The 144,179-nt window shown below is 35.1% G+C and overlaps 5 protein-coding genes, 2 long non-coding RNA genes and 1 pseudogene across 10 annotated transcripts; 2 read left to right on the top strand and 6 right to left on the bottom strand.

Annotated features, from left to right (window-relative positions):
• Positions 1–16,396: 16,396 nt before the first annotated feature.
• On the bottom strand, positions 16,397–19,091 carry GPR15 (G protein-coupled receptor 15). The gene has a single exon (XM_074192693.1). It carries the CDS (start codon positions 18,733–18,735, stop codon positions 17,656–17,658), a length of 1,080 nt encoding a protein of 359 aa, XP_074048794.1. The 5' UTR covers positions 18,736–19,091; the 3' UTR covers positions 16,397–17,655.
• Positions 19,092–31,606: 12,515 nt separating this feature from the next.
• CLDND1 (claudin domain containing 1) lies at positions 31,607–41,487 on the top strand. 3 transcript variants are annotated; one of them, XM_074192309.1, is made up of 5 exons: positions 31,607–31,830; positions 36,022–36,331; positions 38,019–38,129; positions 40,652–40,789; positions 40,954–41,487. In XM_074192309.1, the coding sequence occupies exons 1-5, from the start codon at positions 31,771–31,773 to the stop codon at positions 41,172–41,174; spliced, it is 840 nt and encodes a 279-aa protein (XP_074048410.1). In that variant the 5' UTR covers positions 31,607–31,770; the 3' UTR covers positions 41,175–41,487. The 3 variants fall into 3 exon arrangements, with proteins under 3 accessions (XP_074048410.1, XP_074048411.1, XP_074048412.1); XM_074192310.1 differs by lacking the exon at positions 31,607–31,830 and adding an exon at positions 33,883–33,957; XM_074192311.1 differs by lacking the exons at positions 31,607–31,830; positions 40,652–40,789 and adding an exon at positions 34,953–35,229.
• A 20,785-nt stretch (positions 41,488–62,272) lies between these two features.
• On the bottom strand, positions 62,273–63,241 carry LOC141492343 (olfactory receptor 5K1-like). The gene has a single exon (XM_074192788.1). It carries the CDS (start codon positions 63,233–63,235, stop codon positions 62,273–62,275), a length of 963 nt encoding a protein of 320 aa, XP_074048889.1. The 5' UTR covers positions 63,236–63,241.
• Positions 63,242–65,167: 1,926 nt separating this feature from the next.
• Positions 65,168–108,648, bottom strand: LOC141491409 (uncharacterized). 2 transcript variants are annotated; one of them, XR_012469594.1, is made up of 4 exons: positions 108,478–108,648; positions 95,608–95,775; positions 67,215–67,282; positions 65,168–65,244 (listed from the first exon to the last, which is right to left on the bottom strand). It is a non-coding gene; the product is annotated as an uncharacterized LOC141491409 (long non-coding RNA). The 2 variants fall into 2 exon arrangements; XR_012469595.1 differs by lacking the exons at positions 65,168–65,244; positions 67,215–67,282 and adding an exon at positions 91,457–92,404.
• LOC141491408 (olfactory receptor 5K1-like) lies at positions 105,722–106,566 on the bottom strand. Its single transcript, XM_074192308.1, has one exon. It carries the CDS (start codon positions 106,516–106,518, stop codon positions 105,868–105,870), a length of 651 nt encoding a protein of 216 aa, XP_074048409.1. The 5' UTR covers positions 106,519–106,566; the 3' UTR covers positions 105,722–105,867.
• Positions 108,649–108,806: 158 nt separating the features above from the next.
• Positions 108,807–118,642, top strand: LOC141491410 (uncharacterized). Its single transcript, XR_012469596.1, has 3 exons — positions 108,807–108,964; positions 116,639–116,814; positions 118,240–118,642. It is a non-coding gene; the product is annotated as an uncharacterized LOC141491410 (long non-coding RNA).
• Positions 118,643–121,780: 3,138 nt separating this feature from the next.
• LOC141491407 (zinc finger protein 583-like) lies at positions 121,781–123,128 on the bottom strand (annotated as a pseudogene).
• Positions 123,129–141,680: 18,552 nt separating this feature from the next.
• Positions 141,681–142,637, bottom strand: LOC141492027 (olfactory receptor 5K1-like). The gene has a single exon (XM_074192691.1). It carries the CDS (start codon positions 142,635–142,637, stop codon positions 141,681–141,683), a length of 957 nt encoding a protein of 318 aa, XP_074048792.1.
• Positions 142,638–144,179: the final 1,542 nt, after the last annotated feature.

Raw genomic sequence — 144,179 nt, 5'->3', positions numbered from 1 at the left:
ATCAATGAGAAAAAAAAGTGATGTAAAGATATATATGGCAAATAGAACAGGATGAGCATAGATACAGGAGAGCGTACAATGTGTTTAAGAAATAAACAGGTGGAAAATTAAGTAAGATTGGAGGGTTAAGCTCATTTTAGTTTGTAGAAGACCTCGAATGACAGGCAATAAGAAGTAGCTTGTGATTTTTTGAGCAGAAAATTGACATGAGCTGATCTAAGCATAAGAATGTTATTCTAATATGTTTAACATGATTGTGCAAATTTCAAATTGCTGCTGTCTTGGGGAGAGAAGAGGAAAGGGAAGGGAGAAATTTTTACCAAAATGAATGTTGAAAACCATCTCAGATATATTAGTTTATTGAATATGAGACATAAAAGAAACACCATCCCAAGGTTACAAACATGGTGAAATAGGAGGAGCACTTCAAATGGAAAAGAAACAATGTAAATAGGAGGACCAACACTAGTATTTAAGAAGGAGCAGCAAGAGGGGATAAATTCAATTTGGGGCAGAATGATTTGAACTTCCAGTTAAACTGTCAGTAAACAAAGTGTATATTTATAGTTGAGAAATAGAATTTGGAGCTGAGGAAAAAGGTCAAGAGTGAAGAATTAAATTTAAGAGTCATCTTTTTAGGGGTAAGAGTTGAAGAGTGAATCAGTTAATTAATAATCATTTGACAAATATCCACCATAGGTGGTTATACACTTTCCTTGGGGCTAGGTATTCAAAGACATAAATGCAATTTTTGCCTTTAAGAAAATCACCCTTAGATTGGGAGGAGTGAATGAGATTGTCAAGGGAAGAAAATTCAAAAAAAAAGAAAATAAGACCATGATCATGCCTTTGCAGAATGTCCACATTAAGGAATCAGGTTAAAGACTAAGTTAGTGAAGATGGAGAAAGAGCAGTTTAAAAAGTAGAAGAACTAGTAGAATTTGTAGCTGTGAGTTGTTCATCCTTCGTTCTCAAAGAATACCACTGAAGTGAGGAGGAGGATGTCATGATTTACTAGCAAATTGAGTTTAAGTGGGGTCGAGCAGTGCAGAGTCACTAATCTTCTCCTACTGATCCTTCTAGGTCCAGAGGCAAAACATAGATCAGGACTGGAGATGGTCCCAGATCCAGGGGGGGAGACCTTGACCTTTATAAGCTAAGGTCTTTCCCAGGTCTCAGTTTGTCTGAGGCAACACCCATTCAGTAATTAAAGGCCAGGTAAAACTTGAGGCAAAAGACGACCTATTTTGGGGCGGCTAGGTGGCGCAGTGGATAGAGCACTGTCCCTGGAGTCAGGAGTACCTGGGTTCAAATCTGATCTCAGACATTTAATAATTACCTAGCTGTGTGGCCTTGGGCAAGCCACTTAACCCCATTTGCCTTGCAAAAACCTAAAAAAAAAGATGACCTACTTTGCCTTCACTAAAAGATCAGTCTGGGAGGGCAGAGTTTGTTATTTCTGAAGCAAAAGAAAAAGAGAATATCCAGTAACAGGGTGTATTCTGTAGTCTTAAAAATTTCCCCTGTATGGCTTACCTAGAAAACATAAGCAGCAGCAGCAGCATCAACAAATTAACTAGAATGGGTATATCTAGTTTTGTTTTGTTTTTTCTTTTTTTAGTCTCGGGAAGCCATTCAAGGTAACATAGGCCACATCCTGGGTAGCAATGAATCATTTTCCTTGGGATATTCAAGCCTATTCAGTCTGACACTACTCAGATCTTTGCTATCATGAGAATATTATGAGGGCACTTCTCTCAGGGTAAAGGCATTCCTGGCAAAACACATACTGTGAGAAGAGAACAAAGCTTCCAACTACCCAGGATTAAGAAATTTTAAACAAAAGGACCACTTTTGCCTGAAATATAATCTGTGCTCCTCCACCAACACTAGATCTCTTGAATGGAGCATTTTCTTTGATGAATTCCTACTTCTTTTTTTCTCTTGAGACGATGAGATTAAGAGACTTGTCCAGCTGCATTTGAATTCAGGTCCTTCTGTCTCAGGGATCATTGCACTACCCACTATGTCATCTAGCTACTCTCTATTTCTTCTTTAGAGATCAACGTTAGAGCTCACCACTGATTGTGTCTCCCCAACCCTAGATCACCTCCAATGATTTCACTCAGAAAACATCGCATTTTTTGTGTTGTACCTCTCTGATGCACCTTAGCATATATTATACTTATCTCTTTGTATGCCTCATGTCGATGAAGAGCAAGTTCAATAAGGCTTTAGAGCTGTTTCTAATACAAATTTTGTATCTTTTGTAACTTCCCCCCAGTAGAATGCAAATTTCTTGAGATGAGGGAATGTTTTGGTTTTGTCGTTTTATCCCTAGCAAAGAATCTGGCAAATTACAGACTCTTAATAATGCCTATTCAATTTGCATTTCCCCTAAAATCCAGCATTATGTGAAATTGAATTTATTTGAACCCCAATTAGAGTGGATCCATTGTGCTTTACTAAGCATGTTGGGGACACCTCAGGAAGAACAGAGAACACTGGGGTTAGCATGCTTTGGGTGTATGCTTATGATACAAAAATTCAACTTCAGAAAACATTTCCTCAGCTAAGAGAAGAGTTTGTGTAATCAATAGTGAAATAAATGTTGTTTCCCCAGCTCTTAGTCTGTATTTCCTTACAAATAGTAAGCTCTAAATAAATGCTTTATATCTACCTATCATCAATCTGTCTAACCATCCATTGATCCTGTGATCCAGCTAGTTAGGAAGGAAGACTCCAAGAAGCCTTTTCCTTCACCATGTCTACTGAGGAGAAGAATAAACATCTCTACCTTGACCAGATTTTCTTAATCATATATATGTTGTGGATTCTTTTGTTAATCTGGTGAAACCTAAATTCCCCTTCTCAGAATATTTTGTTGCTAAAGTCTGATAAAAGAAAACACAGCAGTGGAGGACAGTGAAAATAAAATTGCAATTGTTTTTTCCAACAAAATTCATGAACTCCTGAAATCTATCCATGGACTTCTTGGGGATACAAGGTTAAGAACCCTCAATCTAGAATTTCTCTAAGGTTGTTGTCATTCCTTAAGGTTGGGTCTGTTTCAAAGGTCAAGACATGGTGATAGTTTTAATTTCTGGTTCCTTCCATAGTAGCTCAGTTGAGTTGGACTCCAATTGCACTGATTCCAATTTTCTGTTTCTAACTCTTTGGCTTCCTTCCAATTGTAGAGGAATGAATGCCGGACTGAATTAGGAGATCTAACTTTAAGCTTCAACTCTATCATTGTAATTATCTATAAGGAAAAGTCTGATATATGACTAGCCTCCAAAATTTGCACTTTAAAAGAGTTGGTCCTAAATTTAAATATGGAAGAACCCTCAGATTTCTTAAAGTTTAAAAAATAATTCTTTCCTCATCATTTGAAATAATGAATTAGAAAAATGAGACCTATTCTTTTTTAGTTACACTATGTTCTGCTTTCCAATCTCATATTGGTAGCGAATAATTTATGAAGTTTTCATTGCCTTCAAGGGAGTTTTCCTAAGGATTGAGGCATCATTTGATAATGTTAGAAACAAGAATATCTGTATTTTGGATCACCTGGTCATCTTAAGTATTCTAATGGATATTTAAGGATCATCTGTAAACCAATCTGTGAATTTACAAGCAGATCTGAAAGGGATTTGAAAGGTTCTCTAGTTCAAACCACCTTCACCCACCTTATAAATGAGGAAATATAGACCCAGAGAGTTTGAATTACTAGTCTGAAGAAACATTACCAGGGAGTGACAGATCAAATTTTTTCTGCTATATAGAGATAAAAACATCTCTTTAAACATGTGCACATATACATACATGCATGCATATAGAAATGTACATACACACATAGATTAATCTAGTAGAGTGCAATATGCCACATTACACTAAGATACATTATGTGGTATAGGGCAACATATACTTCAGTATAATTAGTTTCCTTTTTAAGCCTGTGTATTTTATTTTATGCATTTAAAAACATTATTTTAAGCAAGAGTTCATAGACTTCACCACTCTGCCATGATAAAAAAAATAAAGGTTAAGAATCCCTGGGACAGTTATTAAAGAGTTTGCATCCTTTTCCATTTCCATGTTACTGTAAAGGTTAATTCTGAGCAATATGTTAATATCAGTTGTTTTGCAGGGTAAATGATGGGTTTGATGGTCTTTTTGTTTCCACCCATTTGGAACATAGCTGAAACAGTTACTGTGAAAGCATGACAATGCTGCATCTTATTCTCTTAGTAACAGGCGGCTTTAAGAAGAACTGTGATGACTGAGTCTAGCCCTAGGCAGATGATACAGTATTTTACTGAGTTTTTGTTTAAATAGACAACTCTCAGACCCATGTTATTCTTCCTATTGATAGCATTTTCCATTCAGTAGTTTCTTTCCATATTAAGCTTCTGAAAAAGATAGTAAAACTTCCAACTACAGTGCTGATGCAAATAAAGGCCACATTATTTCCCCAAATTTGCATTATTTAAAACCTGACTGTGGTCTATGGTGATGGTTACATTTTACGGTATAACTATATATGTGAACACAGTGGCTAGAGCATTGACCCTGGAATCAGAAAAGTCTGAGTTCAAATCTGGCCTAAGACATTTACTAGCTTTATGACCCTCGGCAATTAACTTAAAATCTATTTGCCTCAATTTCCTCAATTTTAAAATGAAGGTAATGATAGCACCTACATTCCAGGGTTGTTGTGAGGAGCAAATGAATTTGAAAAGTGCCTGGTAATAGTAGGCACTATATAAATACTATAAATACCTCTCAGAATTATTTTGCATATCAAATGAGATAATTGTAATAGCACAGTGTTTGGTATATAATATGTTCTTAACAAAATGTTTGTTTGCCCTTCCCTGAATCTTGCTGACAAATTCAATTAATGGTTTCTCTAGGTTAGTATCTAGGCGCCGAAACTATTGTCAACTTGGTCAAGCATGATTAAAAAAGAGTTGCTATTTAAATTTCAGCACTATCCCAAACACTATAAGGGTGAGGTAAATGGCCATTAGTTTATTTCCATGATCCCATTTTCTGATTTAAAAATTTCAGGGTTAGTGCAGATTGGTTTGTTGTTTCCTGTTGTTGGAGATAAATAAATGTGTAAATCTAAAACATTATAGTCCATACCAAATCTTATTAAAAAAAGGTTTTAAATTCAAAATGTATTCATTTTTGTTTTGATATGTGATGACAGCTCCAGAAACTGCATATTATATTTGCCAAAACCATAGAATAATAATAGTCTCCTTGGTTCAAATAGACATCAGATGAACTTTAAATCATCCCTCTTGGACAATTTTCAGAGAATTTGAAGTTGCTATTAGTGAGAAAGTATAGGGAATCATTAATCATTAACTGGGCTACTATTTTTTTTACCCATTGAATATCTACTACACTAATAAAATTAAGATAAGAATGAATAAATGAATGAAAATAATGTCATTTCTGAAGTGCACATTGTATACTTGGCACTATTCCAAGCACTTGGGATATAAATTTAAAAAACAAGATAGTTTCTTCCCTTAAAGAGTTTATGTTTTAATGCAAAAGATTAATCATATAAGGATCTTGGCCAGGGTATTTCATTTGGGACTCTAACAGTATAACCAGTCAATATGTCTTTTCTAAGAATAATAAGGTTAATTTAATTACTATTCCTAGGACCAGAAGAGCCTGTCCAAAAGCAGATTGTTCCTTTATCTCTAGTCACAGGTCATCCACATAGTTCAGGCCATTATCATTTGTCATCTAGACTAATAATTTATTTCCTTGGTTTTCATCCATTTTTGACAGATACCAAAAAAATTTCTTGAAATATAGGTCTAATCATGTCACTCTCCTACTCAAAAATTTTCAGTGGCTCTCCAATGACTTTTAGGGAAAAAAATAAAAAATTCTTATCCTTTCAAAGTTACTGACAATCTGGCTCCAATCTATCTTTACTGACATTTCATATTATTTTCCTTTTTTTATTCTATGTTCAAACTATACTTAATGTTGGACTCAACATTCTATTTCCAGTCTCTAACTTGGCACTTCCTCAGGCCTAGAATGTACTATATCTCCTTCCCCTTCATTTATCAGTTCCATTGTCTTCTCCTATTGCAAAGATTTTCCTCACTTCCCCCACTCATGGTCCCACCAACCATTGTGAATGTTTCACTTAAAAATGCTTTGTTGCATCCACCTAGTAGAATGTGAACTCCCTGAAGGCAAAGACTGATTCTTTCTTCTCTTTGTATCCCCACTATCTAGTACTTTGCCTAAATAAAAGAAGTTGAGGGAAAGTCCTCTCTTTCTGACTCTGATTTTCTCTGGTGGTCTAGAATCTACAAAGTAATTATTTGAATCTGGGAAAGACCTAAGTCCCCCATCATCCTAATTTATATCTGGCCAGTGGACCCAGATGGTTTTGGAGGAGAAAGTGAGTCTGGTGACTGCACAACACCCCACTCACTTCCATGGCATGGCAACACCTCCCTGATATCATGGTCTTCAAGATCAAAGGACAAATAACACAACTGAAATAAAGAAAATCACTTTACATAAAGATTGAATATTTAAAGCAAAACTTACTTCTAGAAATAATGACCTAGAATTTGGGATTCTAATAGTTTGGAGTTAGGTTTTAATTTCCAGGGGGAAGGTTAAATGATGCAATAGAGCTTGGAATCACAAGACAAGTTCAAATTCAAATACTTGTTGTATGACGTGGACAAGTCACTTAACCTCTCCCGATCTGTTTTCTTCATTTGTGAAATGAAAAGGTGCGATTCTATGGCCTCGAAATTTTCTTCCAACTGTAAATCTATGTTTCTGTGAAATAGGAAAACTGTGATTTGAGCAAATCCTTGGGACATATACACACACACACACACACACACACACACACACACACACACACACACACACACAACTACAGTGCTTACTCCATCCACATCAACACTAAAATAGAAATCATTTTCTGGTTAGAACTACAGTCATACCCTCTCCTTTCCTTTAATGTGGCTTATTTTCTTTGAGTGAGCCTGGACTAGATATGGGGGAAGTTTGATTGAGTCATAAAAATGATGTTGTAGAAAATCAGCAATAGGAATATTCCTCACCTAAAAAATATATTTTGGTGGACAAGAAAAAGAGCTTTATTGCTATGTAAATAGAAGTTCCTTTTGCAAGGAAAATTAACTTTTTATTCCTTCTAAGATCAAACAACTAAATGTTAATAGTTTGAGGAATGTTTATCAAGGATGAAGATCCTTTCATTTTCTGCTCATATACCTGGTTCCTAGATAGTGATTGGTAAATTGAAGGATTGATTAGCATATATTTTCAATAAATTAAGAGCCCCAAATTGCTGTTATTTCTCAATTCTTCTCCTCTATTTTTCTCTTGTGGTTATCAAGATTAAGTGATGAGTTTGGTGATTGCAGATTTTTGAGGTTGTTAGAAATGAGTAGTGAAGTTTGATTTGACCAAATTCTACTGTAATTGCTAAAGCAAAACCAACAGGAATAAGACATGATGAGAAATAATATGGTATCCCTGGAGTCAATAAGAGAACTTCAAAAGTAATTACTTGAATGTATTTTCCCCCATAAAACCTGAGTTAGCCCATTGTCCTTCCAGAAAGTGTAAATATAGAAAGGTTTATAGAAGTATAGAGTTTCTCAAGTTAAGATACTTGAGATAAAGAAAAAAATATCACATACATAAAGTTTGGAAATTTAAACCAAAAGATTAATGATTTAGAGCTGATGATCTCGGAGTCCATATAATCCAACTAACTTCATTAGATAAGGAGTTTAGAAAGGTTATGAGACTTGCCAATGATCCCACAGGTAGTTTCAGGGCAGGATTTGTATCCTGATCTACTGAATTCTTATGCTGTGCTTTTCCCTTTATTTTACTACTTCCACTCAGAAGTAGAATTGTAAACTGTTAGGCATTTAGCATCACTTCATTTTTATAACCAGAGTTAAGACACCAAACTTTAGAGGAGTTTAGTACTTATATTCTTTCAACAATTGAACTAAGCACCATGTTAGTAAGAAAATAGGCAACTTCAGATGACTCTCTGGTTGTAATTCCCAATTCCCCCCATTGAAGTGGCAAGTATAATGCTTTCTGAAATCTAGCTTTGTACCAGTAGTATAAAAAGAAGAGGAGTTTATTCATTAGGAATGGATCTATATGCATGCATATACATTCCCTAGAAAAAGGATCTTTGCTGGTATGATTTAAGGTCTAGACTTTACCTTATCAAGTAGACTTGATATTTAGTAGAAATCTGCATTCAGAAAAATACATAAAAAGTATTTATTATTATATTGTAACTATTTTTCTTATTCCATGTAATATGTCTTAATATTTAATAATTATATTAGAATTAAAATAATTATGTATAGGTCAATGACTCAAAAATAAAAAAAAAGTTCTTATGGAACTGATTTACAGGCATTTCCTAAATGTTTTGAGATTATTATTTATGGGAAACATTAAGGTCACTGTATGAGTGAAGAGTAATTCAACCAAAGAGAATAATCAAAGAATGATAAGTTTGATAATTCAAAAATTCAACATTGAGACTCAAAATTTGTTGTCTAAGACAGACACCTTAAAGATGAAGCATATTTTCTGAAAGTCTGTGAGGTTAAAATCTCAATCCAGGGGCAGGTAGGCAGCACAGTGCATAGAGCACCAGCCCTGGAGTCAGGAGGATCTGAGTTCAAATCCAGCCTCAGACAATAATTACCTAGCTGTGTGACCTTGGGCAAGTCACTTAACCCATTTCCTTGTCCCCCCCAAAAAATAAATTAAAATTCCAACCCTTATACCAGTTGCCCAAAGTTCATGTTTTGATTCAAAAGATACTTTCTTTTCAAATTTTCAACTACTTATGTGAATACCTGAAAGCAGAGTTACAACATGGGTAAATTGCTTTCACTAGAAATATAGGTTGCTGTTTCCATCTTCCCTCAGAAATAATACATAATTTATATTTTGTTACAAACTATAAAACCACAGGTTAAGTTTCAACCTCCTTCCCCTTTATCTACTCTCTTTCTGAATAGTTTTGGTTTTGCCACCAAATAAGAGAGGGCATCACCCACTAAATCATTGCCTGGGTGAGAGACTTAGTGTAGTTATTCAATATTTTGAAAATGTATTTTATTTTTCACAAAATAATTATTATCCTCATTGTTGTTGGTAGTAGTAATAATATGTGTGTCATGTCTTAATAATAACTAGTAATTATATAATAGTTTCAGGTTTGAGAAATGCATTATATTTCATTTGTTACAGATGAGGAAACTGAGGCAAAGAGATTAAGTGATTCCCCTGAAGCACAAAACTATTAAGTGTCTGAGGCTAGATGTGAACTCATGTCTTTCTGATTCTAAATCCAGTCCTCTATCCACAATTTACAAAGCTTTTTCCATATATTAACTTTGTCAGGTAGATGAAAGCTCACTTCAAAATACACATTTTTAGTTTAAACTAAAGAAAAAATGAAAGCATTTTCAATGTGGAAAAGATTTAGTTTAAGAGAATAAGAATTACCAACTACTTCTGAGAAATATGGTTATGTATGTTGACTTGCCATTCTATGTGTCATTTGAAAATGGTCTGAGAGGGCAGCTAGGTGGTGCAGTGGATAGAGCACTGGACCTGGAGTCAGGAGTACCTGAATTCTAAATCTGGTCTGAGACACTTAATAGTTACCTGGCTGTGTGGCCTTGGGCAAGCCACTTAGCCCCATTGCCTTGCAAAAAAAAAAAAAAAAAACCTATAAAAATAAATAAATAAATAAATAAATAAATAAATAATGGGAAATGGTCTGAACTTAAATTTCTGGACCCAGGGAAGCAGTATAATATAATAATAACAGTATTTGAAGTCAGGAAGACCTGGATTCATATCCTGATTTTCTCTCTGATGGTGTGACCCTGCAACACACAACTTTTCTGTGTTTCAATTTCTTTATCTGTGATATTAAAACTTTGGTTTTGATAGCCCCTAAAGTCCCTTCCATTCCAGTGCTAAGTCTGTGATCCTATGAATCTTCAAATTTTGTGTTCTTTCCATGATGCCATGCTTATTTTTCTTCATGTTTTCCATACAAAACTCTCCATTTCCTATTTCCATAACTTTCTAATGGCTTTCCCTCATACCAGAAATTTTTTTCCTCCTCACTTCAGTTTTTTAGAATTGCTGGCTTACTTCAATATTCAACCCAAATGCTGAATTTCATAAGAGGTCTGAACCAAATCTCTCAGATGCTAGAATGTAAAGTTATCTCTTCCACATTAGAAAGGTTAGGGACCCTCATATGTCTGTAGCTTCCACAAAATACTCAAAATAAGTCCCATTTAATTTTTTTTTATATTTAAACCTCTATGGGGAAAGTCAAGATGTGGAAGAGATAACTGTAAAATTCTTGAGCATAAGGATTATTTTTGCCTTTTTTTCACATCTCAGCTCACAGGCACAGAATGTGACTCATAGAAAGTGCCTGATAAATATTTGTTGACCGGTTGACTTAGAGACATGGGATTGAAAGGAGGAGGAAGAATTGATCATTGAAATTTGTAAACTGACAAGAAAAACACTTGAAAATATCAAGAATGTGACATTCTAAATTATACCTGACACATTTGGGTTTTTTTTAAATTTTTCCAAAAATATATAAAGATAATTTTCAACATTCATTTTTGTAAAGTTTTCTCTCATCCTTCCCTGCCCTCAGTCTAGGAAAGCAAGTAATCTGATATAGTTTATACATGTACAATCATGTTACACATATTTCAATATTAGTTACTCTGTGAGAAAAAATTCAAACAAAAAGGCAAAAACCAAGAGAAGGAAATGGCAACGGTGAATGCTCTTAAAAAAGTATTTTTAAAGTTTTAAATATATATGTTTTGATTTGTTTTCAGTTTCCATAGTTCTTTCTCTGGATGAGGATGGCATATTTCATTATCAGTGTTTTAGATTTGCCTTTGATTACTGTATTTCTGAGAAGAGCCAAGTCTATCATAGTTGATCATTGCATAGTATTACTTTTAAGAAGAACACTGTTCTTTTGACTTTGTTCATTTCACCCAATATCAATTCATGTAAGTCTTTCCAGGTTTTTTCTGAAATCAGCCTGCTCCTCATTTCTTATAAAGCAATAATATTCTGTAACATTCATAAACTACAACTTATTCAACCTTTCCTCAATTTCCAGTTCTTTGTCACCACAGAAAGAGCTGCTTTATCTTGTACATGTGGATCTTTTACCCTTTTTTGTGATCTCTTTGGTATATAGACATAGCATTGATATTTCTGAATCCAAGGTTATTTCCTGTGGAAATAGTTTCAAACTGCTCTCCAGAATAGTTGGATCAGTTCGCAACTCCAACAACAGTGCATTAATATCCCTGTTTTCCCACATTCCCTTCAACATCTATCCTTTCCTTTTTCTGTCAGATTAGCCAATCTGATAGGTATGAGGTAGTACTTCAGAATTGTTCTAATTTGCATTTCTTTAATAGTGACAGAGCATTTTTTTATACAACTATAAATAGCTTTTAATTTCTTCATCTAAAAACTGCCTGTTCACATCCTTTGACCATTCAATTGAGAATGACTTGAATTCTTATAAATTTGGCACAGTTCTCTTTGTTTTAGAAATGAGGCCTTTATCAGCAACACTGGCTATAAAAATTCTTTCTCTGTTTTCTGTTTTCTTTCTAATCTTGGTTGTGTGACACATTTGTTTTAAGCAACATTAGTTTGATAAAATAATTAAAGTGAAATCTGTCATGATAACTACTTGTCTTACTTGAATATTTTTATATTGCCATAGGTAGCCAATTTTGTAAGTGTATCTTAGAAATCTTAAATATTACCATACTTCTTGGCTCAGATAAAATAAAAAAATTTGACAAGAATCACAGTAGTTGCGAAATGAGAGAATCAGAATTACAGGACAGTTAGTATTTTTAATTAACTAATTTAAGTGAATGAATTACTACTATTAATTAAGGTCAGAGACTCAATTAAAATTAAAAACAAAACAGAAAACAAAAATAAGGTGTCTAGGCAATATAAGACACTAGATGAATTGACACATTTTAAGAACATCAACTGGCAGCTATATGAAGTTAAATTTATTTTTCAAAATATATTAATAGAGGTATATTTTTGAAAATTTCCTCAGAACCATCTCCAATAATTTTAGAACTTTGACAAATGCATCCTAAAATCAACTTTTTAAGACAAATTCTGTTGAGAGAGTAAAGGCCAAGGATGCTGAGACACAAGACTCCATCAGGTACCTCAGACAGAACTCAAGGCCTCTTTTAGGGGTGAATAGGAATGTGTGTGGAGCAGGGCAGAACCAGGCCTAGGAGCAGAGTACCTAGAATGCTGCTGAAGGTAAAGGGTTGAAAGTCATCTGATATTTTCCTATTCTAACTAATTCTTACTAATAAGGTGCTTAGCTAAGCTATTTTTAAGCTGTTAAAAAAGTTTAAGTACTGATGGTTCCCTAAAAATGTTGATTTCCTGGCCAAAGGACTGTACCTAACTTTGGTTGTAATCCTGAATTTTAGGAGTGACAAAATATTTTATGATATCTAGCCTTGCATCCACAGTACAAAACAAAAAATTAATTTATTGCATATTCATTGAAACTGTAAGTTCTTTATATACATTTACACTTACCCTGGAAAAATAATCTATGCTATTATAATCTAGTATATAGGGAGAATCCAACCTAACTCCTTGAAAGGGAAAAGGGAAAATTGTACATTCATTTTCAATAGCAATAGAGGTTCTGGCAATACGACTTATCTATTTCCTATTGTTCTCTCTATACAAGTCTCTCCTTTTGTCAGTGGACTGTAACTGTAAAAGTCAAGTCATATCAGCAAGGTTTGCATTCAAAGTGATGGAAAAAAGAACAGTGTTATCACTTCGTGGCTTCTATGAGTAAAAACTACTGGAAATTTTTTTTCTCTGTAGGATGTACATTATGCAAGTTTATGGTATTGTTACAGAGGAAGATGGGTTGGCTAGTCAAAATGAATCACAGAGGAAGATTTCTTTCATCCAACTCACTTTCAAGTGGAAATTTCTGTATCAATTTAAAAGTTAACTTGTGACCCTCTAGGCACATTTTTTATTCAGTCGCAAACATAGATTCCTATCTAGTAGGGAGAGCTGCCTCTCTTCATCTGAGAAAACCTGGCTATTTGCAAATGAAAAAAAATGGAGAAATTAGGGGAAAAAATAAATCAGGTTAGTCTTCATCTGAAAATGGGTCTAATGTTGTGCTATGGTGATGTGTGTGTGTGTGTGTGTGTGTGTGTGTGTGTGTGTGTGTGTGTGTGAGAGAGAGAGAGAGAGAGAGAGAGAGAGAGAGAGAGAGAGAGAGAGAGTGAAATTCAAAAAGGATGGCTTGTAAGCTCTCATCCATTGCCAAATGATGGGTTATTGAAGAAAAAAGAGATTGGGAATGTATGTAAAAGTGCCATTTTTTTGTTCATGAAGTTCATGATCATTTTCTGTAAATGGGGTTTTAAAGTTACTTCTATCTGTGTTAATTTCCAAATGTTTTTTATTTGTTGTTCTAAATAAGAAATTATAGGAATTCTTTATTAGAGTTGGAAAAGACTGTAAATATCTAATATTCTGGTTTTCTAGTAGTAAGATCTGTGAACTTTTTTTTAGTTTTTTGAAAATTGTACTTCATTATAATTGGTTTCCTTTGTATATTATTTTATGCAATTAAAAACATTTTTTATGAAAAGTTCACTTTTTTTGGACCCAATTCCCAAGGGAATCAATGACACAAAAATGGCAAGGAAAACTAATAGGAAAGTTTATTGCAATTTTTCCCCATCTAAAATATTAAAAATTAAATAATGAATAAATCAGAAGTATTTCATGAACATTGCTGTTTTTATTAAGAAAAACAGCTTAATTTTTTCTATCTTGCTCCCGAATCATGCTTTGCTTCAAGTGCTCAGATTTTCTTCTTCATTTTCCCTGATCAGCATTTATGGGTTCAAACAATAGATTAAAAATTTCAGTGTTCCTTGGCCAAATTAGACAGGAACATTTTAAAATGCACTCAATTTATAGAAATAGAAACTCTACAAAAGATTCTATGACTATATAACTTAACCAAGATTCTAAAGCATGGTTTTGTTTTATTTTTTGGCAGAAATAAGCTTTAGAACACAGATGTGTGTATATTTTTTTCTATTTGGGGAAGCCAGCAAACAACAATTTGGGGTACTTATACTCAGATGGATTATATGTGTCCCTGGGTAAGTCTCTTAACAAGTGTTTGCCTCAGCTTTTTCATCACTTAAAATGGGAGTAATTATAGCACCTACCTCCCAGAGTTGTTGTGAGGATCAAATAATATAATAATTGTAAATTGTTTGACACAGTGCTCGGCAGATACCAGGCTCAAGAATTATGAGCAGTATAAACCATTTTCATATTACAACAATAGTACTATCCTATCACTATGAAGATAAAATTTGAGGATCCACAAAACCAGAGATCCCCAAAATTTCAGTTATATGGGAACCAAGAGGTCATCTGATCAAACCTTCACCTGACAAAGAAATAATTCTATATTTAATTAAGTAGTCATTAGGCTTTCCCTTGCAGTCCTATAAGGAAGAGAATCCTCCTGTTAAAGCACAAAGCTGAAATAGCAGGCCAAAAAAGATTTTAAAAGATTCAATTGAAAGAAATCACCTATCTGATTCCAAAATTTATACTCTATAGCATAGTTTACATTATATCACAGAAATTACTTCATAATAAAATCATATTGTTAAAACAACTATATTGATTACACAAAAGATAGTTTGTAGAAATAAAATTAATTTATGGTATTTGTGACTGCTAGACTGAAGTTACAAAAGAAATGTTCCTTGACTTTCAGAGTCCATATTCATAATCATCACTTCCTTGACTATTTTGACACATCAGTAAAACAATTGATCAATTCAGATAAATAAATTGTATTGCTGATTTCTTTCATTTATTTTTACTAGACTGATGTCTATTTGAGTCTATTCTGTCAAATTGTTTGTTTACTGTAAGGATTCTTTTATGCACAATTCTATATTGATGTTTAACAATAAGATATGTACCCATTCACAATCTCAGGAAGGAGTTTTCATAGGAAAAATAAATACCTTTATTAATGCATCTTTACATCCATGTTGTCAGAGTTGAGTTTTAAATATGGAAGCAAATCAAACTGGGGGGGGGGTTGAAAAATATTCAGGTAAATCTCTTAATTGAGATTAATAATTAATTTTGTTAGAAAGTGACAGTTACTGTTACTATAGATAGAATACAAGTAATTTGAATGTCCCAATAAATGGAAAAACAACTGTTATGCATGAAATCTAGAATTTAATGATATTGATATTTGAAGATCAAAAAATTTGTAAGTAGGTTATTAATAATGAGTTATTAAGTGAACTGTTCACATCCTAGTATAAAAATGAACAATAAAAGTAAATTCTCTAACTCAAAGAGCAATAGCAAAAATTCCTATTTACAAGAGGCCCTGCATATATAGAATGAATTTCTGTCTTTCCCAAAGTCATAGGAATGGCAGTAATATAAATGAGATAATAAACTGATCTACACATTAAAATGAAGTTCTTTTCTTTTGTATGTATTTGACTTCACTTCTCTTTTTTATATGATTTAGTTTCTATATTTGATGTTAGGAGGTCTGGTTATTTTTTAAACCAATTGTCAGTTTTCCCAGAATATTTGATGTATTGTAGATTATTAGATAAATATTTTTCTTCTAAAACCACTGGTCAGCCAAGGGTGCTGCAGTGAATAGAGTGCAGAGTCTCGAGTCAGGAAGCTGTGAATTAAAATCTAGCCTAAGACACTAGATGTGTGACCCTAGAGACACAATTCTATTTGCAATCAGTGTCTTATCCCCTCATCTGTAAAGTGAACTGAAGAATAAACTGGAGAAGGAAATAACAAACCTCCAATTTATTTGCCAAGAAATCCCAAATGTGGTCACAAAGAGTCAGACACGATTGAACAAGAAAAAAAATGTAAAAGTTCCTTCTATAACCATCATACTAATGTTAAGTAAAGTTCTTAGAATTTTTTTCAATAAAGGCATCTTATAGTAGAGAACAAGTGGTTTTAAAAAAAGATCTGGGTTCTGAATGATTCTTTTATGAAAATTAAAAACACTTCATTAAAGGCAAATTACAAAATTCCTTTATGAAATTATTGCAAATGAGAGACAACATGTATTTTAAAATCCAATTAAAAATCAATGACTTGAAAATCATTATGAAAATAAACATCTGTTAATATCTCTGATAAGGAAGACAAATATCTCACTTTAGACAAAAATTCTACCCGTATATTAAAGATCAGTAACATTTTAAAAAGCTATTTTTCTCCCTGTAGCATAACATAGAATATCTTATATAAATGGACTACATCTTAAAATGGTATCTATACATGGTAATGGTGTCATAAAAAAAGCTAATTCCAGGATTTTAATTTAAACACAAGGCAGTCATTCCATTAGGTTGAATTCAGAAATCTAAGTACCACAATTACATTATTAGTCATGTTTTACATTGCTCACCTATGTTATTAAAGCCATATAATTACAGAAAGTTAAAGTATTCATTTATGTAGCAATTGCTAATAAGAGAGCATGAGACACATAATAAAGCATCATTAAAAAGCATTTACTTAAAGTATCATCATGAAAATACCCTTCTATGAGTCTCTCTGATCAGTAGTCAGATCTCTTTCTAAGGATGGAACTTAACCTCTGTTTGCTTTCTTGACCTAAATACTTTAGACTCCAGCAGACTCCAGCAAGTTCAAGATAGTTCCTAAGAAAGGGAAGGGTTGTCAGCAGTTATGGGTTCAAGATAGTTCCTAAGAAAGGGAAGGGTTGTCAGCAGTTATGAAGGTTAAAAAAAATTTGTAATGCTATTCATATTCACCAATACCCTCTATTTTCAGTTCAACCTGATTTCAGCCTCGCCAGGTTTCTTGCTATTCTCTAAATATTGAGAAAGGACTAAGGGCAAAAGATGACTTAGAAACCAATGAATGTGATTCAAGGGAGAATTTTGATTTGGATTTCATATATGTTAGTGGCTGAAAAATGCTCATTTTCATGTTCATTTTCAGCAGAAGCACAGTATTCCAGGTGAAATTGTTCTTAGAGGAAATAAAAAGGCTGAAGGTATATCATAAAACATTTTAAAGGGATAATGTCAAGAGGGACCATTGCTTAAAAGTTCAAGAACAACAGAGTCCTCCTAAATTATGCACATGAGCAAGAAAGGTCATTAAGAAAACCAGTCAGTTAAATAAATAACATTTGATTCAGTCACATCCATAACCTTTTTCTCCTTTATGTAGTAATTTTCCTTCATTCAAACCTTTATGTTCCTTCATCTTTAAACTTGTAAACTTTGTAGAATTTTCTCCTCGGGATTCCTTTTCCTTCTTTTTCCTGATAAAACTATTTGAATTGCCCTTTCCAGACACCCAAAAACAAACAAAAAAAATAAATCTTTCTAAAAATGTTTCACTCCCTTACTTTTAGAGAGACACAGAACGTCTTCTCCTTCTAGAAAAATCCTCTCCATGAATGAAGTTGGCAAAGATCTTACTAAGGTGACTGTCTGAGGTTTCTGTGCTGTTCCCAAAGTTGGAATTCTTCAGACAAGGACAGAGACAGCAGATAATAGCTCTTCGAATATAACTATCAAAGAAATAATAAATGAAAGGGTTAATGCAACTGTTGGAAAATGCCAAAGGACCACTGACCTCCATGCCCACTTGGAGAATGGCTGAGGAAAAGATGGGTTCTTCTTGTAGTCCAGAGATGATAGACAAAAGCTTGAAAATGTTAAAAGGTAGCCAGGAGCCAACAAAGGCTGCCACTACAATGAAGACAATTTTTATGGACTTTTGTAGCTTTTTGTTGTGTTTTCCTGACTGCTGATAATATGCACACAATTTCCTTGCGATAGAACAGTAGCAGGTCAAGATGCTCAACAAGGGTACAAAAAAAGTGAAAATTAAGGACACTAGGGACCAAGCATGTTTATAAAGAGTGGCAGGCTCTTCTGCACAATAAGGTTTGTCCTCGATCATTGTGAGGTCCCTGGACAAAAGAGTGGGCAACCCCAGAAGGCAGGAGATAAACCAGACACTGACACAGATTCCATATGTGCAATCTCTCCTTCTGAATTTCCTAGATGCAGAGGGACACATGATGGCCAGGTAACGTTCAGCACTCATACAGGTCAAGAGAAAGACACTACTGTGCATGTTGACTGAAATGATGTAAGAACTTCCCTTGCACAGAAATGAGCCAGTCCTCCACAGTCCTAAGGATGCTTCCTTATCCACCCAGAGAGGCAGTGTAACAAGGAAAATGAAATCAGACACAGCCAGGTTGATGATAAATATGTCAATCAGTCTTTGGCTTCCCTGTTTAAAATGTAAAGCTCCAATTAAGATCAGGTTCCCAACAACACCAATCAGGAACACAGCAGTGTAGAAGATGGGAAGAAAGACAGATGTATACAGAACATGCAAGTGGTTATCTTCAATGTCAAAATCTTGACTAGTAGCATAGTTCTCCGGGTAGGTCAGAGTAGTCGTCTCAGCCATCTTAAAAATCCAGAAACTGAAATGCAACAAATCTTCTCACACCTTTGAGATATTTTGTGAGGATGTTTAAAGACTTGAGACAGGTTGTTTTGTACAGTGGCCACTTCTTTTTCCACCACTTTAAAGCTGCTAAGCAAAACCCATAAGCACATTTGTAAATCCAGTTTCTACCAATCAAAAAAAGAAAAAAAAAAGGCCAGCACAATCTAGTTCTGATTGGTTGTGGTTGTGGTTATCCTTATTTGCATTTGACCATGAAGCAAAGGAGATTTTTTTTTTGTCTTCTTTCTTTAAACCTTTAAACTTGCTTTTTTAAAAACTGGCCACAATTAAAAGCAAACAACTTCAACTTTTTGGAACACCTTTCCTTCTTAAAGTGATGGGTGTTTTTTCTTTTCTGAGACCTAGAATTTTTCTACATTGTTTTGAGGGGTTTGAAGGGTGTTGTTTTCCAAGTTATAGAATAGGTGGTGGTAATGATGGTGGTAAGAAACCACATATTCACATGATTTTGAAAGAAAATAAGGAAACTATAAATGGGAATGATAAAGTCAATAGTTGTTTCAATTTAGAGCCTTGAGAGTTTGATTAATTAGCTTCAGGTTCATTCCCCTGTACTCTAGTTCTTCTTTTATGAATTGAATCCTTATTTCACTACTCACAGAAATATGTTTTCTTTCTCCTTTCTGCTCAGTAAGGAACTTTCCTAAAAAAAAAAAATAGACTATTCATCATGTGTTCCCTTTTTTCTTCTCTTCAACTCAAAACTCTTTGACATCATTCTTGATTTTTCTCTGTCCTTATTCTAACTTTTTATAAGGTCAATGCCTCTAGAGATTCCTTTTTTCCCAATTCTTATCCACCTTCTCTAGCATTACTTCTACTTTATTATCTTTACCTCTCTAATCTTTCATCTCTCCTGATCAACTGATTTTTTCTTTTTTAAATTTTATTTTATTCTGATCTTAAGAAATAAAGCAAACATTTCCAAAACATAATAGAATAGGAATAAAAAGATAATTGTACATGTACATACAAATTTATTATGTATAACTTACTTTTCCTTTTTAAAAAATAATACATTTTTTCTTCCCTCTCCCTCCCCCACCCTAAATGGTGATCATTAGTCACACATACACACACACACACTATATAATCATTCTATTCATAGTTCTATTTATCAGTTGGATGCAGACAGCATCCAAAACTTCATATTTTCTTTGTAGTTAATTTGGAGTCTTTATAATAGTTAAAATGATTTAAACTGATTCTTTCCATACTGCCTTCAAATTTAACCAAGTCTCACCCTGCCATCTTCAAAAATTTTCAGTAAACCCTACCATCTCCTCAAACTGTCGTACTTATATCTATTTTTCTCAAACTCCTAAAAAAAAATCTGCCCCCACTCATTGCCTCTACTTCCTCTCCTCTCCTTTAATTCTCAACCTTTTGTATTCTGGTTTCCTAATCACTCCACCTAATCAGACCACTGAAACTACTTTACTAAGTTGCCAATAATCTTAATTGCCTAAATTAATATTTTCTTCTAAATTCTCATTCTTCTTGACCTCTCTATGGTATTTTGTCCTATTTTTTTCCTCCTGGTTAATATCTTTTCTTGTTTTTTTATGATACTATTTCATGGTTTCTCCTACTTGTCTGATGATTCCTTTTCAATTTCCTTAGAAGGCTTATTCTCCAAATCATTTCCACTAATATGGGGTATATGCTAAGGCTTTGTTCTGTTCCATGTTCTTTTCTTGTTCTTGTTTCTATTTTTTTTCTTCTTGTTCTCATTTCCTCCCCTTTATCCACCTCTCTATCTTTCTCTCTATCTCTGTGTCTCTTTTTTCTGTCTCTATCTCTCTTCAATTCTATGTGCTTAATTTTCATGCAGATGATTCAGGTATACTATGGGTATCATTTTTCCATCTCTCTCTCTTTTTCCTGAGGTCAAGTCACATCAACCACCTCTTGGACATTTCAAACTGAATAGAGCTATGGGAAATTCCAAGATGTGATAACTTTCTTGCTAATGATTGATTTTTATACTACGTTAGGTTTAAACTACAAAAAAAGAAAAATGAAAAAGATATTGAGCAATTTTTTTAGAAATGCCTGGTAAATTTTCTATTGTTAACTGTCATTGAAACAACATGAGAAAAATATTAATAAGAACTGTACCTCACCCTAAGCTGTGATTAAAGAAACTTGCTGTTTGAGGTAAAATATCATGAAGCTGTAATTTTAATTGTTTTGAATTCACATGTAATTGTCTGAATTATTATTATAGTTATAATGCACCATTCAAGAAACTCAATATAAGCTGCTCAAAGGGAGAGTGACTTGAGGACTGCTGCCCAGGAATGTCTGTCCCTGAGAAGATTGAGAGGATGGCCTTACAAAGGTAATGTGAGGAGACTGGACACAATTTCCCCATTGTGTTATTTCCTTTTTGAACAGGAATGTCTCCTATCTAGTTAATCCTGAGCCTGGCTATATTTGGATGTTTCAAAAAGATAGCTATGGGGGCGGCTAGGTGGCGTAGTGGATAAAGCACTGGCCTTGTAGTCAGGAGCACCTGGGTTCAAATCCAGTCTCAGACACTTAATAATTACCTAGCTGTGTGGCCTTGGGCAAGCCACTTAACCCCATTTGCCTTGCAAAAACCTAAAAAACTACAACAACAACAACAACAACAACAAAAAGATAGCTATGACTCTTACCTGAAATTAAACAGAACTAAAGATGCTTTATCCCTTAGACTTAGACCTGGAAGAACTCTCTTGAAGTTGTTACAACTACATTCCTTCTTCATCCTTTCAAAGTAAATTTTGTTAAGCTTATCAGATAAAAATGTAACTTTTTGAATAATGAATCTTTTTTGATAATCTTTTCTTACAGTAAAGTTTTGCAAGGTCCTAGCATTTCTGAACTGCTATAATGGAATGCAAATATAGATTGCTTTATTAGGAAACTTACTTTGATCTTCATCCTCTAGTTCTGTTAGCAACATTGCTAGAGAATCTCTACAAGTAACCTGGACCCAGGAGATAGTCAAGAAAATCCTTCTACAAACTTTCCCTAGTAACAGGACCCATAAAATACCAGTTAGTTTAGCCAGCACTACAGTGTCCATTGCCTGGCCCCAATCAAACTTATCAGTGAACCTCCTGGGGATGTGAACCAATTTGCTCAAAAATGAACTATGACACCTACCTGACCATAAGGAATCCAACCCATATTTTATGAGTGTTGAGTGAAGGAGGTTGTCAAGTATAGTGTGAAACTATATTTTTTTTATGTTTTGCTATTGTATCTTACTTTATGTCTTTGTTTGGGTACAACAGATATATTAACCAACATGAAAATAAATCTCCACAAAATACATTCCCTGAAAACAACAAAGCAAGGCAGTCTAAATGAATGATTGTGATCAATAATGCATAGTATTTTCCACTTCTCATTACTACTTGCAAGCAGGAAGAAACATGTGTTTTAACTTTAATAATTTGGTACTACCTTTGTGTAGTATATTTGAGCTAAGTCGATTTTTTCCCTTAAATTTATCTTCATTTATATTGCTTTAGTTATTATTGCATCTATTCCTTCTCAGATTTTAAATAATAATTCATAGGCGACAGAAGCAAGGGTAGGTAGAAGAGGATGAATACAAATGCTGCCCTCTTATAATAGTGTCAAGAATTCTAACATTTAGAATGATCTGAGATCAGTGAAGAAAGTTAAGAACAACAGAAAGGTATTTAAAATTAGCAAGGAGGAAAGAAGAGTATCAAAGAAAGGATAGCTCATGGTGGATGGGACAGTAACAGAAGGCAGAAAGACTCAACTTTCATTATTTTTTATTTCCTCAGTTAATAATAATCTTGGGTCTAATCAGGATGGAAACAAAATAGTTAATAGAGAATAAAAAACCTAAAACTAAGGTAAGTAGAAAGATAGTAAAAAAAAAAACTCTGGATTAATCTTGAGATGTGCAAGTAACCAGGTCCAGATAAATTACAAACTAGACTACTGAAAAACCTGGTAGTATAATTACTGAGTCACTTTTAGTGATCTTATAAATATTGTGGAAATGGAAGAAGTTCCCCAAGTCTACAGGAGCTTAAATATTGTCTTGATTTTTAAAAAAAGAGAGAGAAAAGAGTAGATGCTATAAACTACATTTCTGTGGTAATTTACCTCTGGTAAAAATTACTGAATTTATTAAGACATAATTATTATGACGATCACAAAGAAAGAGTGACACTTCATAAGACTTATTATGCTGTGCCACGGGTCAGCAAAGAACCCCAAAAAGGCACCTTCTTAGTAGAGCTAATAATTCATCAACTTATTTTTTTAAAGTACCTCAAATGCTCATACCTTTAAATTCAGAGATTTTACTATTAGGCATATACCCTAAGGAGGTTTAAAAAAAGGAAAGAAAGAAAAAGACTTTCTATATGTCAAAATACTCATATTAGCAATTTTATGGGAGCTACCAGCTAGGAACAAAACATATATCAATAATTATAATAAAGAACTAACATTTACATCACTCCTTAAGGTTTAAAGGCATGTTTATCTCTTTTTGTCCTCACAAAACTCTTTGAGGTAGGTATTATTTTCCCCAATTTTATAGATAATAAAACTATAACTCAGCAAATTACTAAAGGACCCTGAGCAAATGACTTAACCTCTCTCAATCTCTGTTTCCTTATCTGTAAAAGGGAGGTAATAATAGCACATGCCTTGTAGGCTTATTGGGAAGATTAAATGAAATAATGTATATAAAAGGATATAAGAAACTGTTTTGAAAATATTACACAAATCTTAACTATTATCATTATAGTATATAGATGTATTGAAATAGGAAAAAGGAAAATATGTACAATAACTATAACAATAAAAATAGAAAGAACAATAAAAACAAAACTGAACACTGTAATATGACACTTTGGTCCAGGTGAACTGAGAAAATATCTTTACCTCAGTTCTTTGTAGATGTGGGCAACTATGTGTATGGATTATTTCATATATGATCAACATCTTGACTGATTTTACTGAACTAATTTTTTTCCTCTTTTTTTAAATGATTATGAAGAAAGGCTCAAGGGATCAGAGAATATGAAAGAGCTATCACTCAAAAATTACTTTTTGTTTGTTTGTTTTTCAGATTTTTGCAAGGCAAATGGGGTTAAGTGGCTTGCCCAAGGCCACACAGCTAGGTTAATTATTAAGTGTCTGAGGCCAGATTTGAACCCAGGCACTCCTAACTCCAGGGCTGGTGCTCTATCCACTAAGCCACCTACCTGCCCCTCAAAAATTATTTTTAAAGCTCCCACTATGCATCAGGCACTCTTCTTGGAGTTGGAGATTAGAAGATTAAAAGAACAGAAAAGCTATACTAGCTTTCATTGAACTGGAAAAGAATCACAGTCCTCAAGGAACTTACAATCTAACAGGGAAAATAGCATGTATATAAAACAAATATAGGGTAGGTCTGGGAGGGGGAAAATCAGGAACATTCTATGTAAAAGGTGGCACTTGAATGATTTCTGATAAGTATCAAAGATTCCAAGAGGTGGGAATGAGGTTGGAGTATATTCCAGATATGAAGGAGTCATTGCAAACTCATGGAAATGGGAGATAGTTTATAGTGTGTGAGGAAAAGCCAGATGGCTTTATGAAGAGTTGTAATGTTTAATATACTGGAGAGATTTATAGGGTCAAATTATCAAGAACTCTAAACACCTAATAGAGGAGCTTATATTTTATTCTTGAAGAAATAGGTAATCACCAAAGTATATTGAATGTGGGGTGAGGTAAAGATATGATAAGAAAAATCACTTATGTAACTATTTGGAGAATGGACTGGAACTGACATAGGAGACCAAAGAGGATATTGCATAGTAAAGGAGAGAAATGATGAGGGTCTTATTATGTAGTGATTATGAGTAGATAGGAGGGGATATGTACAAGAGTTGTTATTTAAGTAGAAACAGTAAGATTTGTCACTTGAATAAATGTATACATAAATAAGATAGAGGAATCAAAGGGGATACCTTGATTGTGAGTCTAGATAACTGAAAGGTGGTAGTGTCCTCAACAGTAACAGGGATGTAAAATTTATGATTTTGGGGGGAAATAAAATAAATTATAAATTCTGCTTTGGGTATGTTCACTTGAGATACCTATGAGAAATCTATTTCAATATATTTACTGGTTCATGATGAAGAACTAGTTAGTATTCAAGACAGAGACTAGAGCTGGATATATTGATCTAGGAATCATAATCATAGTACATAATTGTACTTGGGGGGAGCTAGTGAGGTCACCAAGTGAGATAGTATAAGAGATCCCAAACTGGAGCCTTAGGGTTTCACAACAGTTAAGATATATGACATGGATAATGATCCACCAAAGAAGACATAAAGTAGATAAGAGAAGAAACCAGAGAGAGCAGAGCAGCATCACAAAAACTCAGAGAAGTGAGAATGTTTGTTTAGGAGAAGATTGTTGAGGGTCTTCAGTAGTGTCAGATACTGCAGAGAGGTCAAGAAGGATAAATAACGGAGAAGAGAATATTAGAGGACAATTAAGAGATCTTGAAAACTTTGGAAAGAGCAGTTTTAGCTGAATTATTAAGTTTGTTTGGTTGGTTTTTAGGTTGTTGCAAGGCAATGGGGTTAAGTGGCTTGCCCAAGGCCACACAGCTAGGTAATTATTAAGTGTCTGAGGCCAGATTTGAACTCAGGTACTCTGGACTCCAGGGCCAGTGCTCTATCCACTGCATCACCTAGCTGCCCCTAAGTTTGAAGACAGATTTCAGAGGGTTAACAAGTGAGCAAGAGGGTGAAGGTGGAAGCACTTCTTGGAAATTGCATTTTCTTCCTTTTTGTTTGTTTTGTTTTTAAGTTTTTTTGCAAGGCAATGGGGTTAAGTGACTTGCCCAAGGTCACACAGCTAGGTCATTATTAAGTGTCTGAGGTGGGCTTTGAACTCAGATCCTCTGAACTCAGGGCTGGTGCTTTATCCACTGTGCCACCTAGCTGCCTGGAAATTGCTTTTTCAAAGAATTTGACTAAGAAAGTGGGGAAAGATTGGACAATAACTCTCAAAGATGATAGAATCTAATGCATGGGTTTTGTTTGTTTTTGAAAGATGGGGAAGGCTTTAGAATGTTTGCAGGCATCAGAGAAGAAACTAGTATGTGGGAAGAGAGACTGAAGATGTTGAGAGACAAGAGAGAAAGAAGGGCTGGCGGGAAAAAGGAAGTAGGATAGAAGGAACAATTTGCTGGAGACAGAAGGAGATAGAATTAAAAGTACATATAAAGGCCTTACTGTGGAGAAGGGCTACTTGGAATTGGAATTGGAATAGAGGGGGAGATAGGGTGAGATGATGTTAAGGCATTATAAGATGATAAGGAGGGAAAAACAAGGAGTTCTTGGCAAATGGTCTTCATTTTTTCAATAAGGTATGAAGTAAAGAAACTCAAGTGAGAACTTAGTGGAGGAGAAAAGATTTGAAACAGCCATTGTAAAGACATTGTAGAGCATGGAATAAATTAAGGAGGAGTAAAAGAACTGCCTTGATACTGTGAGGAACCAGTTGAAATTAGATGACCTAGATTCTTAACATAACTTTTTTCCATTTAGTAGTATATGACTATGAGTTAAGAAAAGTAAATGGGGAGATTAATCATAGATTATGATTTGGAAAGATAGGAAGTGATAGGAATTGAGAGGGAACAAGGGATTTACTAAAAGTTAAGACTGAGGGGCGGCTAGGTGGCATAGTGGATAAAGCACCTTAACCCCATTTGCCTTGCAAAAACCTAAAAAAAAAGTACTATACAAACAAAATTCATTTTTTAATTGTTCATGCCAGACTAAACACATTTAAAAAAAATCACTAGATTTGTTGATTGGAGGAGTGCTATTCACTTGCTTTACTTAGATTTCAACAAAACATTTGAAAATGTCTCTCATGCTCTGTGTATGGACATGATGAAAAAAATAATCTGGATTTTACTTGTTCCAAATCACTAGTCATTAATGAGTTGATGACAAGCATTAAGAACTCCACTGAAGAAGTCTAGAGATGATAGTTGGCATTTGCTAGTCAACATTTTAAATAGATGACTCAGATAAAGGAATAGAAAGGTTGTTTATTAAAATTGCATAATGACACAAAGGTAGGAGGAATAACAAATATGTTGAATGACAGAGTCAGGAATAAAAAGGAACTTGACAGACTAGAATGGTGAGCCAAATTCAATTAAATGAAATTTAAATAGGGATAAATATATAATCATACACTTGGACTCAAAAAATCAACTTCAAAAGTATAAGATGGAGAAGGTAAAATATGTCTTAAGAAGACCTGAAGTTTTCAGTGAATTGTAAATTCATTGTAAGTCAATAGGGTGATAGGCAGCCCATTCCACCACCACCCCCAAAGCTAATTCAATATTTTGTTTTACTGAGAGGTATAGTAACCAAGGCTAGGGCCAGGTACAGATTGCAGTATTTTTAGGGAGAACTAAAAAGAATCCAGAAGACTGTGACCAATGTAATAGTAGTATGACAATATCCAAGTCATTGAATATGGAAGTGCCCACCTAGGAGATTTCAGAGACCTACTTCTGTGATGGAAAACTTGATACCTGCATAGATATTCTCAGTTAGGCTCCTATGTGGGTAGAAACAGCTTCTTTCCATTGGCTATATAGAACTAGAGATGTCTGTATCTTTAAACCTACCTAAATAAGGCACATTCATTCCCTTTTTTCTATGACAGTGTCCAAAGGGAGAAGGACTCATTCACTCGCTGCAGTTTACTATGTAGTAACATGTAGTAACATTCTTATTCTCTTTAAGTCCTGAGGCTCTAAGAAATGGGCTTAGAATTTTGGTATTATTTTGTCTTCTCCAGTTCTAGGTCTCAAACCCAGGAGACAGGGTCTCAAACCCCATGGGAACCTTGGAATTCAAGATTTCAGAATAGAGGTTGCAATCAGTTTAGCAAAGAAAGGATCTACAAGCCCTGGGTGGGGTAAAGAGAATGGGGCTGATTTTAGATGTGAACCTTGGTGATGCTATGTAGGAACAGAGGTAAACTTGTGAACCTAATTCCCCCTCCTCTCCCTTACCCAGAATCCCTGGAAGTGCTTTGGCCTGGGAGCTTTATGTTCCCCAGGCAATTAGGGGAAAATGTCTGGCACCTAATGTTTATTGATTGAGTGATTGGTTGTTCTTGCTATACCTTTGAAGTAAATATTTCTTTGTAAGAGCTAATCTAACAAGTGACTAAATAGAATTAAGGTGCCCAAATCCCTAAAATTGAATGAACCAGGTTGGTAGGAGTTTGAGCCAAAGACTCTCTCCACCTCTTCCTGGAATTCTCCTAAAGATTGTAACCAAAAATGGAGGGTGCCCTGAAATGTAACCTGGTCTTCAGGCAGTGGGGGCCAGAGAATCAATCAGTGTTCTAAGAGGAAGACTAGGGATCTGCTTTTGAGACAGCAGATTTGGCATATGTGGAGACATTCTGTGTTGGGGTTCCTAAGTGGGTTCCTCCATTTTGGGAAGTCTGGGGCATGTGGCTAAAATTTGTTATACTGGAAGTAATGAAACGCTTCTAATCCACACCGTATAAAGATATACTGAAGGAATTGGGGTTTACTGTAAAAAAAAAAAAGACAGGAAAGCATTCTTCAAGCATTTGAGGATACAAAAGAGGGATTAAATTTGTTCTGTTTAATGCCAAAAATTAAGAGCAAAGAGTAAAAGTTACAAGAGGAAAATTTAGCCTTGATGAAAGAAAAATATTTTCTAACAATTAAAATTATCCTCAAGTGGAATGGATTACATTAGTAGATAGTAGATTTCATCTTCTCTAGAGGTCTTTAGGGTCCGGATGATCATGGTAAGGAGGAAGTAGAGGAAATTCTTGTTCAGATAAAGGTTGGCCAAACAAATTTTGTGGTCCCTTCCAATTCTGAGATTTTTTGAATTGAGGAACATAGACAGTCAGATAGCAGAGAGTTTATGTAGCATGGGGTGGGGGGAGGTCAGTTATTAGACTTGTTTAAAAAAATGGAGACATTTTAGATTCATATTTAAAAACTTTCCCCTTCTTTAAATTTGTCATTATTCTTTAGCAAAAGGAAAGTAGGAATATGATAGATTTTTGAAAAATTTTTGAGGGTAACTAGATCATAATCAGTGGCTTACATTAATTCCCTTTCTCTGAGATCCTCCTCCTACAAGTTTAGAGTGCATATATTAGAGAATAGGAGGTAGGAGGGAAAAGGGGTAGGAAGAAAATGGGAAATTATATGTGTATCTGTGGGACAACAACATCTTGCTTAATATATGTCCTTGGGAAAAACTCTGTATAATTGGGAGCAGAGGAATGGTATAATTAAATTTTAAATATTTGGAAGAACTAAAGATATTCTAATGTGAAACTTTCTAAAAAATATTGTTTCAAAAACATGAGCTGCCATATATAAAAAAATAAAATTGAGATTTTATATATGTGTGTGTGCGTGTGTGTGTGTGTGTGTGTGTGTGTGAGAGAGAGAGAGAGAGAGAGAGAGAGAACTGGCCCCCACATGAAGAAAAAATGGAAGCTACAATGTATAAAGGAAATTCAAGAATGCAGAAAAATGGGATCCTATCTATAATACACATATCTGTGGGACAACAACATCTTGCTTAATATAATATAATATCTGTCCTTGGGAAAAACTCTGTATAATTGGGGGCAGAGGAATGGTATAATTAAATTTTAAATATTTGGAAGAACTAAAGATATTCTAACGTGAAACACTTTCTAAAAAATATTGTTTCAAAAACATGAGCTGCCATATATAAAAAAATAAAATTGAGATTTTATATATGTGTGTGTGCGTGTGTGTGTGTGTGTGAGAGAGAGAGAGAGAGAGAGAGAGAGAGAGAGAGAGAGAGAGAGGAACTGGCCCCCACATGAAGAAAAAATGGAAGCTACAATGTATAAAGGAAATTCAAGAATGCAGAAAATGGAATCCTATCTATAATATGCTCACACACATTTCAAAGGAATGGAGGAAGGATCCTAAGTAAATGTGTGTATATGTATGTGTGTATCTAAATGAATGTGCATATTTATGTACATAAAATATATGTCTATATACATACATACACATGTGCATATGAGTATCCTTGTGGGGTCTAGTAACACTTTTAGGACCAAAGGAATTTGATTCTAGAAACACTTCTAGGACCAGAGACAAAACTGAGAATATCATCCAGCTTTAATAACAACCTCATTTGCTTAAACATTCAGTTTCCTAGTCTTCATATGATTTAGGCTTTTATCTTTTAAGTTTATTTTCCCTTAACTGGATATCTCTTCTAAAAAGTCTGAGTTGTCATGATACACACTGTTTTCTCTCACTTGCATTCAAGTTACCTTTTCCTCTCTCCACATACTCTCTCTAAGTGGGAACACTGTTTCCAATCCAAAGGCATTAATCAGTATGCCCTGATCAGAAATTTAAGAAAAAAAAGGCAAAGGTCAGGTTATCTAAACACTTCCAAATCTTCTCCATCCTTCTTATTAACTTCTGACAGCCTCTGTCTTATTCCCCTAGTCCCTCGCTCCCCCGCCCCCACCTCACTGTTGTCCAACAACAATATACAGATTCCAGGAGGGTTAGCAGAGTGCCCACAAGTATGGATTTTAGTCCTTCTCCCTCCCCAATCTTTTGGTACATTTTAGTAAAGATAGACTGTCCATAGCCTCCTTCCCAGGAACCTCTTCCAATTACCAATACTTAACTTAAAAAGACCAAGGTCTCCCACTGTATTTGGGGTTATCTCCAGTCATCCTGATTTTTATCTTGCCACTGGACCCAGATAGCCCCAGAAGAGAGAATGAAACTGGTGACTTTGCATAGCCCTCACTAACTTAAATCCAATTCACTGGCAAGTTATGACATCTCCTTCCTGATGTCATGATCCTCTTTGAAAATGAAGCACAATCAACAACAAATGTCCTGAGTCCTGGCTAACTCTGAATAAAGTCTGCTTCATTTCCATAAATTCTTTTGGCATTCTAAATCTTCCTGTGAAATACTACAAGACTGGTGAACTAGGAATTACAGATCATTTTAATTCATAACCCATGTAAATTCAGATTTTTACAAGTTTGCTTAAAATGTGTTTTCTCTAGTGTTTTCCCAATTAAATTAAAATAAAAATTTTAAATTAGTCTTGAAACTAATACTATCTCAATTTTTATCAAAAACTCACGAGTATTGACTCAGGTTTTAAATAATCTTTTAAATGAGTGTGAACTGTTGTTTAGTAAAACATGTCTATTGAAAATGGTAAAATAATATTTGTCTCTTTCACTAACCCACAAAAAACAAGATACTAACAAGAAATAAGTATGAATAAGGACTACTACACACAGAATTTGAAATAACTTGGTAAATTTTTTTTTGTTTTGTTAGGTTTTTGCAAGGCAAATGGGGTTAAGTGGCTTGCCCAAGGCCACACAACTAGGTAATTATTAAGTGTCTGAGACTGGATTTGAACCCAGGTACTCCTGACTCCAGGGCCGGTGCTTTATCCACTAAGCCACCTAAGCGCCCCTACTTGGTAAGTTTTTGTGGTTCCCCCTCCCTTATATACCTGAACTGAGAGAATAAGAAGGAAGAGGTATTTGATCTCATAAGCAAGTAGGATACATTCATTAGAAGCTAGAACTATACAGAAATCTTTCTGATGCATCTTGAGGTAGTTGGTAATGTGTCATAATACAATGTTCTGTTTGGAACTAGGAACTAAGGGTCAGAAAGATGTCTAGTATCTCATACTTGTTCCCTGATATTCATATTGCTGTGAGGGAGACCTATAGTCATTTGATAAAAATGAAAATATAAGCCATTGAACAACTCACATGGCTAAGTAATGTTTATTAAAGAAAATAACAAAGCAGATTGGCTCTTAAAATGAAAGGGAAGAGTACAAGAATATGACTGCCTCCAAAATTTCTTCTAGGTCCATAATGAATTTTCCAATTTCTCCATCAAAGGTGAGTTTCCATGCCTGTGGAAGGCAGATAGTATAGATTTAATTGACCATCACCGTTATTATGCATTCCATTCTGGAGTGCTTTCTCTAAATCCTTTCTTTCTCCTCTTGGAACATTCCAGTGTTTCAAATGTTGTGAAGATATGGCTTATATCATACAGAAATCAAGTAACACAAAAGTTTATCTTAAAAACAGACCCTCAAATATTATCAGCATTTGTCACTAACTATAATCAGAATCAATGACTGAAAACAGTCCCTCATTAGCTATAACTCCTATCACTCCCTACCTCCATATAGACATTTAGTTAAATTGTATAGATGGATGAACCATTCTTCCTTGTTGGTACCTCCCAGAAATATCTAGCTCATGGGTCTTGAAAACCAACAGCTTAATGAGGAAACAATATAGAAATTTCAGAAAAGATGGTAAAATTTTGGCCACCAATCAACCAATCAAGTTAAGGTGTCATTGATTATTTTATAATTCTCTAACCCATCCAAAAGATCTTTTCTATGTCACAACTGACAAAAATCCAGTTGGCAATAGTACTATAGCTTCCTCTTCTGATTTGATATTTTATGTTATCAGATATAATAAAGACATATAAAACATTGGGATTTTCCCCCTTTCCAAAATGTCATAAAGTATAAGAATTTATTCAGTCTCTTATGAGATAAGCAGAACCAGTTTCTTGCCTTCTCAAGTCGGTCTTTAATCTCGATGTTTAGCAAGCTTACAAACAATTAGAGGGGGACTAAACTTTCACACAGATTTATAAGTGAAAAGACACAGACCTTGAGGAAGACAATCTAACATTGAGACTTACAAATCTCAATTACAGGGTGATAAGATTAATTTTTTATCAGAAATATATACAATTAAAGAATGTAAGACATAGACAATTGCAATTGAATGTAAGTTCCTAAGGGTAGGGTCAGGTTTTCACTTCTGTCTCTGTGCCATTCTGATCCACAGTGGATACTAAATTTATGCTTCTTGATTCACAGATCAAGAAGGAGATGGCCAGCAGGTCTGAGGTGCATTGCTTAAGGTCAAAATGGGTTGTAAATGGAATGAATGCACTTCACCTCCAGAGTCCTACGTTTTCTTATTTGTAAAATGAAGGCAGTTGAGTTGTACTAGTCCTAGGAGATACTTTGGTGAAATCGACACCCCCTCTTTGTCTCGGGCTCCCCCCTCCCCTCCTCCCAGTTCCAACAGATTCTTTGTTCTTTTTATTCCTTGCACTTGCATCTCTCTTCCTTCAGGTTGAACACCAAGGGGAAAGAGTGAAACCAGAATATATTACCATACATTAATGAATGGAGAAGTGTAGGAAGCTAGGGGATTTCCACTTAAATTCAGCCACCAGTGAATTGTCGAGTGCTGGGAGGAGCGATCCCTGCATTTAGCCTTAAGGTAAAGGCATCCTCCAGTCAGAAAATAATTTTTTGACGGCGTTCTCTTGAGTCTGGGTGAACCTTAAGTTTTAAGCTTTAATGGCTTAAATTTTAAGCTTTAATAACTTAAGCTTTTATAACTTAAAGCTGCATCGACTTTTGGAACATCCTGCATAAAACTAGAAGCCGGAGAACCCATTTAAATAAAGCATTTTCGAATAATTAGTAACTTATGGAAATGTTTATTGACTTCGTTCTTTGGGTCCTTTTTTTATTTCGGTCTCACTTCTAAAATGTCTTAAAATTTGGTATTTCTGGGCCTGGATACTCCTTCCCTCCCACGGCATATTCTGCAGCCCCTCCACGCTCCGAATTCCTTCCAAACAGGGGGCGAAGACAAACTTTAGGTCTTTTCTTCCCAGACTAACACACAAGGCTGAGGGTCTCTGCCGGAAATCATTGCGCTAAGGAGGGGCGAACTACAACTCCTACAAGGCCCCGCGCCTACTTGCTTGCTCTCTCCACGGCCTACAACTCCCACAAACCCTAGCGGTCGTCGCAGGCCCGGGAGATAAGCTAGTGCAGGCTAGGGGGCGGAGTGGGAGAAGGGATGGAGGGGAGGGCGCGGCTAGGAAGTGCGTCAGAGGCGGCGAGCTGGGGGCGGGGGCCGCGGCAAGTGGAGCCGCAGGAAGTGCGGGATGGTGGTGGCCCAGGAGGATGGGCGGTGAGTCTGGTGGCGCTCGAGGTGGGACGGGACGGGACGGGGCGGGTTGGGGGAGGGAGGAGCGAGAGACCCCTCGGCCAGGCTGTGCGGGTGGTGGGTGCAGTCAGGGCGGGGCTCCTCCCGGCACTGCGGCCCCTGCCGCCCCTGCTCGTTCTATTTGCCTCGAGCGGGTCCCGGGGGTCCCCAAGTTCGTGGGGGGGGGGAGCTGAATCACCAGGGGCGGAGCCCGAGGGGAGGACGGAGCGAGGATGGCTCGGGAGCCGGCGCGGGGATGTGGACGCGGGCGCTTCCCGCGCCCACCCCGACCTCTCGTGCACTCCCCGGGAGCCGCGCCCGCCGGGCTCGGGGCCAGCCGCGGTGGTCTTGTAAGGTTATTTAGGAATTCCAGGATGACAGAGACTGCAGGGAAAAAAAGCGTGGAATCGAGGTGAACCTGAACTCTCGAACTTGCGAGGCCTCCCCCAGCCCCCCCCCCCCGAGTCCTCTCTCACCCCGGCTCCTCTCTTGTTTGTGAGGCCGCTTTGGTCTCTGCCCCGCGTGCCGGAACTCTTGACTCGGCTTCACTCGGTCATTTTACTGCCCAGTTCCTGAACTCTGCCCCTGGCTGAAGGTCGGCAGGCAATAGTAAACAGTCACGCAGTTACACAGCTTGGTTCCTGCCCCGAGAGAAATGCGATTTGGGAAGGCAGGGATGAAGGGGGAGAGAATTTGGTGAGAGGTTTATCTCCGAATGAAGCAGAGATTGACATGCAAAAGAATCGCCTGTTTATTGAGTTCAGAACAACCTTACCCTCGGGTTTTAGCACGAATTCTTTATTTTTTTTTAACTTAAGCCTTTTTAAGAACTTTCATAGTTCATTGAAACCAGGCTCTGACTTCCTTTGCTGCCTTTCCCAGAGGAGATACAAAACTTAGTATTCTTGCAGAGACATAAAGCTTCACTAAACTTAGATGTAAGTTAAGTGCGGAATTTTTAGAATTCTCTTAACTGCACTGTTAACTATGTGGTTTTATCTGTATTTACAAATTCCTTTGCGAAAGTAGAGTGTCTCTAGTGGAAATCTCAAAGTAGGAACCGTCAGGACCCAGATTTTGTTCCTGCTACTATTTGTAATAATCAAAGCCATAATTTTGGAAAGCTTCAGTTTCATCATCCGTAAAATGGAATTTTTGATCCTATATGACATAGATATAAATTTCAGCACTATCCACTTTACTTGGATAAAGACCTGGAATTCTGTATCTCTTGTGTCCTGTGCAATTTGGAATTTAGTAAGTACTTTATTATCACGATAACTTGTTTGAAATGTAGAGACATTTTAATGTCTTTAAGAGATTTTAATGGCTCTGTGAACCATACTTTCCATAAGGTTTTCTTAGCAAAGATAATGAAGTAATTTGCCATTTCCTTCTACAGTAGATTAAAGAATACAGAGGTATAACCTTGCCCACTGTAATATGTCTGAGCTCAGATTTAAACTCAAACCTTACTGACTCCAGTTGCACCGGGACACCCATCTGCTTTGATCAGTTAAGAAATGAGTATTTACCAAATTTCTTATCCATAATCATAATATATTGTGCCAGAAATTTCAGGGATGAAATTTAGACAATCTTTAGTCAAAATCACAAACATTTTTAAGGCTTGAATAGGCATTCCTTAACTGTTTTCATGTCTTTTATCCTTTTGACTGACTTAATGAAACTTGTGAATCCTTTCTCAGAATAATAATTAAGTACATGTCAAATTTTAATTAAAAGGGAAGCAGAAAAAAAGGATGCAATTTTTTTTCCTATCCAAGTTTATGAACCCCTGGAACTTTATCCTCAGATCCTAGACTAAGAAACTAATCTAGAGAATGACAAAAGGAATTCTTTGCTATTGAATATTTTTAATTGTTAAATTTTAATTTTTAATTCACTTAATTATTAATTTAATTATTTAAAAGTTTATTAAAATTTATCCAAAAATTAATTATTAATTTAATTATTTTAAAAGCTGGCTTGGTTTCTTGAAAATTAATTTTTCTGTGTTTTCTTTTTCTTTTTTTCCCCTTTTAAAAGCAAAAAAACCTGAATGCCAGAATGGATAACCGTTTTGCTACAGCATTAGTAATTGCTTGTGTGCTCAGCCTCATTTCTACCATCTACATGGCAGCATCAATTGGCACCGATTTCTGGTATGAATATCGAAGTCCAGCACCAGAAAATGTCAGTGATTTAAACGCAATCAAGGATGAATTTTTCGACAGCGATCCTAACGAAAAGACTTACAATGACTTACTTTTCCGGTATAATGGCACAATGGGATTGTGGAGAAGGTGTATCACTGTGCCCAACCACACACCTTGGTATAGCTCTCCAGAAAAGACAGGTATATATACTTTTTAAAAATATTTCCTTAATCTATACCAAATAATTAACTTTGGCTTTAGTTTCTACAGCTTAATGATATCTGAAGATATTTTGCTTACTTATTTTGGACAATTTTGTGTCTTAACCTGGCATTTTGACCATACAGAATTCAACACAAAATTAAAATTAGTAAAGTGCCATCTGTGTTCAGGCCAATGTCCTAGACACTGGGAGAAAAACCATGATCAAAAAAGACAAAATCTTTGCTCCTTTAGTGCTTGCAGTTTAGTAGAAAGATAGGAAATATTTTGATTATGTGATAGAAAGAGTTGGAGAAAGCCAGAGTTCTATAGGAGAGCTGAGAGGGGAGTGAATGAACTAAGAAGTACCCAGAAAGATTCATGGGGGGCTTAAGAAATGGCTTTAAAGTATGGCAGGATTTCAGCAGACAAAGGAGTTGCAGAGGCAGATTGTGTTCTAAATCTTGGAAATGGCATGAAGAAATGCCAAGAAAGCATGGAAAGTTATTTAGGAAACATTAGTCTAGTTTGGCAGGAGACTCGAGAAGAAGAGTGGTATGAAATTAGGCTGGAAAGATAGGTAGTGCCATATCGTGTTCAGCACTAACCATTTTTAATTTTGTTCTTTTGGAAGGAAGAATTCATAGAGTAGTTTTGAGTAGAGAAGGGACATGAGCAAATTAATCAGGCAACATTGTAAAGGACAGATGGGGTGGAGACAGAAGGAAGTGAAGGTAGGGAGACCAGTTGGGCCATTCATTGCATTAATCCAAAGAGATGGTAATGAGAGCCTGTATTAGAGTGGTAGCAGTGGGAAGAAAGACTGCCAGGGATATAATAATTATAGAAAGGTGCCAATGATATACTAGTTATAGAATCCTTAGGTCTTAGTAACTGAGGGGGAAATGAGAGGTGAGGGAGAAAAGGTCAAAGATAAATCAACATTTTGAACACAGGAGGCTTTTGGGGGAAAGAAGTTAAACTGAAATCTATTGTAGATTCATTTCTCTAACTCAGGATAGAGTTCAAGAATAGAGCTGTCAGTTTGTCATCTTTATAACCAAAATTCAAAATAAATGATATTATCAAAGGAGACAGAATAGGCAAAGAAAACTCAGTATTTAAATCATTGAACTTGAATAAAGATTTGGAAACCCTACACCAGTATGAAGAAAATAGACTAACATCCAAAATCAAGCCTATAGATATTTATCTCTGTTCTCTTTCAGGCAGTTGTCATGTGAGATCTGTTTTTATTTTGGAAGACATAATTTGGTCAGCTCTACATTCAAATCCACTTAACAATCAGTAGTTTTAATTGTGGACCTCATTGAAGAAAAGAGCAAATAGTAATACTTAATATCTAAAAGATTTATCTTTCAAATTGATTCAGTAAGAGCTCATGCTTAATATTTTTAAACTTCAATTTTCATCTATTAAATTTGAATATTTTAAATACTTTAGGTCTTTTTCTTAGCCTTGGCTACCACTTTTAGCACTTCTGAATGGAAGCACTATATCCTTTGTGGTGGTTGTTATTGCAGAAAGTCAGGCATGAATAAGTCAGGGAGGGGCTGAAATGAACCGGAGGCCAAGGGGAGGACTGTTGAAATTGGTTCCCAAAAGACTTGATTGTAGAATGTTTATGATGAAAAGAACAAGTAATCGTTGTTGCTCTTGTTCCAGAGTCATCTGACTTGACCACAGAATGTTTCAGCTTTACACTATCAGATCAGTTCATGGAGAAGTTTGTAGAGCCTGGAAACCACAACACTGGGATTGATCTACTCCGAACCTGTGAGTGATTCCATCATAGCAGATTTGGGGAAAAAAAGAAAAAGACGTTTTCCCCATCCTATGTTACATTCGTTTAGAAAAGAGAGAAAAATTTTCCTCTAAAGAGGGAAGAGTTCCATTTCCACTGCTTAGCAACTTCCTCATTTATATGGGACACAGTATTAATATTCATTCTGCCTCCTTCAACAGATTGATAGGATCCAAGGCCATTTTATGTAAAAGTAGAACCATAATGACACAATGAAAAAAGCAGTTCAATTCCTCAATCTACTCAGGTAAAAACTCCTTCAAGTGTCCAGCACAAAGAGAGAGAAAAAGAAAATCTGTCCCCTCACATTCTGGGGGGGGGGGGGGGGGGAGATTCTTCATTTACACAGATACATTTATAAAATAATGCCAAGTAATTTCTAGAAGAATCAGGAAATGGATTTTATAGGAAATAATCCTTGGGCTGAATCTTGGATGGGGCCTGAGATACCAAGAAGTGGAAGAAAAACATTCAAAGCATGGAGGTAGCTTGTGTAAAGACAGAGCAGAGATGGAATCTCATGGACGCTAGTTTGACCAGCTAATAGAGTACAGTGGAAACAGCTAAAAAGGCAAGGTGGATCCAAATGCAAAGGGCATTGAATTCCAAGCAGATAGTTTGTATTTTATCCTAGAGGCAGCAGGGAACTCCTGAAAATCATTGATCAGAGGAGTGACTGATAAACCAAGCAGCTTTGTTGTAGATGTCAGATTTGACTGGTGAAGGGTGAGGTGCTCGGGCTTGTAAGAAGAGGTAAAGAGTACCTTAAACTAGGCTGATTGTGAAATAAGAAGGAAAAAGGGATGAATTTAAGAGATATGAGGATGATTGAATTGATATGACTTGGTAGCTGATTGGAAAGAGGTTTAAGAAGAGGTCTAGGTTTAGGGAGTTTGAGATGCTTTTAAGATAATGTAGGTGGAAATGCCTATTAGGCAGGTGGAAAAGAAAAGGATGAGGGATAGATATGTTGCTTTGCATGTCTTCTAGATAGAAATATGGAAAGCATACTATTGAGATTACCAAGAGGAAGCATGTAGAGTAAGAAGAGAAAGAGAGCCCCATACAAAGCTCTGGCTACCCTCTTGCTTGGAGGGGTATAGTCAGAATCGGAATGATACTACAAAGGATACTAAGAAGGATTGATCAAGTAGATAGGAGCTACAACAGCAAGGTCACAAAAATCCAAAGGGGGGTATCCAGAAGCTGCAGTAGAAACTGGCAAAAAGATGAAGATGAGTAGTTAGTACGATTTTGGATTTAGCAATAAAGAAGTTATTGTTCATCTTGAAAAGAGCAGTTTTATTTAAGTGGGCTTAAAAACTATATTAGAACAGGTTGGAACATAAATTGAGGGGAGGAGGAATGACCACAACCAATGTCAACAGCTTTCATTGAAATTCTGACTGAGTGGGGCAGCTAGGTGGCAGTGGATAAAGCACCGGCCCTGGAGTCAGGAGTACCTGGGTTCAAATCCAGTCTCAAACACTTAATAATTACCTAGCTGTGTGGCCTTGGGCAAGCCACTTAACCCCATTTGCCTTGCAAAAACCTAAAAAAAATAAAAGAAATTCTGACTGAAAGGAAGGAGGGAGTATGGATGATAGCTTGAGAGAATAGTGACATCAGAGGAGGTTGTTTTAAGAATTGGGAAAACCCTGAACCTGGTGGAAGAAGCCAGTTGATAAGAGTTTGGAAATTAGGGAAATAAATTGAACTGTTATGCAAGCAAGTGAAACAGGAGAGAATTACAACTGGAGTGGTTCATATTGACAAGAAGAACCATCTTTTTTCTCAGATGTAGAAGAGGAGAAAATTGGAAATGGTGTTGAAAGTAATTTGAAGGGTAGAATTGGAGAGACAAGGGAAAAAGGTCTCCACGAATGGTACCATTTTTTTTCAGTGAAATTTGATGAACCCCTTTGCCAAGAGAAAAGGAGTGAAGGTGATAGCATAGGTAACTTGAAGGAAAAGGGTTGGAACAGACTGAGGAATGTGATAGACTGTAAATCAGAGAATAAAAAGATTACATGTAGTATTAAGGGCCCATTTGAGATTATGAAACAAACTTATAATGATTTACACTGGATTTGGAGTCAGAAGACCTGGATTTAAATGTTACCTGTGTGACCTAGGACAACTTGTATAATAACCTCCCAGTACTTTCATCTGTAAAAATAGGGGAGTTGGACTTAGCCTTTCTAATTTAAAATCTGTAATCTTTTACTTTTTCCTGCATTTGGAATTCTTTACATAAGTAATAACTTTTATGTTGTCTTAGGAGGCAACTTACTCTGATCAAATTTGGGATCTTATCTTTAAATAAAATTGCTCCTTGGAGTCTAAGTAAAATGGAAGAAATTTCTAATTGACAAAATGCTATAGCAAGATAATAACCCCCACCTCTCTCCCCCCATCCCTCCTTCCCTTCCTCCCTCTTTAACCTTCTTCCCTCTCTCATTCCTATTTTTCCCCTCCATCTTCTTTCTATCAGATCTTTGGCGCTGCCAGTTTCTTTTACCTTTTGTTAGCCTAGGTTTGATGTGCTTTGGGGCTTTGATTGGATTTTGTGCTTGTGCCTGCCGGAGTCTGTATCCAACTATTGCCACAGGAGTCCTTCATTTTCTTGCAGGTGGGTGTCAAGTTTTACTTTACTTGAACTCTTAACCTCAAGGTAAGGGCCTTTCAGTCATGGTTCATAAACTGCCACATTCCAGTGTCCTGTTGAGACATCAGTGATTCCACTGCCTAATTATGCACTGTACTTTTTGCCTTCTCTCTTTCTCTCCCAAACAGGTCTGTGTACACTGGGCTCAGTCAGTTGTTATGTTGCTGGTATTGAACTACTTCATCAGAAGCTGCGGCTGCCTGAGAACGTGAAGGGTGAATTTGGATGGTCCTTCTGCCTGGCTTGTGTCTCGGCTCCTTTGCAGTTCATGGCTGCTGCACTCTTCATCTGGGCAGCCCGCACCAACCGAAAAGAGTATACGTTAATGAAGGCCTATCGGGTGGCTTAGAGAGGTTCTTCCTTCAATTACAGTTTGCTACACTACAGTATTTTTAATGTCCATCTTTTATTCTCATATCTTTCTCCTCCCTCCCCTGCCTTCCCTGCCTCCCCCCCCTTACCCCTTCTCTTCCCCTGTGGATATAATTCCATTCTGGAAGTTTATTTTCATTGTTTTCTTTAAATTTGTATAATACATCACACCTTTCATATGTCCAAAAAGATCTAGGTCCTAATCCAGAATAAGAGATTAGTAGATAAAAGAGCATAAATAAATTTAGGTGAAAGAGTATCTGTTACCTGAAGTAAAGGTAATGTCACAATATTTATGTTGTATTAGAAGTCTGTTTTGATTATTATAACCTCTTTAGTTTGACTGTTGTGTAGAACCTATCATCCAAGAATATTAATGCTATTTTCAGATGTTAAACTTTTATATGATGGAGAAAAGATAAAGTCGTGTTTCTCTACCCTTACAAGTGTAGCTTCATCCAAGGTGACTACAGCGACTCTTTTAAATTGCACTGTGCACAAACTTTTTGAGCAAAGATGCAAAAATAGATAGAAAATAAAAGCTTTGTTTATGGATCTGTATTTTCAGTACAGGATGTTAGCTCAAAAAGCTAACTTTTTACTTCCTTCAAAATTTCACTGTCCTGGCTCAAAGAGAACAGTGCTTTAGTGTGTGTGGGTCAGGGAATTGAATCCCCCAGCTGCCATCTAAGTCAGTTAAGTACTCCCTCAGAAATTTATCCAGAAGAAGGTTATTCCTCAAGATCCAAGGCTTTGGCTATCTATTAACAACTGTGGTCTTTATTTCCTGTGATGGAATGAGGTGCCTTTCCCCACCCAGACCTCTCTCTTCATGGACATCTCAGCATTGTTTAATTTCTTCTAATTCAGTTATTTTTATAAATGTGTATAAACTTTTGAACTTTTAAAATCTTATTTATTTATTCCATTTCTGTAGAACATGGCAGATTTTTTAAAGAAAATGTAACATAGTAATTTCTTACCATGTCCCAAATCTGTTGTTTAAAAAATAAAATCAGATCAGAAAAGAGATTCTTAGATGTGTGTTTTGAGTGTCGCTACTTTAGAATAATGAAGAGAACGGAAGAAATTAAAGTGAGCATGTTTTATTAGTCAACATGTAATCGGGGCACATGCTTATTCTATTGAATTGCATTGGCCTTTTTATCCAAATAGTAGACAGGTTATTTTCATCTTATTATCCATACCAATATGGGATTCTAATTCAGTAATTCATTAGGTTTTTTTCTTTAATTTAAAAAAAAATTATCCATTACCTCAAATGAACCAATCAGCCATTTATTCACCTTTAATGTACCAGCTACTAAACTAGGTACTACTGAGTTTACAGAAAGAATGAAATAAATCCCTATTCTCAAATTCAACAAAAGATTCAAGTAGTATATTTACATATTCCGGCCTCTTCAGATTCTTGTGATTTTTTGCCTCTGCCCTGAACATAGGCAAACAAGCTTTAATGTTAAAGGCATATATGTTACATGCAGCATTTGTAAAATAAAAAGGACAGTTATCATTACCTTATGGCTAAAGGAACAACATTGTGTAAAATGTTCTTTTTGCTCTTTAAAAAGAATTGTCAATTTTATAAGCAGATCATCTGGCCATTGGCATAACAATAATGTTACTTATTAAATTTCCTTCATTTTTGTTACTTTTTGTTCTGTTCATTAACTTGTAATAGTCACACATGCCACTTTAGGAAGTGGGAGATAACCGTTTGTTTTTTTGGTTTTTATTTGTTTTTGTTTTTTTATTAAAGATATTATTTGAGTTTTACAATTCCCCCCATCTTAATTCCCTCCCCCCAGTCCCCCCATGCAAAGCAGTCTGTCAGTCTTTACTTTGTTTCCATGTTGTACATTGATCCAAAGTTTCATATAGTGAGTTAGAGAGTCAAAAATCTCCAAATGCTGCAAAAAAAAAGTAATATCAGAAGATTCCAAGTACCACCATGGATTTCTTTTCTACCTTTCTTGAGTCATTCTGATTCTGATCTCATCTCAATCTTTTCTCAAACTTTTAAGTTCTGTATATTAATGTATAAAACTTTTAACAGCAGAAATATATGTATACACATATACATATTTACATAAATGTGTATATATGATGATTTAATAGGTCAACCTACTTAGTCACATTTTATATTACAAATTTGAGATTACCAAAGCATTTTAGATAAATTCAAAATCTATGTATTATTCTCTTACACATATAAACTGATGATCAAGTTTCACAGTTTTATTAGTCATGTATAAGGATCTGATCATACATATTTTTAAGATCAACAGCATGTTTTGATATTCCTGTCCAGGTTTCTCTTTTGCCAATATTTAAATTTACCTCTTCAGTTTAAACTAGTTTTTACCTGCCCTAACCACTCCCTTGGTTTTGTGGCTGCCTGACAGGTCCTTGAGTGAAATTTTAATATAGTCAGTACTCTGGCCTCCACCCTGCACTCAAAGAAATAATGATTCATGATTCCCCTACTTGAAAGTGAAGCAAGAACAATAATAATTGTTTTGAATTGGCTTTCTATGCTCTTCTTTTATCTTCTATCTTTTATTTATTTGTTTATTTTATGTTTTTGCAAGGCAAATGGGGTTAAGTGGCCACACAGCTAGGTATGATGCTTAATTAATCCATGTTGCTGACCCTTCATTATCACTGCTTCCTTTTTTTTCCACGTTCACTTCCAATTTCCAGTGCTTTAATGATCTCTTCAATAACTTTGCCAAGAACTGAAGTAAAAAACATTCTTTGTAATGTCTCTTTTTTTAAAAAAATAGTATATTTTCCTCTTTAAAAATTACTATATTTCTTCCATTTTCAGTGATATTTCAGAGATCACTGACAGTGACTTAGCAATTATGACTGCCAGATCTTTCCAATTTGCATGACTTGAACTCACAGTACCAATTCTCTCCTGGACATTTTTTCCTGATCTTTCCAATTGAAAAGGTCTTTCACTTGATAAAACAGATGCCAATTAAAGAGGTAACAACCTTGTTTTCTCTCTGTGGTCCCTTTTCAATTCATAATTTACGTTATTGTAATTTTCTTTTTGATACTTCTCTTTTCTCTAAATACAGCTTTAAAGCAAAACAGAACCCTTTCTGTTGTCTTTTCAATTCTCAGTTCATTCTGGGCTTTCGTATTCTCAACGCAATTTTTACAGCATGGTGCTGTGTTTTTTTGTCCATTGGCCAATGAATTCCTTTAAATTTAAAATTTTTTTTGAGTCTTGGAATTTTCATTCTTGAGAGTTTGTGTGTTGTATATTTTACATATATGAATATATACAACTACATGTGTGTACTTGTATATTCCTATATTATATATAAGTCTCTAAAATTTTTTGAAATATGCTCTTCTCAGAAATAAGGTACATGGAAAACTTTTTTTTTTCTGTGTCTGACTTGTTTTCAAATACAGATTTTAGCAGTGTTAATTTTCACTCAAATTTCTATCATTTCTGCTCCGGCAAGAAATTTCTCCTTGTAAGAATGAGATACCGGGGTGGTTAGGTAGCCTAGTGGATAAAGCACGGGCCCTGGAGTCAGGAGTTCCTGGGTTCAAATCCGGTCTCAGACACTTAATAATTACCTGTGTGGCCTTGGGCAAGCCACTTTACCCCAATTTGCCTTGCTGCAAAATCCTAAAACAAAAAACTGAGATGTCAATGTTCCCCCTAATAGTTCCTCCAGCATTTGAAAACTAAAATTATCTTTAGGCAAGTATTATTAGCTGTTTTCCTTTTCTTTTTCAGAGAGAATGCCTCAGATGTCTCTATAAACAAATCACCACTGTTCTCAAACCACTCTTGTCAGATTTGTGATGTTTTCCTAACTCAGTTTTCTGCCATTTTCTGGTATCTTTTTCTGGTTTCTCAATTTCCCCTCATATCTTCTTGGTTTACTTTTATACTTTGTCTCCACTATTTCTAATCCCTTCCTTTTAATAAAATTTATATCCTAGGTGGAGGACTCATCCCAAGTCAGTAGATCAGATTCATCTTCATGTTTTTATTATTATCTGGTATGTTATCTGCTTGTTAGCTAGTCTTTGTGCTTTTTTTTTATTAATGGCTATTTTCCTGAATCTTGCTGACCATGAATTTCTTAGCATCTCTACAACTATTCTTCCTGTTCTCTATGATATCTAACTTCATAACTACATATGTACATATACGTGATATGTTACCCCCATTTGGGGGTGGCTAGGTGGCGCAGTAGATAAAGTGGATAAAGCACCAGCCCTGGAGTCAGGAGTACCTGGGTTCAAATCCAGTCTCAGACACTTAATTACCTAGCTGTGTGGCGTTGGGCAAGCCACTTAACCCCATTGACCTTGCAAAAACCTAAGGGGAAAAAAAAGGACCATTTGGATTATAACATCATTTGAGGATCATATAAAATTGTCAACTTAAAAAATTAGCCATATTTGGTCAAACAATTAATTCAGTCCTAAAAGACTCTTAGATTAAGTTTTGGTCCAAAAATTTTAATCCTTTTCTCAGATACCATCTTAATTCTCTTAGACAGCAGGGATAAATATGCTATATGTGCACCTAAAATCTTTAGGATTGTTATAAATGAATGTAAAGAAAAACCTGCTAGTGTGAGAGAAAATTGTAAATTTTATTCACGAACCTTGCAAGATACACCTTACAAGGTAAGGGTACTTTACTCCTAGGCACGAAGCATGAATTAGTCTTCAAAGTCAGGTAATTTTATGGTCTTCAGAAACGCTTTTCCCCTCCCTCTTGGATGTTCATAGGCTCTCAGGGTTTTGAGTTCCGTGGCATGCCCCTAATTTGGCCCCCCACATCATATGACCCATGATATGCTAAAAAACCCCAATGTCCAGGTTTGGAATAGAATATGTGCCAGCTTTCCTTGGTTATCTTTACCACCTGCCCATTGTCATCTATTTTCAGGCAGCAGCTTGACAAGTTCAGTTTACCACAAGACCTTGGCCAACAGGTAGTCTAGTACCATTCTATGTTGAATACTTGCCTCTTGTTTGCTTGTGTGGCTTAGGTAGCCAGCAGGTCCAAGACCCTAGCTGTTTGGTAATTATTACAACTATAGCTTGGATATAAATTGGGGTTCCCAACTCCCATCCCAGGTAATAAGTCCAGATAACTCCCTGACCAACTCTGGACAACTGAGTCTAGGCAGTAGTCCTACAAATTCAATATTGTCCCTCTAGTACTAGTTGATCTTCCAGGAACAGTTTCCAACAAATGGATAATACTGTTCCTCCTCTTCCAAGAGTCCCTCTTAAATAGGCTATATAATCATGATAACAGGTACATTTCCAAAGTTGCTATACCTCCTTCCACTGCAAGTTTTTATACCAATGTCTTTAGAAACGTTTTCCTGGCTCCAAAATCCAAACTAAATTCCTGATTTTGTGCCATTGGATCAACCCTAAGAATAGTTAATATACCTAGTGATGTTCCTTAAATTATCTTTCTTGCAAATGACCATTTCAGCACTTTCCTTGCAAGTCCATACTAACTCATAAATCAGTTTCCCTTAATAAACGCCCCAGTTTGCACATCTTTACAAGGGATTCAGGCACCATCATTCATCTCACATGAGTCTGAGGCTACCTGTCTTGCTGTTGAGCCCTTAATATATGTACCCTGTTTCTGGACATGTCTAGACATTTGCTATTCCCCAGGCAATATCCTGACCAGTCAGTTATAAACAAGTCACTCTGAACTGACTCAGTCACATGCCACCAGTGTCTCTCTCCTCTGGATCAGAATTCTGTGCCCCCATGCACCTCTGACCAAGGACTGAAAATCTAGGTCAGACCCAGGGGTACCCAAGGCCAATTCTCAAACTGCTGTGAATTATGGCAAGTCTAACAGCCACACCTCTGCCAGCTGGACTCTCCTTCCACCTTTACTAAATCAAGAGGACTCATTCCCTATACAGACTCATAGCTATGCCACCCAATAATCTCCCTTTCTCATTTTCATCCTGCCTCCCCTCCTTTCCATAAGGAGAAGGACATAAGTGTCACAGAGTCAAGGGGAAGTACTCATAGGTGAGAGATGATGGAGATGGAACTGGTCCAGTGTCTCTCCTCTCTTCCTTGGAGGCATCCAATGTCCTTCAGAATCTATTCCAACAAAGCTCTGGTGACTCCTTGAGACCTTGTCTTTTGGTAGAGAAACTGCTTAACATCTTATTCAGATCAAAACACATGCTTCGGGCAGCTAGATGGTGCAGTGGATAGAGCACTGGCCTTGGAGTCAGGAGTACCTGAGTTCAAATCTGGCCTCAGACATTTAATAATTACCTGGCCGTGTGGCCTTGGGCAAGCCACTTAACCCCATTGCCATGCAAAAACTAAAAACAAAAAACAAAAAACACATGCTTCCATCACTAAGCAGTGAGATTCTGGAGCTTATTACAATTTACATTTTGCCATATTGACACACATAATTCACTTTTAACACAAACTTCATTAGTATTTTACTACATGAGCAAACTCACAAGCTTGAGTCATTCTCAGCAGGAGTTTGCTCTGAACACGTACATTCAACAGTCATCTTTGTTCTAAGAGTACCCAGCATCTGGCTTAAAATAAAAGTTTTAACCTTGCTCTCATTACAATAATGACTCAAACATCCTTAACCAAAATGAATTTTTCAGAGCCAGACACCTAACCCATCTCTGGCTATTAGATCTAATTTACCTAAAACTTTCCAGGACATTAAAGGAAATTTTCTTCATGAGTATTGAATGTCCAGGCAGAGGTCACATGGGTAAGGTCAGATGTCTTAGGCCAGATTTATTCTTCCAGGTGAGATATTATCCAAATGTCATTTTCAGGAAATCAGGTCAAATGGGTCCAACCTCAGCCATACTGAGAAACCGCCCCTTCGGCTGCCCATACCTGTCACCTGACACCCTTGGCCCATTGGCTTCCTTGGCTCCAAGAACATGACATTTACCCAGTAGCATTTCTTTTTTGTTGTCCATCCTGGTATCTGACATAAGAGAAAATTAAAAGTCCTGTGATCTAACAGTTGTTTTACCTAGTTAGAACTTCCAGTGAATTCAATTCACTAAATTCCAATTATAATCTTAACGGAATCCCAATTAATTTTCATTAATTACCTAAAGATGGACTATCCTTCCTAGGTCTTTGCCTAAAACCTGGTATTCTAACTATGATTGTCTTAGTTTGGGATTAAACTATTGTAACTTTTGCAAGGAGTTATATGGTTTGGGATTTTAAACTCTATTGTAACACCTTCGGGTTAAAGAAAAATGGTATTGGTATTAAAAAAAAAAGTGGTATTAAGAAAAGAAATACCTAGGTCACCAGGGATGTTTATCGATTTCTTTTGGGGAAAAAAAAAACTCTTAATTGGTTTCAATGTTAAATTTAATAATAATGCTAACAATCGTATATTTATTTTGGATAGAGCTTTTGGAATGTGAGTGCTGGATTCTCTGTCTAAGGTACTCTAAAGTTTTTATCAAACCTAACTGTTGGGAAGTTAGTTGAATTGTAATTACATTGTATGAGATTGGATTCTGAGAATTTGGGTAAAGAGACAGAAGTGTATAGAACATGGGATATTCATTTTGCTTTTATTCTAAGGGAAATGAGAGGTTTCTTACTGGAGACATCCCTTTGTCTGAAATCATATCTACTCCATCTCTATGTAAAGATGACATAACAGATTCCCCTTGGCTAGAGAAGCCTCATTCTAGCCTGTTGTATCTTACAACAAATAAATGCCTCCTTTGTCCAAGAGATTGCACAGAGAAACATCAAATGATCTTTATCTTTCCTTTATTATATAGTGCTTTTACTTCAAAGCAAACAACCACTGCTTTGCTATACATTATAGATCCAAAATACATCCAATTCACATGCAGAAACTTCCAAACATAAAACTTGTTTACCTACTAGTCATCCTCAACATACAAATGGTTATTTTTCCCAAGGCCTGGACAGTGACCTGTCCAGCTAAGCAATCATTAAGTATCTGAGGCCTGACCTGAACCCAGGTCTCCTGACTCCAGGGCCAGTGTTATATCCACTGAGCCACCTAGCTGCCCCCCTAACATACAAATTACTTTTCAGAATTCTTTAAAACCATTAAAACATCTTAGGTAGCTTTAAATTTCCAACATGCATTATTATTAATTTCATTATAACAGAACAGCAATAAGTAACAGAGTAACACACAAATTTAGTCATTTGTATTGTATTAAGCAATCCTTCCATTATCACATTATTCACAGATCCCAGAAAGAGTCATATTTTTTTTTTCCATTTTCCTTATTGCCCTTCAAAGCAATCACCTTAATCCCAGGCTTTTACAATACAGTATTTAAATAACATATTCACAAGCTATAACTAAATATTGCAAATTATAATCTCTTTGCAGTTACAACATATCACATAACTGATAAAAACATCTTATTCATTTTAAGTTACCCACAACTGCAATTTGTTCAGAGTCCCCATCAGCTGCCTGCAGTTATCAAGAGAGACCATATTCTTGACTTATTTAAAATTAAACATGCATTGTTAATATACATTAAACATTAAGATTCTTAAATATCTCGTTTCCCTTAGAACAAGAGCAAAATGAATCTCATGTTCTTTACACTTCTGTCTCTTTACCCAAATTCTCAGAATCCAGTCTCATACATGACACATTTAAAACCCCAATGTAATTATAATTCAACTACCCAACAATTCAGTTTGATAAAAACTTTAGAGTACCTTAGACAAAGAATTCATCACTCACATTCCAAAAGCTCTATCCAAAATAAAAATACAATTGTTAGCATTATTAAACTTAACATTGAAACCAATTAGAGCTTTTTTCCAAGAGAAATCGATAAACATCCCTGGTAACCTAGGCATTTCTCTTCTTAATACCACTTTTTTTTAATACCAATACCACTTTTCTTTAACCCAAAGGTGTTACAATAGAGTTTAAAATCTCAAACCATATAACTCCTTGCAAAAGTTACAATAGTAATCCTAAACTAATTTAACAATCTAGGTTATTTAATTCCTCCCATTCTGTACAAATTGTCAGAATGTTACAACACTTGTATCCCTCTTTTAAAACCCTCAGTGGGCTTCCCAAAACTCTAGTTCAGAAACTTTTAAAAACAATTCCAGTCATCACTCAGGCCACATGGCAGAGATATTCATTAAACGTGATTTCCTTTCAATAAAGGAGTCTCTTAACCCCTGGATCTTAGATACTTTTTTTCTTTCCCATTCACACATCCTGCCTGTGGAGGGATCTTTCCCTTCCTGTCTCCCCCCCCCCCCCCCCACGGGTGGGTGGGGCACTTAGGTAGATTGAGTCTTAAGGTAAAGTCTCAGTTCAACAAGATGGTGATTGGATCAAGACCACCGTGTGTCCAACCCACCAGCCCTTCCCCCACCCAGGGAGAAAGCATAAGGATAAGAAATCTTCCCTCTAACTTCTCACTCTTTCCCTTAAGGGTTCTTTCTTCTCTTGAACTTCTTCTAAACTCTTTCCCCTAAGCACAACTTCCTTTTTTTTCCCTTTAAGAATCCCCCTCCCCTTTCTTTTAACTCTGCACACCACAGTACCACCAGGTGAGGGAGGGGCTGATCCATGTGGGGGCCGATGTACAACCATTTCCTTCTCTTAGAATGATTTGTAAGCCACTTTACAAAGTTCCCAAAATCCAGGGAGAAAGCATGGAATCTTTGATAAAGTCTTTCCTAGAACTTCTCGATCCTTCCCTTCTCTTAAACTCTTCTAAACTCTCCCCAAAGTACAGCTTTCTCTTTAAGAATCCCCCCCTTCCCTTAACTCTACACATCTTGCACAGCTATCAAACTGGAAGAGCTGATTTCCATGTGGGGGCCGCTGCACACTACTTCCTTCTCCCTCACCTTCTGAAACTCCTGGGCCCAACTCCCAACTCTCTCTTTTTTTTAAATTAATTTTTATTAAAGATATTATTTGAGTTTTATAATTTTCCCCCCATCTTACTCCCCTCCCCCCACCCCCGACAGAAAGCAATCTGTCAGTCTTTACATTGTTTCCATGTTGTACCTTGATCCAAATTGGGTGTGATGAGAGAGAAATCATATCCTTAAAGAGACAAGAATTCTAAGATAACAAGATCAGACAATAAGATATCCATTTTTTTCTAAATTAAGGGGAATAGTCCTTGAACTTTGTTCAAACTCCACATCTCCTTATCTGGATACAGATGGCACTCTTCCTTTGCAGACAGCTCAAAATTGCTCCTGATTGTTGCACTGGTGGAATGAGTGAGTCCTTCAAGGTTGATCTTCTATCCCACGTTGCTGTTAGGGTATACAGTGTTTTTCTGGTTCTGCTCATCTCACTCAGCATCAGTTCATGCAAATTCCTCCAGGCTTCCCTGAAATCCTGTCCCTCCTGGTTTCTCCAACTCTTTTAAAACTTGAGCTGGGTCCTCAGACCCTAAAAGAGACACTTACACAAGACAAAACATAGAATACTCCCCTGGGAACATTCAAACTTACTCACACAGCATTGGATCCAATCGGCTTCCTTAATTTAGGAAGCATTTCTTTTTCTCCTCTCTCCGGACTTTCCCTTTCCTCTTGGGCCACTGTTAGCCTCCTCTCTAGGAGCAGCCAGAAGATCCCACCTATTTTTTATCTTTTTCTAACTTGCTTAGAAATAATTTAGCATCCCCAATTATATTCCACCTCTTTATTTAAAGGTACCTTAATGGTTCACTGTTCATCAGACCCAGGCCTTGGCCACCAGACAGTCTTTGGATGGGGATTTGTGGCCATTCAGAACAGAAGTCTGATGAACTTACTTTTCTCGATGTCCCAACTAGCTCATTTCCCACCCAAAGGCCTCTCCTTGGGTATTAGATGGGGGGGGGGGGGGGGATCTCTCTTCTTCCCCTCCCTGAGGCACCCCTGGCCTCCCATCTAGGACTTCCTTTCCTGGAATTGTCTAGAATCAGCCTTGAAAGATAAAAACCGGTTTCCCTACCTTTCTGGGTGTTTCCACAATTTTCTATCACTCTCTATGTCAATGACAGGGTTTCAGGTCCATTCAGAGATCCACCCAACGGAACCCCGGAAAAGAAACAAGGATCTGGCTTGAAATCAAGATATGAGGCTTCCTTCCCAGGTCTCTTCTGGGGCTTCCTTGAGGTGTTCTGAAGATCCTGGCACGAGCTCACAAATTATTATAAATGAATGAAAAGAAAAACCTGCTAGAGTGAGAGAAAATTGTACATTTTATTCACGAACCTTGCAAGATACATCTTGTGTGAGGCACACCTTAGTCTTGGGAGTCAGGTAATTTATTGTCCTCAGAAACTCTTTCCCCTCCTTCTTGGATGTTCATAGGCTCTCAGAGTTTGAGTTGCAATCTAAAAGGTCTGCCCATTCCATGATATGCCCCCAATATGATCCCCCCCACATTATACGATGGCATGATATTCTAATAAACCCCAATCGTCACAGGGGGTGTGTGGGTTAATATTCCATTACCTAATTGTGCAGACTCAGTAGCATTAGGTCAAGATACTCTTGACTGGTTGAGAAGCAGTTTGGGGTTTGGTATCCCTGGAATGGGATTAGGAAAACTCTTCCAGTCCTGTGATTAGCTGGGCCATTCCCCCCTTTTAAATGGATTGTAATTCCCCCAAGGCTCTTCTCCACACCCTGTGAAGACCATCACCCTATATTTCTCACAACTTCCCCTTTTGTAATGGATTCTCTAAGGGCTCCCCTCTACATCCAGTGAAGATCAACACCCTACATTCCTCACATTCCTCAATTGGGACTCGCTATGGCTATCTCTTATTATCATTCTTAAGAGGACAAGTACTTACTCCCTCTTCTTAGAGAATGACTTTATAAATGTAACTTAATTGGGTTTAATGATCCTTGCCCCTTTTCTCATCCAATTTTTCTACCTCCCAATCTTCTGACATAGAGGAGAGTTGCTTTATTCTTTGTCAGCTGTTTTGGTGTCAATTTTACATTGAAGACTTTCTTTAATTTTTTAAAGAATATTCCTTTCTCTCTGATAGCCTGGAGGAAAAAAAAGATCTGCCTAGCATCCCTTTGACTTCTAGAAGCTCAGGCTGCCTTTTGAACATAGTTTAAAGGTTATTTACATGTGAAAGATGTACCAGTACACTCATCTTTCTTGCTGGTAATCAACCTGGGGGAAAAATCTTGTGGGAAACTGAAGTTATCATTTTCATTCTCACATCAATAGCATCTTTCTACATGATTAGCATCTGTTTTTGCTTTGCAAATATTTTACCTATGACCAGTTTCCAATCTCTTGTTTTATTAATTTCTTGGGTCTTTTTTTAATCTTGCCCTAATTTGCTTCTTGCTGTCCTTCAGATCCTGCTCCTCAAATTGCTTTCTTTTCTTAGGTTCCTTCAACTCAAGCCCTGTCTGCTTCTCCTTCCCTTTTCTTTTGACCCTTCTGTGTCTTTCTCCTAGAATCTTTGTCTTCTTTAATTTGTGCTATCTTCATTTATCTCTAAAAATTTCCCTCCTCTAATGTTCTCCTTAAGTCCTTTCAATTTTCTCCTCCAGGAATGAAATATCTGATCTCCTTTAAGTCTTCTGTCTGTTTCTTTCACAATTCATTTTTCTCTTTCAGTTCAAAATATCTTGATCCTTCTCCTAATATGACTTAATTTTTAAATCAAATCTTATTTTTCAATTAGCAAGTATTTCCCCCTCACTTTCCCCATATTGAAAAAAGAAAGAAAAATCTCACTTGAAGAAATGCAGCAGTTAAGCGAAAAAAAAATCAGACAAGCCTTGGAAGCTATAGATGACCTAATTCAATGGGAAGTGAAAAGAAACAGGACAACAATTTTTATTCTTGCAACCACATGTAAAAATGAATAATTTTGAAAGACCATACAATCATCAACCAAGATGACAGAAGACCAATGATGAATAATGCTACCACCCCTTGATAAGAGAAAATGAAATTCCACCTATGACAAAAAATGGGACACCTTTGGGAGTAAAGACAAATTTAAATATGACAATTCAGATTTTTTTAGGGATAAATTAATGGTTAAAAAAAGGTCAATCAATCAATAAGTATTTAATTAAGGAAAAGAAAAAAAATGGAAGAATTCCTATAGTCAGAGAGCTTATATTTTAAGAGGATAGCAGATGAACATTCAATTATATTCAGAATAAATATAAAATGTGAAGTAGTTAAATACAATTAAAAGCAGTTAGGAAGGGAAAGCCTTAACAATTGAGAGAATCAAGAAAGGTTTTGAATAGAAGACAGTGCTTGAACTGCATTGAGGGCATAAAGTCTGAGATTTCTTCAATAGAATATTATAGATTGGAGAATAGTTAACTATGTGCCCCTCCTCCCTTGACAAAGCAACCTCTGGGATATTGTTGAAGAGTCAACTGACCCCACCCTATCTGTTGAAGTGGATGACTGGTCATTCAATTCCTGGGACTGAAGAGATAATCTGTTTTCGGTTTGAAGTTTATGCTCTTTCCCCTAGATTAGTTTTCGAGTCTACCTTGTAAAAGCACATTCCTCATTAAGGAGGGTGGGTCAATGAGGGGCAGGAATGGAGTTAGGATAAAAGTGATTCTTGGGCCTTTTGCTTTTGCCTCAATCTCTGTAATTGATTGTGGCTTGTTCCTTAAGAGCCAAAAAAAGCTTTCTCTTCATACCTTGAGAGATCTCTGAAATTTATTTAAGTGGCATTTGTCCTACACAGCATCTAGAAAGAAATTAGAGGATATACAAGATGGTATAAGAATTGTATGAATTCAAATATAGGAGAAAGCCATTGTGGAGAAAAGCAAATGCCTTGTGTTAGAAATGGAAGTCTATTTGGATTATATTGTAAAAAAATAGTAAGATTAAGACTAAAAGAAAGTTTTTTTAAATATAGCATTTTGAATTTAAATAGCACTAAAGAATTCACAAGCAGTGAAGACAACCAGAGTCATTTACAATAAAATGTGGGTATATTAGAATGATTAAGTATTTTTCAAAGTTTTCCTAAATCTTATAAAAATTGAGGCTTTTTCAATGTAGCCTCCTGATATTCTAAAGCAAGATTAAAAGACCTTAAAAAAGGCAAAGATAAGATTTTATGTTTTATTGTAGAGACAGTAATGATTGAAATAGGTATATCAGATTTTCACACAAGGACAATCATAGCTTGGAACTGTGTGCAGACTGGATCAGAGTGGAGAGGAACTTGAGGCAAGGGAATCCACCAAAATTCGAAATCATTATCTCTCTTTGTATAGTAAGAAGTGATAAGGACTTGCTGTATATTGGTGGCTATGAGAGCAGAAAAAAAGTGCAGCAGATGTGGAGTCAGAAGCAGCAAGATCTGGCAAGGATAATATGAAAAATATGAGCCTAGAAGACTAGAACAATAGTGGTTGCCATAACTAGCAGGTATTGCTGGAGAGTACAAACTCATTTTTTTTTTTACTTCTCCCTGCATGGGCAGGAATTAATTCTTCTCAGATCAAACTTTTCTCTTTTTACTAGGTGACCAATGGTCACCATTTCCATGTCAGGACACACTTTGACCTAACCCTTTTCTTTTGTGTAAGAGACTGGAGATTTGCTTAGAGCACTTGAGACCTAGTCATTATATCTAGCTACATTCTGACTTGGGAGTAAAATGACTCTGTGTTCCACATGGATGCCTTTCTCTGCAAAGTGTTTATAAGTATAGGTTATTAATAAATAATCACTTGAAGATAGTTCTAGAATCCTCTGATAGTCACAGTCTGATCATAAGGATAAAAATTTTAAATCATTGATCTGTTTAAATTATTTATGAATTTTTCCATCTAATCACTGGTTTCAACCAATTCCCTTTTCCCAGCACAAAATACAATACTGATATGCAGTACAAAGCAAAACTAAGAATAAGAAACATCTTTTAAAAATGGTGAGGGGGCAGCTAGATGGTGCAGTAGATAGAGCATCGGCCCTGGAGTCAGGAGTACCTGAGTTCAAATCCGGCCTCAGGTACTTATTTTATTATACTTATTTTATTTATTTTATTTTTTAATAAAATGATAATCTTATTTATTTCAAATTTTACTATTTTTTCCCCTAATCTTGTTTCTCTCCCCCCACCCCCACAGAAGGTAGTCTGTTAGTCTTTACATTGTTTCCATGGTATACATTAATCTAAGTTGAATGTGATGAAAGAGAAATAATATCCTTAAGGAAAAAAATAAAGTATAAGAGATATAAATAAAAGTATAAGAGATATATAAAGATATATATATATATATATATATATATATATAAATAAGAAATAAATAAATAAATAAGAGATATAAATAAATAAAGTATAAGAGATAGAAAAATTACATAATACGATAATGGAATTTTTTTTTACATTAAAGGTAATAGGGGCAGCTAGGTGGTGCAGTGGATAGAGCACTGGCCCTGGAATCAGGAGTACCTGAGTTCAATTTCGGTCTCAGAGACTTAATAATTACCTAGCTGTGTGGCCTTGGGCAAGCCACTTAACACCATTTGCCTTTAAAAAAACCTTAAAAAAAAGAATAGTAAAATTACATAAAATAGCTATTAGTAGTCAGACACAAGGATGAGAAGTGAGAGGAAAAACCTTTCCATGCTTTCCTCAGTGCTTAAAGGGATGGTCATACAGGCAGATTGCATACTTTATTCTATGAAATAGAGGTTGGCCTGCTACACTCCCTCACAGATCTGAGAGAATATACCACAAGGACCTATTTTTTTTATGCTGTTATGGTAATTAAGAGATTATTGTCAACTTTGAAAAGAACAGTTTCAGTTAAGTATGAATTTTGGAGACATTGTAAAAGGTTGGGGATTGAATGAAGAATGTGGAAGTTGACTGAGAAAAAGGAGAAAAGATAAAAGATGACAGTTTGAGGGGATGGTAGGATTTAGTAAAGATTGGTTTTTTTAAAAATTTTGAATGATAAAGGACAGAAACCTGTTTGAAAGCATCAGGAAATGAATCAGTAGTTAAAACAAGGCTGAATGATAGAGAACAGGATCAAGGGCAGATATAGAGGTTAAGCTTGAAATGGAGAAAAGTTATGTCATTATCAGAGGACTGGAGGAACTAGAGAAGAGGATAATGACACAGAGTTTTGAGACCCTTTTCTTGAGAAAGGGAAGAAAAGGAGCACACAACAAATGGCCTCAATTTTTCTCAATAAAGCAGCAAGGTTCTCAGGTGAAAGAGTATCGGAGGGAAAGGTATGAAAGAACAGAGGAAAGAAGAAAAGGATTAGAATAGATAGTCTCTTTGGAAGAAAGGATAGGAAATCAATTCAATTAGGAATAAATTTTTTTTTTGCCTTGCTACATTTAGAACCCACAAATCTAATCTATTGCCAATGCTTGTCAATGCTGCATCTCTTAACTACACCCCCTTCTAGGGTAGTATCTCCTCATCTCCTACTTTGGACTATTGAAAGGGCCCACTGGTGGGTCTGCCTGCTCCATGTTTCTCCCTATCCAATTCAAATGATTTTCCTAAAGTTCAGATTCGACTATACCACAAGAGCAGAAGCAAAATGTTCTGTTTGGCATTCAGAGCAATTCATAACCTAGCTCCCTTTCCAGTCTTCTTACATTTACTTCCAGACATTTCTTGTTTTTCCTTAAATAAGACACTCCATCTCCCAACTATGCTTTCTCTTTCTATTTTCCATGTCTAGTATGCTCTCCTTCCTCACCTCTCCCTCCCGGCTCCCCTGGCTTCAAGTCCCAACTAAAATCCTATCTACCAGATGCCTTTCCCAAACTTTCTAATTTTAGTGCCTTCTTTCCTTTAATAATTTCCTATTGACCTTACACAAAGTCTATATTTGTCTAAATTCTGTCTCCTCCATTGGATAAAGAGCTCCCTGAAGGCAGGGACTATCTTTTGCCTCTTTTTGCATCCCCATTGCTTAGCTTTGACTAAGTGGATCACAGGCTAAAACACACAGTGATTGATTAATTAATTGAGATAATCAAAGCTTATATAATTGTGCTTTGTAGCTAGCCCTTATGGTCTAACCTGGAGACCTTCTGCCTTTTCCTACCACATGGGTGAGAGTAGCCTCCTTTTACTGACTGTAATCAGAACAGGCAGTTTCTTTAAAAAAAAAAACTATCAGTCAGAGAGACAGTTTTTTCCTCTCCAATTTGTTTTTTTCCTAATGGTTCAGAGGGTAAAGATCCACCAAATTCATTCACCAAAAACACATCAAGAAGTAAATCAGGAGGGAGGGAGAGAATACTTAGCTCCATCTTACTTGCTTCTGATAAGTGAACTGGGGGTATTTGTTTTTATTTGGTGTCATTTGTCCTCAGTTGTGGAAATTAGGTGGCACAATGGATAAAGGAGCTGGCTTGGAGTTGAAAAGACCTAAATTCAAATCTGCCCTCAGACATTTACTAGCTGTGTGATCCTGGGAAAATCAATTAATCCTGTTTGCCTAAATTTCAGTATCTCTGCCAAAAAAACCCAAATGAGGTCACAAAGAGTTGACATGACTGAAACAAATGAACAATAATAAAAGTCCTTCTCAGATTCAGGTGCTGGCAATGATTCACACTGGAACTGTATGGTCAAGCCATGGTGACCTTGGAGTCAGGATTCCAGGTGGATATTGCAGCTAATCATCTTAAAGAAGTCCTGAGAAGCCAGAAATACCTGAAGCTGGAGTCCAATTTGGGTTTGGTCTTGGAAATGGGAGTGTCCTCTATAGGAACTGAGTTAAGTTATGAACCTAATTCTCTTCTCTTCCCCAGAAACTGAGGTGTACAAAGTTATGGGGATTATGCTCTACATATGGGGGCGGGGGGGGGGGTAAACTAACATATTATACCTTTGAAAGGAATTTTTTTGTAAAAGCTAAACTGACTTGTTAGTAGCTAAATGGAACATCACTGATGAAGACAGAGTTAAGGCAAAGAGCCTAGACACCCTTTAGCCCCATAAGAGGGGCAAAGAATCCTCAGGGAGGGGAGAAATATAACATACTCAGCCTTCGGATAGTGGGGGGCGGAAAATAGGGTGGTCAGTGTTGTACTTGCATTGTACCCAGTTGATTTTGTAAATTCTTCCAGCTCTGCTTAACAACATGGTAGGAGCAGACAAGAGGAATACTAAAATTAATCAGGGTTGGGATTGGGCAAGAGATGAGTAGTAATAGGACAAAAGGATTGACATTAAAGAAATTCATTGTAGCAATATTTAAAATTTCTCCTTTACTGCATTTTAATTTTGTGAGAGACACATTTCCAGTTTTAAGAAAATACTTGAAGATGAATAGTGAAGTTATGTTCTTCCTATTTTTGCCTTTCTTGTATATTTATAGCATCCAATTATAAATAATATTTATGAAGCTAATAATATTGAAATTTTTAGTTTAAATTAAATTTAAGGGGAGGTATAGAGGAAAAGGCAGTTATTTTAAGATGATTAAAACAAAGATGCAACCTTTTTATTCCTCTCAAGACAGAGAAGAGGATGTGGTTTTAGATTTTCTTAGTTTAATTCTACAAGAATGTATTGATGTTTCAGAGATAAGATAATGACCATTTTCATTTTACATTGACTCCCTATTTTGTTTGTTTTAAAAAAGAACAGAAAAAGAGTATTGTATGGCACCATAAATCTCTATTCATGTAGTTTATATATATATATATATATATATATATATATATATATATATATATATATAATCTATTATGGTGGCTCCAACAATACCCTACTTCTTTGTATCCCCTTATTAACATCCTTTTGCTCTCCTTTGTGTATTTTATGCCTTGTATGTTTAAAAAAATGTGATTTATTATGCCAAAGGCATTATTTGATGAATTTGAACAGTGAAAACATATTTAAACTTAAAGGTGCATTTTTGTAGTAAGTGTCTTTGTGGATTACAATAAGACTCTGCTCAAATTTCAAGTATCTTATGTATATACAAAATCAAAAACAGCAAAAATGTAAAGAACTCAGGCTTTTCAGACATCACTGTTCCAAAGAGAAGAAAATTAACCAATATTTCACAGTTCTCACTTGTATAAAATTTAAGTAACTTAAAAATATTTGCTTTAGAGATATAAAATGCCTAAGGATATGAGATATTTTTATGGTTAAAGAAGGAAGTTTGTGGTTTTCTACCTAGATGTAGTATATTCCTGAATAATATCTTAAAAATTATTTTAATCATTATGAATTTAACAAAAGTCAACAATCATTTTCTTCACTAAGAACAGAAAAAGAGTATTGTATGGCACCATAAATCTCTATTCATGTAGCTTATTTTATATATATATATATATATATATATATATATATATACACACATATATATATATATATATATATTTAATCTATTATGGTGGCTCCAACACTACCCTACTTCTTTGTATCCCCTTATGAACAGCCTTTTGCTCTCCTTTGTATATTTTAAGAATGATCCATTGGTGCTCTTTATCTCCTTTTTTAAGTGTCATTTTCACTAACATTTCTCCCCAAAACTCTCCCCTAGGCATAGAAAAGTAAAAACAAATCTATACATTGTCCCTCTGTGAAAATGTGTTTCATTTTATACTTTTAGTTCATATTCCTCTGCCAACAGATAGGAAACATGATTCATCATAAATATTTTGAAGTCTTGATTGATCATTGCATTGATTATTGTTTTTGAGTCTTTCAGAAGTTTTCTTTCTAATTTCTAGTTTTTGTTTTTTCCCCCTTCACAATTATTGTGTTATTTTTTTCCTGGTTCTTCTCACTTCCCTTTGAATTAACTCATGAAATTCCTCTCAGATTTCTCTAAATTTTTCCCTTTCAACAATATGCAATGGTACATTCATATACCATAGTTTCTTCAGGCATTCCTCCATTAATGGATATCCACTTGCTTCTAGTTCTTTTTTGAAATAAAAAGCACTACCATAAATATTTTTGTGCATATGGGATATTTCAATCTGTCTTTGAACTCTTGAAAGAATATTCCTAGTAACATGTTGTCAAAGGTTATGCATAATTAAAGGACTTTGGGGATTTTACAATTGAAACTGAGGCAGGCAAAGGTTAAATGCTTATCTAAGGTAACTAATAAGTGAGTCAGGCTGGATTTGAACTCAAATCTTCTTAACTCCAGACTCAGTGCTCTATCCACTGCACAGCCAGCTGTTTTACTATCCTCATCAGTGAAAATAACATAAGAGACTTTGCCATCTTTTCATGCTTTATTCATATATATCCATTTTTGATTTTTAGATAGATGTGATTTATCATTATGCTTTGTTAAGGGATGGTCCATTTATCCTTATGCTTGCTAAAGTTTTTCATATTTTGGCAAAAAAAACCTTTTTTGGGTATCTATTTGATATTTTCATCTGATTTTATTACTTTTTTATTGATAAAATCTGTTATATTTAAAGATTTCCTAACATTGAATTGATTCTCAGAATAAATCTAATCTGACCATAGTGTATAATTGTTGTTTTTAAATCATTTTATTATTCCATCCTTTGATAATATATTATTCAATATATTGTATTGATATTTCTTAGGGATAATTTTCTTTCTCTACTTTATCTCTTTCTAGTTTTGTTATTAGAATAGTATTTGTCTCGTAGGAGCACAATAAAATCAGTTTATCTAGTCATAAGACCTCAAAGTTTTGAGTTCCAGGTAAAATACCATGGACATTTTTTTAAAAATACCATTTAGGAGAATAACTGCCTCACCACCTACATCAAAGTCTTACCACTGAGGAACTTCTGGATTTCCTGCCCTGGGTTTCCACTCTCCCTGATTCACAATTGCCTCTACTAAAATATTCAATCAGGTTTCACTTCACATCTTTCTCTCTGCCCACTTAATCCAGATCCTCCCTTCCTTCCCTCTATTCTCAATCCAGTTTTGTAATCAAGAACAAAGACAAAATCAGCTCTGCCACTATCAATCTTAGTAAAAGTTTTATTGTACTTGAATCAATAAGTCATGGAGAATAAATTTTTGTTTCAAATATCCTGAGATTTTTTTTCTTCAGATTCTTTTTTAGGACACTGATTACTTCTTTGTTCCTCAGGCTATAAATAAAAGGGTTTAAAAAGGGAATGACTATTGTATAAAAAATAGCAATCGGCATGTTCTTATCTCCTTCATTAACAGAACCTGGTCGAATGTACATGAAGAGAAGAGAACCATAGAATATAGAGACAGACACAAAATGGGATGCACAGGTAGAAAAGGCTTTGCCTCGCCCTTCCTTGGATTTCATTCTGAAGATAGTGAAAAGGATGTAAAGATAAGAAACTAAGATAATGACTATGGTAAAGACTAGAATCGAGCCTGAAAATATATACATCATCAGTTCATTAATATAAGGGTCAACACAGGAAAGTCTGAACAATGGAATTACATCACAAAAAAAATGATTTATTTGATGAGACCTACAGAAAATCAACCTAAATACAAAACCTACGTGAACTGCCGAAGTCAGATTACCCCCTATGTATGACACAATGAGCATCTGAATGCAGAGCTTCTTTGACATCATGATGGGATAATGCAGTGGGTTACAGATGGCCACATAACGGTCATATGCCATGGCTGCCAGGAGAAAACAATCTGAAGTTTCAACCACACAAAGAAAATAAAATTGTGTCATGCATTCATAGATAGAAATCATTCTATCCTTAGAAAAGAGGTTCATTAGCATGTTGGGAGTTACAGTGCAGCCACAGAAAGCATCCATAAGAGCCAAGTTACCAAGAAAGAAATACATAGGGGTATGAAGTCGAGGTTCAATTGAAATTAATATCACCAGTCCAAGATTCCCAACAATGGTTATCAGAAAAATTACAAGGAATACCACAAATAACATGACCTTTATCTCAGGATGATTTGTAAATCCAGTGAGGATAAAATCAGTTGTTGAGGTATGATTTTCCTCAGTCATCTTGAGTTTTTCCTGTTGAAAATAGAAATTGTAAGAAATAAATTATAAAACATAAGAATATAACACAATGCTTTTTTTCCTTACATCTTTGACCAAAAGATACCTTTTCCCTCCTCCTATGTTGCTCCTAAAATCTAATGCAGATCAGGGTTAAGGTAAGATTATTCTCACAGAAAAGTCAGTTTATCTAGTCATAAGACCTCAAAGTTTTGAGTTCTAGGTAAAATATCATGGACATTTTTTTAAAAATACCATTTAGGAGAATAACTGCCTTACCACCTACATCAAAGTCTTACCACTGGGGAACTTCTGGATTTCCTGCCCTGGGTTTCCACTCTCCCTGATTCACAATTGCCTCTACTAAAATATTCAATCAGGTTTCACTTCACATCTTTCTCTCTGCCCATTTACTCCAGAGCCTCCCTTACTTCTCTCTATTCCTAATCCAGTATTGTAATCAAGAACAAAGACAAAATCAACTCTGCCACTATCAATCTATTCCCTTAGGACTCAAATCTCCGTAACTTTCCAGGCTTAAGTGCCCTTCTCTGGCTACCACTCCCTTTTATATATTAAATCATCATCTATTAAAATGTATGTTCTTTAAGGTCAGAGAACATCTTTACTTATGTATCCCTATGAATTCCTACAGTGCTTACTTAGCACATAATAAGACTTTAAAAGTAACTGTTCATTAATTCATTCAATATTATATGTACAAAAAGACAGAAGTCTTTTATTCAGGGATTTATGGAAGTCTGAGTATGATCAAGGGTCAGAAAATTCTTAGTTTTTCAAAACATCTAAAATGACAGCAACATAGATTGTTAATTTTTAAAATTTAAAGTTTATGTGCAGGTATTTTTGCTTAGTACATTTTCACTGAAACAATTATATATGTATTTATATGAACATATATATATGTATATATATATATAATACATATTTTCAAATGTTTTTGGTTTTGTGGCTTGGAAAAAATTCCAAGGATTATGAGTCATATCCAAATCTATCCAATTCTGAATTGCACAACAAAAACATGAAAAGAACCTTATTGCCCTCCATAATAAAGATCTTGAAAGATTTATAAGTGTACTAAGAGCTAAATGGACTAAGATCTATTTGTTCTACTACTCATGGAATTTTTCCAAAACATTTGTAAACATTCTTTTCAATCTGAACCACATATCTTGCAGTAAGCAACATATTAAATAAGTTTATGGATCTCTATATAAAGAAGATCTTCTTAAGCTTGTACTAAAAACTTTGTCTTTCAAATTTAAAGGTATATCTTTAGGATCTAATTTTATTGTTCTGGTGAAAAAATATCTCTGTTCATAGGCTTCTTGATATTCAAGATTTGTATTAATTTCTGTTATCTACCAGAGGTATTATATCCTAATGGATAAAGACCTAATATCAAATTCAGTTGGATCTGTTTCAGGTTGATCCTTATTGATTATAATGTTGTTAAGGAAATCATTTGACCTCTCAGGATCTCAGATTCTCTAAGACTCTAAGCTGCAAAGCAGGGGTCAAACTTTATTGGTTGAAGGAACTTTCTTATTGAGAGGTTCATATAACAAAGAAAACACAAATTAAATCCAAATAAAGTTTACCATTTAAGATATCATTTTCATAAAACCTAAATCTTAGTATATTGTCCTTGTGAAAACTCTTCTATTTCTTTAATCACTCCAATAGTCCTCAAAATTTTTGCCAGCCCTGTCTTAGAAATTAATTATATTAACTGCCCAAAATATCTGGTAAGACATAAATGACCTTTCTGCTTTCCTTCCAGTGTCCTTTTTTATTATGTTCATTTAGAATTTTTCCATTCAGTATGTGCTTACTGTCTATTTTATATAATCCTCTATAGAACTAAGCATCTCATAAGTAAGAATAGGATACTTTTTTATTACATACATTACTGTATATTTATCCTTTCTAAGACATCTTCCCCTTTTGTTCACTCAGGTAGAAATATGGTATTTTCTTGCAATTCTTTCCTGGAATTAAACAGAAATTCTTGGTTTAATTATCTAATATCTAAAAAAAGAAAACAAAAAACAATAGTCAAAATACTATCATGATTTTGAAAAGAAAAAATGGAAATATTACTACTACCTCATATTAGCAAATGCCTGCTAAAGATATGAAGGATACAGTTGTAAGGAATTGTTATTTTTTAATTGGTTTGAAAGTCAATGTTAAATTGTCTTTTATTATATAGTAACTGCCTGAAAAGCACATTTTCCAATATCCAGACAAGTTAAAAATAATTAGCTTATATATACTTTTTTGGAGTCACAAATAATGTTTTGCCCTTACCAGTATACATGGGCGAATGCATACTCTATTGAGCTTCAGAATTTGGGCAGACTACATACATACTACATATGGAGAATTTTGATTTTAGGAAAGTTACAAAGAATTGATGACATTTTTTTAAACTGTGAGAAACAAAAATAATTTAGAGAACCAAGTTTTTTTTAATATTATCATTTTAGTAAAAATAAATAAAATTTCTTTCTCTCACCTAAATTTCCTTAAAGAGAATTTTGTAGTGACTGGTTGTTTACATGATTATTAGTTCTTGTCACCAGAATATACAGAAATAAACTGTGGGTTCTGAAACTTTGAGGATATGAAGAATTCTGAGTACATCTGCCAATACTTCAGTGATATTAATTCTATTGCTATCAGAAGCAAATTATAATTTTCTTAATTCAAAAGGGATTTCCTTGAGGTTGACATTAGGGTATTTCTATAGGGTGTGGTTAGCTGAGACAGTTAATCTCTAAAACACTACAGATGAACCAAGTTGGGATTAATTAAATGCAGCCTTTGAAATACTGGGAGTAAAGCAAATGCCCATAGATAGAAGTTAGATAAGGACTATGTTGTTTATTTCAATTTAGACTCAGACATTTCTTTTTGGGGTTTTTTGTGGGGTTTTTTTTTTGGAGAGTGGTATCCCTAGCACAGTACCTGGTACATAATAGTTAATAAATGTTAGGTGACTTACTTTTAAATCTTCTTCAATCTTATTGGAAATTGTACTGAGGAGAAAAAGTGTACTTTCTTCTTATTCCATTATCATTTTTTTGTGTGTGTGTGTAATATATCTAGATTCCTTAACAGAGGATCTTTGAATTTTAAACATTCATCATCTTAATAGATAAAATGTGTGTGTCTATGCATATATATATATATATGTATGTATTTATAAAGCATTTCCTCAAAATTGTGTGATATAGGTAGTGCACTTACGTCACTTTTATAGATGAGAAAATTTGAAGTTAAAATTATTTTTCCCACAATCTCTCCACTGATAAATTCCTGAGGTGGAATTCAAATTCGTTTGTCACATTCTATCCATTACATCATATAGTCTTAGTTGTAGCCTCAATTACAATTTCTTAAAGATTCATTTATCAGTCCTTCTAGCACTTAAACACTATTTTTATAATAAAATCAGGCTTCTGAAGAAATCTAAAATAACACATTTAAAAATTTTTTGATTTGAGCTTAAAATTTCTTTTAGGTTTTGTTCCAATGCCTACACTAATTAAATGATGGGTTAAAACTATAATTCTAATGATTCAGGATTCAAAATGAATAAAATGATGAAATATTTCATGATTTCAGAACCATCTAGATTCTCACAGCAAGTCAAATAAGTAGGATCTATTGGTTCAGGAGAAAGTTCTAAAGCCATATAGAAATTGGTGTTGTGAGTTCTAAAAGAATTTGGGAAATGAACTATTCTCCTTTGCCTTTTGAATTCTTCATTTGGACAATGTCAAATAGCCTTCAAGATCTTTAGTAATGCTAACATTGGTAAGAATGGCATAGAAGAAAAAAGTGAACCACTCAACTGGAGAAAATGATTTGATTGAATCATGTACTGCAAAAGCCTATAGGTTTCATATTAGTATAAAATTATTATACACTATAGTTATAATGGTATTATTACCTGAATTGTCTCCAATGACTAATACAAATTCAGCATGCCATGGTCCTATAACCAATACACAGGAATTCCTAAGGGAATGAGAAATAGTTCATGAGATGTTTTAACAAAGACTAATCCTGCTTCTAGAAGTTTTCTGTGCCTGAGGCACACAAAATCATCTGTGACATTTGACTTACTACTTTATTTTTAAAAACTATCTGTTCCTAACATTCAATCAGGAAATCAATAATTATTAAGTTCTTTCTATGTTCTATGAACTATACTAAAATTTGGAGCTAGAAAGAAAACTAGAAAAACAGTGAATACTCTCAAGCAGGTTACATTTTAATGAGTGAAATCGGTACATATAAATATAGAGAGCAGTAGCCAGTGGCTATCTTTATAGTTATCTAAAACAATGTAGAAGGGGCAGCTAGGTGGTGTAGTGGATAAAGCACTGGCCCTGGAGTCAGAAGTACCTGGGTTCAAATCCTGTCCCAGACACTTAATAATTACCTAACTGTGTGGTCTTGGGCAAGCCACTTAACCCCGTTTGCCTTACAAAAAAAAACTAAAAAAAAAAACAATGTAGAGGAACAGTTAGAAGTTGGAGTGAATAGAACTCTAGACCTGGAGTCAAGAAGATCTGAGTTCAAATCCAGACTTTGACACATACAGTTATGTGATCCTGGGAAAGTCATTCAATGTCTGATTACCTCAAGTTTCCTCATCATAAAATGGGGACAACATTACCTCCCAAGACTATTGTGAAGATCAAGTAAGATATTAAGTGTAAGTTCCTTAGCATTAAATAAGTATTTAAAAATATTTTTAATATGCATATCCCCCTTGTAAATATAATAGTTCATTAATGTATATATAAAATATTTCCCTCTGAATATATCCTTTAAATATATTTATACATACAAAAATCTATATGTGGCTTTTATATGCACTTGTACATATAAAGATATTTATACACACATATATGTGCTTGGGAAATGAACTATTCTCCTTTGTCTTTTGAATTCTTCATTTGGATAATGCCAAGAGACAGATGATAAAGAGACAAAGAGAAACAGAGTCAGAGACATAGATACATGGATTGATACGATGCATGCAAGGTAGAAACAAGTTAATCTTAGAGAGGAATGTACTCATAGTTGGTAGACTTGGATTGGATTTTTAAGGAAATTGAGCATTTTACGGAGTAGAATTAAAGATGGATATCATGAGGGACAGTTGAATGAGAGGAGCAGCAAGCAAGATAGTATGACTGGATTGTAGAATGCATGGAGTCCATTAATGGGTAAGATTTGAAAGATAGGAAGGTGGCAGGTTGCAAAGAGTTTTAAATGTTCAGCAGAGGATGTTTGATCCTAAAGGTCATAAAAAAACCCACTGGAGTTTACTGAGTAGGGAGATGACATCAGATTTGTGTTTTAGGAAAAGTCATTTTGGCAAAAGATGTGGAAGATTGATTAGACCAGGGAGATAGCCAATGCAGAGAGACCAATGAGAGATAATTGCAGTAGTTCAGGAAAGAGATGGTGCGACTTCAAAGAGGATTCAGGCTGAATGGACAGAAGGAGGTGTATACAAGAGATGTTGAGTAATTAAAAACAAGATTTCTCAGCTTATTGGATATACAGAATGACTGAGACCAGAGAGGTGAGGATAACTGGTTTCAAAACTTTAAGGATGGTTGTTGCTCTTATAAAGAAGTTAGAGGGGTTCATTTTGAGGAGAAAAATGAATTCTGCTTGAGATATTTTGAATTTGAGTTGCCTTCAAAACTTTCCAATTGACAAGTTATGATGTTAGACTGAAACTCAGGAGATGGACTAGGATTAAATATATAAATATGGGAGTCATCTACATAATTCTTATTATTGAACCTAAGGGAACTGAAGCAATTACCAAATGAAAGACTATTTTGGTTAAAAAAAAAAAGAGGGGAGCCAGGACAGAATTTTGATTTTTACTCACTGTTAGAGGAAATAAAAGTTAATAAAGTAGCAAAGAAAATTAAAGAGAAATATTTGGATAAATTGGAGGAGTATCAGGAAATGAGGAAAAGTGCATTCAAGAGAGAAGGTCATCAGTAACATCAAATATTGCTGATAGGTCAAAAAGGAAGAGGATCAGAAAATACCATTAAATTTAGTTATTAAGAGAGCATTGGTAACTTTGGAGATAACAGTTTCAATTAAATATGGTTAAAAATGAGACTGAAGAGAGTTTTAGAAAAAGGAAGAAGTAGGGAGAGTAGAGACAGCTTTTTCAAGAGATGTAGCCAAGACCAAAAATTCATGGTTTTGTTTATTTGACTGCCTTTTTTACACTTTCCAGTCAACTGATATATATTTATTAAGCATTTACTCTGTGCCAAATACTTTGCTAAGTGCTGTTGACATAAAGGAAGGGAAAAGAAGTGTCCTGGCTTTTAAGAAGCTCACAATCTAGAGAGGGAGAAACTCCTTGAAAACAACCATGTACAAACAAAATCTATACAGGATACGTTGCAGATGTTCAATAGAAGTTAGGCACTGACATTATGAACATATGGGAGGACTTTACAAAAAAAGTAGGACTTTAACTGAGAGTTGAAGGAAACCAGGGAAACCAGGAGATGGATGTGAGGAAAGAGAATTTCCCAAGCATGAAGAATAGTCAATGCAAATTTCTAGAGATGAAGTGTCTTGTACAAGAATCAGCTAGGAGACCAGTGCACTGGATTGAAGAATATTTTGAGGGAGGAGGACAGATAAAGTGTAAGACTAGAAAGGGAGGAGTTTGTATACCAATCAGAATTTTATATTTGATCCCAGAGGTGCTAGAAACCCACTGGAATTTACTGAATGGGGGTGGGGAGAAAGAGAGAGATAGAGAAAGACAGAGAAGAGATACAGAAAGAGGTGAGATTAATTTGGGAAGATTAATTTGACAAGTGAGTGGAAGATGGATTGAAGTAAGGAGAGATGAAGAAGAGAGATCATAAATTTCAATACTGTGCCAAATTATTAGTGAAATGGAAGAGGGGAAGGGGTGGAAGGAAGGGAGAGAATTTGGAACTCAAGGTTTTGTAAGTAAATGTTGAAATTTGTTTTTTTATGTAGTTGAGGGAAAAAATTTAAAAGTAAAAATAAAATAAAACACTTGAAAAAAATTAATTTATGAAGGAGTTGGTCCTTGAAATTCAAGTATCAAATAGGAGGAAAGGGGTCAATAAGGAGAGTTAAACCAATTGTAAAAATGTGGCAGCTTTTTTGGGAAGTACACATAAGTTCCTTTAATGTTTTCCATTGTTGTTGAAGAAAACCATGACATCAGGGAAGTATACCATGACAAGAAAGTGACTTGGGTTTGAGTGAGGGGGTGCTGGGGCTAAGTCACCAGCTTCACTTGCTCCTCCGGAGCCATCTGACTCCAGTGAACAAATATGGATCAGGATGACTGGAGATGACCTTGGATTCAAGGCAATCAGGAGCAGCCAGGTGGTGCAGTGGATAAAGCACCTGCCCTGAAGTCAGGAGGACCTATGTTCAAATCCAGCCTAAGACACTTGACCCATACTAATTGTGTGACTTGGGGCAAGTCACTTAATCAAGATTGCCTTGAAGATCCTTAAGTGAGTCAAAAGGGAACAATTTCATTGGATGAGTAATAATTGGCCATACCTTCAGATGATCTTTAAAAGACGGCTGTTGAGAAATAGAAGTGGTGTTAGCAAGGCCCAATAGTCAAGGAATAATCTGGGCCTTGAGAGGGGATGGAGGAATGGTATTTCTTTTCTTTACTCCCCTCCCTTTCCTTTGGTCATGTTGGCTACCAGAGTTGTAAGAAATGAGGAAGTAGAAATATTTAGCAGCAATGAGATTTGTTTTACAAGGAAGAGTGAAGAATCAAGAATAGTGCCAAGGTTGAATACTTAGGAAACATTAAGAATGGTCTTTTCAAGTCTACTCCCATCTTGCTATCCATACCAGAGACTATGCCTAGGAGGAAGTCTTGCCCTGGGACCAAATTTCCCTGATCAATGACTGTCTTTTCAAAACTGCTATATTCCTTTCTAGCCACCTCTTTCACAGCTTCCCTAACCACCTCATTGTGGCACAATTATCTTACTCTATCATTAGTTCTGGATCCATGAACTTTAATCATTTGATAATGATCAAATAAATTCTTCAGCTGGAGTGTGCCTCTTTATTCTCCTATGACTTCCATGGATATTAACTTTTGGGGGAAAAAACTCTCTAGTACTTAGCATAATAATAGTACTATGCATATGTAACAAATATTTTATAAATGCATAATAATAATTTTTTTCATTCATTCATTCATTCACATCTAGAAGTGGGAATTACAAGAGGGAGTTTGGTTGAAGATCTTAGTAGAACAATTCCATCACCTTACTAATGATTATACCATCAAGACTATGTTGTTGCCAATTTGTCACCAGAAAAATCACATACTGGTGCTTTGCCAGGTGTTACTGAAGCTCCATGGTGCTTCATCGACTTGGGAGAGAACCTTATTCATAAGGTAAAGGATTCCCACAACATCCCAACCTAACCAGAATTTTCTTTCAAATCAGGCCATAGTTCTGTAAACAGTTCTGTAAAAGGAAGTAAAAAAGATGTCTTTACATAACACTACTGTCACTATAATAAACATATTGTGCATGCCACGCCCTCCCTCATTTGATGTCATGGTTTTCTTCAACTATAAAGGACAACAAATAATTCCAATTCCAGAAGTGGGATGGATTGGAAGAAAATAATAATGAGATCTGTTTTGGACACATTGAGTTGAGAAGTTTCTATGGAATCCAACTTGAAATGGGCATTAATAGCAGTTGGTGATGCAGGTTTAGAGGGTATATGGAATGTTCAGGAAGAACTATCACTTCTGGTATGAGTTTTGTTGAGCTGTTTTCAGGGATACTCATCCACCTCTAATATCACCTATCACCCAGCTCTTCTCAGTGAATATGAACAAACAATTCTCAAAAGAATTACAAAGTTTTTAATATTCCAAATCATTTAAGAGAAATGCAAATCAAAACAACCCCATAGAGCATGTTTGACCTCTGCTCTATACCAATGCCTCACTGATGGTTTATTTTTGTTTGTTTTGTTTTGCAACTTGTCTGTCTTTATCTTCTTCTTTGAAAGGATTCAGTTAATTGTCACTAAAAGAAGATACTCACAGAATATTAAAATAGTCATAAAATAAGAGCCAAAGATAGAAAGGGTTTTGAATTTTTGAATTTTATCTTTGCTTCTAAGAATAGAGCCCTTTTATATACCTGGAACTCCACAAACCATTTTACAAATATTACCTCATTTAATCCTCACAATAACCCTGAGAAATTGTTATTATTATCCCCATTTTATAGTTGAGGTTATTGAGTCAAAATAAGGTAAAGTGACATATAACTTTTAAGTGTCTGAGGATGAATTGTGACTCCAGATCTGGCGTTTTATCTACTGTATCACCTCTCACAAAATTGTCTTGAAAATTGAATTTTTGTAGAATGAACTTTAAAAAAATATGTATTTCTATGAATTTTCAGTAAACAAACAATTGCTTTATTGCACTGGGGTGAACATTTGTAAATAGTGAGTTGTGAAATTGGAAATTCCTAAAATATCACCATGATCATATTATGGAACCATGACAAGCATTCTTAGCTTCCCTTATGGGTCTATTAACCATGAATATTTTAATGTTTTCACATTGTACAACAATCTGAAGCAATAAATTTGTTGGTCTTTGTATCAAGAAAGTCTTCTTTTTCCTTGTTCTAAAAAATTTTTTTTCAAGCCCAAATGTGTTTCCTATAGGATTTGGTGAACTCACCTATGTTACCCTTCATGATTTATACTAATTTACATTATTTATGAAGACTTGGTCTTCATAGAATTCCAATTCCTATAGTATGTTGGTACATAGAACCACTTGATTATTTTGACATTTATTTGCCCTTCTCCCTCCCTCTTTGCTGTTACATCAAAGTAATTGTTCTATGTTCAGTTTCCATAACCCATGAACTTGAAATGAGAAAAGAAAAGAATAATTTTATGCTAGAACCAAAGCAGTCTAAAAATATTGAAACACCTATCCTGGAAAGAAGAGTTTATTCAGAGTAGTTGCCCCATTTTCCTTTTCTAATTTCACCTTCATCTCTCATGAATGTTGTATTGATTCAAGGTTGGTAAAGAATTTGTACCAATAATAAGAATCCAATAAGAATGGTTCCACATAGCAGTCTCCCTACTTTAAGACCTTGCTCACTAAATAGTGTTTGGAAAGGAATGAAAGTGGTAGATAGATAGATAGATAGACAGACAGACAGACAGACAGACAAGGAATGATATTTTTAATTCTATATTTCTGATTAAAAATTATTTTAGCAGCCTCTAATTGAGGTTTGTGGATCTGAATGTTAGCATATGTCTTCCACAAAGTCTGTGTGTGTGTCTCTCTAGTTATCAATCTGAAGGCAGACTCTATCTGTGTCAAATAGCCTGTTACCCCTCTAATTGCAATCTGAAAGGGTTGGCTTTCCCAGTTGTGTAAACAATCAGAGTAAAGACCATCCTAAGAAGGCTTTTCTCTATAAGAGGCTGAATGAATTCTTATGACATTTTGGAAAGGGAGAAATTCCAATGTCTCTATTGTATCTGATAACAACATAAAATATCAAGTCAGAAGAAGAGACAATATAGTCCTGTTGCTAATTGGATCTTTGTCAGTTCTGACATAGAGCAGATTTTATGAATGGGTTAGAGAATCATAATGTAATAAATGGCACTTTTCTGTATTAAGGTGTAACCTGATTGGCTGGCTACCAAAATTTCATGATCTTTTGTGAAATTTCTATACATATCCTTTATTCATTAAGCTGTTGACTGGTATCTGTAATGATACCAGCCATTCATGGGTTTTGGTAAGATCCTAGAAAATAAACCTTCATTTACAAAATTAACTTTTTGCCATTTCATTTTTAGCCAAAGAAATTATGTTTAATAACAGTGGTTCTGTGACACAGATAGATGGGAATTGTGAGGGGGGAAGGGTCTCTGTTTAGCCTCAGATAGGCTCCTTGGAAGGAAAGAAGTGTGTAAAACAGTTCCTTGATCTGTAGTCAGATGTGCTCCTTGGGAGAAAAGGAATCTGTACCTTTTAAAATACCAGCTCTATTCTGAACCAGTGTTATAAGTTAACAGAGAGTGGCTTTGTCTGAAAGTGTTACTTTTCAATTCAAATTACTGTATTTTTGTTTCTTTGAAGTAGAAGTTTCTCTGGAATTTACTTTTGGTTTTGCTATTTTCTCACAGATTAATGAGAATTACCTCGTTTTTAAGTGGTCGATTGAATGCTGAGAATTTTTTTATTCTTAGATCTAATTCTTTCCAGTAGCCAATACATTTTTGCTTTTACATAGGAAGTACAGCAATTTATGTGGACAATCTTGTTTTTAAAACTGGCCTTGGAATAAGGTGAGGCAATTACTTTTCATGTGCAGGCTAGTTTGGCGGCCCATTGTCTTTGTCTATATTGTGTTTTGGGGACTCCCTAGTGTGAGAAATTTCCCTGGAGTATGGGGGCTTCTCTAGTTAGAGGTGCTCTGACTCAGTTTATGTTTCTTTTAAATAGTGTGTGTTCTATGTGGTACAGGCAGAATGAAGTTCTTGGTTATCTCTGATTGGTCAAGCTTGCTGTTGTGTCTCTGTTTTTATTGGCCAACTTTTCTTCAATCTCCCTTTTCAAATTGGATCTTTTTCTTTTGCAAAAACTCACAATTTGGTACCACAGGACAGATTTTCTTGAAAATTGTGTTGTCTTTGGGGGGTAAGGGTGTTCTATTTGTTCTCTTCCTAACTTTTTTTTTATGTTCTGATCGACCGTCAGGATTTTATTTACTGATTGGCAAATTATACATATGTACATTGTACAAATTATACATATATACATACATATACATACAAATGCCTAAAAAATTTAAAATTGGATCTAAAATTATTTTCTTACCAGTCTTAATTAGTATCTTAATTAGTATATTTAAAAAATTAGTAATAATTTAAATTAGAAGTCTCTGCTTTTTGTTGCTTCCCCAACAGCTCTTTTCTAGTTTCCCCTGGCCTGAAGAACTGAGAAGAGTTCACCGGGTTTTTCTTGGGTTGGGGGACTAGTCCAGATCCCTAAAAATCACAACCCAGGATGCTGGTGCACAATCTTTGTTCTACTAAAAATTGCCTCTTTGAACAGTGCTGGTTTGGTGAGTTGCCATGAAATTCTCAAGTGTTAGTTTCAGAATAAAGAACTGAAGCTGAAAATCTCATTACAATGTTAACTGTTTTTAGTTAAAAGTGCAGAAAGAAAAGTTTTTTGTTTTGTTTTATTTTGTTTTATAGGAAAAAATAGAAATATATGTATCAAGAGTCAAAGACCTGAAAGTCCAGATTTTGGTTTGATTTAATCCAAAATTTAGTTCTAAAGGGAAAAGTAATAGGACTATAAAATTAAAAACTGTATTAAAGCTATACAATCACACCGTTAACAGCAACATGGGGGTGATGGTCAAGCTTAATGGACTTGCTCATCCCATCAATGCAACAATGGGGCACAATTTGGGGGTATGTGTAATGGAGAATACTATCTGTATTCAGAATAAGAATTGTGGAGTTTGAACAAAGACCAAAGACTATTACCTTTAATTTAGAAAAAAAAAAAACCTGTTCTCTTATTATGTAATTTTGCTATCTCTTATACTTTGTTTCTTCCTTAAGGATATGATTTCTCTCTCATCCCATTCAACTTAGAGCAATGTATACCATGGAAACAATGTAAAGGCTAACAGACTGCCTTCTGTGGCGGGAGGGAAGCAAAATTAGGGGATTGTAAAATTCAAAATAAATAAAATCTTTTTTAAAAAAGAAAAAAGCTATATAATCACCTTTTAATCAAATAGCCATATATGGGTTGATTTTCTGTGCATTACTAAATGTGTGTGTGTGTGTATATATACATATATATATATATACATACATTATATTAATTTGAAAGATTTTAAGTTGAAAAATGCATAATTTGGTTATGATATTGTGATGTCCATAAATATTAAGAAATAATTGCTCAGTAGTTTTGGGAGTTTAAAAGTTCTGCAAACAAATAAAATGAATTAACAAAAACTAAATCTCTACAATTTTGGTTTTTTATTGACATGCATTTCTTAAGATTATTAAGTACAAAGGAAATCTTGTAATCATAAAAAAGGGATTTTTAGAACAATCAGGTAATAAATTTTTATCAAGAATTTTCTAGGGTTGGCTAGGTGGCACAGTGGATAGAGCACCAGCCCTGGAGCCAGGAGTACCTGAATTCAAATGTGACCTCAGACACTTAATTACCTAGCTGTGTGACCTTGGGCAAGCCACTTAACCCCATTGACTTGCAAAAAATCTAAAAAAAAAAAGAAAAGAAAGAATTTTCTGCAGGGAAGTATGATAGGTGTTTAATAATTTTAGTCACTTGATTTTGGTCATTTTAATTAACTTAATTGTTAATGATTGGGCTAATCATGCAGTGACACATTTAAAGCCAATATTTGAAAGGAATTTGACTTAATGTTGTTTGTCCATATGAAAAATTATGACTATTAATTTATTAGGTAATACAGTAGAGGAATTTTGGACAGGAAAACATGTTTAAATTGTTCTCTCTGCACTGACCATGTAGCTTACATTGCTTAAGACAAGATGCATCCCTCCCCCATCCCATTTTTTCAGGTTCTTGGGATGAGGTCAATCAACTTTTAGTTCTATAATTACCTTATTACTGAACTGAGTTCTTGGGGGTCACTTTGAGAATTCTAGAAGAGGAATAGAGTAGAAATCTAACCCTGTTGCAAGAGTATCAGTATTGTAAAATTCTGGCAAAATCCTTGCACAGAATGGGAAGTAAATGTGTAATTTATATTGTCAAATGTGTTACATCTAAGAATATATTTCTATAGGTTAAGATGGATTATACCAAATTTGTCGGTGCTATTCAAATAAACCATCTATATGGCCAAAGAACATTGCATTTTGAGTAACTCTTAAGGACTTTGGTAAACTTTATCATTTGTGACAAGGGTTCTCCCTGTCTTAAACCAACAGACTCTTGTTCTTGAGTTCAAAGAAGGTGGTATTTAGAAGTTTTGTGGTATTTAGGATGTATTACTTGTGACAAGTTTTGTAGGATTAATTTATAAAACCTAAAAATAAATTTTTATACTAATTTAGGTTTGATGAATTCCAATCTTATGGTTTATCTTTTGGATTTAAGGTTGAATAACTAAGAGTTCTATTACTCTACAAGTTCCCAAGTAATATAATGTTTAAAGTTTTGTGATTGTCCTTTTAATAGTAGGAATATTTATTGTTTTTAAGAAAGAGAAACACTCTCAGGAGAGTACTTATGTAGTAGTGTCTACTAATTCATTACGATAATGCTTGTAGCAATACTGAATCAATTAAACAGTGGAGTAATGTTAATCTAAAGTTACCATAAGTGCAAGTAGAAAGGATTTTGCTGTTTTGATTCAAATTTGTTGCTGTTCCATGGCATAAGTAAGAATTACATTAGTGTTTTGAAACTGTCATGTATAAGATTAAGTTCCTAAGAAATCTTATTTTCTTTTTAAGATTGATGTAAGTATATTTGAGTAAGAGTCAATAAACTCATAAAATAAAATATCAGTAAGGCAATGACAGCTGTAGGAATGAATGCCCTTTGATCAAATGAGGAACACTTGATAGAACTTCCTTTCCTGCCCTTTGAAGAAATAGAAAGTTTTTTTTTATCTGCAGGTGATGTTATATGACCCATATGAATAAAACAGAGGATACTTGATATAAGATTTAGTATAATTTTATATAATTTTGCAACAGTAGTTTTTTAAGAGTTTTATTTTAAGAGTTTTATATTTTATATTTTATATATATATTTATATTTATATTTTAAAATAAAAATGTTTTTAAAATATTTTAAAATTAAAGTGTATTTTAAATATGTAATTCTGTGATAATCATACTTGTTATTTTAGATAATATTCTCAACCATATATATATATGGTTTCATCAATTTAAGTTACTAAGTAACAATTCTGATATTATTAGGACGGATTTAAAGCTTTCTTAACAGTCAGTAGGGATTTCCTCAGAATTTGCATTAGAATATTTAAAAAAGGTCACAAAACCCTGGGAAATTTTGTTCTCCAAACATTTCATACAAATAAAGTTAAATATTCCCTTTAAGGATGAAAGCAAATGTCCATTGCCAAAAGTTATTCAATAGCTATGATATTGATGCTATTTCCTTTAGTTTCTTATTCCCCCTCCCCCCCAAATCTTTTGGCCATTAAATTTATTTTGATCTTTCAATCTGAAGGGAGGATTCAAAAAGAATTTTAACTTCATTGATACAGATAATTCCTGGTAAGAAAAGTCCCTCCATAGTGGGAGTCAGTCAAAGACAGTCAAAACCTCCTGTGCCATTTATAGTCTCAGACAGCTGGCTAGGGCATTGAGGTGTAACTTTTACCTTAATCTGTAGCCACGATATATCATTAGTGCCAGTCCTTAGGCCTGAACTTTGTTCACAACACCATACTCTTTCTCTGAATGTAATATTATATTCATTTTACAAATGCAGACTGAGTCTTAGAGGAGATGACTGCCTATAAGTCTCAGAAGAGGAATTAGAACCTAGGTTTTCCTAAATAAGGACCTACTGCTTAATTCCATACTCTCTCCACTTTGCCACATTGTCATTCAGATAGAGATATAGTATTTAGGAGCTGTTAAATCTTGGTTGCAATATAATTTAGCACTATACACAAAAATTATGGTGAATTAAGCTTTTTAAAAATCATATAATAGATTTTTTTACTAGCTATGCTATAGTATCTGTTTCTTGACTCCTAAGACAGTTCTTCCATATTAATATTTTCCCTTTTCAGCATCTCTAATCTTTCAACCTCAACTGATTCCTTCCTTCTTTCCCCATGGTAAACTAGAATTAGAAAGATACATTCCTAAGAACCCTAGGGGAGACTTAGAAGCCACATTGTGGAGATCTGACTTAGCAGTCTAAATGGGAGTTGGAACAGTAACTCCAGAATCAAGATTCACTTATTATAACTGTGGTGTTCATATCCAAAAAGGAAAGACTAGCTTTTCTACAATGTCATTTGAAACACATTTTTTAATTGGAGGAATGTAGCAATTCCTCTAGGATGTAATTTATTTTCCCATAATACAATGACTACAAATGCTGATTGGATTAGAATAAAGATTGAGATATTACAGTTTTAGTTTTATGGTATAAAATATTAGACTCGAAGTCAGAAAAATCTGAATTCAAATTCTGTGACCTTAAGAAGCAATTTAAACTTTCTGAACTTCAGTTTCTTCTGAAAAATAAGGATAAATTACATCAGCAGTATCTTCCAGTACTAACTGGGAAAATTTTTTTGATTCTGTCTTATGAGAATGCTTGGAAAAATTTTAGTGGTTTGTGTGTCTGTGTGTGTGTGTGTGTGTGTGTGTGTGTGTGATCACAGCAATGGTTATAAGCTCAAGTGACAAAGGTAGCTGAGATGAAGCATATTACCTTATTACAGTAACAATAATTTGCTGGAATGACATGAAGATTCTGAACCAATGCTAAAAACTTCAAGACTATATGACAGATTGGGACTCTTTTGGCCAAAATGGCAGAGAGAAGACAGGCACAGTTTTAAAGTCTCCTGATCTTTCCCCATCTATCATATGAAAAAACCTCTTAACAGAAACCCGACCCACAAAACCCAGAAAGAAAAGCCAGGAAAAAAAACATCTACCTCAGGATTTGTCTCTGGCAGCAGCATTGGCTGAATTTGGGTGGGTGAGTCTGGGCTCAGGGGGCAGTTCAGCCCCGATCAGCCAGATTAGCAGCTGAAGTGGAGCTGGGAGTCTGAGGGCCTGCTGGATCAGCAGTAGGGCTAGACTGCAGGGGCTTGAATCAACTAGGGAGCAGAGGCACTGGTGTTGGTGCTGTCACTCTGGAGCTTGCCAACAGGGCTGGGGGGAGAGTTCCCATGCAGGAGAGCTTCGGACACCATCCCTGGGCTCCTCTGGTCTGAGGCACTCTGAGCCCACCCCTCCATTACAGCTGAGGCCTCTTCCCAGAACAAACATTTGCAGACTAATTCTGTCTCAGGCCCAGGTGTGTGAGCAGAAGACTCAGCCCAACTGACAATCAAGAAAGGAATGACCTTAGGCTAGAGTAAAACCCCACCATTGATTGAAGGCAAAAGAATTCAATAGCTCAAATTCCTCCCTTCAGGCAAAGGGAGAAGGCCTCAATCAAGGTCACAGACACTACAGAGAAAGCAACCAGCACCTCCTACTGGCCATCCAGAGAAATTGCATTCAGTGAGTAAAGGCTTTAGCAATCCCAAGCCCCTATGAACCAGCCCCTCCCCAACTCAAGGTCTTAGCAAAATGAAGACAGGTCAGCAAAAAAGGTGGATCCATAGAAAAATTCTTGGAAAGGAAAGACCCTAACTCAGAAAGACCTGAAACCTCTGAGGAGAATATGATCTAGTCTTCAGCACAGAAAATCTTCCTTGAAGAAATAAGGAAGGAGCTTAAAAATCAACTGGAAAATTTGGGAGAGACAATTAATACCTTGCAACAAGGAAAGAAATCCTTAGAAAATACAATTGGACAAATACAAAAGGAGACTAAATCTCTCAGATCCTCAATTGGACAACTACAAAATGAGAATAAATCTCTCACATCATCAATTGGACAAATACAAAATGAGAATAATTCTCTCAGATCCTCAATTGGGCAAATGCAAAAAGAAAATAATTCTCTCAAAACCTCAATTGGTCAAATGGAAAGCTCTTTCAAAAGTAGAATTGACCAATTGGAAAAGGAGTTGCAAAAGGTTAATGAAGAAAAATCTTCCCTAAAAAAAAAGAATGTAGTCTGCAGAAACTAATGACTCCACCAGAGAGCAAGAGCCATTTAAACAAAATCAAAAAATAGAAAAAATAGAAGAAAATGTAAAATACCTCATCAACAAAACCACTGACCTTGAGAATAGATCGAGGAGGGGCAACCTGAGAACTATAGGACTTCCTGAAAACATTGAAGAGAAAAAAAAGCCCAGACTTAATATTACAGGATCTAGTGATGGAAAACTGCCCTGATATCATGGAATCGGAGGGCAAAGTAGTTATTGAAAGAATACATCCATCCCCTCCTGAAAAACATCCTTAAATGAAAACAGCAAGGAATGTTGTGGCCAAATTCCAGAACTATCAGATAAAAGAGAAAATCCTTAAATATCAAGGAGCCACAATAAGGATCACGCAGGACCTGGCTGCATCAACATTAAGGGATCAAAGGGCCTGGAACAAGATATTTCAAAGAGCAAGGGAACTTGGAATGCAGCCAAGAATCTACTACCCCACAAAGCTGAGCCTTCTCTTCCAGGGAAAAAAGGTGGACATTTAACGAAATGGAAGATTTCCAAAAATTCCTGATGAAAAGACCAGAGCTAAATAGAAAATTTGGACATCAAACAGGAGGTTCAAGAGACACATGAAAAGGTAAAAAAAAAAGGCAGTAAAAGGAAAAAAACTGCTATCTAGTAAGTTGAAAATGGCTGTATCCCAGCATGGGGAAAAAGATTCTCATAAATCTTGAGAATTGTAACTCTAACAGAGAGAATATACCTAACCAGAAATGATGGACATTAATGATCTATTGATGAGACTGCTATTTAATGGGATGTAACTGGCTTTAACCCCACTTCGGAGAAAGACTCTCATAACTCTCAAGAATTTTAACTCTATTAGATAGAATATACTTAACTAGAAGTGACAGATACTCAGAATTTTCTATGACTCAGATAGAATGATCTAAAAAAATACTACCTCCTTAAAAAGTGGTACAGGAAAGAGATGGGAGGAGGGAGGGTACAAAGAGGTACAAAAAACCTATGGTAATAGAGGGGAAGAAGGGAGCAGAGGAGAAACACCTGAATCTTCTTCTCATCAGACTTGGCTTAAAGTCAAACTACATATATTCAGTTAACTTATAAAACATCTAACCTTTCAAGTATTAAAAGGGGAAAAGGGGAGGGGGGATGGAGAAAGAGAAGGGGAGTGGGGAAAAAAGGGGGACCCAACAAAAGGAAGGGAAAGGATAAGGGAAAGAGAAAGAAGAAAAAGGGGATAGGTGATATAGGAGGGCAAACACACTGAAGGGGGTGGTATTCAGAAACAAAATAGTGGGGAATATAGATGGGGGGAAGGGGAAAAATACAAACAGAGGTAAGATAGCATGGAGGGCAATAAAGAATTAGTAATCATAACTTTGAATGTGAATGGGATGAACTCTCCTTTAAAACGTAAGCGAATAGCAGAGTGGATAAAAACCAGAATCCTACAATATGCTGCTTACAAGAAACTCATTTGCAGCAGAGAGATACATACAGAGTAAAGGTAAAAGGTTGGAGCAAAATATATTTTGCTTCAGCTGAAGTAAAATAATCAGGGGTAGCGATCCTTATCTCAGACAAAGCAGCAGCAAAAATAGATAGCATTAAAAGAGATAAGGAAGGAAACTTTATCCTCCTAAAAGGTACCATAGATAATAAAATTATTTCAATACTGAATATATATGCACCCAGTTGGATAGCACCCAAATTCTTAGAGGAGAAGCTGAAAGAATTACAGGAAGACATAGACAGCAAAACTCTACTAGTGGGAGACCTCAACCTCCCACTCTCAGATCTAGATAAATAGAATTATAAAATAAACAAGAAAGAAGTTAAGGAGGTAAATAGATTGTTAGAAAAAATTAGATATGGTAGACTTATGGAGGAAACTGAATGGGGATAGAAAAGAATATACCTTTTTTCTCTGCAGTACATGGAACTTATACAAAAATTGACCATGTACTAGGACATAAAAACCTAATATCAACTGCAGAAAGGCAGAAATAGTGAATACATCTTTCTCAGACCACAATGCAATAAAAGTCACATCCAATATTGGGCCAAGGAGATATAGACCCAGAACAAATTGGAAACTGAATAACCTCATTTTAAAAAATGAGTGGACCAAAACACAAATTATAGAAAGAATTAACCATTTTATTGTAGATAATGATAATAATGAAACAACATACAAAAACCTATGGGATTCATTCAAAGTGACTCTCAGGGGATATATTATAGCTTTAAATACTTACATGAATAAATTGGAGAAAAAAGAAATCAATGAACTAAACATGCAACTAAAAGAATTTAGAGAAAGAACAAATCAAAAATCCCCAATTAAGTACCAAATTATAAATTCTAAAAATTAAAGGAGAAATTAATAAAATTGAAAGCAAAAAAATATTGAATTAATAAATAAAACCAAAAGTTGGTATTATGAAAAATCAATAAAATTGATAAACCTCTGGTCAATTTGATTTTAAAAAAAGAAAGAAGAATACCAAATTGCTAGTATCATAAATGAAAAAGGTGAACTCACCACCAATGAGGAGGAAATTAAAGTAATAATTCAAAATTATTTTGCCCAACTCTATGCCAATAAATTTGATAATCTAAGTGAAATGGATGAATATTTACAAAAATATAAGTTGCCCAGGTTAAATGAAGAGGAGATTATATACCTGAACAACCCTATCTCAGAAAAAAGAAATTCAACAAGCCATCATTGAACTCCGTAAGAAAAAATCTCCAGGGCCTGATGGATTCACAAGTGAATTCTACCAAACATTTAAGGAACAATTGGTTCCAATTCTATATAAACTCTTTGGAAAAATAGGGAAAGATGGAACTCTGCCTAACTCTTTCTATGAAACCAATATGGTGCTGTTACCTAAATCAGGAAGAGTTAAAACAGAGAAAGAAAATTATAGACCTATCTCCCTGATGAATATAGATGCAAAAATCTTCAATAAAATCTTAGCAAAACAATTACAAGTCATCACTAGGATAATACATTATGATCAAGTAGGATTTATTCCAGGAATGCAGGGTTGGTTCAATATTAGGAAAACTGTTAGTATACTCAATTATATCAACAAAAAACCTATCAGAAACCATATGATCATATCAATAGATGCTGAAAAAGCTTTTGACAAAATACAGCATCCATTCCTACTAAAAACACTAGAGAGTGTAAGAATAAATGGACCATTCCTTAGAATAATTAGCAATATCTATCTGAAACCACCAACAAGCATTATATTCAAGGGGGAGAGGCTAGAGGAATTCCCAATAAGATCAGGGGTGAAACAAGGGTGCCCCTTATCACCACTACTATTCAATATTGTATTAGAAATGTTAGCTTCAGCAATTAGAGAAGAAAAAGAAATTGAAGGAATTTGAATTGGGAAGGAAGAGACAAAACTCTCACTCTTTGCATTTGACATGATGGTCTACCTAGAGAATCCCAAGAAATCATCCAAAAAACTACTGGAAACAATTAGCAAATTTAGCAAAGTTGCAGGCTATAAAATAAACCCTCATAAATCCTCAACTTTTCTATATATGTCTAGCAAGATACAGCAGGAAGAGCTAGAAAGAGAAATCCCATTCAAAGTAACCTCAGACAATATAAAATACTTGGGAGTCTATTTGCCAAGACAGACTCAGAATCTTTTTGAAAACAATTATAAAACACTTCTCACACAAATTAAATCAGATTTAAATAACTGGGCAAATATCAACAGAGCTAATATGATAAAAATGACAATTCTACCAAAATTAAACTATCTGTTTAGTGCCCTACTAATCAAAATCCCAAAAATTTACTTTAATGAGTAAGAAAAAATTGTAAGTAAATTCATATGGAGAAATAAAAAGTCAAGAATTGCCAGGAGCTTAATGGAAAAAAGTGCAAAAGAAGGTGGCTTAGCCCTACCTGATCTAAAATTATATTATAAAGCATCAGTCATCAAAACTGTTTGGTATTGGCTAAGAAATAGAGTGGTGGACCAGTGGAATAGACTAGATGTAAAAGCAGATGATTATAGTAAGCTGCTGTTTGATAAAACCAAAGAGTCCAGCTATTGAGATAAAAACTCCCTCTTTGATAAAAACTGCTGGGATAATTGGAAGAAACTTAAATTAGACCAACACCTAACACCCTTTACCAAGATAAAATTCAAATGGTTACAGGACTTAGGCACAAAAAACAATAATATAAGCAAATTAGAAGATCAAGGACTAGTTTACCTGTCAGATCTATGGAAAGGGGAGTAGTTTATGACTAAGGAAGAGTTGGAGAACATCACCAAAAACCAATTAGATGATTTCGACTACATTAAATTAAAAAGCTTTTGCACAGATAAAACCACTGTAACCAAGTTCAAAAGAAATGTAGTAAATTGGGAAACAATCTTTACAACTAATGATTCTGACAAAGGACTCATTTCTAAAATATACAGAGAACTGAGTCACATTTTTTTACTGTTTTTTTTTCAAGGCAAATAGGGTTAAGTGGCTTGCCGAAGGCCACACAACTAGGTAATTATTAAGTGTCTGAGACCAGATTTTAACCCAGGTACTCCTGACTCCAGGGCTGGTGCTTTATCCACTGTGCCACCTAGCCACCCATGAGTCATATTTTTAAAACAAAAAGCCATTCCCCAATTGACAAATGGTCAAATGATATGCAAAGGCAATTTGCAGATGAGGAGATCAAAGCAATCCATAGCCATATGAAAAAATGCTCTAAATCATTGATTATCAGAGAAATGCAAATTAAAGCTTCTCTGAGGTACCACCTCACCCCTCTCAGATTAGCCAATATGACCACAAAGGATAATGATCATTGTTGGAAGGGTTGTGGGACACTATTACACTGTTGATGGAGCTGTGAACTCATCCAACCTTTCTGGAGAGCTATTTGGAACTATGTCCAAAGGGCAACAAAAGTGTGCATACTGTTTGATCCAGCAATACCACTACTGGGTCTATATCCTAAAGAAATGATGAAAAAGGGTAAAAATATCTCTTGTACAAAAGTATTTATAGCAGCCCTGTTTGTGGTGGCAAAGAATTGGAAATCAATTAAATGTCCTTCAATTGGGGAATGGCTTAGCAAACTGTGGTATATGTATGTCATGGAACATTATTGTTCTATTAGGAACCAGGAGGGATGGGATTTCAGGGAAGCCTGGAGGGATTTGCATGAACTGATGCTGAGTGAGATGAGCAGAACCAGAAAAACACTGTATAATCTAACAGCAACATGGGAGTGAAGATCAACCTTGAAGAACTTGCTCATTCCATCAGTGCAACATTCAGGAACAATTTTGGGCTGTTTGCAAAGGAGAGTGCCATCTGTATCCAGATAAGGAGATGTGGAGTTTGAACAAAGCTCAAGGACTATTCCCTTTAATTTAGAAAACAAACAGATATCTTAAAGTCTGATCTTGTTACCTCTTAGACTTCCTGTCTCTTCTTTAAGGATATGATTTCTCTCTCATCACACTCAATTTGGATCAAGGTACAACATGGAAACAAAGTAAAGACTGACAGATTGCTTTTCTTGGAGGGGTTGGGGGAGGGAAATAAGATTGGAGGGAAAATTGTAAAACTCAAATAATATCTTTTTTTGTGGGGGGGGGGGGGTGGTTTGCAAGGCAAACAGGGTTAAGTGGCTTGCCCAAGGCCACACAGCTAGGTAATTATTAAATGTCTGAGACTGGATTTGAACCCAGGTACTCCTGACTCTAGGGCCAGTGCTTTATCCACTACGCCACCTAGTCACCCTCAAATAACATCTTTAATAAAAATAAATTTAAAAAAAAATATGACAAATCTTAAAAAAAAAGTGATGTCCATGGAAAGGAAGCATTTACAATGTAAATCTTCAAGAAGATTCTAATTAGGGTGGTATTGAATGGTTGCAAAATCCAACTATCCAAACTCTTCCCATTCCCTGCTCTTCCCAACTCAACCCTAAGTAGTCAATTTTCACAGTGAATAGAGCAGTGAACTTGAAGTCAAGAGAACTTATATTAGTAGTTGTGTGTCCCTAGTCCTTTTAAAAACCCATTTTTTTTCTTTTAAAGAGTTGTACTCAGTAGTTTCTAGATTTGAATCTATGATAGATTTTATTAAAAACAATTATACTAATCTAATCTGACTTCTCTTCCCTAAACCACACAATTTAGAATTTGGTCATATACTATGCAGTAGCTTTCTTTCTGTCAATGTTCTTGCATTCTTTAATAAAGCAATTTAATAAAGCAATTTTGGGGCAGGAAATATGTATTATAGCTTTTATTTTTCCAACACCCAAACAGTAATGAATACTTTTAAAGCCGAATGAATATTCATTGCAATCAATTGCCCAAATTGCCTCTTTTCTATAGTTAAAAATAAAGTACCAGTATTTAAGATTATTTGATGATGGGACCATGAACAAAATTATCTTCCTTGTATTCAGAAATGATAGAAAGTTTTACTTTCTTATTAAGTTCACTATTGATGACATTTAGAAATATATATATATATATATATAATTATATATATGACAAATTTAAGAATTATTTTGCTAGACTTCACTAGAAATAAATTCAATCCACATGAAAACAAACATACTACAGAATATTGAGAGAGATATAAAATGGAATATATAAATTGCCACATTTCAGCAAAAAATTAATGAAATATTATTTCCAAGTCAATTTAATAATTATGCTTGAAATAGCACAAATGTAAGCAAGTGCCATTAAAGAGATGAGCAGTATAGATGAGCAGTATAATGATGATGAAAAGAACCTTAGTTTTTTAGTTAGAGAGCCCAGGTTCAAAGTCTTCCTTTGATTTTAGATGACTGTGTGAATTTCTTTTAAGTCATATAGCCTCTCCTAATCCTTAGTTTCTTCATCTGTAAAACAAATGTGTTGGAGTAAATGTTCTCTGAGCACTCTTCCTTTATCTTCTAATCCTATTTTACTGGAACAGAAATCAGATTCTATGGAATTAAACTTTCAAAAATAGTCACTTGAGGAAATTACAAGAGTTAGGAATTAAATTTAATCAGTAATCAGTGTCATTTCTAAACAAATAGCCATGACCTTGAGGTCACTGAACATCCTTTAGTTTGTGCTTAGTCTGAATCCTTCAGAGATTTCATTGTGTGTCCTTATAGACACTTTCTATAGATTTATCATTACAACATTCACAGGATTCTAATATTATGTTGATTTACTGAGCTTGGGATCCCTAAATGATACAATCCATTTCCTTGGGTAGTCACTGACAGACACTTCTGAATGAATCTTCAGTTTTCAAATGGATTCCTGTTTTCATTCAGCATTCAAGTCAAAAGTTATTTTTAGCAGGAAGCATTTCCTAATTTTCTCCAGTTGCTAATTCTTTCAAGATTACCCTGTGTCTATCTGATTAATGTCTGTATATGGGCACATTGTCTCTGATCCATTAGGATGTAAGCTCCTTGGGCAAAGGACCTTTGCAATTTTATCTCTATATCTTAGTGCTTAGTATAGAACCTGGTATATAGGAAAAAACCAAATTCTTCCTGGCTTCACTGATTGAGTTAAACCTGAGAGTAGACAATGTATCCTTGAATTTATTTTTTCCTTTAAAAAAGGATTGATGTATTTCAGCTTTGAGATTATAGAATTTAATATCTAATAAAAATTTATTTTCTTATGTTATTTCTTAAAAAATATTTTTATTATAATTGAATCAATAAGAGACAGAGGATAAATTTTGTTTCAAGTATTATGAGATTTTTTTTTCCAGGATCTTTTTCAGGACACTGATTACTTGCTCATTCTTCAGGCTATAAATGAAAGGCTTTTAAAAATTATGACTATTGTATAAAAATAACAATAGGCATATTCTAATTCCCTTCATTAATAGAACTTGACTGAACATAACATGAAGAGAAATGAACCATGGAATATCAAAACAGACACAGAATTGGATGCATAAATGAAAAAAGACTTTGCTTTGTCTCTCCTTGGACTTCATTCTGAAGATAGTGAAAAGGGTGCAAGGATATGAGACTGAAATAATGATTTTAGTGAAGACTAGAATTGAACCTGAAAGGACAACTATAATCAGTTCATCAGGATAGTCTGAGCAATGGGATTTCACTGCACAGAAAAATATTTATTCAATGGGACCTACAAAAAATTAACCTGAATATAAATCCTGTATGAATTATACAGTATAATTAGCATACAAAGAGCATCTGAATGCAGAGCTTCCTTGACATTATGATGGGATAATGCAGTAGGTTACATATCACTACATAACCTTTTTTTATATCCCTAATTCAGTCCCTGATAAGTTCTTAATTAAAGTAAGCTCTTAATTAAATGCTTGTTGACTTTTTTTTATTTTCTCCAACCTGATTTGAAATGGGATTCTGGGTCATCTGAACAACAATGTGGAAAACTAGACATTTGCTTTGAATTCTATGACCTCTCAAATCTCTCCAAACAGAAATTATGGGACAAGACAGAACAATGCCATCTATCTCCAAGGTATAACACATCCAGAATCTAGAAAAAAGTTTTAAAATGACTAGAATTAATACCATGGAAACTTTGTTTACATGAAGAAAACAGAAAAAAGAGAAAGACCAGATAATTATAAAGATCATGAAGCAGAGAATAAAGATGTAGATTAGAAAGAAAGAGAAGATGGATAATAAATAGTGTGAGAGAAACCCTTTATGGAAAGTAACACAAAAATGAAATTTGAAAAAAACCAATCAACAGAAATATTTAAAAGGGAATATAGGAAGGGGAAATCTTAATTAACTGAAAGAATAAAAAGTGGGGGGAAATTATATAATTATATATACATACATACATTTATATAATTATATATGAATACTATATAATTATATAAAAGCAAGAGAGAGAAAAAGGAACTAATAAGCAAACTACAAAAGGAAAAAAGGTAACAAATAAGAGTCAGTTAGAACAGAATCACCTAAATAAAAATATGTTTAAAGAAAAGTAACTGAAGGAATATGGTACTGTGCTTACAACAAAAGAGAGGAAAAGTCATAACTTGAAAAAATATTAGATGGTTTTCTCCATCTGTCTAATATTTTTTCAAACTCTCATATAGTGAATGATGAATTAAAAATTCCTGTATATATATATATAGTGAGAATGAATTAAAAATCCTAATCAAACAAGTGACTGATTAGATTAAAAAAAACCTATAATTGTAACTCACCAGAAATATATTTGAAAAGTGAAGACATACACAAAATAAAATTAAGTGAAAGGAAAAATTTATCATATATCAAGTGAATCCAAAAAAGCAGGAGTCACAAGTATGCTACCTGAAAATGAAAAAACAAACATTATAAAATAGAGATGAACAAGGAAATTATATTATGCTAAAAGGAACTATAGACAATAGTTACAACAAAAATCAATAAAAAATTTATACTCTCCCTAGAACTTTAAAAAACATTGACTATGTACTAAGTAACCTTGATATTGCAAACAAAATATTCAAAGGGTAGAAATAGTTAATACATCCTTTGCAGGGCAAAATTCAGTACAAATAATCCTTTGTTCAGGGACTACACATGCAAAAAAAAAAGATACAGACCCAAATGGAGACAATAATGAAATAGTAATAATGTCTGAGTCAAAGAAAAAATCATAGAAATCACTGTGAAAAAATTATGAAAAAGAAAACGAGAAGGATGAAGCAAGATGCAAAATTTCTAGGATGCTTTTAAAGCAGTCCTCTGAGGAAAAAAAAATCTTATCCTTACAAACGTACTTTAACAAAGTAGAAAAAAAGAGGATTAATAATCTGAATAAGTATTTTGAAAATCAGTCATCCAATAAGTAAACAAATCTATCTAAGGATAAAAGAGTACATATTAAAAATAAAAAGGGAAACAAAAATTTGAAATAAAAAATAAGAATGATCAATAAAACTGAAAGTTGATTCTTTGCAAAAACAAATTTGATTCTTAGGTAATTTCATTTTTTTTTTGCAAGGTGAATGGGGTTAAGTGGCTTGCCCAAGTCCACACAGCTAGGAAATTATTTTAAGTGTATGAGGCCAGATTTGAACTCAGATACTACTGACTCCAGGGCCAGTGCTCTATCCACTGTGCCTCCTAGCCACCCCATGGTAATTTGATTTTTGAAAGAGAACAGTAAATAAAATTAATAAAATTGCAAATAGACAACTTGAAATCACCACAAACAAGAAATAAAAAATAATCAAGACATATTATGCAAAGGTATATACTAACAAAATGGAGACCATAAAAAAATACCCTTAAAAATACAAAATACCTATCAGAAGACCAGATAGCAATCTTTAACTGATTCATTCTTGGAAAGGAAATACATCTAAATTTCAAAGGAACTACCAAAGGAAAATTAAAAACTTCTGTTCCTGATGGATTCACAAGAGAATGTTATTGAACTTTTAAAGACCAATTAGTACTCATCCTTCACAAATTATTCAAAAATAGGGAAACATAAAGCACAAAATGAAAACCATAGGTCAATATCATTACTCAGTATTGATTCAAAATTTTTAAATAAAATCTTATCAGACTGCAATGAATTATCCAAGAAATCAATCATTACCACCAAGTGACACCTGTACCAGGAGTACAAGGTTGGTTCAACATTAGGAAAATATAATCATATTAAAAACCAAAACATCCCCAAAATACATGACTATCTCAATAGATTTAGAAAAAATCCTTTAACAAAATACAACACATTTTTTGATAAAATTCCTTTGAAGTAGCTCTCTCTTCAGTTGTCTGTAAGGTGCTTGGTTCTTCTTCAGAAGCTAAGGCTGCATTGAGGTGAACTCACTTCAGTCAGCAACTAGCACCACTACAAACAAGTCTCCTCATCTGCTCACTTGCATCTACTCTGCCCTCATCCTTCACGATGAAGTTACAGTCACAGAGGATAAAATTAATGCCCTCATTAAAGGAGCAGATGTGAATGTTGTACCATTCTGGCCTGGATTATTTGCAAAGGCTCTATCCAATGTCAATATTGGAAGTCTCTTTTGCAATGTAGGAGTTGGTGGACCTGCCCCAGCAGCTGGAGGTGCTGCCCCTGATGGAGGTGCTGCTCCTGCTAGCCAAGCTGCTCCAGGTGAGGAGAAGAAGAAAGAGGAAACAAAAAAAGAAGAATCTGAGGAGTTTTTGTAACATTAAATAAAAAGCTTAATTCAACTAAAAAAATTTTATGAAGTATAGATATAGAGGGACTTTATTAAACTCATAAAAAGCAGATATATTTAAAACCAAAAATAAGTATCATATGCAATGAAGAATCATTATAACCATTTCCAGTAATTTTGGAGTGAAATGGGTCCACTCTCTCTAATTTCATTTAATATAGTTTGAAGCATGGTGACAGCAGCAATGAGCAGAGAAAGAAATTAAAGGCATAAAGATAGTTAAACTGGGGACAAAATTATTATTATTATTATTTGCTGATTACATGATAATTTACTTGAGACAGTTATCAAGTGGGAATACTGAAGGAAGATAGGAAAGGGCCCAGGAGAGAACCTTGATTTATACTCACAGTTAGGGGACATAAAAGAGAATGAAAACTTACAAAGGAAACTCAGGAGGAAGACTTGAATAAGCTAGAGGAAAACCAAGAAAGCAGTGTCAGAGACCCAGAAAGGAAAGTTAATTCAGAAGATGAAGATAGTCAAAAATATCAATGTTACAGATAAATCAAAAGGGAAGAGAATGGTTAAGTCCATTAGATACAGCAGTTACTTAAAAAATCATTGGTTACTTTGAAAATGGTAGTTTCATTTATCTGATGAAGTCAGAGACAAGTTTATAGAGGTTTTAGAAGCAGGAGAAGTAGAATAATTGAGTATAAATAATTTTTCCAAGAGATTTAGCTAAGATTTAAAAAAAAATTTTTTTAAATCCTTCCAGTGAAGTAAATCAATAAGCACTAATTAAACATCTACTGAGCCAAGTGCTAGGGATACAAAGAAAAGGAATAGACAATCTCCACATTCAATCTAATTGGAGAGACAACCTAAAAATAACACTATATAAACAAGAAACATAAAGCATTAATTGTCGTTAATCTATAGAGGGAAGGCACTTATATTCAGGGTCTTTAGGACAGGCTTTTCTAAGGAGATGGGATTTTAGCTGGAACTTTAAGCAATCTAAGGAAGCTAGGAGGTATTTAGGAGGGGAGAGTTTCTAGTCATGGGAAATAGCCAGTGGAAAATACATGGAGACTGGAGGGTCCTGTGCAAGGAAGAGCAAGGAGACCAATATCACTGAGTTGTAAAGGATGTGGTGAGAAGTGAATTATTAAAACAAAAAAAAAAAATGGATAGGGATAGGTTGTGAAGGACTTTGAATGACAAAACGAGGATTTTACATTTCATCTCAGAAGTGATAGGGAACCACTAAGAGTTTATTGAATGAAGGGCTGGAGGGGTGACTTGATCAGATCTTTGCTTCTAGTTGATTAATTTGACAGCTGAATAGCTGATTGGAGGATAAACTGTAGTGGGGAGAGATTTGTAAGTGGCAGCCCTGTCAACTACTGATACTGACCTAGTATGTAGAATTCATCCCACCATAGTCCATCACCTCTCTTCTAAAAGGAAGTGTGCTCTAGTATCTGTTACTTGTTGATTTATCTTAGCTTAGATTGTTACAACTATCATTTGTATTGTTCTCCTTGTTCTGCTTTCTTCACTCTATATCACATCACTTCATATCACGTTTTTTTCTGAATCCCTCATATCATTATTCCTTATGTTACAATAACTAATGAATTCATATCATATTTTATTTGTCCATTTCCCTTTTTCATTTGTCTACGCTTTTTCTAAATTTGGCCTATGTCAAAAAGTGTTTGTAGGGGCAGCTAGGTGGTACAGTGGACAAAGCACCGGCCCTGGAGTCAGGAGTACCTGGGTTCAAAGCTGGTCTCAGACACTTAATAATTACCTAGCTGTGTGGCCTTGGGCAAGCCACTTAACCCCATTTGCCTTACAAAAAAAAGAAGTGTTTGTAATAATAATTAGATATTTGTAGGATGAAATAGAATATTTCTTTCTGTAACTGGCATCCTTGGAGTGTACTCCAAGTGAAAGTAGTGCAAAAAGTTTATATCCCTGTACCACTTAACTTTTTTTTTATTTTTTTATTTTTTTTATTTTTTTACCACTTAACTTTTAAGTAATTACTCATTTTCACAGATTTTTAACAATTCTCTGAATGTTTTGAGTTGTCAGACTTTTTTTCATGGATGTAAAATTAAAGATTTTCCCGTCACTTCTAGTTTCTCTTTTGTGGGCACAAAAACCTTTTAATTTTAAATAATTTAAATTATATATTTTATCATTAGAAATCAGCTCTACTTCTTATCTTGTGAATTCTTCCCCAAACCAAAATTAAATAAGTTATCTCTTTCTTTTGGATGATTTATCCAACCAAAAGTAATTGAGACTCATACATAAAATGATATTCTAAACTGACTTTCTGCCAAATAACTTTAATTCTAGATAACTCTTGTCAGAAAAAAGCCAACAAGCCAACAAGTTGTTTTTATCATTAGCAACAAGCTGGATTTATCATAAAAAATTACAAGTACAAGTACAATATAGTACAATATAGAACTTAAAAGCTTCATTTCTTTTGATAAGATTAAATTTTAAAGGTTTTGCATAAACAAAACCAATGTAGTCAAAATTAGAAAGAAAGCAGGAAATTGGGGAAAATTTTTAAAGTAAATTTCTTTGATAATGACCTCTTGTCTCAAACATATTGGAAACTGAGACAAATTTATAAAAAATGAGTCATTTTTGATTGATAAATGGTCAAAGGATGTGAACAATATGTCTGCAATAGAAATAATCAAAGTTATCAATGGTCATATGAAAAAGTCTACAAATCACTACCAATTAGAGAAACGTAAATTAAATCAATTATAGGAACCACCTCAAAGAAAAAGGAAAAGGACACAAAGTGCAAAAATATTTATATATTTGTGGTAGTAAAAAATGAAGAACTGAAGAAATATTCATCAATTGGGGAGTGATTGAAGTGTTCATGGTTATGATGGAATGCTATTGTGCTTTAGGAAATGTTGAAAAGTTGTCAAAGAAACCTGGGGAAACATATAAGCTGGTGCAAAGTTAAATGAGAAGTACCAAGAGAACAATGCATACAGTAACAGCAATATTGTAAGGGTGATCAACAATTACTGTGATCAATTCAATGATCATTGATGATGATCAATGATATAATGATCAATAATTCCAAAGGACTCCTAGTGAAAAAGCTATCCACCTCCAAAGAGAAGTGATGAAGTCTGAGTGCAAATTGAAGAATATTTTTCACTTGATATTTTTTGTCTTTTATTCCTTTGCAACTTGACCAAGATAAAAATATGCTTTTCATGACTTCATATTTATGATGGGCGTTGAATTTCTTGCTTTCCCAATGAGAAGGTGAATCCTAGAAGGAGGGAAAAAATTTTCAATTAAAAATAAAATTAAAAAAAATTAAAAATACAAAACCTTTATTCCTAACATACTTCTTCCTGACATCTAAATATAAGGCTTATATGTTTGATCCATACCATATCTTTCCAGTAACCCAAGTTTACAACCCTGCAACCATCCTCAATTCTTCCCACTGCCACTATATTCATGTGCTTACCAAGTCATATTAATTCAGTTAGCACAATTTTTCTTGTATAAATCCTCTTCTTTTCACTTGAACAGCCATTATTCTAGTTGAGTATCACTGCAATTGCCCCTCATTGGTCACCCTGCATCCACTTTCTCCCCTCCTCAGTCTATCACCTTCATAATTGCCTAATAAATATTCCTAAACCCTTCATCTAATCAAATCATTCCCATGCTCAAGCAACTTGAAGGAATTCTCTAATGTCTCTAAAGTTAAAAAAATAAAGAAACCTACATCCAACTGATCTATTCTATGTTCCCTTTACATGACTCCCTTTTCCTGCTTCCAAGTTTTGAACATGGTATTCTCCATGCTTGGAATGTTCTCCCACCTCACCTCCACCCCTTGTAAATCCCCTGCTGCATTCATGAGTCCCCTCAGTGCTAGACCTTCCCTGCCTTTTGTGCACAACTCTTCCCCCTCCCCAAATTTTCATTTACTTTATGCATTTACTTTTATCTCTCTATATATATTGCTGTAAGTTCTGTGAGGCCAGCAGAGGAAATGTTTTAATTTTTGTCTTTGTGTTCCTTTGTCTTTAGTACAATGCCTGGAACATAATAGATAATTGCTTGATAATTGAATGATTAAATGAATGAAAAACCACTTATCAAGTGCATACTATATGTTAACCCTATATGTTAGGGTTATAAATAGAAAACTGAGATAGGCATGGCTTCTTTCAAAGAGCTCATATTCTCATGTGGAATATATAGGGGAGTTCAGCTGAAGGAATGACAGAAAGACTTGGTGGTCTTTGACAGCAAGGTGAATGGTAAGGTCTGGTAGTCCTTAGTTTTCTGACCATCCAGGAAAGTCCAATGTTCTAGATGGTTCAGTGTCAGAGCAGAGGATAGTCTGCTGGTCCAAAGCATAGTGGAGCAAGATGAATGGTTGAACTTTAGTTCTCATCCCTTTGCCCACCAGGAAGTGCACATCTCTCTCAGGATCTGTTTATGAAGAGGAAAATGAAGTTCTCTTTCACTATGAGCTTAATCTTATAATAAAATATTAATACCAATACTTCCACTTTCCCTATGTCCCCACTTCTTTCTACAATCCCTACTTAAATCTCATCTTGTATCTACAGGTTCCTTCCCTGATGCCTATAAATAAATTAAATTATCTTCTATATTTAAAAAAATAACAAAAATGCTTGTTTAGCTGCAATACTACTAACCTTTATCTTTCCTTCCTTTCTTTGCTCAATTTCTTTTTTTTTGTAGTCACTAAAGCATTCAGTTCCTCATCATCTACTTCTTAATCCTTTGCAATGTGTTTTCCACCTCTACCACTTGCTGAAACTTCTCTCTAAAATGTTACCAAAGATTATTGTCTTATCTATTTCTCCCCCTTTCATCAACAGGATGAGATTAAAAGTATGAAAAAGGGAGACAATTACTCATCTATAAAGGAAAAAAAGGGAAAGAGGGAGAAGAAGAAGAAGAAGAAGAAGAAGAAGAAGAAGACAGGAGAGAAAATTATTTTGTGTTCATTATTAGTCATTGTCTTAATTCTCCAATAATTATAAGTTCCATTAAGGCAGAACTGAATTTTTTACTCCCCCCCCCCAATCATTCAAGGAACTTCACACATAGAACGTAATAATACAATGTTACCAATGTTCAATCACATTCAGACACGATTTAACTTAGAAAAAGTTAAAGTTTCTGATCATGCTATTAAGAAATCTGGACCAAAAGGAGGTGCTACAGTGGATTTCCCAAAAGCACTTCTACTGACTAAGGACAGAACAGTCAACTATGTTAGGCTTCAACACAAGAATCAAACTTTTCCCAAGGATTTTAAGTGATATGACAGAATGCCCTTGCTATTTACTTTGGACTTCTATACTTTTCTATTTTATAACATTTAGCATTTATTGAAAATTCCCTCTAGCTACTTCATATACAATATTTTGGGAATATGTCAGTCTACTGAACTATTAAAATCTCAAGTTTCTGGGTAAGGATTCAAGTGGAATTCTCTAAGTTAATATAACCTATGAAGCCAATACAGCTGGGATCCTCTAAAAGACTCGAGATAACCTATGATCTTTAGTGAGGTCACCCTCCTGGCACCTCCAAGTGCTTAATACCTAATATGGAAAACAAAAGCTTGTTAAATTCAAGTGAAGGTACTAATAGTGTCTTCCACTAAGATGACCTCAGTCTCCTACAAGCACTGTTTTTTTTTTAAGGTTTTTTTGCAAGGCAAATGGGGTTAAGTGGCTTACCCAAGGCCACACAGCTAGGTAATTATTAAGTGTCTGAGACCAGATTTGAACTCAGGTACTCCTGACTCCAAGGCCTGTGCTTTATCCACTATGCCACCTGGCTGCCCTCCTACAAGCACTGTTGTCACTTTGTGATGATGAAGTTACCTTTCTTAATGAAGTCCCTCTAGATGCCCCAATAATGATGTCCTTTGTGCATTATTGGGAAGTTTCTGAAACTTTTGTGTAATCACAGAAGCTATTTAATGTAATCATAAATGTAGCCTGTACCCAAGTACCAGACTTTTAATATTGTCCCTAATGGAGACATATGTGAGCACTCATAATTTTTGCTAAGCATTTTTAATTTTTTAAATATACCTTTCCAGTCAACTAGTCAAAGATAAAATTACCCAGAGCATTTGCAGACTTTAATGACCTTCAGAGAGAATGTTTTATTTTTCTGCATCTCAACCAAGGAGAGAGTTAGTAGCATCTCCATATGTATTCTAGAAATATAATTAAGAAGCTTGGCAAATTTCATTACAAAATAAAATGAGATAAAATAGTAAGTTTTTGTGATTGAGGTCGCATCATGTCAAAATCATTGCTTAAGCCTAATATTATTTAAAATATTGATTTATACTTATACATATACACCACTGGAGTACTTCACTAACTGGCACTCACATGTGAATCTGGGGTTCACAGAGGGTAGCTATTCCCAGGTTCAAAGTTGTAATAGATGAGTCCAGGCTCTAACCTCTTTTAGTATGCTCCTAAATCACAATCAATTTGTAGACAAAATTAGCAACTAGCAAAGATATATACTGAGATGACACTATCCTAATATACATGTTTCTATGGGAAGAATGGGTACAAATTTATCATACAGCATAATAAAGGACACATGTAAGAAATATATGGGACCAAAGGTACTCCTTCCTGCCAAACCTCAAAGTATTTCCTTCCTGTGGAGTCATCTCAAATTTTCTGTGAGTCACAACATCACTGCAGTTGGGGTGGGGAGCACTTAATCAGCTGGCCTTCTTTTGTGCAGCTTGAATCTTTATCTTTAAAATTAAATCTCTTAAGAGTCAATAGTCAGCTCTTTTCTTTGCTGCCAAAACTCTTTCTGCTTGGATCTAATTTTGACCTCCATTAGCTATATCTCTGAATTCATGTCTGTCTGGAGTGTGTCTCTGTTTTTTTTTTCAATTATGCTTTGAATCTTTTGAACTGGCATTGCAAATGCTAAATGGAGCATGCTCTTCTCAAAGAGAAACTTTTGCTTCTATTTCATGTCTATGTGAACAGGAAAAATAACATCTTCTTTGCTCTCCACCCCCACCCCCACCCCCACCAAGAGGTGAAGAGTTAGATTCTTCCCCACATTACCTTTGAATCTCTCTCTCTCTTTGAATCACCCAAATTGCCAACTACTTGATGGCTGAATCTACAACTTTGCTATTTGAAGTTCTCAGTGAATTTTAAATCAATCTCTCTAACTCTCTAACTCATTGGATTTGTTCATACCTTACCAAGGAACCACCTATGTTAACACCTTGTTATCACAATAAAATCTCACCATCTATGATGTACATCATGACCACATCAAATCCTCTTCTGCCCCTATGCGAAATTAAATATGACTAGAAATTACTTGGGGTTAAACTAGAAAGAAAGTTTGAGGTGACACAGAATTAGAATAGCATCTCATTTCTTTTTCATTGCAAGAATTTTCATCAACCTGTAAATTTGATGCCTCTTTGTTAAATAGAAGTAGCTGATAGAAAGAGGAATGAAAAATCTCCTGACGCAAAGCTGACAGTCCATCAGAGAAGATCAAAATGAAGAGGAAAAGGAACATGTAAATTCTCAATGAGGAGCCAAAGCATGATAAACAAATACTATTTGTGAAAGACAATGAACCATAATATCTAATAAATGATTGAAATTTAAGGCACACCCTAGAAATCATGTAACATTAGCAAGAAACTCCAGAAAAGTTCAAATGAGAAATAAAATTCATTATAGAAGAAATTTAGAATGAATTTAAATCAGAAATTAGAGGTCTCAATGCAAAATTTAAAAGCACAATTAGCAGATTTGGAAAACAATGAAACATACAGAAAGAATCTTTAAAAAGAACTTTAAAATACCTTAAAATGCATGGGAAAGATATTTATAACAATTAGAATTACACTGTCTTCACCAAAAGTTAGAAAAGACAATGAAAATAAATTCCAAAATCCAAGGACCTCATCTAACAATTCAAAATGGTATAATCTTGCAAACTTGAACTTTATAATAGAAAAGAAAAATGTTCAATATGAAAGAGAACAGATTTAAAACACACAAAAAATTTAACTACAGGAAAATTTGAAAAAAGACAAGCAAAAATCAACAACATTAAGAAGAAAATATAAGAACTGATCCAACAATTCTGGAGATCAATTTGGAACTATGCCCAGAGGGCATATAAAACTGTACATATCCTGTGATCCAGAAATATCACTAATAAGTCTATATCTCAAAGAGGTCAAAGAAGGGCGGGGGGAGGATTTACATGCACAAATATAGCAGCTCATTTTGTGGTAACAAAGAATTGGACATTGAGGGGATGCTCATCAATTGGGGGATGCTTGAATCAATTATGGTATATGATTGTGATGGAATACTCTTGTGCTATAAGATATGATGAGGGAGATGGTTTCAGAAATAACTGAAGACCCTGTATAAATTGATGTAGAATCAGAAGGTTCTTTACATAGAAACAAAAATATTGGAAATAGCAATAAGCAATTAGGAAGGACTTAGCTATTCTGATTAATATTATGATCCAGGACAATTCCAAAGAACTCATGACAAAAATCACTATCCATTGCTATCAGAGAACTGATGAATTTTGAGTGTAAACTAAAGTGTATTTTTTCTACTTTATTTTTCTTACTTTTTTGCAACATAGGTAATATAAAAATATGTTTTGCATGATTTAATGTGCATAACTGAGATATAGTTTACCTTCTCAATGGGTAGGTGAAGTATTGGATAGAGGGAAGACATAGGAATCTGCATTTAACAAATGAATGTTACAAATGAATATTAATTTTCAAAAGCATACATATAATCTGAATGAGCCAAAGTGAAATGATCTCAAAGGTAAGATGGGGAAAAATAGCAGTCTTCCTAAAAACATATGACAGATAAAAACTTGATTACCAAAATGCAGGAAATGATGTAAGAAAATCTAGAATCTCAGTTGTGAGTGACTGAGAAAACAAAAAAGAAATGGTCCTAGGGAACAGATTCAGGAACATACTCTTATGTTCCCTTTGACAAAAGTGGAGGACTGGGGATCAAGGTGGGGAGTGGAGACACACTAAGGGAGAATTTTGTGAAATATACTGATTATCAGGTAGTTTTGTTTAATTGGTTTTTCTTTATTACAATGAAGGATACTATAGGACAGAGGGCAGGACAGTGGTATAGACCTAGAAATAACTGTGATGTAAAAATAATAGGCATCAATAAAACACTTTTTAAAAATCAAAAACAAAAGAAAATTTTCTAAAACTTTTGAATATAAACAACCAACCATCAATTAAGGGAATATATTAAATGATGCTAGGAAGAAAAAAAAAATCTGTGCTTCAAAGGCCAAGACACATAATCGTTAAATTTAATAAAGTTTAATAACAAATGGCAAATTTTACAACCATCTAGGAGAAATACCTTAAAATGCATGGGGAAAATATTTATAATGACATGAATTACACTGCCTTCACCAAAAAGTCAGAAAAGGCAATGAAAATAAATTACAAAAATCCAAGGACCTCAATTCAAAATAGTATAATCCTGCAAAGTTGAACTTTATAATAGAAAAGAAAAATGTTCAACCAAAAAAAAAAGAATATTCAAGTATTTTTGTGAAAACAATAAATAAAAATGAATGGAATTTTCAGTTTCTAAATACAGCAAACAAGAAATACAAGAAGGATAAAAAGAACTATAAAGAAAAGATTAAATAATGAAATCAATTATCACTTCTGCAACATATTGTGGGTTTTTTCCAAGAAAAAGTTTGCTCTAAGGAGTAAAGAAAATATTATAAAAAAGTCATCAAAAGTGTAAATAGGAACAAATAAGGCAAAGATTTTCCAGTACGTTAAAGACACAAGAGAACTGGAATAACTTATTGATAACCCTAGTTCCTTTTAAAGTAAAGCAATGCATTCTGTAGGACAGAACAGTAGAGTGGAAAATTGCATAAATTGAAAGAATAAGGATGGGTGACAAAAGGGATGGGTATGCTCTCCACCAACTCAGTAGATGAACAGTAAAGTAATTCCTATTGTCCATTATTAACAGCAAGAATTGTGGGAGAGGGGCGGCTAGGTTGCACAGTGGATAGAGCACTGGCCCTGGAGTCAGGAGTACCTGAGTTCAAATCCAGCCTCAGACACATAATAATTACCTAGCTGTGTGGCCTTTGGGCAAGCCACTTAATCCCATTGCCTTACCAAAAAAAAAAAAAAAAAAGAATTGTGGGAGAATGGATGGAGGTTTTAGAGTAAGAGACTGACACCAGGGGTTTAGAATGAGAGTGAATGAGGTTCTCTCCCCAAAAGGGAAGAAGGGGGGATGTTTTATTTCCATGGAGGAAGTAGTATGTACTTGTGGTGGTTATGGAATTATAAATAAATATATTTTAGTTGCATACCCTAGGAAAGATTGTTATCACTTATAGAAAACGTTCTGGAAATATTTGACTATTTTTATCAACCTAGGCATTGTGTTTTCCTGTTTTGTCATAGAATTCAGTATTTTCCCAACTCCTAAGGGTCTTGATTCCAGTCTTATCATTTTCCTCTTTTCCTTTCTACCATTTTATTCTCCTGATCTTTGCTTTGACACAGTCCATTTCTTAACCTTTCTGCCTGTTCCTTTTCTTTATTTCCTTTCACTTCTCTACCTGTTGCCTCCATTTAAATAATCATCTTCTAATCTCCATTATTTTTCAACTCATCTCTGAGATCATAATACAGTTAACAGCTAAAAGAAACCTTCAATCTTTTTTTCCCAAATCTATCATTTCACAGATAGAGAAACTAGTCTTAGAGATGTTAATTAACTTGCATGAGATCACAAAGCCAGTTAATGACAAAACCAGAACTGAAACTCAGGTTCTTGCTCTTCTGGTCCATTATGTTTTCCACTACATGATACTGACTCCTCCTCTGATTCTAACTCATACAATAATTCTTTCCCCTCCTAAACATTACCTTACTGTGTGAATGTTACAAAGTGCAGGCTTGGTCTTTTGAACTTTTCTCTATTCTCACCTTAGATAGCTTCTTGATTTTTCTGGTTCCAACTATTATTTTTATTGGAATAACCTTCATTTTTTTCTCCAATTATAACCTGCCACTCCAGGCAATCAAGCTAAAATAAGTACCTACTATGAACCTAGAACTGGGTTATGCTCTAAGAATCCAAAGAAAAATGAATCTGTTCTTAAACTCAAAGGAACTTAGATTCTACTGAGGAGATATTATATGTTTAAAGATAAATAAATGTACTACATAGAGAAAATAAACACACGTGAATTTCATTTGGTCAATAAACAACTATTAAGTGCCTACTTTGTTTCTGATATTGGGCTAAATTCCAGGGTTATAAAAATAAGAAAGGACAGTTCCTCAAGGAACTTATTATCTAAAGGGGAAAGACAAAGTACAAACAAATGTATACAAAGAAAGGCATCTAGTAAAATATGACGTTTTAGTTGTTTTTTTAAAAAGTCAGGAAAGTCAGCAGATGTAGCTGAGGAGAATGAACATTGCAAACCTGGGGGACAGCCAGAGAGAATGTCTGGATTTGAGTGATGGTGATTCTTGATGCTAGAATAGCCAGGAGGCCAGGGTTCTTTGGTCCAAAGAATACTCACTGAGAAGCAAGATAGGAGAATGTAGGACTGAGTGCCAAACAGAGGATTTTGTATTTGATCCTGGAAGCAATAGGGAGTTTATTGTATGTACATGTATCCAGCAGGGAGAAATATGATTAGCTCTGACATTTCAAAAATCATTTTAGCAATTGAATTGAATGTTGGATTAGAGTGGGGAGAGATTTAAAGTAGGCAAACCCATCATAGGCTATGGCAGTAACCAAGTTATGAAGTGATGAAGGCCAGGACTGGAGATAGTAGCATTGTCAGAGGACAGAAAAAACAATATTCTAGATATAGAATGAATAGACAGCTCATTGGATGTGGAGAGTGAGAGAAAGCAAGAAATGAAGGATGACACCTAGGTTATGAGCCTGGGTGATTGGGAAGATGGTAGTAACCTCAATAGAAAGAGGGAAGTTAGGAAGAAGAGAGGATTTGAATGGGAAAAGGGAGAAGATAATGTACCAGACTATGTTGAGTTTAATGTGTCTTAGGAATATCCTATTTAAGATATCCAATAGTCAGTGAGAGAAGTGAGACTGGAGGTCAGCAGAGAAGTTAAAACTGGATAAGTTGGTTGAAAATCAACAACAGAGATGATAATTAGCCAGCTAATCAATTCATCATCTTTTATTTTTCAAATTTTCCTTTGCAATATTTTTTAAGGCTGATACAGTGTCTTTCCTTATGTTTACAAATGAGATGCTTTACTTCAGACTCAGTGAGATTTGAAAGTTTTGGTATTTTCCTCACTAAGGAATCAATCAGTGGCATTTGAGGAAAATATTTCTTGAATTAATTGACATAGTAAAGAATTGCTTTCTAACTGACCACTTACCCAATTCAAACAACAAACATACATGAAGCATAATAGTCTCAGGTTCATAATAGCAATAATTTTATAAAATGACATTACATATTAGCTTCAAAATAAATTGTAATAACATCTATGAAGGAAGTATCATCATGGAACTCCCAAAACAGATGTGCCCTTAAGAGGGAAACAAATTATTTATATGAAAATTCACTTCCAGAAACACTAGTCTTTTGAAAAAATTGTTAAAAACATTAACTGCTCACTATGAATCAGGAAACATACTAAATTATGAGTACACAAAGAGAGGTAAAATAGTTTACAATCTAATGGGGGAGAGAGGAAAAATGGCAAAGAGAGGAAGTTCAGAACACAATCTAAAATGAGATACTTTCTAAGAAAAGAATGATGATGTGAACATCAATAGTAAAGCTTGCTTTTTTTAATTGCTGCTAATTCTAAATCTTGCTAGGATATGGTTACAACAATTTTGAAAACTGTTCATTTGATTTCCCCTTTCCATTGTTGACTTTTTCTGATACTAAGTCAACTTCTTTAGCTTAGTAATCAATAACTTGCTAATGTATTTCATTTTATCAGTCACTTGATGCCTAAATTACTCTCATGGTCTTGGAACTTTGATATCTAGTAATAGATAAATATATACATAATATATTATATAAATATCTAAGCATAATCATACAAATTATGAAATTTCTTCTTCCTTTATGCATGTTTGCTCAATTTGATCTTGTCATTATATAATAATGTAATAATTTTCCTCATACAAAACATTTTTTTATTGAGTTACTTTCCCTAACCAAGATTTTTTAATATCATATTTAAGTCACTGAGATGCAAGGGATTGATTTTATTTCAAAGTATCTTAAGATGCTTCACAGTTCTTTTCAGTGTCTTGATTACTTCCTTGTTTCTCAAACTATAAATAAAAGGATTTAAAAAGGGAATTACTATTGTGTAAAAAATAGCAACTGGAATATCTTTATCTTCTTGTTCAGTTGAGCCTGATTGAATATATAAAAAGAGGATAGAACCATCAAAAATTGAGACAGACACAAAATGAGATGCACAAGTAGAAAAAGCTTTGCCTAGTCCCTCCTTTGATTTCATTCTAAGGATATTGAGAAGGATGTAAAGATAAGAGACCAGGATAGTTGCTACAGTGAAGACTACTATTGATCCTGAAAAGATAAACATTATCCACTCATTAATGTAAGGATCTATACAAGAGAGTTGGTATAATGGAATGATGTCACAAAAGAAATGGTTAATTTGATGGGACCTACAGAAAGTTAATCTGAATAGAAAACCAACATGAATTAGAGAAGCCAAGTTGCCAATTCCATATACTCCAATGATCATCTGAATGCAGAGTTTCTTAGACATCAGAATGGGATAATGTAGAGGATTACATATGGCCACATAACGGTCATATGCCATGGCTGCTAAGAGGAAGCAGTTTGAGGTTTCAGCAAGACAAAGAAAATAAATTTGTACCATTGTCATTTATAATTTTTACAAGAAAATATTTAGTCTTATCACTAAAATTTTCAACAATCCTTCCAACACTTTAAAATTATTCTTATAAAAATGTTTCACAGAGTCAGACAAGGTGACACATGTCCACAATTCCATATTACTGATAGCTTGAGTTTGAAGAGAGGAAAGGATGACAAGGAGGATCAAAACCCTGAGGAATTGTGATTCTTATGAATTTTTAGAAATCTTATCTGTTGACCATCAGATTTTGTTCCTCTGAGCTTCCTCTTCTCTTGTGAATCCAAAACAGTTGTACCTTGTGCAACAGCCACACTCCAATAAACCATTGGCAGATGGGCTAAACCAGATTGAGGGTAACTGACAGGCCTCAGGCATGTAATCAGTAAAGGAGATGTCTACTCTGAACATGTAAAGACTTCCCCCAGTAAAAAGGACAAATGAGAAAATAATTTGTTCCAATGGTCATGAAGGCAGCAGAAGCAAGAGCTATGGAATGCTTAGAATTTGGTCAGAAATGGAAAATGCCAAAGACATCCACTGCATCCTAGCCCATTGCCAGTCATCTTGACTTTTGTCCTGCCACTGGACTTAAATGACAGAAGGGAACCTCTGCCTCACTTAAATCCAATTCACATGCAAATCAAGAAATCATTCCCATGGGGTCATTGGTCTTAGAAAACAAAGAATAAACAACAATATAACAATATGAAGAATTGGTGATGAGTAAAAAATACTAAAAGTTGAATGATATATTTAGAATGATATGAGTTCCAGCTGAATATTCTTTTGCCCAAGACTTCAAGCAATTTAAAGCATGGTTTGGCACACAAGCCTGCATCAGGAGCATCCAAAAACATTTAAGAACATAGAAGTACATAGGGAAAGTTGCTCAAGAACAACAGAAATTCAAATTTATACTACTCTATGACAAAGTGATCTCATTGACAAAATTATTTTCCATAAACTAACTGAAAGAAAAAGCTCTGAAAAAAAACAGTAAAATGAGCCGACATAAAAAAAAAGTACAGATCTTCTTTCTCTGAAGGCAACCCTAAAGTGGGAGAGAGGCTGATGGAATCCTCAAAACTATTTCCCATTACTGCTACTTACTCTCCCCACTTGCAAATGCCCTGGTATTATATTTTCCAGCAATAGCTGGAAGCTCTCCAAAAAACTGAATGATTTTATATTGCACTTTAAAGTTTTATTACCACTTCTTTCAAAAATTTCTTGCTTAAATTTGTATAGGAGTTGGTCCTTGAAATCCCTGCACATAATCATAGAAGAAGAGTTGTTCATGAGATGTTAAACTAACTGTAAAACACTGGCTTTTTAACGGATGCAAGCAAGTTCCTTCATTGAGTCAGAAAGGAGCAACAACTTCATTGGACAAATGATAATTGGCCATGCTTTTGGGTGACTCCAAAAGACTTATGCTTAAGAAATTTAGTCAGTGTTGGCATGTGCCAGCAGTTCAGGAAAATCCTCATCCATGAGAAAGAATTACTCTTGAAGAATAGCACTTCTCCTTTCTCCCTCATCATTGGACATGGCATCTACCAGGACATTGAAAACAAGAGATGTAGTGAATAAGATTTGGCAACTAGTTGGTTATTTACAATAAGAGAAAGTGAGGAGTCTAGAATATTGCCAAGAGAACAGTAAGAATGACCACCTCATTTCAGAAAAACCTAGGAAGACTATATGAAGTGATGCTTAGTGAAGTGAGTAGAACCAGAACATTGGACACATCAACAGCAACACACTGTGATGATCAACTATGGTAGACTTCTCAAAGATTGTGATGGAAGATGTCATTCACATCCAGAGAAAGAACAATAATATCTGATTACAGACCAAGACTTACTGTTTCACTTTTTAAAATTTGCATTATGGTTTTTTCTTTCTCATGTTTTTTTTTCCTCTTTTGTTCTAATTCTTTAATAGTCCCTGGTCATCACTCACCTGTATGTTATTTCTCTCTTTAAAAATGATCTTGAGTCCTGTTTTAGACATGCTGAGTCTGAAGTGTTTCAAAGAAATTCGACTTGAAATGGAGTAGCAGAAGTTAGTAATAACTGTCATTCAGGAGTGAAGCTATGCTAAATATATAGTTCTGGAAGTCATCTTCATAGAGATGATAGTTAAACCCAAGAGAGCTAATGAGCTTATCAAGTGAAAGCATATAGAAGAAGAAAAGATGATATCCTGGGAGGGGTTCTATAACTGCCCTTATGGACAGTATACAACACTGATAAATATAACATACTTCAAAATAAGAGAAGTACTAAGTGATGAAAGTGTAATGGGGAATAAGGAGTATTCCAATTCTCCCTAAAGGATCAGCTTAAACATAACATTAGTGCTGGAGAGAACTGGCAGAACTGGAGAGGTTCCCCCCCAGGGATTCACATGGAGGAATCCAGATCTTAATGAGTGCAAGTAGATGGAAGTAAGACTAAGATTTTGGGAGGAAAAGAGAGTGAAAATGAAAGGAAGTTATTATTTAGTGGAAATTGCAAAGGGTAGAATGTAAAGAATGGGCAGAGTTGGGACAGGATGTGGGTGGAGTAAGATTGAGGAGGATAGGGATGAGAGACCTATAGGTGAAAGACTAATATAGTTGCTCCTACATAGCCAGTTATTAAATAATAAAGGGACAGGGCAAGGTGCAAGTGATGGGAGCTGTAGTAGTGGGTGGTAGATAAATGTTACAAGGCTAGATGCTAGAAACTAGTGTTGGTGCTGTGTCTGGAGAAGTATTTGGAATTGCCCATTGACTGATAGTATCATTTGAGAGTCTCAGCTCAATCTGGTCTTTAACATTCCAAACATTCTTATGGGATTGTGCTACTATCTGTAGTCATCCTAAGTTGCCTACTCTTGCTTTCATCTTCTAAAAGTTAAAATTGGTTATGATTTTTGGATCATATATATACTGGTCCCTTTAGATCAAGAATTAGTCTTTTTTTTTTTTTGCTTTGTTTTGTTATTTTGGGGCCCTTTTGGAAGTTTAATGAAATCAATGGATATATAAAATCAAATTCAGAGGATTGCAAAGGAAATCGATTACACTTGAGACTGAGAAATTTCCTCTTGGGTGAGAATTGGGACTCTCTTTTAGATGAACTGAACTATCTAACTCCCATTGAGAGAACTTAGCTGGTATATATTCTATGTATCCTTTACTGATTTCTCTTCTGCAAACTTGGATAAATGAACTGCTAATTGTTATATGTGATCATTATGGAACTGATATTTGGTGGGAAGGGAGTCAGCCTCTGTAGTACTGCTTCCCCAGTAATGAAGTCATCAAAAATCAGACTGAACCTGAAAATCATCTCCCCTATGTAAATAAAGTCTAAGGGAAAGAGTAGATGTAATTTAGCTCAATATTTCCCCTTTCAAAAGAGAAAAGAGGGGCGACTAGGTGGCACAGTGGATAGAGCACTGGCCCTGGAGTCAGGAATTCCTGAGTTCAAATCTTACCTCAGACACTTAATAATTACCTGTGTGACCTTGGGCAAACCACTTAACCCCATTTGCCTTGCAAAAACCTTTAAAAAAAAAAAGAAGACAGTGGACACCTCTACCTAAAATCTCCTGTTTCTCTTTCTGGCAGAAATTAAAATTTGCTTAGGTGAATAGTGGGGGAGACAAGTGACTAGTGATGTTTATTATGTTTTCTTTGAGCTACAACAACACCCCCCCCAATGTATAAATTATTGTGTGGGTTTTTTGTTTTCTTTGTTTCACTAGAAATTTTCATTCAAATCATCCCAATTTTCTTTGAAATTATCTTTTTTGTCATATTTTTAGAGCATATGAGATGGCATGTTATTAGAGTACTAGACCTAGAGTCTGGAAGATCTTGAGTTCAAATGTGACTTCAGAAACTTACCAGCAATGTGACTCTGGGCAAGACGTTAACCTCTGTCTGCCTCAGTTTCCTTAGCTGAAAAATAATAATAATAATAGCATCTATCTCCCAGTTGTTGTGAGGATCATACTGTGATTGTATGTATATGTAAAGTCTTAAGCACTGTGCCAAACTTAATAAATGCATGTTCCTTTCTCCAATAATATTGTTATATTCTTATTGGTTCATGATCATAGTTTGTTCAGCTTTTCCTTAGATGATGTTTCCATTTCTTTGCTATAACAACAACAAAAATCTGCAATTTTGTTCAAATAGCAGTCCTTTTTTTCTCCCTTTGATCTCTTTGAGGATCTAGGACTTTAGTGGCATTGCTGGGCCAAAAGATAGGTACAATTGAGGAACTTTTGAGGCAGTTTCTAATTCTTTCTAAAATGACTAGACCAATTTACAGTTCTATTGATAGATATTTGTTGTTTTTCTGTAGTCCCTCTAACAACTGCCATTTTTGTCATCATTGCCAATGTGATGGGCTTGAGGTGAAAATCTGGGGTTGTTTAAAAATGCATTTCTCTAATTATTAACAATTTGGAGCTTATTTTTCATGACTGCTTATAGCTTTTCTCCCTTGAAAACTGCCTGCTCACAACCTTTGGTCATCTGTCTATTAGAAAATAACTCTTACTTATATATTAAATCAGTTCATTATGCTTCTTGGATAATAGACCTTTATTAGAGAAACTATTAGAGAAAAGTCCTAGAAAGACTTTTCCCAGCTATTTCCTTTCTTATTTTACTACATTGGTTTATTTGAAAAAAACCTTTTAAATTTCATATACTCAAAATTGTCCATTTAATTTGCTTTGTTCCTCTTAATTTTTTTCATCATGAACTCTTCTCCCATCAATATCCATGAAAAGTATTTCCCATCTTCTTTTTTAAGTTCTAAATCTTTTGGATGACATTCTTTACTTTTTAAAAGGTACTTAAGAATTGTTCAGGGATATTTCCAAGATCATTTAAAGAACTTTACAATTTCTTGATACATATACCAGCAATGTTCTACTTTTGTCTCTGAATTGTTAGCTTTTTGGATCAGGTTTCTAAGACATCAGAGAAATAAATAAATTTGCCAGATCTTATCAGGTGTACTCTATCCCAGGCCAGGAATTCATCATTCCTATATTTTAAGTCATGGTTTGGAAATCAAATCCCATTTCTTGAACATCATCATCTTTATTTCTCAAATACACCTTTCTCTGTTAGAGTCCTCAAGTTCTTACCCAGGATTTCATAATACTTAGTAATACTTTCTAGGTTTCATCTGAGGAATCATCTGTTCCCAATAAAAATTAATATAAAAGAGAGAGTGGTGATCATCAGGTTTGACAAGTCTCCAGAGGTTATTTGTTCCATATAAATCATTCACTGGAAAGAGAACATTTTTCTCTGATTTACAGGATAGTAAATATGTTCGCCTGTATTTCTCATGTCATTGACTACAACTACTACTCAAGTCTTCTTCTTCTGATCTTTCTTGATGGTACTTACATAATCATTCCCTGGAGAATGAAATATTCTCTTTTGGAGAAGCCTCCTTTCTATTGTAGGGTCCTGGAAAGGAATTCTTGGAAAGATGCATAGAAAAATCTCATACAGGCAAGAAGGGTGGGTTGAGGATGGAAGCTTCAAAACAACTTACATATGGAGAGTTGAGATATTCTATAACAGCTTATTTAAGCATGATCTTCTTATGGTCTTCTTAGAAATCACTAGGAACTTGAGAGTTTGAAAATTAGAGAGCTGATTTCAGAGGATGGAATGTTGTGGAGACAGGAGAAATAAGTGATGAAAGAAAAAAGTCAAGGAATAAGATTGGTGTTGAGAATATACTGGAGCCTCCTCCTCCTCCTTTTGGTTTGTGTGAGCATTTACAACCCCAAAATCAGCAAATATTCCAAATAAGAGTTTGATTCATTCTTTTTGTTACTCACCCAGACTTAAAAATGTAATGGAAAATGTTAATAATATGATTAAAAGGTGTTTTTTTTAAATAGAAAAGACTCTCATCTAATTGTATAATTCTAGGTGTTCATTGTGATTCTTCTTTCTCTTTGGCATTTTTCTGTCCTCCTACCTTCTGATGCACATTAGAATTTCTCTGTGTTGCTAGTTCTTTTGTCCTCTTTGCTTACTTCTAGAACTTCTTCAACTTTCTTTTGTTTTGGTTTTTGCAAGACAATGGGATTAAGTGCCCAAGGTCACATAGCTAGCTAATTATTGAGTGTCTGAGGTCAAATTTGAATTCAGGACCTCCTGACTCCAATACCGATGCTCTATCCACTAGAAACCTAGCTGCCCCTTCAATTCTTTTAAGGACCAATTCATTCTCCTTCATAACCTTGAAGGTAAAGCCATTTTCTTCCAATCTTTTCACTTTTCTATAACTAAAATACATTTGGACTTTATTCATATATAGAGATTATTTGTCTAAAACTTGTAATCACTTTGGGACTCAGAAAGGTGGGAAATTAATGTTCTACCCTTCTCAACTAATGTACTCTTTTTATTGAATTCACATAGCCAGGTCATTCATCTCTTCTCTACAATATCCCCTTAATCTCTATACCTTCCAGCCAGTAAGGTTTTGTTCTCCTCCTTATATTAGAATTATCTTCTCTAATATTGAAATTTTCCCTGAAATTTTCCCTGAAATGAGTCAACTCCACTTGATGAAACTAGGATTTCTGGATCTTGAACTTATAAAGTCAACTGAAAATTTGAATATGTACATCTTGAGTTTGATGTCCAGTCACCTATAATCAGGAAAGATACCAACAGTATAGGCTGCTATATGTTCATGGTCACACAATACCTAATTGGAGGAAAGGGTCTCATAGGAAGGGACACAAAGGACCTTGTTATACTCTACAGATGGAAATAGAAGATTGGCACTGTATTGGATTCTTACTTTACTTATGAAATTCCTTCTTAGAGGACAATTAAGGAATTTATTTCATCTGCAAGCCTCCTCTAGTGCTGGACCAGAAGATCCAGAGGTTGCTAAAGCATCTCAGAACTGAAATAGTACATATGGTCAACTGAAACTGGACAGGGAAGCTCTGTAAATATTTTCTGCAACTCCAGACATAAACATAGCATACTGTCTTCAGGTTAATAGTTCTGCATTGTTTCAGTGGCAGATCTTCTGAATGATTCTCACAACTAACTGCTCTGGCAAAATATCATTTTGACATTCCTGCACATAATTTGGTATTTGATTATCTGGAAACTTTATAGTTTCTTTATAGAAGTTTTATTTTATTTCTGAAAGATGTTCCACCTTTTCTCCACGTGTATCTATGCTAATTTGCTTGACTGCTAGATAGGCAATTATTGCACTCCTGTCAAGCCCTTCCACAAACTGAAGTTGTTTGAGGCTATCCTCTAGATATCTAATTACTTGCAAGGTGCTGCCTAATTAAATCTAATGATCAAACTTTTGTTTCTTTCTATTCTACTTCACTTCTTGCTAAGGTTCAGATAAATTCTCATTATCCATTGACCATTTTTTTTTCTCCTATTAGAATCTAAGTCTCTTGAGAGTTTGGACTATGGTTTAATTAATCTCTGTATCTGCAGCAGGTAGCATAGTGTTTTGTAAATAACAGACACTTAAAAAGTTCATAGAAAGGCAAAAAAACACATCAATAAGATAAAATAGGAACTCATAAACATTTTAATTGTGAACTATTTGTGACAGTCCTAAAGGAATAAGACAAGCAGTTTCTCATCTCTTGTCATGGACTTAGGAGTCACTTCTGGACACTAAGACTGAGTCCAAGGCTGTGGAAATGTACCATTGATGGAAATGTGAATGTCAGTTTAGAACACTGGAGGAAACCCAAATGATAGAGGAAGAGTAGACTGAATTGAGAATTAAGGCTACCTCATTATTGCTAAAGATAAAGCAGTATCAAGTATGTTATTATTAAGAATATGGAGAGGCACAGAACAAGTTCAAACTCATTCTTACATCTCACAGTCATTCAGTGGGAGTTCTGATGTACTTTTCCCATAGTTTGGCCATAAATATTGTTTTGTCAAATGGACTATGAATTTATTTATTTCATTAGCTTAGTTTATAAGCTTGATGAATGTTACTATATATGGCATCTAGAGTATCAAATAGACTATGTGCTATTTATATATGCAAATAAAAAGCAATATTTCCTTATCAAAAGACCTTAGAATCATAGATTTAGGGCTAGAAGGAAACTTAGAGACTCTGTAATCCAAACCTATCAATTATAGAAAAAAATCTGGGATCCAAAGAGGTTAGATAATACTCTTCTTTCTTCCTGGTTGCCTTCATGTGACTAATTAGTCTGGGAGCCAGTCTCCTAAATTACCTAAGGTCTTTTTAAACACATACTAGTTTTCCTCAGTGTTAATTTGTCATTGTATTAGTACAAGCAAGAAAACCAGGAGCAAGATGCACTGTTTGAGTGTTTGCCCTTCTTCTTTCGCTGTAACATACTCTATGACATTTATCATATGACATTCTGTGACCAAAAGAAAATAAAATTACTAGCCTGAACCTTGGTTTCCTATCTGTGTATAATCATACTTACATACCCTGGGTCATAGGGTGGTTTTGAGGGGAACAGTTTGTGAATGGTAAAATATAATCCATTGACGTATCAAGGATCTATGATTCCTCACTGAGGAGAACCCCTCTTTAAACTGTAATCTAGCAAGCAAATATTAGGACTTTTCATAAAACTCAACAAAATGAAATGATTTTTCCATGATCTATAGGGCATCAGAGATATGAATTATTATTTATTATTTTCTTCTTTGAATTCTTAGTCTGGGTCATCATAAAAGATGGGCTTCTTTTCTTTCAGAATCCAAAAAAAAAAAAATCTGTCTTCATTAGAATCATAGATGATGTGTTGAAATAAATCTGTTAACTACATAAAGCTGATCTGCTCAAGTCTTGTTCAAGCAATCATTATCATTTTCTTAAAATATCAAACTTTTTGCCAGATTTTTAAATAGAAAGGCAGCATGGTGTTACAGAGAGAGAGAGAGAGAGAGAGAGAGAGAGAGAGAGAGAGAGAGAGAGATGACCTTAGAGACAGGAAAATGAGGATTCAAGGTCTCCCATTGACATAGGTTGTAGGACATTAAACAAATTGCTTAACCAGTGTTCCAGATTAGGATAACTTCTATTATTAGATGAAATTCTTCACTTAGAAGTGTTTTTTTTTTTAAGTTGTGAAATCACAGGTCTGGATATTTCTTTTACAAACAAAAAAGAAAAAGAGGTCACTCACTTTTTATTTTATTGTAAAATTCTGTCTCTCAGACTTTTTTCACTTTTGCTTCACTTTGCATCAGTTTGGTTTTCATCTTTAGTTTCCATTTGCTTGATTTTCACTCCAGGAATGCCATATCACAGTCCCCCCATTCTCCTAGGATCAGTTCATCACCTAGCATATTGTCACCATGGAAATTGAGTCAGCTTTCGATACTCAATAACATCTCAGCTCTCTTGGTTACCTGTGCTATCTGACTGGAAGGTTGGAGGTTAGAGCAATAATTTCTCCTCCTAAACTTTTCTTTATAGAGGGGTCAGAACTTTCCAGGTAACTCTTCATTTTTTCATCTACAATACTCCACAAATATATAAAGTCCCAGGCCAGCTACTACTTGAAACCCTTCCCTTCCTTCCTACCTTTTCCAGATCATTTTAAGATATTATTTTGCTCCTTTATATTGTAAACTCCTTAAGGAGATGAACTGTCTTCCTTTTTCCTTCTGATCAGAAAGCAGAGATCACAAACAAAAGAGCAGACTTATGTTACTAAAGGATTTAGTCTGACCTTTCAAATAATCCAGAGGCACACTGCCATCAGTCCCAGAGATAATAGTGTTAGAGAGGCAGTGAAAAAACCTCTTGATTCAAGTTATGGTACCTGGAACAATGGGATTAACTTGTATTACTTTAATAAGATAGTTTATCAATTTAACATTTTATGATTGAGTCATCTTGCAGAGATTGTTTTTCTTTAAATTGTTTTTTTAAATAATAAGATATATCAGATAATTTGGATTGAGGTTCTCCCACCGAAAGCAGTTGCTCAACCCAAAGTGTCCCAGAGAAATTCCTCACAGTCTCTTGTGTCTGGGAATAGAGATATAATGAGTCTCTTAGCTCCTCTCATGTCCATTTCTTCCCAGAGTCTAACTCATCAACCTAAGGTGGAATTGTTTCCATCTTTGGTCTCAAAACTGGAAATCAAGAGTGCCCAAAGTAACTGCAGAGAATGTCATCACTCCTTATCAAGCATGCAATATTAATCTCCATCATAAAAGAGTGCCTCAAACCAATAGGCTTTGGGGTTTGATTTACAAAGGTAAGCACTCCTTTGATCCAGTAACAAAAGTTTTCTTATTTTACCATTCCCTCAATAAGACTCTCTATCTCTCAGTTTTCCCTGCCCTTCCTGGGCAGTCCCCCCCCCCCATCCCCCCCATGATCTTCCTCCTCATCCCTGTATCCTTGTTTCCCTGGCTTCTTTCAAATGCTGACTGAAATCCCATCTACACTGTAATAGTAGTAGTAGTAACTACAGGAAACCTTTCCCCACCCCTCTTAATTTTCCTGCCTTCCCTCTTTTAATTATTTTGTATTGTTCCTGAACATAGTTTCTTATATATTTGCTCATTGTCTCTCCCATGAAATTGTAAATTCATTGAGACTAAGAGTTGTCATTTGCCTCTTTTGGTATCACCAGCATTTAGCACAGTGTCTGATAAGTAGTAGGGATTTAATAAATGTTTACTTAGTGATTAGCATAATAAACAGAATTTGCCTTTTTAAAAAATCTGTTATGCATAGTTATACATCCCCCATAAAGACAGACCAGTAATCAAGTTTTATAAACAACTTTTTCAGGAATTTTGAAGTAAACTCCCAATTAAATTATGTGTTAATCAATTTTAGTTAACAGTATAAAAACTCACCTGAGATTCTAGTCAACAGTCTGTTCCTAAGCAGGACTTACTCCTGCTTCCCACATTTGAGATTTAAAGTTCATGTGGCTCAAGGGCAGTGATGACTGGCTAACACAGACTGGGGGACTTGTCTCCATAGAAGGAGTTCATGTATATGTTCAGAAAGAAATCTCATAGAAGAAAGAAACCTGCTAATAGTCTACCTGTCAGATCTATGGAGAAGGGAAGGGGAGATAGAGAGTCCCAACAAGTGAAAGAGAGAATTATGAAATGGATAATGGATAATTTTGTTCATATTAAATTAAAAGATTTTTGTACAAACAAAACTAATGCAACTGAGATAAAAGGAAACTGAAATCTGAGAAACAATCTTTACAGCAAGTGTCTCTGATAAAGATCTTATTTCTCAAATATAGAGAGAGCTTAATCAAATGTATAAGAATATAAGTCATTGCCCAATTGATAAATGGTCAAAGAATATGAACAGGTAGTTTTCAGAAAGAGAAATCAAAACTATCTATAGGCATATGAAGAAATACTCTAAGTCATTTTTGATTAGAGAAATGCAAATGAAAACAATTATATCAAATTGTCTCTTATGACAAAGAAGGAAAATGGCTCAACAAGCTATAGTCTATGAATGAAATGAAACACTATTGTACCAAAAAAAGCAAAAGAAAAAGAAGAATAGGCAAATTTCAGGAAAATAAGAACTAATGCAAAGTGAACTGATGCTAAGTGAACTGAGCAGATCCAGAAAAATTTGTATGTAGCATCAGCAATATTTTGCGATGATTAACTACAAATTAATCATCTCTTCTCAGCAACACAAGAAAACAAGACAGTATGAGGAGACATGAAGGAAAATGCTGTTGATTTCAGATAAAGACCTGTTGGACACTGAATGCAAATAGAAGCATAATTTTTTACTTTATTCTTTTTTCATGTTTTTTTTTCTTTTGACCTATTATATATTTCACAACTGTGAGTGATATGGAACTATGTTCTATATGATTGCACACTATATCAAATTGCCTCACATTTTAGGAAGAGGGGAAGGCAGGGAGGGAGAGAGAAAAATTTGGAATTCAAAATCTTGTAAGTGAATGATAAAACTTGTCTTGACATGTAATGGAAAAAAAAATAAAATACTATTTAAAGAGAAAGAAACCTGATGAAACTCCTAAATCATCACTGTTATGGTGATCTTTAAAAAAAAAAGTAAACATTTGCACACTTTGAGTAATTAAGTTTGATTGTAGACACTGAAAAGTGTTGTCCAATTAGTATTTATGTCACTCTAGTTAGCATATGTAATAGTAAATGAGAACACATGCATCATATGCTACAGCTGTGCAGAGAAAAATTTATCCTATCCCAGGGCAAGAGTTTACAAACCCTTTGCTTCTAGAGGTTTGGAGAAAGTTTCATCACTAAAGAATTAGTACATGAGTTATCAATGAACAGATGGCAAAAGACTGAGACAAAATACAAAGAAGCCAAAACCTGGACTTGGACTGAATTATTTGGGTAAGTACTGGTCTGGGATGTAGCAGTTTGTTAGCTTCGAGACTATTTCCCTTCTGGTAGTCTAAATACCTAGCTTAATACCATAAGGCTGGAAAGCCTTTTTAAGACTCTGGGTTGGAGCATGGGATTAAACTAAAGGGAAAGGACTTGTCTCAAATTTTTTTTTTTGCTCCTGTGTGTCCTTTGGGTCCTTTGACTCATAAGATTTATTGCCCAAAGAGTACCTGGATATTCTGCCTCCATTCTCTTTATTTTGCATATGAGGAAAGGAAAGTTTGGTAAAATAAATTAACTTGTTCCACATCAAACTGCAAGTCCCTAATAGACCTGGGTTTCTTCTTCAATGCTTATGAACTCCCGTGAAAATGGAAGAGTTTCTCCAGTTTTCTGTAGAGTGAAATAAAGGTTCTCTTGTTTTTGATATGCTCTGCTAGATTGGAGGGCTTGTCTGAAAACTGAAGTCCTATTATCTATATCTGTGGGTTCCAGATAACTACTGTATTCCCAGAAAAGCCTGAGTGAGACAAAGAGTGATTTTTGAGAAGTCCCCAAGAATAAATCTGTTCCATTGAGATACCAGATGCATATCCTTTCATATATCTATATAATTTTCATTTCCCTTAATGCCATATTTTGATTCACTCATATGCATATGTTCACTCATAATAAATATATATATGAACATATTCTTATAGATGAAATATATATATATATATATGTGGGAAATATAGATTATTTGAAGTTTATTTTATTTTGAACAACATCTTTATTTTGACATAGGTCTTTGTTTCTTCTCAATAACATCCCTAGGGTATGTCCCACTAACAGTATCAATGGCTCAAATATATGAACAAAGTGCATGTCATCTTTCACACAAAAGCCATTTATTCTCTGGAAATATAAAATGTCCAATGAGTTGTCCATCAAGTCGCTTTATTTTCTGATGAGAATAAATTATCAACCTACCAGAAGATTTTGTTTTTTAGGTTTTTGCAAGGCAATGGGGTTAAGTGGCTTGCCCAAGGCCACACAGCTAGGTAATTATCAAGTGTCTGAGGTCAAATTTGAACTCAGGTACTCCTGACTCCAGTGTCGGTGCTATAACCACTGCACCACCTAGCCTCCCCCCCCCCCCCATCCCAGAAGATTCTTAATACAAGTCCCATACACAAGATTTGGACAATATGCGTTATTTTTAGAGTGCTACGTCTTCAACTTCATCTTCTCTCAGAAAGTAGCACAATTCACAGACAGTACTGTGTAGTGGGATAAGCACTGTAACAAATAACTGTAACCAGGTTAAATCCCTAGCTCTGACATTTAGTAGCTGTGTAATTTTATACAATTTATTTAATATTTCTGAATCTCCATTTCTTATCTATGAAATCAAAGGTTGGACTAGATGATCTTGTTATAAAAATTTTCCAATTTCCTTTTATATTCAGGGTGCAGGACCATTATGCCTACAAATTTGGGTTAACTCAAAGTCTGCCTTAATATTAACTTCACCTGACAAAACCCTGTTCCCATAGGAAGTAAAATTTTACTAAGAGACTTAAATATTCCTTAAATTAAAAGGAATTTTTAAAAGAATCTCAGCTAGCCCTGACTTCTTAGCAGCATAAAAATCCTACTATTCAATCAGTCTATTCATGAATCCTCTAAATGCAATTTAATCTATAACTTGACTTAGTTTACCTAAAGAGTTTATTTCAAGAGCTTTGTTTTCATAGGGGATGTATGAGATTATGATTATTTAACTGTTTAGTTTTCTGACATTGAAGGAAATATGAGATTACAGATCTATATTCTCTTTAATTTTTGTAATCCTAATCCAAGTGTGAATTATTTCTCTGTCATTCTGATGTAATTTTGCCTATAAGAAACCTTGTTATAATCCTAATGGTTGTTTGAATTTTCTCTGGGTGTCTGAACCTATGCTGGAGTGAAACAATAAAACCTAAGTTTTTAACCATCTCTAATTTCTGTGCTATGGTAAATATATATTGAGTAACAGTTACCTACACACGAACTTATAGAAGAAATATTTCTCCCACAATAACCCCTAAGGTTCCTTCCAACTCTGAGGAACTATTTAGTTTAACCTTCTCTTTTTTTTCCTTTTTTTTTTGAAGCTGTCTCCATATATATTGTAATCATCAACATGCATACTACGCTTTAGGCTAATACTTTTATTCTTCATCACTTCATAGAAGTTTTTGCATTTTCTCTGAATTCTTCATCTGTATCAATATCTTTATATCATTATCTATATATACATTTTCATATGTATATTTGCATGTATATACACAAATGTGCATGTGTGTAAAGAGATCTATAGAAACAGAAACACATATATAAAGGTTTTTGCTTTTGTTAAAAGTGCCCCAAGTATTTTTCTTCATTAACTTTGCAAAAGCCTGAGGGGCTTTTAAAAGTCATCCCCTTTATCTGTAGTTAAAGGCTTTTGCAGAGTCTTCTGGAAATAAAATATAAGCCTGGCCCCTGGATACCATACAGTAGAGACTCTGGAACTAGGGAAAACTGAAAAGGTTGCCATAGTCCACATCAAGAAACCAGATTTACCCTATATATAAGGAAATAATCAGCAATCTTCCTCTGGGCTGCTGCTTTCTCTGTAGAACTACATCTCAGCAACTGGCACTTACCCCTATTTCTCTATCTTGATATGAAGTCAAGAAGTCAGATAATTAAAACCAAAATTTCAGTCCAGCATATGGGGTTTAAATTCATCAGTTTTGTGCATAAGCTATCCTTCATGCCTTTGTGGTGGTGCTGAGTTTTCATAAAATTACCCTTTTAGAAAACCTTTATTGCTAAATGATGGGAGAATAACCATGAAACTCCTGTCCTAGCTGCAACAATGCTTTTTGTTATCTTATATTTTCAGGGTTACTCTACAATGACATTTCTTGTACCAGGTAAGGGATTAGCTTCAAATGAAGGTAATGCCACATTCAGAAATCTTCCTTAGATGAATGTTTTGCTAGCTATGTTCTCCAGTCAAAAGCTGTCTAACATTGATTACACTCATAAGGTTCCTTGCTAATATGAATTTTCTGTTAGGAAGTAAGGCATGGTTTACCCAAAGGAAGGCTTCTCCATATTTATTAAATTAATATTACTCTCCAGTATGAATTCTCTGGTGGTAAATAAAGGACAAATTATATCTAAAAGCTTTGCCACATTCATTACATTCGTAAGGTTTCTCTCCAGTATGAATTCTCTTATGGGTAGTAAGCGATGTACTCTGGGCAAAGGTCTTACCACATCCATTATACTCATAAGGTTTCTCTCCAGTATGAATTCTCTGATGGGAATTGAGCTGTGTTTTTGACCTGAAGGCCTTCCCACATTCACTACATGGATAAGGTTTCTCTCCTGTATGAATCTTCTGGTGGTAAGTAAGAGATGAGTTGGATCTAAAAGTTTTGCCACATTCAGTACATTCATAATAAGGCTTCTCTCCAGAATGAATTCTCTGGTGTGATGTAAGCTGTGCTTGGAGAATAAAGGCCTTTCCACATTCTTCACATTCATAAGGTTTTTCTCCAGTATGAATTTTGTAGTGATACTTAAGAGATGAGCTGCAGGTAGAAGATTTCCCACATTCTTTACATTTATGAAGTTTCTCCCCAGTATAAAATCCCTGATACCTAGTAAGATGGATGAAGGCTTTCCTATATTCATCGTATCCATAAATTCTCTCTATAATATCAGTTATATGATCCTGATAAGGGTTTGAATTATAGTGAGAAAACTCTCCAAATTCATTCTGCTTAGAAAGTTTCTTATCATCAAAATCCAAGTCTTCTTTCAGTGTCTAATCCTGGCAATTATGTCTTGGGTATTTTTCCAGGGATGCTTTATCCATGCCAGTACCAAGCTGTGGAACTGGTTCCTTCTTTTTAAGTTTAGGTTCCCAACCCATACAGGGGCTTCTGGAGACTTCTTTCCCCAGCATCCATGGCGTTTTCCTTTGTTCCAGCTGGGAGATCACATCTAGGAAGACCAGGTTCCTGTAGTTCTCCAGCATCACCTCCCTGTACAGCTCCTTCTGAGAAGGGTTTAGATGCCTCCACTCTTCCTGGGTGAAGTCCACGGCCACGTCCTTGAAGGTCACTGACTGGTGGAGCCAGCTTGACAGAAGCACGTCGGCCATCCCTCCTTCTCCTCCTTGCTCTCCTCTGGTGGACGTTGTCAGAAGGCACAGCTGGGGGAAAGAGCGGCCTGTCATACAAGCCTGGCAAATCCCCGATGTGCGGGCTGAAACACCGGCTCCGGCCGGAGGGCGGTGGTCGCCGGGGGCGCCCGAGTGAGGGCGGAGGGGGGAAGGGTGGCCTGAGTGGGGGGCCCGGGCTGCCCTGGGCGTTGCGGAGGGGTCGAGGCGCCCGAGCAGGCCCCAGGCCCTGGCGCCCCCGCGGCCCGGCCCACTGGAAGCACCTTAACCTTCTCTTAATAATAAACAGAACTGTTTACATATATTTCCCCGAATCAATTCTTTAGGATACTTGAAAAATAAAATTTCAAAGTAATATAGGTAAATCAGTGTTTGATTTGTTAATATTCATGATCTGAGAAACAGTAAGTTACCTGTTTATTGTTTCTGAGTCACCTTGTTGTGGCTATCTCTAATAATACAATCAAACAATAAACATATAAATATATATATTCTGTCAGGCAATTTATGGTGCTATGATGCAAATATAAATGAAACAATCCGTTACTTCATGGATGCTTACATGCTAACAGTTTCTGGCAGTAGGCACATATCTAAGTATACACAAAACACACCCAAAAATGCATTCAGGGAAATTTGGGGTAAGAAAAAGTACTAAAAATCAGGAAATTGGGAACAACATCTGAAATATACTGCTTGAATCTGATTGAAGGAAACTGTAGATTCTTAAGAGCTGGAGATGAGGAAGGGACTTTGTTCCAGCTTGATGAATAACTTGTGCAAAGGAACCAAGATAGGAGATGGAAGGATGTTCATGAATAATAGCAAGAAGACTAATTTGACTGGACTCCAGAGTATCGTAAGGAAAGTACTAAGTAATAACATGGGAGATGTATGTTGGAGTCAAATTGGAGATTGTGGTAGGCTTTACGTTTATTTATTATTTTTTTCTTTTGCAAGGCAATGGGGTTAAGTGGCTTGCCCAAGACCACACAGCTAGGTAATTATCAAGTGTCTGAGGGCAGATTTGAACTCAAGGTACTCCTGACTCCAGGGCCAGGGCTCTAACCATTGTGCCACCTAGCCACCTAGCCACCCCTGTGGTAAGCTTTAAATTCCACATAAAGAAGTTTATATTTGCTCCTGCTGGTGTAGGGACTCACTGTAGTTTATTGAGTGAGAGAATAACATGGGGGGATTAGAAACATCTCTTGGTTCCAGATACTGCCAACTGTTATCCCGTATGTCTGAAATATTCTGGCTTATCATCTCTGTTTCCTTGCCCCTATGTCTGAAATATTCTGGCTTATCATCTCTATTTCCTTGCTTCCCTAAATTACAAGTCCCAACTAAAATCTCACCTTAATTACAAAGCACCTAGTTAGTCCTTTGCCAGGAGTCAAGAACTGAATTCAAATATGTTTGCCTCAGTTGTTTCAATTGTGAAATGGAACTTAAAAATAACATCCACCTCCAAATCAAATGACATAATATTTGTAAAAAGTTAGTACTACATAAATGCTAGCTATTAGTATTAATCTTTTACAAGAAGTTTTCCCAACCCCTCTTCATTCCAATGACTTCTCTCAATTGTTTTCCTTTTTTTTTATAAAAAGCTTATATTTGCATATTTTCTTGTTGCCTGTCCATTAGATTGTGAGCTCCTTGAGGATAATAATAGTCTTTTTTTTTTTGCAAGGCAATGGGGTTAGGTGGCTTGCCCAAGGCCACACAGCTAGGTAATTATTAAGTGTCTGAGACCGGATTTGAACCCATGTACTCCTGACTCCAAGGCTGGTGCTTTATCTACTATGCCACCTAGCCACCCCTAATAATAGTCTTTTAACCCTTCTTGCATTCCCAGAATTTAGCAGTTACTGGCCCATAGTAGATGCTCCATGAATGTTTATATAGACTGACTAATTAGAGACAATAGAGACAAGTCAAAAAAACCAATTAGGAAGCTAATGTCATAACGATAAGGGATTGAAGCAGGAGGCAATAAATACATAAATACATAACATAAAGCATCTATGTCTACAAACACAAAGGATAGCACATGTATATATATTATAGAGATAATATTAAAATAAATATACTATTGCTAAAATATACATTTTAAAAGTATTTGAGGTCTATTATAGTCAATTTAAGCATATAATTCCTCTGCTGTACAGGGCCAGCCCCAGGGAGTGATATTCACATATACTTGGTGACTTTTCCCATCAAACATGTGAGTGGATTATTGCTCACTGTACGGATCTGTTGGCTCACCAGTGAACCCTGACCTAGGATAATCTGTGGCTCCAGAGGTGGTTGTAAAAGGTTTCTTAAATAGAGAAGTATGCAGATTTCTAAGAACAAATATTGTAAATTTACCCAGGAAATTGTAATACTGGATCTCTTTTAACCAGTCATTCCTGAGATAAGATTTTGCTATAAAAAGTCTGAGTTTCCAAAAATAAAGTTGGTAGATTTCACTTCCCAACCTTTCGTGTTTGGATATGTTTGTCTACCCGACCTGACTCTTGGAAATTCATGTCCAGACCAACACCAGAGCGAGCAGTACTCCGCTACTTTGCTTTGCTTCTTTATAGTCAAAAAAGATAATGTAGTTATTCCCTCCAGTGAGGCAAGTCACCATTCATGCCTATCCATTCTATAGAATTCTCATTCATGATTTCCAACAAGTTCACCATAGGAGGATGTGATGAGGATTTTCCTTGTCTTTGTTGTTGTTTTGGTTTTTCTCTTGGTCAGTTATGTCTGCCTCTTCATGACTCCATGGACCATAACATGCCAGGCCCTTCTATCCTCCTCTGTTTCTCAAAATCTGTCCAAATTCATATTCATTGCTTCAATGACACTACCTATCCATCCTTTTGCCTTCAATCTTTCCCAACCTCAGGATTTTTTTCTGATGAGTCTAACTTTTTCATTGTGTGACCAAAGTATTTAAACTTCAGTTCAGAATTTGACCCTCCAATGAATAACTTGAATTAATTTCTTTAAATACTGATTGATTAGACCTACTTTCTATCCATGGTACTCTCAAAAGTCTTTTCCAGGGGACAGCTAGGTGGTGGCAGTGGATAGAGCACCAGCCCTGGAGTCAGGAGGACCTGAGTTTAAATCCAGTCTCAGATACTTAATAATTGCCTAGCTGTGTGACTTTGGACAAATCATTTAGCCTCATTTCCCTAAATAAAATAAAAATAAATTTTAAAAGTTTAAAAAAAATCTTCTCCAGCACTGTAATTTGAAAGCATCAATTCTGTAGCATTTAGCTTTACTTTGTCTATATGGATCTTTGTCAGCAAGGTGATCTTGCCATATCATAGGGTTCCTAATTGTATGAACATCCCTTGTTCTCACCACATGCTGTGACCTTCCCTTTTTCTGATGACATGTATGAAAGATTTTAAAGAGGAGCCCATGGGGCAGCTAGGTTGCACAATGGATAGAGCACTGGCCCTGGAATCATTAGGAGCTGAGTTCAAATCCAGCTTCAGACACTTAATAATTACCTAGCTGAATGACCTTGGGCAAGTCATTTAAACCCACTGCCTTACCAAAAAAAAAAAAAAAAAAAGAGGAGCGTAACTCTCCCCAAATGTTCCAAGATCTACAAAGGATAGTAGGTTAAATAATGATGCACAAATTCACAAACAACAATAAGCGGTGTCATCTAGTGCAGCACTTGCAGAAAAGGAAAGCCAGAAGCTTGTGATATTGGGAAAGATGTCCAAAAAGAGAAACCAGCAACAGCCCAGGTAAATAAATTAGAATCCTGCTTGCTCCAAGCAGAAATCTTCCAAGGAGATGTTCTTTAGGTGCAAAAAGGCTGAAGTGCTCTAACTGAAGACACAGTTAGGGAACCCAATCCCTGAAATCTGATCAGGACAAGACAGGCTGACCATGCTTAGCACTCAGAATTGAAACATTTCACAAGGGCATTGAATACTGCATCATTCTGTGGACTAATTTTGCTTGAAAATGTCCTGAGTTTGTTGCGGTCCACTCTGGGCAGCTGGGCATCAGCCTAATTTACACAGCTCTTTGGGGGGGGGGGGGGGGCATGACCTTCATGTTCAATAATGAAAGTCAGCCAGTGAGAGATAAGCAAGGAGTTTACTGCAGGTATATGCTACATCTCTGACTCACATAGTTGAGTAAGGGTATATATAAGCCTAGGCCCCCTGTATCAGCATTCCTCATCTCCAGGCACTGTGAAAGTGTAACAGGCATGACACAAAAGGTGTGTATCCTGGAATATGTGGAATCTTCAACAAGATAAGGATGAAAGGCAGAGGGATAAGGACAAAAGGTCCTTCCTGAGAATATTCAACAAGGATGAAAGGCAGGATAACAAAGAGAGAGAAAGGCCAGAGCTCCTTCCTGAGTTCAGAGCACTCTGGTATGGACATTCCTGTTGTCCCAGGTCTCAATGACTCTCAGGATGAACTCCTCATGGCCACGCACTCTGTCTATTAACCCCTTACATGAGTTCATACAATAATTGTTTCTCAAGCTAGAAAAGGACTTTTAAAAGAGGAATTTACTATTGTATAAAAATAGCAATAAAGATAAAAATATCTTCTTCATTAATTGAATCTAGTCTAATACAAATTAAGATATCTTAACAAAATGGCACAACTCTCTCATGGTAGAAGAGAGGGGTAGGGAAATCTCAAAATACAAGTTCTTTTATGCACTTTGAAAGGCTTTGTTCCTGCCCCCTCATGCCAATCATAGGCTGGGGTTACAAATCTAATTGATATATTGGTTCCTATACATTTCCCCCCTCCTTGCTCATTATATTAATTATACTCATTATACTAATGAGCAAGAACACCTAGATCTCCTTGAGCATTCACAAAGGAGGTCAAAACTCTAGGTTAAGTTAAAAGCAGGTGGAGAAATCTCATCAGGTTTTGATTAGTTTTGAGGTAACCTGCCCATAAAGCAACAATAGGTAGAGCCCAGTCTTTGTAATGTAAACTCATTATCCTTCCTTCACATTCTTGTGGAATCCAAACACCAGCATTTTCCTCACAATTATTATCCAGAAGACTTGAACTGGTCATGAGGAGATAAATATCATTGGTTCATTACTGTAAGGGTCAATACTAGAGAATCAGCATAATGGAAGAACATCAGAAAAGAAATGATTGAGTTGATGAGAATTGCAGAATGTTAATCTGAATAAAAAGACTACATGAACTGTGGGATGCAGGTTGCCAGATATATATATATATACTCCAATGATCATCTGAATGCAGAGCTTCTTTCAGTGGGTTACATATCATCACATAGCAGTCATATGCCAAGGCTGCTAGTACAGAACAAGACAAAGAAAATAAAATTGCACCATACACTCCTAGAATGAAATAATGAAATATCCTGAGAGAGAAAATTCACAGAAATTTTCAGAATAATGTCACAGGAATCACAAGCATCCATAAAAGCCATTCTATTAAGAAACAAATATATAGATGATGAAGTCAAGTTCCATTTAAACTAACTTCAGTCTAACTTTTCCTATTATGGTTGTCATGAGGATTTAAAGTAATCCCAAAATGAGAAGGATCGGCCTCTCATAAGGTCTGTAAAAGCAACAAAGGTAAAATCACTTGTCAAAGTATGGTTCTCCTCAGGCATCTCAAAATCTTATGCTGAAAATAACAGTTCAGGATACACAAGATTCTAACCAAAAAATTTTCTACCTATCTTGGTCAAATACTTGAGAGCCACCTCTGCTTCCCTCCTCCAATGTCACCTTGTAAATACTTGTGTATGTTTTAAGAGAAAATGAGTTGTTATTTTACATGGTTCAGGCTCTGAAACTTTCAAGAATACCAGGAAGAGAAATTCCAGATTGGATCAATGTGATTTTCTTTTGTATTCTTATGGAAAAATTCTTCTCTTTATGAGTTAATTCAAGTTTCACTTACGATCAAGGAGGAGAGAATTGAACTCAGAGTTTCTAAACAAATAGCATGAGACTACTTGTATTGAAATTTATATTTTGGGATAATAAATATTTTTAGAAGGAAATTTCATTTTTAGGTATTTATTCTTGATAAAACATTACAACTTGGTGGTATAATTGATAGAGCACTAGGTCTGCAGTTAGGAAAAGAATGGTAGATGTTTTAAATAATTTTCTATAAAAACAAAATTGAAAATCATAGAAATCACTGAAAACCCAACCAAGTTCTCTAAAATAATTCAGAGACAGAGAAGAAGGGTCAATTTCTTTTTGGGAAATGTAGTAGATGTCAAATAAATATAGCAAAGATTGGTTGCTGTTGTTGGTGTCATTCTCTTTGAAGACTGAGGTTCTCGGGATCAAGTAATTATTTCTTTTGATTTTAAAATGAGGAATCAGCATAATCATGAAAAAAAAATTGAAATTTCTCAAAAATTGTCTTCTGGATGAAGAAAAGTTTTCTTAATGGATCCTGTGGACTTGATCAAGAAATCCCATCAGGGAAAATTGGAAGTTAGTATGGAAGAAACTTAGATTAGACCAACACCTCACACCCTTTACCAAGATAAGAGTCAAATGGATACAGGATTTAGACATAAAAAAACAATACTATAAGCAAATTAGAAGATCAAGGACTAGTTTACCTGTCAGATCTATGGAAAGGGGAACAGTTTATGACTAAGGAAGAGATGGAGAACATCATTAAAAACGAACTAGATGATTTCGATTACATTAAATTAAAAAGCTTTTGCACAGATAAAACCACTGTAGCCAAGATCAAAAGAAATGTAGTAAATTGGGAAACAATCTTTACAACTAGTGATTCTGACAAAGGACTCATTTCTAAAATATACAGATAACTGAGTCATATTTTTAAAACAAAAAGCCATTTCCCAATTGACAAATGGTCAAAGGATATGCCAAGGCAATTTACAGATGAGGAGATCAAAGCAATCCATAGTCATATGAAAAATTGCTCTAAATAATTAATTATTAGAGAAATACAAATTAAAGCTTTTCTGAGGTAACACCTCACACCTCTCAGACTGGCCAATATGACCAGAAAGGAAAATGATCTTTGTTAGAAGGGCTGTGGGAAATCTGGGACACTATTACACTGTTGGTGGAGTTGTGAACTCAACCAACCTTTCTGGAGAGAAATTTGGAACTATGCCCAAAGGGCAACAAAAATGAGCATACCCTTTGTTCCAGCAATACCACTACTGGGTCTATACCCTGAAGAGATGATGAAAAAGGGTAACCAGCAGAACCAGAAAAACACTGTACACCCTAACAGCAACATGGGGATGATGATCAACCTTGATGGACTTGCTCATTCCATCAGTGCAACAATCAGGGACAATTTTGGGCTGTCTGCAATGGAGAACACCATCTGTATCCAGATGAAGAACTGTGGAGTTTGAACAAAGTTCAAGGACTATTCCCTTTAATTTAGGGGGAAAAAACCAGATATCTTATTGTCTGATCTTGTTATCCCTTATACTTTTTATTTCTTCCTTAAGGATATGATTTCTCTCTCATCACACTCAATTTGATCAATGTACAACATGGAAACAAAGTAAACACTGACAGATTGCTTACCATGGGGATGGGGAGGTAAGTAAGATTCCAGGGAAAAATTGTAAAACTCAAATAAAATCTTTAATAAAAGAAAAAAAAAAGAAATCCCATCAGATGCACCAAGTTAGAGCAATTATAGTTATGTGTGAAGACTTTCAAGAGTCAAGAAATATTAGCTGGATACCTGCTGTATACTTCCTAGTGGAGTTGCTAAGAAAAATACAAGGTGCCTGCCCTAAAAGAGTTTACATTTTAATAGAAAAGACAAGACTCTAACATGAATAGATGCACAATACCAGAATATTGGGGAAATACAATAGGAAAGAGAGAAGAAAAGACACAGAAACAAAGGAGAGAGAAATGGAGCCAGAGGAAGACACAGAGAGACAATGGCAGGGAAAGAAAAAGAGAGATTACACATATTTTAGATTTCTTTTTCATTGTAATGATTGCTCTTGCTAAAACATGAAGATGAATAAACTGCTTTATGAATAGTCAGATTTAGAAATGCTCCATCTTTCTTAAAGATGACACCTCTTATTTCCATTACTACCTTGCAAATAGGTTAAAGTGATTACAAGGGATGTCCAGCTTGGGGGAATGTGACTTATCAGTCACATGTATTTAAAAAAAAACACTTCTCTCCATAAAACTCTAATTTATTTTCTATTGTTTGCAGTTTTTTCAGTATCATCTTCTTAAGTGAAGACATTCCTTGCTCTTTAGAAGGAATATTTTTAAAAGAATCATTGGAATTGAAATGCTCAGTTTGGGATTTGTTTTTTACAGTACTATTTCCCCCACTTCACCTCCTATTCTAAAAAAGTTTTTGTTTCTCCTTGTCAGGTTCAATATTTTGCAAAGTTGGGAATGTTCCCTTGGGGGCCTGGATCTTAAAGGATGTGTGATCAACAAAACAGAGAACAGGAAGATGGTTTGCATACTGGAGCATGTTAGTAAAATGCTTAACATCAGTTCTCCAAAAGAAAAAAAAAAAGAATTCATGCCATGTTTTTAGATTTATTTTGCATTATTAACATTTTCTCTACTGATCTCTTAAATCTAGATAATCAACAATACAATAAAGTCCCAAATATTTGGTAGTTTCTGAGTTGTGAGGAATATGTGGGTGTTTGGGCTCCACAAGAATGTGAGTGAAGGGTGAATTTTTAGTTTACATTACAAAGATTGGGCTCTGCCTATGGGCCAGAGTTAAAATCAAGAGACACAATCTGATCAAAGACTGAGATTAGGTAGGTGTGCCCCACCTTTCTAAGGTGGGTCTTGAGCATGCTCAAGGAAATCTAGCTGTTCTTGCTCATTAATATAATGAACAGGGCCAGGGGACTTGTATAGGGACCAAGGTATTGATTAGATTGTGACTCCAGCCTATAATTGACATGAAGGGGCAGGAACTAGGTCTTTCTTTCTTCTTCTTCTTTTTTTTTTTGCAAAGTAATTGGTTAAGTGGCTTGCCCAAGGCTACACAGGTAGGTAATTATTAAGGGTCTGAGGTCGGATTTGAACTCAAGTATTCCTGACTCCAGGGCCGGTGCTCTAACCACTACATCACCTAGCTGCCCCTAACAAGACCTTTCAAAGTGCCTAAAAGACCTTGCATTTTGGGATTTCCTCACCCCTCTCTCCTACTTTGTTAAGATCTCTTAATAAAACAGATCTGAGGGGTGGCTAGGTGGTGCAGTGGTTAGAGCACCGGCCCTGGAGTCAGGAATACCTGAGTTCAAATCCGCCTCAGGCGCTTAATAATTACCTAGCTGTATGGCCTTGGGCAATCCACTTAACCCCATTGCCTAGCAAAAACTGCAAAAAAAAAAAAAAAAAAAAACCCCAGATCTGAGACAGAAAACTAGTCAAACCTTTTAGATATACCCCAGCAAGGAAATGTCCATCAAGATGTCCTGATGTATAATACACAGTACCCTGATATTCTTCATTCTATCTAACTGCTGGTTCTCAGACTTTACAAGATCATTACTCTTAATCAAATGAAAAACAAAACCAGGTTTGTGAGATGTATCTCAACTGGATTAATACAAGAGAAATGAACATGGCATATGGAACTCCAGGTGCAAAGAGTTCACAATCTATACAGAAGCTTGAATATTTATGTAATTGCAAGAAGGAGAGAGGAAGAACAACAACAATCTTTTCCTAAAGGGGAGTTGCATAGGACAGCAGGAGTGGGAAAAGGATTAATTCTCTCCCAAAAGGGAGTGAATGTATAAGTAAAATGGCAAAAGCAGCATTCTTTTCCCTTCAGAACTGCTAGACAATGAAGATATAGTTCTGCTTATGTACAAGGGTCTCAGTTACATAGTTTTTCAGTTTGGTGCACATTGGAGCCTACCTTGACTGACATGGAGTCCAGCTTTGGGTGCAAATAACAAATTATGTCAACTGAAGATGAGGGCTTCAAATTTGGCATGTTCAATCCAGTGTTTCTAGAAAATATGACAACTCAAAGAGCCAAGTTCAGGGGATCTCTTAACATTATCCATTTCATACTTCAATTGTTGATATTCCCCAAGATCTTATTTTGGGTTCTCTTCTCTTTCCTTTTATCTCTTGATAATTTTATCAGTTCCTATCAGTTTAACTATTGTCTCTATTCAGATAACTCCCATATCAAAATAACCAGATCCAGTTTCTTTCCTGAATTTTTGTCTAAAATCCATTTCTACATGTTGGATGTTTCAAGTTGAATGACCTATAAACATTTTAAACTCAAAAAAATCTAAGATTAAACCCATTATTTTTATCCTTAAAATCTCCCTTCTCTCAGCCTTTCCTATATCTGTTAAAGGTAGCATCAAAAGTACTTTTTCTTATAAATCTCACCATATGGTTCCCTTTATAATAAAATAATATTCTGTAATATTCACATGTCATAATTAATGCAGTCTTATCCCATTAAATGGAAACTTTCCTTCTAATTCTTTGTTATGAAAAAATGCTGCAAAAAATAACATATCTGTATAATGCAGTATATATGTAAGTATATATGCATGTATATATTCCAGCATCTTAAATGGAATCCAGATCATTTCTTCTATCTTTTTAATATCTAATAGTGGTATCAGTGGATCAAGGAACATGGATAACTTAGGAACCTTTACAATATAATTCCAAATCATTTTCCAGAATGATTGAACTTTCACAGCTCTCTGAAACAGATCATTAGGTTTACCTGTCTCCATACAGATATTACAGAATTTATCTTTTTTGAATTTATAGGAATGGAGTGAAAATTAAAAATTGTTTTAATTTTCATTTTTCTTATTATTATTGTTTTTTAAACATCCTTTCATCTAATTTTTGCATTTTCCCTTTTGAAAGTTTCAAATTCATATCATTTGACCACTTATCAATTGGAAAATGCCTCTTGATCTGAGTAAAAGAGAGACAGAGAGAGAGAAAGCATAGGTTTTTAATAATGTTTGATCTATTAAGCATGATTAATAATAATTGCTTTGTTCCTTTGATTAGGAAGAAAATTGTGACTCAAATGACCTCATTAACATTGTCACCCCTGGTTCCAGTCCAGTGAAATAGCAGTTTTATGAAGATAGAAGTCATGGACCATTCCAAATTGATTTCAACACTAGGAATTTTATTGAAGCAAGTGAAGCATGTAACAATGAGCAAGACCCAAGTGATAGTGAGTGCACTGAGGAGAGGACATTTCTCTGAATCATAGGGACCCAGATCTAGAGCTGAGTCCTATAGTTGATGGTTAGAATCAGGGAATTCTCCTGAATTTCTATTTTTAGTGGACTGCCTTTGCCATGTATAATCCATATCCTTGAATGTCAGAAGGAGGAAGAAATCGCACTTAAAAAAGAAACAAGCACAAAAAATATGTTATGGCTATGTTTAATAAACAGATAAATATAGAGAGCATTATTAGACAATCACAATGTACTAGGTACTGTACTAAACAGTCAATTAAAACATAAGCAAAGTTTGGTTAATAATTCATCTTGGAAGTGAACCCTACAGTCCCTGCTCTTGAGAAGTTTACATTAAAGTAGGGAAGATAGATAAACAGATAGATAGACAAACAGGTAGATAGATAGACAGACAGATGAATGACAGACAGGTAGAAAGACCAACACAGATAGATAGATAGACAGATAGGAAGGTAAATAGATAGACAAAAAGACAAGTAGATATATAAATTGACATGCGTATTGTGTGCATGCAATACACATCTGCACACACACACATACACACAAGTATGTATGCACATGTATAAAATGTGTATGTATAGGCATGCAGATGTGTTTGCAAGTACACATGTGTATATGTATCTATATGTATGTTGAAAAGGAGTAAGGTGGAGTCTGGGGAGACATAAGTTGGTCCAGGTTTGAAGAAATCATGATGGTTGTTGAGAGGGCTTTCAGAAATGGATGCTCAGGAAGGAACTTAACAGTCAGAGAATGCAACTATAAGGATGAAGGTATTGCCAGAATAAGAAGAAAGCCTCTGGAACAGAGACAGGTGGGGTGGTTTAATTTTTCACTCCTTTGATGTTGTTCCAGTAATTCTTATCTCAATAAATTACTGATTTTTACTCATTCTATTTTATTATTATTCAGAGTATTCGTAACTTGGTTAAGCTTTCCAAGGGCTCTAATTTCATTCTTTAACTCTTGTTTCACCACTTCTTTTATTGAATTCATCCATTTTGGGGGTTCTTGACTAAATGTATACTTTTTTCTGGGGTTTTACATCAACTTCCCTTACAGAATTTTACCTTGCCATTTTCTAAATTAATAGTATATGCTTGTGGTACTAATAGTTATCTTCTGTTGACTCATTTTTACTCTTGAACAGTAAAAATCTCCTTCTTGCTGTTTCTCTCCATACTCTCTTTACAACTATTTAAGTCATTGTCACATTTCCTGGTCCTTCAGTGCACATTCCAGTGTAGAACAGGAGGCCTATGTTTGGTCACACTGAATTCTTAACCCTCTACTTGTAGTATGTGAGCAGATTTGACTGCTAATAACATTTGTCCCTGTCCCTTCCAGCAAGCCTAGTTTAGAGTAGTATAGAAGACATTATAGTCCTCAAAAGAAAGAGACTAGGTTTGGGACACTAGTCTAGATGCTCTGTCTCTGTCTTCCTGTGTCTGAATGTCTGTCTCTATCTCGGTGTCTGTATTTGAGTTTCTGTGTTTGTCTCTGTGTCCTATTTCCTGGTCTGTCTGTTGGTCTCTGTTTCTCTCTACCTCTGTCTCTATCTCTTGCACCAATCATTGCCTCCTTTTATTAGAAATTGCTTAAGTCTGCAATATTTCATTCATCCATTGTGTTTAGTGAGCATCTTCCATGAACAAAACACTATGCCACCCCCTCACTATTCAAAATAGCAAGTGTCTGCAAATAAACATGAATTAGAAAGAACTGCTTTACTTACAATCTCTAGACTTGAATTTTAGTTTGACATAGAACAAATCCTATATAAATTCACCCTAACCTAGCAGTCATCTAAAGCAGAAATTAGGAAACTATGACCCAGGGAACCACACCCACTATTTTTAATAGACCTAACCTTTCCTTGGGGACAGCACAAAAACAAGTAGCAGGCTAGTCTTGGCCCCTGGATCATTGTTTGTCAATCACTTTGTGCTATAGAATCTGATCCTATGACTCCTGAGAGGTATTTCTCCCTATTTATCTTTTTCCTCTCTAAGATGTTCAATCTTGACCTTCTTGAGGTACCTAGCATGCAATAAAAGTATGCCTCATCTCTGTGCCCTTGCAAGTACCATTTTACTGGAATACTTACTCTCACACCATCTTTCTTTAAGACTCAGATCAAGTGCTACCTTCAATCAATCAACAATTACTATACCTATGTCCCCAGCACTCTACTAATCCAGGGGACCAAGGGGGAATGGGGAAACCTGCAAGTAAAAGAAGAAATCGCACTCAAAATGAGCTTACATTCTAATGGAGGCATATATAAAACATATATAATATAAATCTGAAGTTAACAAATACAAATATATAAAAGTAGCTAAAGATAAAGCAATTTAGAAGGGAAGGTACAAAAATTAGAGGGATCAGGAAAGACTTCATGCAAAAGATTGTGTTTGAGTTGTACCTTAAAGGAAAAGTAAGACTTGGTGTAGCTGAGGTAAGGAAGGAGGGTATTTTAGGGATGAAGAACAACCAATGAAAAGGCATGAAACAATATGGAGTATCATGGGTGAAGACTAGAGACACGGTCAGTTTGGTTGTAAACTGAGAGAGCAAAAATAATGTTCAACAAGTCTGAAAAGATGGCCTGCATCCAGGTCTTAAAAGCTAAACTCGCTCCCCCCCCCCACAGAAGGCAATCTGTTAGTGTTTACATTGTTTCCATAGTATATACTGATCTAAGTTGAATATGATGAGAGAAAAATCATATCCTTAAGGCAGAAAAATAAAATATAAGAGATATCAAAATTACATAATATCATAATGGTTTGTTTTTTTTTTTAATTTAAGGTAATAGTCTCTGGTCTTTGTTCTTTGTTCAAACTCCACAGTTATTTCTCTGGATACAGATGGTATTCTCCATCACAGATACTCCCAAATTATGCCTGATTTTTGCACTGATGGAATGAGCAAATCATTAAGGTTGATCATCACCCTAATTTTGCTGTTAGGGTGTCCAGTGTTCTTCTGGTTCTGCTCATCTTGCTCATCATCAGTTCATGCAAATCCTTTCATGCTTCCCTGAATTCCCATCCCTCCTGGTTTCCTAATAGAACAATAGTATTCTCTCTCTCTCTCTCTCTCTCTCTCTCTCTCTCTTCTCTCTCTCTCTCTCTCACACACACACACACACACACATATATACCACAGTTTATTAAGCCATTCCCAAATTGATGGACATTCACTCGATTTCCAATTCTTTGCCACCACAAACAGGGCTGCTATGAATATTTTTGTACAAGTGATGTTTTTACCCTTTTTCATAATCTCTTCAAGGTATAGACCCAGTAGTGGTATTGCTGGATCAAAGGGTATGCACATTTTTGTTGTCCTTTGGATGTAATTCCAAACTGCTCTCCAGAAAGGTTGAATGAGTTCACAGCTCCACCAGCAATGTATTTATTGTCCCAGATTTCCTACATCCCTTCCTACATTGACCATTGTTCTTCCTGATCATATTGGCCAGTCTTAGAGGTATGAGGTGGTACCTCAGAGTGCATATATTTATTTTAAAGAATCAGCGTGAACTAGTAGATAGTCAACCTTGGCACTAGGATAATCTGAATTCAAACTCTGTAGGTTTATGACCTTGACAAGTCACTTTATTTCTCAGATAATGCTCTCAGACTATTAGCTGAAGAGACACTGATAGGGGGAATTTCCTACCATCAATTTACACTGATGAAACACAATTCTGGTTTTAGATATGCATATGTACATATGTTTATGTTTGTATTATATATATATATATATATTCAGTTATACAATATGATATTTGTCCTTCATTTTGAAAGAGGACCAGTGATGTTCTGGATGATATCTTGATTTGCACATGTATTAGATTTAAGTGAAGCAAAATTACAAAATGTTATCAGACTTTCTCTCTTCCTGAGTCATCAAAGTCCAGTGTCAAAGCAAAAGTCTGGATGCAGTAGATGACCTTGGCATCTTCAATGTCTGACTATAGCAATGGAGATGCTATATGGGACATTGGAACAAATTGTTGTCATTTGTCTATTGTGTTGGGGGAAGTCTTCACATGTTCAGAGCAGACATCCCCCAAGCTCTCTGATAAGTTTGAGGTTTTTGGGTTACCCTCAACCTGGTTTATCCCATCTGTCCAGCTGGTTAACCAGGGTGTGGCCATGAGGACTAACACCTCTAGTGCAAGGGCTGATCAAGCATTTTTCAGAACTGTTCATCTATCTTTGGTATCCATCTGTCACCCAACTCTCACCTGAGGCTCCAAAAAGCTCTTGCATAAACAGTAATACGTATATAATATATAGGACACACTTATACATATATGTATCAAATGCACACATGTGTATATATAGATATATTGTGTGTATATATTTATGTGTATATATATATATATATATATATTTATATATATTTAACATACATGTGTGCATACTCTCATTTTTTAACTATGTTTCCCCAGCACCTAGATTGGTGTCTGGCTCATAGTAGAAACTTAAGAAATATTTGTGTATTGACTGATCAATTATTGATCCATTTCCATCATCCTAAACCTTAGATATTCAGTTACCTTTCTTATTTTTAATAAAATTCCTTTGTTTTATCTTAATCCTATAGTTTTTCCTACTTTCTTTTGCTTCCAAACATATTGAAGCAAAAATTCTCTTTCTCTGTTGCCTCCATTTTTAATTATTTATTTCTCTGCAACAACTAGAACATTGAACATTAAAGTTTAAATTAATTTAAAATATTTTATGGCCAAATTTATTTTTCTTAAACTGATGAAAAAATGGAGTTAAAGTTACATACCCAAGGTCACATAACTTATTAGTGGCTCAAGTAGAATGAGAACTCAGGACTATATCTCCTGGTTCAGTTCTCTTTGGACTACAATAAGCTGAGTATCTCCTTCAATGACTACTTTTTATTCGTTTGTTCTTTGATTGTGATCATTTCCAAAGCCACAGTTCATGTTTTCTGATCCTGGTTTCTTCCTCTATCCTTTGAAGAACTTTTCATTTTAGTTCAGCTAAGACTTTCATTTAAGTTACTCAAGTACTCAAGGTCAATGTCAATTCTCACTTCTCATTCAAGTTCCAATTCTCAATCTCCAAATGTTAATAGGACATTTTCCCATGGATACTGTGACTTAAAAATCAATATTTCTTAAATAGAATGGATATGTGAAAGAACTAAGTTTTTCAGGTGAAATTCTAAAGGAATATTCAGGGATATTCTAAAGAATATCATTCTTTTCAATGCCACTATTTCACCTACAATAGCAACAACCATTTCACCTAGTCTTAACAATTTGATATTTCTTTGACTTCCTCCTTCTTTCCCTATATTAGATTAATCAACATCTGTTGTCCATTTCTCTTCCAAAAGCAGTTCCTTTTTCTTCTATCACACCATCATAACCTAGTTCTACTGCCTCATGAAGAATTATAGCAAAAGCATCTACACTGGAATTCTTATCTTCAGAACATCATCTTCTCTGCCTTCAAATTAACCTTCCTAAAATATTATTTTTATTGTTTTTGTTTTCTCATTGTACAGCACTATCAATAAAACTTCAGTGACCCCCTACTATCTACAGGTTAAAAATCTAAGTTGCTCAGTCAAACAATCTGAGTCCTCAATTGACTGGCCTACCTTATTTAACCAAACTCAATGCTCTCCAACACAAACCCACTACTCCAATCAACATTCTCTCCTCAGTCTCTTCACACAGCTTGAACACACAGCTTTCTTATTCCTTTGCTTAGTCTGTTATTCTTCCTTGAAATACATCCTTTAGTCTTCCCTATCCTAATTCTAGTCATTATTCAAGACCTGAGTAATCTCTTTTATAAAGTTTTCCCATAATTATACTTGCATTCATTGAATTCTTTCTCCTGAGAATTTCTATAAAATATCTGAATCACACAATTTAGCATTTCATCATACTGTATATGTCTGTATTTCTTCATGTTGTATAGTTCTGTTGTCTCTTTAGTTCATATTCCACCTACCGTGACAATTTTATGGTTACTCATATTAGGGCAGGAATTATGTCTTTAGGGTATTTTTTGTATTCCCTACAGCAGCAAGAATAGCAGCAAAACAAGAATATTTGTTGTATCAAAGCTTCTGAGGTAATTATGATAAATGTATAGCTACCGCTGTAAATGAATTTTTAAGATATCTTAAACTGTCAATAAGTCCATAAATAAATTAATTTACCCTGGAATCAAAGAGGTTATTCAGTTTTACATTCTTATTCACCAAGTAGTCAGAAAACACTATTTGGAGAAAATATTTCTTTAACTTTTTAACTAATTCAAGAATGGCTTTGTCTCATTTCATTAGCAATTCATTTAGTTCATGTAAAATATATGAGAAATAATATTTTCAAAACAGTCTCATTTAAGTAAGTAGGATAAATTGTCATTATAAGATTAATTTTCTAATAATAGTTTCATAATATTTGTGTGGCAGCTGCCACCAGGGAACACCAAAGGTTTATCGAGTTTTTTGACGTAATGTTTTCTATGGAAATCACTTTGCAAAGCAATCACTTCAAAAAAGTTTAAGTTTAAAATCACACAATGCTGCAGAAGAGCCTACTCTAAGCAAGAAGTGATCATGCTGAAGTTGTTGAATGTCAAGGCAATTTTTGAGGGTTTTTTTGTAAGGGTGTTTATTTTGTTTTATTTATTTATTTATTTATTTATTTGTTTATTTATTTATTTGCTTAATCTAGTTGCAACTTTTATAGTGGTTCTTTATTTTATATTCCCATATATCTTATGCTTTAGGGATTTAAAATGAGAACACAAAGAATGAGAAAAACTGTACAAAATTAATTACTATTCCCTATTGCTGACACATCTTCCTTTATACTTCCTACTGAATCCTACAGTAGTATATATATATATATATATATATATATATATATATATATATATATATGAAATGGATAATGTCCAACAAAACAGATTCCTCTTTTCTATATATTCCTCTGATCTTCTGTTGATTTCTTGAATTTTGTGATGACTAACTCTCTGATACAGTCTATTCTGAAAGTAGTCATTTTCAGAGCTTGAAATTTAAGTAATCACAAGTTCCCTATTTCTGTATTTATTAATTCATTTTTCAATAAGATTTCATAATTTTCTAGCTAAGTTGGCTCTATCCAAAATATTACTCTTTCATTTTTGGATAACTTTGTTTATAAAAACTTAATAATATTCAAACCAAGGAACCTCAATGTACAGATTTTGCTCCAAATTCCCCTGAGATTTTTTTCTTCATAATTTTTTTCAGGACATTGATTACTTCCTTGTTTCTGAGACTATAAATAAAAGGATTTAAAAAAGGAATTACTATTGTATAAAAGATAGCAACAGGTATGTCTATGGCTCCTTCATCAACTGCACCTGGTCTAATATACATGATGAGAAGAGAACCATAAAATATTGCAACAGATATAAAATGGGAAGCACAGGTAGAAAATGCTTTTCCTCGTCCTTCCTTTGATTTCATCCTAAGGATAGTTAAAAGGATGTAAAGATAAGACACTAAGACAATACCTATGGTGAAAACTTGAATTGAACCTGAGAAGATGAAAATCATCAATTCATTAATATAAGGATCAGTACAAGAGAGCCGGTATAAAGGAAGAACATCACAAAAAAAATGATTGATTTCATGTGACTGACAGAAAGTTAATCTGAATAGAAAGCCAACATGAATCATGGAATGTAGATTGCCAGCTACGAGTGATCCAGTGATCATTTGGATGCAGAGTTTCCTTGACATCATCATGGGATAATGAAGTGGATTACATATTGCCACATAGCGATCATATGCCATGGCTGCCAGGAGAAAACAATCTGAAGTTTCAGAAAAGCAAAGAAAATAAAATTGTACCATACATTCATGAAGGGAAATCATTCTATCCTTAGAAAAAAAGTTCATTAACATCTTGGGAGTTACAGCACAAGAACTAAAAGCATCCATAAATGCCAAGTTACCAAGAAATAAATACATAGGTGAGTGTAGTCTGGGTTCAATTGAAATTAATATCACCAGTCCAATGTTGCCTATTATGGTGATCAGGTAGATTATAAAGAAAAGTATGAATAGAAGAATCTTCAGTTCTTGGTAACTTGTAAATCCAGTGAGGATAAATTCAACTGTCAAAGTGTTATTTTCAGCCATCTCAGTCTCCTGAAAACAGAAATTTTGCACTTCTATTAGAATGCAATTTAAAGAGCCGGCCAAGATGGCGGAGAGAAGACAGGCACAGTTCTAAAGTCTCCTGATCTCTTCCCTATCTATCGCATGAAACAAACCTCTTAAAAGAAATCTGACCCACAAAACCCAGAAAGAAAAGCCAGGAGAAAGAACATCTACCTCAGGATTTGTCTCCCGCAGCAGCTTTGGCTGAATTCCGGTGGGTGAGTCTGGGCTCAGAGGGAAGATCAGCCCCGATCAGCCAGATTAACAGCTGAATTGGAACCGAGAGTCGGAGGGCCAGAGCTGCTGGATCAGCAGTGGGGCTGGACGAAAGGGGCTTGGGTCCATGGGGAAGCAGAGGCGCTGGTATTGGTGCTGTCCCCCAGGAGCTCAGGGAGCAGGCTGGGGGGAGAGTCCTGGTGCAGGAGAGCTGCGGACACCATCCCTAGGCTCCTAGGGTCTGAGAAATTCTGAGTCCATGCCTCCATTGCACAGAGGTCTCTTCCCAAACAAAGAAATGCAAACTACTTCTGCCTCAGGCCCAGGTGTGTAAGCAGAAGAACCAGCCCAGCTGAGAAATGACCTCAGGCCAGGGTAAAGCCCACCATTGATTGAAGGCAAAAGAATTCAATAGCTCCAACTCCTCCTTTCCAGCAAAGGGAGAAGGCCTCTCAACCAAGGTCACAGACACTCCAGAGAGGGCAATCAGAACCTCCTACTGGCCAGCCAGAGAAACTGCACTCAGTAAAGCCTTTAGCGATCCCAAGCCCAGGTGAACCAGCCCCCCCCCCCAACTCAAGGTCTTAGCATAATGAAGAAGGGTCAGCAAAAAGGTGGATCCATCGAAAAATTCCTGGAAGGGAAAGACCCCAACTCAGAGAGACCTGGAACCTCAGAGGAGAATACAATCTGGTCTCCAGCACAGAAAGATTTCCTTGAAGAAATAAGGAAGGAGCTTAACAATTTGGGAGAGATGATTAATACCTTGCAACAAGAAAACAAAACCTTAGAAAGTACAATTGGGCAAACACAAAAGGAGAATAAATCTCTCAGATCATCAATTGGACAATTACAAAATGAGAATAATTCTCTCAGATCCTCAAATGAGCAAATGCAAAAAGAAATTAATTCTCTCAAAACCTCAATTGGTCAAATGGAAAGCTCTTTCAAAAGTAGAATTGACCAATTGGAAAAGGAGTTGCCAAAGGTTAATGAAGAAAACTCCTCCCCCCCAAAAATAATGGAGTCTACAGAAACTAATGACTCCATGAGACAGCAAGAGTCAGTTAAACAAAATCAAAAAATAGAAAAAATAGAAGCAAATGTAAAATACCTCATCAACAAAACCACTGACCTCAACAATAGATCGAGGAGGGGCAACCTGAAAATTATAGGACTTCCTGAAAACATTGAAGAGAAAAAAAGCCTGGACTTAATATTACAGGATCTAGTGATGGAAAACTGCCCTGATATCATGGAATCGGAGGGCAAAGTAGTTATTGAAGAGTACATCGATCCCCACCA

The sequence above is a fragment of the Macrotis lagotis genome, chromosome 6, assembly GCF_037893015.1.
Source record: "Macrotis lagotis isolate mMagLag1 chromosome 6, bilby.v1.9.chrom.fasta, whole genome shotgun sequence".
NCBI lineage: Eukaryota > Metazoa > Chordata > Mammalia > Peramelemorphia > Peramelidae > Macrotis > Macrotis lagotis.
The sequence above is the reverse complement of the archived record's forward strand: the minus strand, read 5'-3'. Positions and strand labels throughout refer to the sequence as shown.

Coding starts and splice junctions, on each gene's coding strand:
- CLDND1 (XM_074192309.1), top strand. CDS start 31,771: ATGACTGCCTCCAAAATTTCTTCTAGGTCCATAATGAATTTTCCAATT. Junction 36,332..38,018: donor TAGCTCTCCAGAAAAGACAG/GTATATATACTT, acceptor CTCTTGTTCCAG/AGTCATCTGACTTGACCACA. Junction 38,130..40,651: donor GATTGATCTACTCCGAACCT/GTGAGTGATTCC, acceptor TCTTTCTATCAG/ATCTTTGGCGCTGCCAGTTT.
- LOC141491408 (XM_074192308.1), bottom strand. CDS start 106,518: ATGACAATGGTACAAATTTATTTTCTTTGTCTTGCTGAAACCTCAAAC.
- LOC141492343 (XM_074192788.1), bottom strand. CDS start 63,235: ATGACTGAGGAAAATCATACCTCAACAACTGATTTTATCCTCACTGGA.
- GPR15 (XM_074192693.1), bottom strand. CDS start 18,735: ATGGCTGAGACGACTACTCTGACCTACCCGGAGAACTATGCTACTAGT.
- LOC141492027 (XM_074192691.1), bottom strand. CDS start 142,637: ATGGCTGAAAATAACACTTTGACAGTTGAATTTATCCTCACTGGATTT.